We start from the raw sequence: 121,896 nt of genomic DNA, 5'->3' as shown, positions 1-121,896 counted from the left end.
GCACAATAATCGGTTTGAAGTTAAATTTCAAATTTGGAACTAGTGGTAGAATGAAATAATAATAATGCAATAAAAAAAGTCATTCAATGATTGCAGGTGGTATATTATTATAACAATATAAACTAGATTTTTAGGTATTCATTAAGTACTTTTGTTTCCAGTAATACAGTGCAACATTAGACCTTATTAAGGTCATACACCAAGTTTAGTGTATATTCTTTAAACCACCTAATAATAATATTTTTAGCAGCCATTAAACAATATATTTCATTATTGACAGGAAATGATCAATATAATATCAAGGCACTGGAAACAGATAAATAATCTTCAAGGCACTGAATGATGATCATAATATATTCCACTAGTGTCATGGTAATATATAAATAAGTCAAAGATACATAAGAATATTATTGAAAATTCACAAACAGTGTAAACAGTGTAGGGAGTAGATATAATTTATATTCTAAGTTTGTTAATGTTAGTAAATCACAAGACTATAAACAGTGCATGCCAAAGATTGATTTACTAACTAAAGACTGTAGGAACTATTGATGAGACATTTCTCTATGATTAAGATTTTGACATATCTATTTATGTGTTGTATAGATATTTGATGTAGAAATCGAAGAAAAGCTATTGTTATCTATTTTAATTTTTATATTGATTATGTTAGAAACATATATTATTTGTTCAATAATAATTTTAGTATTATATAGTGATTGGTTCAATGATTTTGTTGTTAAACATTGGTTGGCAGACTATAATCTCGAAGTCTCTCTGTCCATGGTCAGTTGTATCAATTCTAGTATAGTCCAACAAACTTATCTAAAGAACGGTCAAAAATGGAACTACAATCTACTATAAGAACGCCATTTTGAAAACGTCATTCGAATGTCAGATTCTGTCCAGTGGCGAGTCTTGATTGGGTAGTTTTTGACGGTGCCTCCCTCATCCATTCGTAAGATAAGTTTGTAGGTCTGTATATAGTATATTAGTCTATGATTAATTTATAAAATTTTGTTCTGTAAAATTGTAACATCGGCTAACCTAATTATTACCCCTTAATAATGACAAAAAATATAATTCTTACTAGGTACAGGAAATAAGAAGATTTACACAGCTTTCCTTTATATTTTGATAGTAACCATAATTTTTCTTGATTTATGATGGAAGATTTATCTAATGTTTTAGAGGAAGTAAGTTCTGTAGTAGAAAACTAATCTATAACTTTAGAGAAAAAATGCAACGACAATATCTAACCGGTCTGCGGTTTGAAGTAATAATTCATGTCATTCATAATATGATATTTTGTACGGCAACCCTAGTAATGCTTATATAAAATGTCTTTGTTGTAAAGCCGAAATAGTTTGTAGTGATATTCTTTCATCGTCCCATGTTGATGGCTTCGTCTGCCATGCCGAGTTCTTCGTTTAGCGCTTTGTGGCCTTTCCTCTTTTTGGAGTAGATCATGAATGCGAGACCGGCTATGATGTTGAATGCGAGGACAAACCATGCGAGGTAGATGCTGTAACCGTATCTGAAAAGATAATTCAAAATAATTTTTTTAATGTTTACGAAAATAATATAATAACGAGGAAAAGTTACATTGAATTTGACTGGACGTGATTAGGTATAATGTAAATTGTACGTATCCTACAGTTCACCGTGAGCTGTCATACAGGAAAACCCTTTTCCGTATATCATTGAGATCAAAAAATGATGCATTGTTTGTGGAGCATTGTAGACAGTAGGTAATGTGCCAATTTTATTAGAATCAATAAGAACAATAATTATTTGATATTGATTTTTATCAAACGTCTAATATTTGATAGGTACGACTTGATACTTACGAGCACCTACTTACTTACATACTTTGAATCACTCAGAAATCAATATAAATAGGTAAGTACATATATGATTTTATTTCTAATTTACTTATCAAGCTATTTTCATGTCTTTCCCTTGTATTGCGGTGGTTTTTATTACATATTTATTAAGTGTTTTATTTAGTCATGAATTTGATCTCGATACTATATGGCCATCTATTTCTGATACAACAGTTCATGCTGAATTGTGATATTATGTACAAATTTCTGGACATGGAATGATAAAATAATATCAATGGCCTCTATATAATTTTACTGAAAGCTATTATTATCAATGTTACAAACCAAAGGACGGTAACATGTTACTATCACTTCATAGATGTCAATGCAAAATATTTAAATAAAAAATAAAAAAGTTGGAATATGAAATATTTAGCACTATCTAGTTATAATCTTTCACAGTAAATCATAATAATAGGTAATATGTAATTAGTAACCATTGTATTGTCAAAATATTGAATGTGTAAAAAGGTTTATTCCCAAAAAAAGGAATATAATTTCAGAACAATTTGCCTAACCTTGATCAGAACTCAATATTAGACGTTACGCATCAAAACAATGTATTCTTAATTAAATCATAACATCACATACTTATTGTAATGATCGAGGCGAGTTTTGAAAGTTCAGATCGCATCTTAACTCTCCGGCATGAAGGCAAAATATTGAATAATTTTATGAATTATTTTTTGTGTATTTGGAGGAATGAAGTTTATTTTAATTTTGACTATTCATCGTAGATCAGAAGATCCCGATGTTTTGTGACACTGAAATTATTCTCGTGCACAACCAATAGGGGTTAATAAATAGTCTGATTCAAAGAATTTACAACTGCTTCCATACGCTTGCCGTCACAAATAGTTGGTGATAGTACCTACTTAGGTATCAAGTATTATTATTTTGAGAATAATAAAATAAATTCTTACGAGTGCGATGAACCCTTCGGATGGAGATACAAAAATTGCTCCTTCTCATAGTTAACTGAAGATATCAACACTTGGATGACAACCAAAACCGTTGAAGCTGAAAATAAAATTGAAGAATTGTTAATACTCGTGACACTTTATTTTTCTGGCAACACTGTATAAATAACACAACTAAATTTATTGGGTTGAAAAACTATATGCACCAATTATTTATTTCTGATTTTCGCATGATTCTAAAATGCTTGATACGTTTGTTTATTAAAATTTGTTTGCTCAAAAGATTCATCATTTATTTGGTGGTAATTTAGGATAAATTTTAAAATTTACCAAGGTATTACTTGTACCACATATTATTATAAAAGATATTTTAGGTTGCATGTTTTGATCACATAGTATCTAAGTTTAGGTAAGATACAACTACACTCAATATATGGGATCGGATTTACAATAGGGCTAAATGGGGCTATATCCCATGGTCCCCACATTGGTAGAGGCCCCAAAGCCTGGAAAAATCTTGAGGCGGAGGAAACAACTGCTCACCGCAGGAATATTGACAAAAATATGAAAGTTTGTATTAAAATATAATATTATTTAAATCAATTGCAGCAAAATATAATACTGCCAAAAGTTTCAAAATTATAATGGAGTAATTGCAATTTAAAGTTTGACATGCTCTATAAAATGAGGTATAACTCTAATTTCTTTGTGCTTTATGTGCATGTTCTATATCGGATAACCTTGAATTTTTCTAGTATACATATTTATATATAGACACATAATCCGTAACTCTAAATACTTAAATTACCGACTTACCAACTTTTGGCAGCATCCCCACAAATGTCACATGAAGAAATATGTATAATGCACAAATATATCAGATGCGTCCCCTGTTAGTATGTCACATAATCTCACATATAAAAATATACATGCAAACTCACATTTGTGAGTGACTAAAATAACTATATTATAGAGAAAGGCTAGTGTTGTATTTCAGTTTTATTATTTTTGCAACGAGAGCATGCATAATAAAAAAAATACAATTAAATATTATAATAGTTGCATCAATGGAATCATTCTCTCATTAGACCAAGAAAATTCACAAATTGCTATTAAATTATTCAACTGGAATAAATTTGGTTTTAGTAGCCCCAATACCTATAGCCCATCTTGTAGTACAGTCGACAATAGCGAACATAATAATGATTTGACATTTTTTTTTTACTAAGGACCAAGACACATGGCTCCGCGAATCGATGCAATTCCAAATGTACTCAAACTGAATCAAACAAGAGCCACCACCAACGTCAATTTGCTGCAAACTGCTACGTGGTATCGACCCTTAGAAATTGGTAGCATCAGTTGTTTGTTCTAACAAGTTGCAGAACTTACCTGCCATTGGTAAAACCAATTGGGAGGGCAGTAACTGTGTTCAACCGAATCACTTTGGATATTGATCTGTTCCACTTACGTGAGACTGAGTTTAGTCGAACGTTGTTTTATAAATTCTTAAAAATAGAGTTTACTTATTCAACTCATTCGATCTACTTTCATGTATTTTTTATGTTAAAAGTATTACATATTTCTTTGTTTATTACCCTGTGTCATGTTGTGAACGTTTTGAATGTATAATTTGAAAAATTCACGATACGTAAAATAAGTAAGTTTGAATTTGAATCACATTAGTGACTCGCATCTGTGCATATTCATTGTTAAATGGTTCCGCTATACCACAATAGGCATAAGAGTATTTAAATAATAAATATTCACTACAGTTATTTAAATTTATTTTAAAACTACAATATTGAGTACATAACAAATTGTTAATTCAAGACGTTTAGAATAAAAAAGAACGCGTAAATCATGACGTCGTGACGTATAGCGTCGTGAGTCCTAGGTTCGAATCCTGGGTCTGGCAAGTACACATAAATTGTTTTTCAGTTTGTGTATGAGTCAGAGTATGGACCTAATAGGTTGAGCGAGTGGCTGACATCCATTATTCGTAAAAACAAAAATCTGTCAATAAAAACCTCCACTCTGTGAAGGCCCAATTTGATTGCATCTCGGTTCCAAAAAAATATTAATAGGTATGAAACGCCATATAATTTGGAAGATTTACCTGATATGAAATGGATGCCTCCTGCTAATCTCTTGAACATGTATCGGGGATTGAGGAAGGTGTAGATGGAGAAGAAGAAACCCATGCACATCACAATAGTGCTGATGATGGCAAATGAGACGGCTGTTCGGCTGAAATCTGCAAAGAAAACGATGGCTTAATAGAATGACATAATTATTATATAAAACTTAACGATGACATCTAGTTATTATCCTTTGAAGTAGGTACAATTCGTGGGGCTGTTGCCAAAAGTTGGTAAGTCGATAATATGTGTCTTTATATAAATAATATGTATGCTGAAAAAAATTGGGTTCATCCGATAGGTATAATATTGTATAAAATGCGCATAAAGCACGAAGAAATTAAGCATTTTGCCTGATTTTAGAGGGTATGTCAAACTTCAAATAAATTTCAATTACTCTATAACAGGGATGGCAAACCTATGGCACGCGTGAGACATAAGACACTCTTCAAGAATAAGCATTTCTTTTAATGGAACTATATAATTGTATAGGTCGGTCCTTAGGTTTTATGCGTCACATATAACACACTAACCTCATCAGGCTCTGAACCTCTGATTTGACGATTTGCAGTGCTTGAGACCATTGTAGCGAGAGAATGCCTCATCTGATCGAAACTAGACATGTCAATTTGAGCTTAAAGAACCAAACTAAGTAATACAATAACTAACAATTTCATTTCTACCCACAAAAATGGCTGTACCAACTAAGAAACAAAAACTTGGTGGAGTAGTAATTCTGTCAGTTTCAAAATATTGATGTAGGTATTGAAATGTATTGCGTAATTTAAAAAAGTTATAAAGCTATATATGTGCTATGTTCTATGAGTGGTATCTAGAATACCATCATTTTTAATAGAACTTTTAAAAACTACTGCTTCCCCATGAAAAACTGCTCGGCACGTTAGACAGTCGAAAAATAATATTTGGGAAATTTTGGAACGCGTACGTAAAAAGGTTCGCCAACCCTGCTCTATAACATGATTTCGAGACATGCTAACTTTTGGCGGTAGCCCCACAATATTGCAAATTGGAACTCATTAAAGTATAATTACCTTCCTAAGTACCTACTGTTACCACCATTCGGTATAATGCATAGATGAGGCTTATAAGCCAATGGGCTAGTGACCTAATCAAGGCTTGGTTAAATTTTGTATAAATTTTCCTTCAGCTTCGGGCATTTGGTGCGCAAAAACACAGGGAGAGATAGTCAAATCCGCAACACGACGCAGTGATTTTTGAGTCGCTCGTCCAGTCTTTCCCCCACATCAGAAATGGATTTATCAAGGTGGTAGGTACACATGGGGTTGAGTATGCATAACATGAGGGACGCATTTGTGATTCGACTCCTGAGATGGCATTATATACGAAAAATCATTATAGCAGCCCAGGAAGTGGGCATGTCATTGTCCCAGTGTGATATGTGAACAGCAAAGTTGAATAGTACAATGCAGGCAAATCAGGCAGATGGCTATTGACTTCAAAAATATTTTGCTGGTAGCAATCTAATAGAGTTTCATCTAGATATCTCAAAAGGTTGTGATTGTAAGATAAAACAATGCACAAAAATATCTCACTTGCAATAATTCATCACGAGTAAGTAGTGGTCAGTAAGTTATGAGATGTGGTATGGGTAGAGAGGCTAGTACTTAAATTCAAAAGTTGTGTATCTCATTGATTTTGTTTTTATATTTCACGTGGCCGGAAACGTAAGCCATCGTTACCTAGAACCTATTTTATAAAATTATAAACAGAGAACTCACTCAATACGACATTGTCAATGGCTGGTTCAGTTAACATTCTTGCATCTGTCGGAAACAACTCGTGCGATTTGCATCTTTCTGAAATCAAAACAAAATTTCAATTGATTACTAATATGATATTATTGTTATATACACAGTGTTATGCAAAACTGTTGTGAATAAAAAAAATAAAAGCACATGAAAGTACACCATGATTTTTCCTCGATCACACGCCACGTCTACACACCCTTGGAGGTGTATATTGTGACGTAAATATAACGATAAGCGCCTTTCAAATTTATGCTGAAAGCATTTCACGGAGTTCTTACCATAACCGTACCGTGGTTGTGATTAGCATGTAATCGTAAAACCATAACAGTAAAAAATCAGGACAAACTGCTCTATATGAGTAGTGTAAAGCTGGGGTCTACATCGGGACGTCATTCGACGTAGTCACCTTTGATTTAACATTGAGAAGAAAGCATTATGAATCTTTTCTATCTACGATAAAATTGATCTCACTTTCCTGTATAGTAAATTGCAAACAATAATAATATGTATGTTTTATAAGACGTTTCCTTACTTAAGTCATAGAGAGTAAAAATAACTATGTAGGTAGTATGCACAGATAGCAATTAAGCTCTAGCCAGAAAAATATTAGCTGTTTTTACCTGCCTACACTAATTCTGACATGTTTTAAACGTACCTATGTATCTTAGCAGTAAATTAATAGGTAGGTAACGAAACAGCAAAATACTTCGTTGTTAACAAAAAGTGAGCATTTTGTGGAAAATCTTAGCATCTGGAAAATGTTACGGGGCTTTATGATTCAACTACACTACTGAAAGTATATTATACTATGTATTTCAATAGAATATTATACATACTAATTTACGAGATATATTAATTGTTTAAATAATTTTTGAGAATTTAAGTTTAAACTTTAGAGCATAGAGCTTTCAATTGAATACTTTAAAAGTCAGTAGCTCTTTAACTGGCACACGAGTGAAGTTTAGTAATGCTCGGCCAGGATAATTTAATCAATCAGTCAGGATCATTATTGTGATGGTTCAGATATATCATTATAGCTACTACGTGCTGTTGGTGTAAATCAGGGTTTCCTAACAGCATGATCGTTGGCGCAGATCTCGGAGCAAATTCGTCCACAACAAAATATTGATTAATGGAAGAAAATTAAATATATTTTTTAAAAATCTTGATTTCGTATTAGATATTTAACAAATTTCAATAATATAGAGTAGGTATATTTGTGTATTGAGATTTGTTAATATATATTATGTACCTACATTTTATCATCGGTGTCGGTCAGGGAACTCAAAAATTAATCTGTTCTGTGGTGTCGGTGTATAAAAATCAATAGTGGAATGATCAAAATTTGCAAAATAATGGGAAGATAGAACTTTACTAAAATGTCATCCTATGTACTTATTCTATCTTAAATCTTGAAAATTAGAAAAATGCAACCTGTGCATGAGGCGCAATTTTGTTTGGTTGTTATAAATAAGTATTCATAATTGGTTTATTATAAAATAAAGAAGTTCTTAGTTATTGGGATAAAAAATGTATATTGTTTCCTTACTATAAAAAAAATGGAAGTTTCTTTGCGAAATCAGGTGCTTACTAATCTGCTCTGCTAAGTAAAAAGACAGTGTTTTTAGTTTTAATGAAATGAGAACCCAAGTTTTAAACTAGCCTTTCTCTTATATTATGTAAAATAATTATTGAACTGTTTTAACTTAATCTCTAAATATAAATTGTATATTTAAAGATTATGTCAAAATAATTCGATAATTTTACATCGAAACATCAAAACCAAAAACACTGTCTTTTTACTTAGTAGGGCAGTAATTCCTTCTTGGTCATAAAATTAATGGGTGCTGATAAAACTCAGTTGGTTTAAATAAAAAAAATATATAAACGACAGCACAAGAAAGACGTGACACAAATCAAACTGTTGCGTTAGTTTATTTTAAAGCCATTAAACGACAAAAGGTTAGATTTGTTTTTTAAAGCTTACTCATTAATATTTTTGAATAATTGCTAATTTCACGTTACTGGCGGATAAAAATGCCGTATACTATAGAATTTAAAATTTAATTCTAAAGTAAGATGAGAGAAATTATAAAGTTTATAATTCGGTTATTTTACTTTAAAACTATCGCGGTAATAACTGCTTATGCGTAAAAGTAGTACTGACTGTCTCGCCAATCTCATTCTTCAAAGCGAGACGCGATATTGTAATTTTATGGTACTATTTGACATTTCGTGGAAATTGGTTAACCTCAAAAAGAGTGCGCGGTGCAGTTAATTTTTTTTTTACCGGCAGGTTCTCCTAAAATGTGGTGAAGCACCGCCATTTTTAGATTAATAAAGACTGAGGATAACTTTTTGCACAAGCAACGAGTGGTCCACTGCCATACTATTTATTGATAACGTACTTGCAAGCAGAGTGTGGTATTCTATAATGACTGAAGAGTATAATAATACGTTGTTAGTTATTGTCGTTTAGAATCGACTGTCACATTGACAAACGTCCTAGTGTATTATGATATTATTATACACAGCAGGAGTTTACTTACTTTGATCGTCACTTCCAATTATTAATAATACTGTAACACATAACCACTAAATCAGATGAACTCTAAGGTCTCCAAGATACTCGTACGTTAAAATAATCTGAAAGAAATCTGAAACTAAGAATACTCCGACAAGTGAACACGACAGACGCGTCAGTATGAGCACTCTATAGACAATGACAGGTCATCCATAAACAACGGGAGGGGTGAAAAGTAGGACCAGTCGTGTAATGTATCGGCTTCCTTCTTCAGTGGGCAATGGGTGAAGTCGATGTAAATACGTTTATTATTATTATCTAGGTACATATTTAAAATACATATTGGTATGCACAAATATTATAAGTAAATGAATATTTAATATTGTAATTCTACGTAATACAACGGAAGATGTTCTAAATGTATTGATAATTTTAGAATCTTTCAATCTTTCATTAATTTTCCGAGTAAAAACAGCGATTGAAATCTGTAAATATATAGACTGAGGTACAGGTAAAATAATGACGTCTAATAATCGGCTCTCGCAATATTCCAGAGTGCGAGACGTCATACTGCGAGCAGGGATACAATATCCCGGACAAAATTTTCAATGCCGGCGTTTGGGGGTAAGTATTTTCCGGGATCCCGAGGTTGGAGAAAAGATATTACATTACAAGCATATTATATTCAGTGTTTGTATCAACGAAAAATGAACCCAATAAAAATAAAACGAATTTGGTGATATTATTATTGTGACAGTTAACGAGTGCTACTTTGGTCCAAAAAAATCAACTATTCTCTTTCTCTAGTCCAGTGTTTCGCAACACCTGCGGACCACTGAAAATGAGAGAAACGTTTTGGGGACCACTGACGCAGAAATAAAACAATATTATTTATATGGTAATGTATAATAGGAGAAATGAATGTTAGCCACTTGTTCAACTTATAAGGTCCATACTCTGACTCATACACAAATTGAAAAACAATATGTGTACTTGCCAGACCCAGGATTCGAACCTGACCTGGTAACCGCGACGTTATAGCGCGGCCATCGTGAGCGTCTATTTCTCGTAAACTACCTATAATATCTGTTAATCATGCCCCCCATAAGAGGGGGTTGATAGGGCTCTAGCCTAGGGGCTCGGGGTCAAGGGGGGCTGGCGTGGCGGGTCGACCATATAAATGATATAAACACACATATTAAATGTGCTCTAACAGTAAAAAAAAGTCGGCGCTATTTCACTATGGGGTTTATTCCCATTTTAAAATATACGGTTGTGCGATGCATTTTTTGGTTGTTATTTGTTGATACTAGACAACTCCTTAATTCGATGTGTTAAAATATCGCTAAAATACACTGAATTTTATTTGATCTCGAACACAATTTGGAATACTCTACAGTAGAGCGTCAGACTGCCTTTAACCTTAGCGATTGGTAGGGGGGCCGCCAAAAATCCTGGCCTGGGGGCCCCGCTTCAGGATGTGGGGGGCATGCTGTTGATACAAAACCTCCACTCTATATGGATCTTATTAGGATCGGACATGGTAAAAAAAAGTATAATAACGTCTGATCGCGGTTGATTTCGTCAAAGATGTTGATCTATTGAAGATAATAGCCCCGCCCCACTAAAGCACACTCAGTCTTAATCAGGTGTCTTACGGATCTGTACGTTTGAAGTGAAGCATCAGTATTTTTAATGACTGGGAATGTCTCATGAGCACTTACTCAAGACTCAAGCTTAGTGTACTTTGACATAATTCACATGCCTTGAAGAAACGTACCCATAAAAGAAAGGAGCACACAGAAGTAAAATTTAAGATTGTACTAAATAACTAAAGCTAATACAAAACTGTTTAACAATCTCATTAAAAAGACTGTTGACAGTATGACACAGTAAAATGTGGTTATAGATCTATCTAATATCATGCTTGTACGATGCAATTTGCTGTACTAAATGAGTCGCCTAGAGTCATAACTCACATTTTTCAATTTTGTCATTTTTGAGTTAAATATACCAAGTATTAATCTATATAAAAAAAAGTTGGGTGTCAAAAGTCACTTTAAACCATGTGAAAATCGTTCTATTGGCGTAATAACTAACATTTTCAATGAACAATGTAAGTTCTGTCACCAAGGCATTTCTAACCAATCAGGGAGCTCTATTTCTCATAGTGTGCTGTATGTCTAATAAAGAAAATAATGTAAATCGACTCACTCACTCATTATTATTCAAGGGAGTTCAATAAGTTTCTTATAATTACAAAAAATTGTGTTCTGGTGGTTTTTTGCGATTATCTCAAAACTCGATAATGGAATATGTGAGTTATGACTCTAGGCAACTCAAATATGTAGACGGATTACCCTTAAGCCTCAATTACATTGAGCTTCTTTACGAGCTGTTTATTGGCGAATTTACAATCTGCCTGTAAAGTCGCTCAGTGTAATCATCGAATAAGCTAATAAGCAGGTTGTAAACACTCTACCGAGAAAAGTAGAAAGCCGGTCAACTTTACACGCTACACGCCGGCGTGTGGGCCTGCTGCGTCTGCGCAGTAGAGCGCAGTACCAACCTCCCGGTAAAAAAACGAACTACGTTCCGTCAAAATAGTCGCTGGCTTGTGGCTTCTCAGCGAATGGAAAGTTTTGTGTGTAATTATCAAATCGCAGTAGCTGAATCGTCCGGTTTTAAATTCGCCAATAAACAGCTCGTAAAGAAGCTCAATGTAATTGAGGCTTTAATTATTTTACCTCGCGAAACTGTCGGGCTCCGCAGAATACCACCTAGAACGCTGTTGTAGTGAGTGCATCACACTGCCCTAAAGCTTATCATTCTATAGGTACTAACCGACTTGAAAAATTTATACAAATTAAAAGTTGTGAAATCCACAAATATTATTATAATGTTATGTTATAAACTAAGCAGTGTATTTTAAATGTTCTCTTTTAGTTGTTATCAGAATACAAAAAATAATCGAATCTCAAATTCCCGAGGTTTCTAACGTTTTCTCTTTGATGGGAACCCCTACTTGCGCCTATTAAATTTTGAACCGGTTATTCTCATTTGTATGTACCTTATATATGAGTCATTAGCGGAATATTATTGTAAGGTATTCATATTTTGGGGAGAATTAATTAAAGCTACATGTGCGTATTAATATTATAATATTCAATATAGACGTCACAGGTAACCATAAAATAAATTTCAGAACGACACAAAAACAACATTGACGTAAGAACAGCTCGTTAAGACAAAACAATTAATGATTTTTTTATTGTCAATATTAATATTATTGGGAAAAGGATTTTTTCCAAGCTTACCCAATCCGTGAAAGTTTATTATTCAATATCAGCGCATCTGTTCTATACACAAGACTGCTATCGGCAGCGATCGAGGATAGTTTTTCATATTATATTTGTATCGAAGTATTATAATTGTTACAATAAGTTAGCCGTCTAAACAGTCAATACTATCGCTCTAAATTTAGCACAGTCAAGAGAGGTGCTGTAAAAACATGCACGTATTATGACAATTACAACTAACTTATTGTAATTGTTACAATAAGTGCTTATACTTTTATACAAAAATATGAAAAACTACCCTCGATAGCTGCTGATAGCGGTCAATAGCAGTCTTGTGTAGAATAGATGCGCTGATTATAACGAAAACTATGTATTTTTTTTAACTACACATACAAGCTTATTGGTAGGTATTTATAGTTTAATTATATTCTTTTTAAGTGTACCGACATAGAGATGTCAAAAATGTAGCGATAGATCATGTGATATAACATCAGTGGGTCTACACCATAGACAAGGCGGCTATCGTTTATCATATTTATGTATTATAATCGTTACAATAAGTTAGCCGTCTAAACTGTCAAAACTGTCTATCTCGCTCTAAAGGTTAACACAGCACAGAGAGGGGCCGTTAAAACAAAGCACTTCTTGACAGTTTAGACGGTTAACTTATTTTAACAATTAATCGCATCAATACATAAATATGATAAACTACCGTCAATAGCCGCCTTGTGATAGAATAGACCGACAGTGTCGATACGATTTTTATCCTTATGTATATCACTAAGTTCTAATATCTATAGTAACTTTATTGGCAAACTGAAACTTAGATAAATGAGAGATACTCATATTCTATCCTTTTCCCTCGCACACCACTTTATGACAGTATATTGAATAAAAAACAAGATATTGTGGTATTACAGGCAAAATGCATTAAGTGCAGTAACATAAATTTGACTTAATTAGTTTTACCTGATATACGATGTTATAGTAAACAACATTTTTTAGTTATTTACGTCCAGTTTAAAAATGCCAATAATTAACTATCCACGGTTATAATAGTAAACATAATGCTACATTCTGTACGCATTGAATAAAAACAATGTTTAATTTGATAATATCATTATCATGTGCAAGGACATCAAAACTAAAATTTTATTAACTATTCCTGAGGCCATCTATAAATTAAGATGGTAGCCAACATTTTTTTAGGAAATTTGAAACACCTCAGATAGCGTAGTTATTAGGAATTATTTGCAAGACGGACATTTAGATCGGTAACATATTTTTTGTTAAAAGCGTTCGCCCGGTAAGCCGGTAAGCGAAAGTTGGGTATTAAATTCCCACTCAGTCCAACTTTTTTTTAGGATTTTTCTAGGTTTCTGAGGTTTTTCAAAATCATATATTTTAATTTATTAAATAATTAGTACTACTTAAATATGTGTTCAGTGTACTAACAGCTATTACAGAGATCGTGTTGAAGAATGAAAATTAATCTAATACAACATTAATTTATAATAATAATTTTATTAATAACATAGTTTCAAGTGAAGATTTCGAGACACTTAATAATACTCCCGCCACTTTACTGGGCGGCAAAGATTGTACCAAGTTAGAGTGCGGAAGGGATTTCCTGAGGTGCGAAAGCCGACAAGCAAAATGTGCATAATGGCAGTGTTGCCATAATAAAGCAAACGTTTTTCCAGCAATCGCCTTCTTTCCGCATCCGCTTACCGTTGATGGCGGTACCCGACAACAGAGAAATGCAGCATGGTTCTGGAAACATAACACTGTTACATTTTAGTCATTACGAAGATATAAACATACCTATAACTAAAAAGTGGTCTTATTAATAATTAACAAAAATAGTTGGGTACCTACATAATATTGTATTCATAATAAGAGGGGTGTTACAAACCATACCTTTTAAAGATTTGATTCCAGGGTCAGTTACAGTAGAAACATCGGTTAGTTTTTCGATCGTTTTTTAAAACAGTCATATAGGTCAGGGTTGGGGAACCTTTTTACGTACGCGTGCCAAAATTTCCCAAATATTATTTTTCGACTGTCTAACGTACCGAGCTGTTTTTCAGGGGGAAAATATTTTTTAGGAATACCTACTATTAAAAAATAATGTTCTTCTAGATACCATTCAAGTCCACCAAATGTTGAAACTGTCTGCCAAAATTACTACTAATAACTCCACCAATTATTTGTTTTTTTTTTTAATTTGGTTCAGTTGGCCATTTTTGTGTGTAGACATGATGTAACAATTGTTACGGTATTACTTAGTTTGGTTATTTACGTACAAATTGATCCAGTTAGATGAGTCATTCTCTTGCTACAGTGGTGTCAAGCATTGTAAACCGATCAAATCGGAGGTTTGCGGCGCGGCTTCTCCCGCCGCCTGATGAGGTTAGTGCGATAATATTATATATGATGCATAAAGCCTAAGTACTGACCTATGCAATTATATATTATTTACTTTAAACGTAATGCTTATTCTTGAAGAGTACCTAATTGCCTGCTATTTTTTTATACAATGCGATCTGTCATTATTATTACACTACTGATATAGGTGAACTCAAAAATATATCTATAAATTAGTTGGTTATGCATATTATTATTTTCATCATATTCTTTTCATATAGAAGACTTAGTAATCAGAGTTTGTTGAACAGAGTCTAGCGGAAAAGATATTTAGTTTTTAATAATAGTATCGTCTGATAATATTTACATTTCATTCAATAAGTAGCCATAAATAAGGTGATTTTGATATATGATTTTTTTGAAACAATTGACTTCAATCGACGTGAATTCTGACCAATTGTATTGTAGAATATTTACAAATATTATATAAATTAAAAAAAATCGGTGTGTGTACTTATGTACGCGCGTTAGAAGTTATACTTCTTTGGCGTAACAAAACAAAAACAAAACTTGTGATAAATTTAATTCTTCGACTACCTCTTAATTATATTGTTAAATTACACACGTAAGAAAACAGGCCGTTCATTCAAGCGCCGTTGGTTTATTTCTATACACTTTAATTTATATTACTAAATTATATAATGGTTTCTCGTTGTTTTTATTTTTAAAGTACCAAATGTCACTCTGACGTTTATTAGTTTGTTTACGTAAGGAATTGCAAATGGCCGACAATAATAAATTCGCTGCCTAGGCAATGGAACAATTCTAAACTATAATAATTATTCTGTATAATCGTCACGATTGCAGTATCATACTGTGACGTAAAGGTAGTGCGTTCGGCAGATAACCGAACAATCGGTGATATGGTGTTTTATGTGAAAAAATAAATTATGTATTACATGTCACACGCCAACAATACACTCTGATCTGATTTCCCAAACGCGCCTAAAGAAGTATAACTTCAAAAGAAAACCTCCAAAGCACAACGCATTTAACTAGTTCGATATTCTAAAGTTTTTGGGGTTCCGGTTATAACAAAAGTGAGGGTTTATCAAGGTTTGGTTCTGGTTACGTTTCCAGCTCTGAGTTTGTACATATTATCATTATTTTTATACATAAGTCATCTTTTAAAAATACATATCTACTAACTTAATAATACGTTATATATTATAATTTATTTTTAAAATGAGTATCATTTGGCAGATGAAACTAATCTAAATTATTATTAAAAATAATACGATTAAAAATTGAATATACATTTTTGTAGGTAGGTACTTCACTTTGAGGACACAAAACGAATAATTTAAATTCAATTATTAATAATTAATTTACTCCAAAATATAATAAAAACATAATATGTAATCTAAAATCTGCCAGGTTTTAAAGCTTAATTTGACACACTTTACGTATGCCAAGAGACCTAAATTTCGGTACACAGGTGTAAATGCTGCTAAAATGTATTTTTATTAAAATTTGGGGGCAGCCATATACTACAATATCTCCAATAAAGTAGTATATATCAATATACTTTAAAACATAAACCTTTCATTAGCGATCATACTGTATAGATTGATAGATTTATCACGATAGGTTTCCAAATAGAAAAAATGTTAAACACTGTAAGTGTAATCGATGTACTTTTCGAGATAATGTAATAAAAATATTTTATTAGTGCACGTTTCCGAAGCTCCTAATGTGGAAGCCCCAATTTATTTATTTATACACATTATATTTATTCCGAAGAAACTATTACATACCAAACTACTTACGGCACGTTTAATATAAATAATATTATCGAATATAATATAATTTGAAAACACCACATAAATATTACAAGTACAGAAGGAGAGACGTATTTAAAAAAAAAGATTTTTTCTCGTGGGTATAGTATCTGACGAGTTTTCAAATTATGCATATTCAATATTTATAATTTATATCTTTTCGCTAAACCAAGAGATGTCACGGACTTGAAGCTTTTGAGATGTGGCTGTATAGACGCATCCTTAAAATTCCTTGGATTGACCGGGTGACAAATGTTGAAGTTCTCAATCGAATGGGGAAGGACCGAGAAGTTCTACGTAGTATCAAAACCAGAAAATTACAGTACCTCGGGCACATTATTAGAGGACAAAAGTAGAGTATTCCCCAGCTTTTCATTCAAGGAAAGATCAATGGTAAGCGTAGCAGAGGACGGCGCCACCTCCGTGATTGGTACGAATGAAACTCCACTGAACTGTTCCAGGTAGCAGACGACAAAGCTAAGATCGCCTTGATGGTGGCCGACCTCCGCTAGGGGATGGCACAACAAGAAGTGAATAATTCGTTGTTTAAAAGAAATGATTTGTTAACATTATCGTTTAAAGATACCAGCTAAATAATAATATATTGTATCTATTAATTTTTAAATATAAACAGCGTAACAATTAATTATTTTTGTGAATATTTAATTGAAAATAATATGTTCTTTGTTTTCGTAATGACATGAGTTCGAAGGATAATTAGGAAGAGATACTTTACATTAGGCACCGCCAACATTCAGATGTTGTAATATTATAATATTATTATGAAAAACAAGAGAAAAAACGTGGAGATAATAATGCTAGACGTTGAAGAAACAAACAAATGAGCGGGAAAACAAAGACGCGACGCAAATAATATTTCACTGAATAAAGTGAGTGTTTAAAACAAAGAAATACTTAGGGATGGCAAACTCTACGTGAATTAAAATAATATTTCTAAGTAAGAGTAAGGGCGGACATGCTCAGCGTAGGTCAAAATGGAGCTTTTATTGCATTTTCAAAGCATGATCCTGGACATTCCTTAAACGTTGTAGATAATCTATTTATATAATTTTGAAGCCTTATTATCCTTTATATTTATTTTAAACATTTGATGACTGATTTTACTCCCTACTTTAGTTATAGTTTGTCAATTTATGGATACGGCCGTATGTTGTAGCTTAACCACTGGAGAATGCCAAAAGAAATGGCGTATTTAAAAAAAACACTACCTTATTCTTAGGTCAAGAATTATTATAAAGCAATCATTATTCGTAGAATGTTTATCACACTTGAATGGTCAAAGACATACCTTATAATTAGTATCTTTAGAATTATCTTAAATGTGTTAATCTTGCCCATTTTTTGAATAATAAAATGCCTAATTCTTGTCAAATTTAGGAGCACAGAGATTATCAATATAATTTTTTATCGTAAATATTTCACTATAATAATGTCGATATAAATTATACTGATGGTTCTATAAATGCGTTTAAAAATTAATAAATGTAAAAAATCTTAACACCACTGCACATTTATGTACTGAAATATGACTATATTCTAAAACATTAGAGCGAGAGGTTTAAAAGAATACTATTTTATGTAATAAAAATACTTTATGCAGTTATCAAATGTTTAAAATAAATATAAAGGATAATAAGGCTTCAAAATTATATAAATAAATTATCTACAACGTTTAAAGAATGTCCAGAATTATGCTTTGAAAATGCAATAAATGCTCCATTTTGGCCTACGCTGAGCATGCAATGACATTATTAATGGACGACGCACTCAATACAGTAGCTAGCAAGTAAATTTGCGCATTCGCATGTATAGGTAGACGTCACGCAATTTCTATTATGTGATATCACGCATCGGGAATTTATAGCAATATGACCTTTATTGTAATGGTGTTAGAGCAGTGTTTCTAATGTCAGTGTTCATTTGAGCGAACCCATTCGAACCGAACCATTCGGCAGACCCAACAAAAAGCATCAGGAATTTATAGCAATATCACCTTTATTGTAATGGCGTTAGAACAGATTATGCCATTCGGCAGACCCGACAATTAAGTGACTGTCATTTTCTTTTCCAGATGATTCGTCCATATTAATGTCATTGTGAGCATGTCCCCCCTTAACAATATATTCTTGGAATGGTAAATAATACTCAATATACAAATATTGTTACTGAAAATACATTAGAACATTTTGAAAATAGTCGTGAAACAATTATTATTACACTGTTTATTTTCTCATAAAGAAAAACTTAACTTTATAGAGAATAATAATATAAAATAATAAAAGAATAGATAATTATAAGATGGAAAGAAGTATTCATGGACCAATGCTGAAATTAGCTGCAATGGTTTTTTCCGTATTGTCGATTTTTTTGTAATAAATTTCTTTATTTTCACCAGTATCTGCCAAAAAAATAGCAGGATATCAAAACTAATTAACATTAACTAAAACAGTCAATTTAATAATTAATTAATATGATTGTGCCGAGTTAAATCAATCATAAAAGCCAGTATATTTATTAAAAGTTATTATTTTTTATGTAGGAACACAATAAATGATCATAATAAACAGTTTTCCTCAGCTTAATGACACGTATCGGTCGTATTGAGTTATTGGCTCATATCAGATTACTAAATACTATCTAAACTTACAAAAAAATCATACTGTGGAAAGTCGGGACGAAAAAATTTATACATTAACAATACTCCCTTGCGAACAATCAACGATACTTGCGAGTATCAATATTTCGATACTTTCTTTTCATATGACTGCCCTACACACGACAGACTAATCTTCTTCTTTCCGCCTGCTCTGAGGCTTATGCTTCAAATACATTATCATCACGTTACGTGCTGTCACGTGTTGTCACAATAAGCTGCCGCTAGGTACGGTAAACTATGTATAGTCATTTTTCTTGGTATTTAAAATGTTATCAGACTGATGCTCCCATCCAGTGGCATATTTTCAAACTTTAAACGAACATTGTCAGTTAGTAAAATCTCCCAAAATCCACATAACAACAATGATGTCACCTCACGCATATTGCGCTACACAATGAACCGCACTAGTCAGTGAACGTTTTTTTTCTATTTTATGCAGGCCTACACATTTTTGACTCATGTAAAAATAGTGTTTTCTTTGTTTTTAGTAGTTTTCTCTGTGGATTTTCTATGAAATTATTATCGATCTCTGTCTGGTACATATATTATCACTAAGGTCTGCTGGTTTGGGTTATGTTCAAAATAATATTATTTATGGATGATAATTTTAACGTACGCACACGTAGAAACCGTTAAAATTAATTGAAATTACCATGGATAATGAATAATAATTTAAAATACTAATATATTATAGTTGGCATTCTCCGTCATTGAATTTATAGAGATAATGATCATTAAATATATTCTGCGGAATAACGAAACCATAGACTAAATTTGTCGCCGTGCCAGCATGTGACGTGATCATAATGTAATCGCAGCATTACGATTTTGTTAATCACGATTTGTAATATATTTCCAGTGAAATGCCTTCTGACATATTTAACATAACATCTAAATAGCGTAAATAAAAGTAAAATTATGCTTAACTCAATATTCTCCCTCTTAAGGGGGCGGCTAGACGCTCATGCTTTACGACAAGCTTACCTGCGCAAACCGGTTTGTATCGGGAATTCCGTGTGTATGGACGGGAAACATGAAGCTCGCGTAAACCGAAAAGCGCTGTAAGATTCTATACTGCGCAGGCATGTTGCTGCCGTCTAGCCGGTGCATTACTACCAAACTGGTGACCCCGACGATATAAAATCTCATATAGATGATGATTTTCTCAAAAATGTTTGGATTAGAGTGATAAAGGTTGCTATTGGTATGTAACTAAGGTCAACATTTAAAAAAATACAAGTAAAAATGTTTCCAATCGTTGCAGACCACTGGGGATCGGTCGAAGCGGTCCCGCAACTCACCAGCTATGAAGATGTATTTTTATTTTTTTTTAAACAAACAGCTTCTCTGTCGACAGTGTTCTCAGTTAATTAGATCGCCGTAACGGGAACCGGGCAGACGCGCTTCCACTTCCGAGAGTACCAAAATTCTACTCTATAATATCGTAAAGGCTGCCGGAGAAATACCTCCTATGTAATAATGGACCACGTGAAACAAAATATATCTCTAATAAATTCAAACAGAGTCTGCTAGATAAAATTTTATTCTTTCGTAAACAGCGAGTCACGCGTTCGACAAAGACTCTCCTCGGTTTACCTGCACCGCATTATTTAGTTTTTAGGTCATTATTGATAACCTGAGGAAATATTGTGATATTTATCAAGGTTGAAGTTGGAAGCTATGAGGAAGAGCTTCTTCCAGAACATACCAAATGTAAGTGCTATGGATTTTCCACTGAATATGCTTCCTGTGTCACTGAATGATGCCGAAAAGGGTTGAGCCGAACCGTTGAATAGGCTGGGTAATGGTCAAATCACCCAGGACACGTTCTTTAATCATGAGTTCTCGATAAAGAAGAAGTATGCAAATAATATATCAATACTAATCACATAATAATCATGCATTAAATCTTTCATATCTTTCGGAGAGAAATGATTTATTTTCATATTTATAAGTTGTAATGATTCTACATACATTGTATAGAGTATTATATTACGAGTATGTTACTAATTGAACTGACATTTACGTGGTGGAACTTAGTTATAATGGTAATAAACAAAGTAACAGTTACAAATTGTTATCGATAATTATTTCAGGTTATTTACACATTATTAGACAATTATTGCACTTAATGGCACCCCAAATCACATTCGGTCTTAAACAGACACAAACGTAGGGCGTTTGGGTACTGCTGTGAAAAATCAGTAGGTTTTTATATAACTGGAATTGTCTCAGGAGCAGTTACCAAAGACTAAGGTAACTATGAATTCAAGTGTGTTTTGACTGAATTTACATGACTTTAAATTAAAAATACCCGCGGGAGAGAGATGTACGTAGATGGTAAAAATTGTAATAATCTAATATAAAACTGTCGTATATTCTAAGTGAAGAGATCTTTGATTTGACAGTATGACGCCGCGAGGCCAACAGCTGGTTAAACCGAGTTGAGTAGCTTTTCCCTTTCCGTACACATTTTAAGATATTCTCATAGTATGTGGTTTGCATCTTGTATTTCTCCGCCACATGGACATGTTGAACGGCTAACATTTGCAAGCACATAGAGCCAGCCAGCGAAAACAAACGGTTATCTCCACAGAACAGTCGTAGTTTAATAGTTTAATCTATTATAATATAATTTACTGACATCTAATTAAGTACTGCGTATTATATTATACACACTGTGTATTATAGTAACGCCAAATAACGTACCGAAATTTTAAAATCAAATTTAACTTAACAAAAAAAAAACTATTGAATTACCTTACGGAAACGGATACGGTGAGTCAAATAAAAATATTAAGAAAACTTAAACTTTGAATAGGCAACATAAATAACTTGGAAGGAAATGGAATCGTGGTACCAACTTGCAAAAGATTACTTTTCTCATTACACGAGTTCTATGTTTTTTTTTACAAAGTATCTATGGCTTGTGTTTCGAAATAATAAGTTATGTAATGATGTTTTTTGTCGTGCTGTTTTTAAGGCAGCATATTTTATTATTCATTTTTATTTAGGAAAACAAACTTCTTATTTATTCCAATTAAATAAATTGACGCTGTGTAATGATAGTAAAAGACAGTTAAAGATATGGAAGAATATAATTCACTGCACACTTTACTTAAAAACTGTAATCAAGCAATTTTTTTAATATCATCATAAATGCGAATATGTAAATGAGTAAAAATGTCTCAATGTAACTAACTATCTCAACTAGGGTTTGCAATATCGAATGAAAATCGGTATTAATACCAGTATTCGTGAAATATATCGCCACCTCAATACTACAACTAGATAACTTGATTTTCACTGTTTTTGAAATAGCTATTGAATATGATTCTACATTTCCTTCTCTGCAAAATAATAAAACTAGGTTAAAGTCAGATGTTAATGGGAACTATATTAATTTTGTGATTGAAAATATTAGATAACTTTAAAACCATAAAAGTATTCAATAAATAAAATAATATATCTACAATATTTTTGATACACTATTTAAACATTATTTAATTGTTTCCAATTTAGACAAGAACAATTTTCCATTTTTATTTTAAATAATAATTTTAACCTAGATTTATGTTAATCAAGTAAAGTTTAAATTTCATTTTCCCAACAATGACCGAATCAAAGTTATGTCTACTTGTAGTATTGAGGTGACGATATGGAAAAAAAACAGAAGTATCCCACCAGTAAAATAAAAATATAAAAATCTCTTCAAAATATTAATATTTTATAGCAAAAATATAATATAGCATATGTACATATAAGTTAACCGTTAAAATAGGTAAAGGTATGGTATAATAGAGATATTGATGTTTACAAATACCTAGTAGTTGAATGATTGGCACTTTCTTCTTAGAGTGATCTCATTATGAAGTGTTCTTAGATGCCTATGTCAATAGTTAATATTTTATTAGTTTATTGCATTTATTTCTTACACTTAGCAATTTCTTTAATTTTATCCCATAATAAGTAAAACTAAACACAATATTGCTCACTTTTTTTTTTTTGAAAAAAAAAAAATATATTCCTCCATTATTGTATGAGCAGCTCTTAAGTAAAACATTAAGAAATTAGGCACAGAAAAGTACATTATATTGTATAGTATAATTATTACTTCTTTATCATGAAATATTCGCAACTGGGGTTGAGGTTACTAATTATTATACAAACGAACAGTATTTAACCGCGATTTCAGATTCATCTAAAAATATACCTGACAACTTCCAACACCCGTGAGCGATTGGGGAAAATATTTGGATAAATTTTAAATTAGGGAAATAGGTAAGTACCTACCTACCTATAATACAAATATGTTTTGCAAATCTGCACGTGTCATTGCTGGTTAAGGATATCGAAAGAGCGACGGATGTAAGCCAAACATCGCGTAACATAAAAATTACAGTCCTGTTAAATCTTTTATGTCAATTAATACATTTTGTTTTCACTTTCAATACCGTACCAATACGGTATCGAAACATATTGGGATACCGGTATTGTAATCCCAAGTTTCAACTACCTTGTATGAAAAAGCAAGGGCATGATTATTAAAAAAAAAATCTTAAATAACAGTTGTTTTCATGTCGTTATTTATATAAAAATGCGAGGTTATCGGTATACTGATTAAATAATGTTATAATTATGACATGTTTTAAATCAAATCAAAGGGAATATTATTATTTCTTTAATTAAAATTATAAAAACATTTTTTTTATAAAACCGTGTTTAAAAAAAATATTATAACAATAAGTCACCGTGTTTATAAATAATTCTTTTATCTGTCTTTTGCTAAATTCCGAAATACTTCAGTTAATCTAGCACGTGTGTTCTTTTAGAGTCTTCACGATTAATATTTTTTTTTTCTTTGACATTTTTTATTGTGTCAACGTCTGAATACATAGCGTTCATTATTGAAGACTTAGCGTATTCAGTTACCCGCTTATGAATCGCTCTTGGGCTGCGGCCAGAAATATCTCCACGACTGCTTTATGTTGGTAGTTTTTAATGTTGTTTATTTAGAGCCATTACGCGAGATAAAATTTAAGTTTTCCCGATAAAAAAAACAACACTCGAAACGCTTCTTGTAATTTATATGTGATTAAACAGAAATAATGTTTGACGTGATAATTAATTTCCGGAAAAATCAATATTTGTTTTATGAAACGAAACGGTGTATAATTTCATGATGTATTGGCTGACGATTAAATGAATAAAAGTGACATACTTATCGTTAAGAAATGAGTTAGGAGCATTTTTCACATCATAAACTAAAGACTTCACGGTCAACTTAATAAAAGACAACAGACGATAGAGTGGGATTTCTTACAGGGGGCTTGATGTATTCAAAAACTTAATTGACCACGTGGTTATAATTTTATTTTTTAATAGATAAAACAAGTAAGTTAAAAATGGGTGGTTTCGTTTTAACGTATATTTCGTTTAAACATGAATTTACGTTCTGGGAAGATTAGATAATAATTACAAAATAAAAAGAACTTTTTATATACCACGTTTTTAAATTTTATGTTGAATCATTAATTATAAACTTGACAATTCTATGTATTAATAATTTAGGACAAAATATAAGGCAATTGTCAACAAATCATTTTTTGCTATTTTGCAACAAACAAATATAGAATACTGAAATGTCATTTTGATTTCCATAGTAACGCACGTATATATTAATAATTTAGTTGCTAGGACCACCCTCTTAGCAACCAATAATAGTGGATTGGATTATGGATTTCTTCCGAAATAACTTTTCATACAAAACACAATTAACTGAAAATGAACTCAATTCTACTTAAAGATGGCCAAAAATATTAAAAGAATACACTGGCATCGTATTCTGATATATTCTAAAAGTTTCAAAATGTCTAGCTAGTCGGGAAGTTAGTTAAAAATCGATTTCAAGATTTGTATTGGATAAACAACCTCCGGACAAACAAGAATACGTGGTAAAATAGGGTGTGCACCTCAGAGGAAAATACAACGAGATTGGGTATTTTTCTGCAAAATGAAGCCGTGTTTCTCGCGAATAACGCACAGTAGAATCTCAATTTTATTATTATTAACTTAACTATGAAACGTTATACCATCATGTTGCTTCTCAGTACGGCTATCAAATTTGAACACATCATAGTTAACTATATTTTCTACTAAAACATTAACTAAAAATAATTACCACTAACTTTATAAATAATACAAAAACAATAAATTTCAAAAACACGTGTTGGTATTTTTTAAATGAATGTAGTCATTCAAATCAATATTTACCGGCGACGCTTACAATAATTTATTTAAAATTCAGACGTAGAAATTTTATCTTACTCTAACGCATATTACGGAGATATAAGCATGCCAAATGCTTTCTCACTCGCACTTATGGTTAGTTATTGTTCAGGCCTTGGTGTGCACGCTTCATTTTTCTTAAAAAGTCTGTCCTTTCAGGTAGCAGTCTTGCGGCCGGGCGATAAGCAACGCTTCTATTGGTATATTTTTGAATTTTGTCGAAAAAGTGGAAATTTTGAAAAAAAAAATGAATTAAACATGTTAGATCAAATAAGTATTTAGACAATAATAGTGCATCGGGATATCAGAGTGGCTTTGATGACGTATACAGAGACTCGTGAGCGCTAGGAGTGATTGACTGGAGAAAAAGAGCGGAATATCTGGTATCATGGCCCCCACAAAGGGGGGACTGAAAGGGCTCTAGCCTGAGGGCTCGGGCTCAGGAAAGGCCCAGCGTGGCGAATCGACCAGATAAGTGATTTAAACACACTTCACAAATTTTCTCGAATAGCAAAAAAAAGTCGCCTTTTTTTACGATACAATTTTTAATTGTGTAGGTATCAATACTCGACAAATCCATAATTCAAATAGATAAATTCAAATATACAAAAAACACTAAATGAACACATTAATTTTACAGCGTATACCATTTGGAAAATGCTACTGTAAGGCGTCACACCGCCTTTATCTTTACCCATAGGTAGGGGGCCCGTCAAAGATCCTAGCCTGAGGTTCCGCTTCAGGATGTGGGGGCCATGTCTGGTATAATTGTCTTGGTTTGTGTGACTAAGATCCCTACCAATTATTAGAAAAGAGGAACGTGATATACCATTAATAATAATATATTATTTTTAATACTATAATAGGCCATGAGACTCGATAACAGCAGTCTAGCGAAACAGGACTTTGAGAAGATCATATACTTAAACATATTGTGATTTCACCGGAATCTAACCTGGAGCCCCCGAACTAAAGGCCAGTGCCTTGCGCAATGGACTACGAGGGCCATCATCAGTAATTGCATACCAGAATAATATTTTTAGGTATGATGATGCGTGAAGGTAAAGTCGTAGTTACTGGGATGTTTCGAGGCGTTTATTTAGAATACATAAATACAATGATAAAGATGACAGAGTAGTGTTATTATCGCGTGTATGGATGTACTGATGATATTGACTATATTACTGAACTGACTGGTGATGTACCGAGATGTTAATATAAACGAGAGACTGGACTCGAGATGAGTAGTGCGCCGAGTGATGGACTCAAGTGGAGTTAAGGTTTATGGATTGTCCTTGCTATTTGCACAAACGCAGTTCATACATTACAAGAGACATTGTCGCAATTAACAAATCATGATAAACCCTATCGATCTAGATCAGTAAGGGGGGGGGGGGGGGGCAAACTTTGTGGATGGAGGGCCAAATTCAAGAATTCAAAATGAACGGCGGGCCGCAAGTAAAATACCAATTTTAGATATACACTATTTATTATCACGAAAAATGAACATTACAAAAAAAAATATGAGAAGAATGAATCTGTTGTACATTTTTTAACATTTTTTTTTTTAAATTCAGGTGTTAATTTTGTAGTTGATATTCTCAAAACTGCTTGTAAATGGGCATCGGAGATACTTGATCGTAAAGAATTTTTGTTGAGGTTCATGATCGAAAATGTTTGTTGACATATATAGGTTGATCCAAAAATAACGAACATTTTTCTTGCATAATCTTTAAGTTGGTCGAATTGTAAAATTTGGAGATTTCTTCACGACGATGCAATTCTCTTAAATCAGTGTCACACTGCAGATCAATAATCTCAAGTTGTAGCTCTGTCGGTACACTATCAATATCTATTGAAAATGGATCGTGTACTATTGCTAAACTTGTCTCAATTTTTCGGAAGTCACAAAATCTTTGTGAAAAATCATCATTCAGAGCTTTAATAATTTTACCATATTCTTCAATTGTTGTTCAAACGTTGTTATTCGATATTTGTCGAAGGAATAACTTTAATTGAAATCCATTCAAACTTTTTACCATATCATGGGCATATATTTTTTTCCTTGCAACGCGGAGTTAAAAGTATTTAAATATGTCACGATGTTCAACGTAGAAAATAATGGTTACATAGTGTGAGACGAGACGTAAGGAAGACGTACTGAGATAATACATTTACGAAACAACAAATTCTTCAAATTTTAATCTATTGTCAATATTTTTTAAAAAATTATAAAAAAGTTATTCGTAATCAGAAGTACAATTAATGATGGCAAGCCGCAACAAAAATACCCGGCGGGCCACATGCGGCCCGCGGGCTGCAGTTTTCCACCCCCTGATCTAGATTATGAGTGAGAAAATGTAATCGTTTCCGCTACATTGTTTTGTTTTGACAATATTACATACATAATTAAATTGTGTCATCATTGTAATGCTGAGTTGCATGATTGCTACATATTCCTTATGTATTGATTTAATCAAAGAAACTTATGCTTTGTATTCTGGTACGGATATAAGTATATATAATATAGTAAGAAATGTGATTTACTTTGAAAAAAAATCAGACTATGCAACAAAAGTAGGTACTCACTTCCAATACCACGATTATGCATGCGAACGACGTTAGGGCTGTATAAAACACTTTGTATGAGAAATTGCGCACACATCAATAACGATATTTCAATAAAATCATTTCCACTGAAAAAATGGGTCTTCATATTTCACAATAGATTATTTATTGTATCGTAGAAGTGAAAAGCTTTATTTTTTAGAAATAGAGCTTTAGACCTACGTCAAGTTTTATTGCGAGATAAGTTTGAGAGACTTGTTAAAACATCATAAACTTGAGAAATAATAATGGAAAGGTGAAAGGTAATTTTTATACGTATACGTATAAAAACGTATACGGCATATGTGTAACGATATTCGTAGGGATTGTAATACCAAATGAATATATCAATACCGCTTTTTAAGTATTTATTATTGAATATCGGTTTTAATACCGGTAGTCGTTACAACATAAAAAACATTAAATATAGCTATTAAAATATGTTTGAAACAATATTTTATAGCAACATTTATTATGATGACACATAAAAATATGTATTGATTATAGAACTGGTGATTTTCACAAATAATTTCAATATATTGAAATAAGATTTCAATATATTGAAGAATAATTTAAATTTTGTCACGGATGTTTTCTATTTCGAAATAATATTATGATAATTTATCCGGACAATTTTATAAATAGGTATATTTGATGGATTTTATTTTGTTGTTATTTCACCTCTGTTGGATTCAGTCAATATACTTTCATTTTAACAGCACATAACTTATACACTCAGTTTAATGGGCAATACAGTACAAAGCAATGAAAAATAACATTAAATTCATTTTCAAAACGTAAACGAGTGTGGTTTTTTAATACCGATAATTCCGGAATTTTGGATTTTTAAAACCGGTATTTCGGTATTGATAAACACTGGAATACCGGTATTGCAACCCCTAGATATTCGGTCTTTTTTCAGTATACTGATTAGAAATATTTTATTATATTTTTTGCACTAATATATATATATATATAGATAGCCAGATAATTTGTAGCATAGCGAGGCATGAAAGGTCCATGTTGAGCATAACGCGTAATTGTGGCAAAATAAACAAATGCACAAGGAGGCAAGCAAGATTAGGTATGCGACGTGATAGAGGTCTGATAATAGAAGCTGATGAAACGGTAATGTACCGAATAATGTCAATAGGCGAGTGGATAACACATTGACATAAGGGCGGATTTAATTGACCTTACGCGGCCTTAAGGGGCCTTACGCGCAGCACCAATTGGGGGCCCTATGGAATAATAATTATACTCGAATAAACTATTTATTTTATTCGACGAATACTTCACAATTTTTGCGAATGTAACATTCTAAATTATATTGAACATACATAATTTGAAAACACCTTAGATATATATAATACCTACATACTAGAAACAATCTTTTTTTTAAACTGATGCATTTCATCATTTACCAAACTTGTAATAGTTCTTTATAATAAACAGTTCCACATTGCAAGAACAGTATTCATATTTTTTTCAAACGTATCTGCATGCAATTTTTTTGAGTAATCGTTTTAAAATTAGGGTCCCTTTCCTGCGGGTCTATTCTATATCTACTTATCGACCGCTAAAGTGATAAAGTGATAGATATTAGCAGTAAGAGAGGTGCTGTTAAAATATAGCACTTATTGCAACAATTAGAACCAACTTATTGTAATTGTTACAATAAGTGCTAATACTTTGATACAAACCTACCCTAAGTTTGATTATATCTATCACTTTATCACTTTAGCGGTCGACAAATATAGAATATACCCACTGCGTAGATAAATGAACTTCTCGGATTATACTGCACAAGTGTAATAAAGACGTGTTGGTCATTATTTAATATATTTACGAAAACTAAAAATATGATATCGCATACTACTTTATACAAAACTTCTGTGTGCTGAGATTGGAAACATTTGTGCATACAGTTTCACTAGACTCTTAGAGGAAGTGATTAACTTTTAACGTTGTTGTATGGGTAAAATCATTTACGTGTTATTTTGAATAAATTTGTTCATATTATAATGTAGATTTAATGAAATAATAATAAAAAAATATTGAACATGAAATATCCTTAGAATCGTATGGAGATGTATCCAACGAGTCCAGTTATTCGGCACGATATTTCAGCGAGTTTCGCGCCGTCTCTTGGCGCAGTGGAAAGCGTTGTTTTAAAAATAAAACCTCTTTGAAAATGGGAAATGGTTTTCCGATAGCGTTATCGATATGGCCGCCATGACACTTTCCTCAATACGTGAGATCATTGTCGCCTCTTCTGCGCTGGACGCTGTAAAATTTTATCAGATTTTTTTACGCCCTTGTTCGCAGGGCTTCCGGCGAAAATATGACAACGTGATACAAAAAGGGTTCCGGGCAATCGATGCTGGTGTTTTATGGAGCGGCATGTAGGGAGAATAAAGAAGTTATGGTTTCTCAAGTGAAACAGATCCTCGCCGGAATAGATTTATAGATTTCATAACGTACTTTCTTCGGGTTTTATATTACAAAATGGAACGGAGATCTGTTTTACAAAATTCTAATCACGGTAACGATTATTACACTTCATACATTTCAAAAAATATTTTGTTTATACATATTTATCTGTAATGTATGATAGTAAACATGAAAATATGTAAGAGAGAGCGAGAAAGGGAGAAGACGTATTAAACATACACATAAAAGCAAATTTTAAATATAACCTAACACCCAAATAGAGAAATCATTTATTTTAATAAAGTCGTGAAAGAAAACAGTTGATAGGATACTCTCATAATAGTTTGACAGATGGTACAATGCAGTTATATTATATAAAGTACCTTAATGCTATTAATGCGCGTATTTGAACATGTACCTAACCGAAAAAAAAATCGTTTCTTTTAAAACGATACATGTTCAAACACGCGTGTTAACATGATCTTACTCCCTACTTCAGTAATAGTTTGTCAATTTATGGCTGCCGCCGTATGTTGTAGCTTAACTACTGGGAAATGCCAATAGAAATGGCTTATTTCAAAACAATACAACCTTATTCTTAGGTCAATAATTATTATTAAACAATCATTATTCGTAGCATGTTTATCACAGTTAAATGAACAAAAACATAGCTTATAGTCAGTGTATCTGGAATTATCTTCAAATGTGTTAATTGTGCTCAATTTCTGAATAATAAAATGTCTTACATTTCTTAATTCTTGTCAAATTTGGGATCACAGAGATTATAAAATATAATTTTATATCGTAAATAATTCACTATATAATGTTAACATTAATTTTACTAATGGTTTTGTAAATGCGTTTAAAAATTAGTAAATCTAAAAAATCTTAACACCACTGCACATGGATTTACTGAAATATGAATATATTCTAAAACATTAGATCGAGAGGTTAAAAAGAATACTATTTTATGTAATACAAATACTTTATGCAGTGATCAAAATGTTAAAAATAAATATAAAGATATTAAGGCATCAAAATTATACAAAAAGATTATCTAGTAACGTTTAAGGAATGTCCAGGGTGCTCTGAAAATACCAAAAAATCTCCATTTTGACCTACGTTGGGCATGTGGGCTCTTAAGTATATCAACTATTATTTGTTAGTTTTGATTGTACTATTGGCGCGTAGGGAATATTATTTAAATGCAGAATAAACGTATTTTTGAATAATACCATAGAGTAAACAAAAACCAGGTCCGTTCGCAAGCCCGCTTTGTTTATTTACCTTGTTCACGAGAGCGGGGAATATTTTAACCATAATGCATATTTAAATAAGCCTAGGGGATTCTATTAACTTTCATTTGGGAGGCTTACTTAGCGCAAAAACCTTTTAAATTATACTTATTTATCTTAAGTCTTTTAAAAACATGGCCAAAGAGTAAAAGGCAGCGCTTGATTTGCATCGCGGAATTATTTGTAATTATAACGGCATTAATTAATTATTTTATCAGTGTCTTATTAAGGAATGGAATTTATTCCATTTCATAGATACACCTTCGTCAAAAAATAAATGCATCATAATGCTATTGCTTATACAAAATTAAAAAAAATACTGACATTATAAGAAACTATTTCTTTTATTCAACGAATAATTCACAAAATTTGAGAATGTAACATTCTTTGTATTATTGAACGTACATAATTTGAAAACACATCACTATTGGCTTGACAGTTCCGCCGGGCGTCGTATTTTGTTCAAACGATTTTTTATAGATCTGTTAGTCTATTCTATAAATACCCCAGAGCGGCTATCGACGGCTAAAGAAACTTTATCATTTCAATTTTAATTAAATTCAATTTTATTTATTAAGAGAACAAACAGTTACACATTGATTTCAAAAATTAAAAATATAATAATGAAAAGTTATTGCAACCAGCAAAGTTTCCATGTATATATTATAATATAGTTAACCCTAACAAGATAGAGAGTAAGAATAATATAAATATAAAAAAATTACATAAGAAAATTACATGAAAAAAATGAAGAAGAATAATGAATAATTAAATTATACACAAAAAAAAAATGTTTCTGTATTGAAATATTATAATGTTACAATAAGTTAGCCGTCTAAATTGCCAAAACTGTCTATCTCACTCTAAAAGTTAACACTGTCAAGAGAGGGGCTGTTAAAACATAGCACTTTTTGAAAGTTTAGACGGTTAACTTATTGTAACAATTAACCTCCTCAATACGTAAATATGATAAACTACCGTCGATAGCCGCCGTATGTATATAATAGCTTCCTTGAGGTGTTTTCAAATGATATTGTACTTATGTGAAATTATAACATTCACAAAATCAAACTATTTTTTTATTCAATTACATTAATTATTATGTATAATAAAATCGATGAATTTTAAATCGTTGAACATTTCACCTCCCTATTATTTCGAGCAAAAAAATGTTAACTGGATAGTAAACTAGTTTAAAAAAAATTTCACCTTTCCAGTTGAAATAACAAATAAAATTATCTGCCAAAGGTAACAAGTGATTTTGTGATACACTCTTATTTTCAGAAAAGCCAAATTAAATACGAAGTAGTATGAATATATTTATAAAAATGACAAAATCTTATTTCATTTCCCGACATAATATTTTTACAAAAAAAATCTTGCCGGCCACAGAAGATCATACTAATTATTCATCGCAATATTATACCACAAGTACACACGGATATCAATCGATACTATCAACCCGTCTTAATCCACTGCTGGACCTCCGTAAGCTGATTCCACACTTCTCGATCCTGTAAGTTTACTGTCTGGCATTTTCATTCATATAATATAAGAAAGAAAATTGAATTTTTGTGGGTTTTAAGCAAAATTTTATGTAAATAAGTTTCAAAACGCATGGACACTCTGTAGTTACTGAAAGACTTCAGTGAATCGTTATTTTTAAGCGTTCATGTAAATGTTACATTAAAACATCTATTCACTCGTTTGCATAGATAATTTATTTCATGTTTTAATTTGCATAAGCTAACAAAATTATAACTAACCCAGTAAGTTGATATCATTCAACAGTTAGTTACATAACAGTAATATCGGTGCATATCCAATATGGATAGGTACGTGCATATTACATGATATGCGTTTCAGTAACTTATTGATAACATTACCATCGTCTCTGGTATGGTTCCAAGAATCAATATTGTTTCCGACTTCAATTATTGTCTATGCTAACTTACCGTAGCAATGATAATATTACTTTATTTGAAACAATGGTTCGATATTCGAATAGTTTATATTTAATTGCATGAGTTATATATTATGTGAAATTACATTATACATTTGTCTTGATTAGCGTGTAACGCGTGAGATAAAACATATGTATATGTATTGGAGATAGCGAGACAGGGAGAAGGCGTATTAAAAGTGGTAAAGTAAGAGACAATATATACGTAATCGCAAATTTTAAATTAAAAAAAATAACTCGCACGAAAATAAAAAAGAACTCGGGTCGCGAAAGAAAACAAATTATACGATACTCTCATAACACTTTGGCAGATGCTGCAGTGCAGTATAATCATATCGAGTATATAGAAAAATTAAACGCGATTTAAAAAATGATATATCTCTAAAATATAAAACAAATCTTAGATTCAAATTAAAGGCATTTCAAGATTGCGTAAATCGACGTGAGTGTGTTAAAAATCAACCAAGTGGTGTTGAGATAAGAAATTAATGTGTTATCCGATACACCAGTGTTTCCCAATCATTCGACATCTGCGTACCCTTTCAATAATTTCATAACACTGAGTACCCCTCGTCAAAAAAAAAAATGCATATTCTTTAATAACAATTAAAATATATTTATTTTTTCCTTTCCGTTAGTACATAAACAAAATAATAAACGAAAAATAAAATTCATTAATAATAAAATGTAAATAAAATACTTAAATAAAAGTTATATTATAAATAACATTCATTATATGATTGAGATCCCACACTTTGGGAAACACTGGGATACACTATGCATCAAAAATATAAACATTATGAACATTATATAATTTAGAAAAACACTTTCTGAGAGAGTATATTATTTTATCATGCATAAACATTATGCATCACAAAAAACCATCAACTAAGCGTCGTAGGCTGACAAATCAACAAGTTCGTGTCATATTCAAGAACGTTGTCAAGTGGCACTGGCATATGGTATTTTTCTAGTTTATATTATAATTCGTTCATTATATTATCAGTATGAAATAATTTATTGAGCGCGCTGAAAAAAGTCTGTGCATATTTTACTTGAGGTGATGCGTGCTAAGATTCAGTTAAGTGTGATTCTGACATTCAAAGTAACATGTTCCAGTTTAAATCTACTAAAATTCGTTGCTTTGTAATATTGTTCAGTCATAAACTGCCTTATGAACGAAGAGAAAAAGCCGGTGAATGCATAGTCGTAGTATATGGAGTCTGCTCCTTCATTAAATAGTCAAATTTTGGAGCAAGCATTGGAACAATGGTGGAAAGTCAATTAAAGATAACACTCATTATGAGTATCCGTAGAAACAAAATTTGAAAAAATGTGAATGAAAGTTTAAGGTTCAATAATTCTAACAGTCGATTGACGCGGAAGGTATGTATAGTTTAGACAGTAATTTGTCAAATTTTGATCGTGTTCAGGTTGGTGAAAAACGTGTCTCGTAAATTTCAGAAGGATAATAGTGTCAAAAGAATGTATAGTTGCTGGACGAAGATTCAGAATTTTTTGTGCCATTTGGTGACTGGAAATAAGACATGGGTAAAATTATACACAATATTATGAGTCTGTGAAATTCGATGAAAGCACAAAGTTCAAGTAGAAAAGCTTCCAGCAAGGTCAAGACAAGGGAAGAATTTTGGTGTTGTACTCGTAGTACAAGCCTCACTAGATAAAAATAACGTAGTAGAGTTTCACTATCAGAATGATAGCTTTGCAGTATTCTTGTGAAGTAATGCTTACACTATGTGTGTTGCTCCTTCACAAAAACGTACTGGCTAACATGTCTACAAAGGTACAAGATGCCATTCAAGGATGTGGGTTTCAGAAACTAAAACACTCATCTTAAAGTTTTATTCTGCCCCCTTCGGATTATTTACTAAAAATCTTCGAGGATAGTGGTTTCCATGTGATAAATAAATAAAAAAGGTCGTGACGGCTAGTTTTTAGAATAAGATAAATATATTTTTTCAAAAGGTTTAATGTCTTTGCAGGAATTGTGGATAAAGTGCATTCAAATGTCAAGTGACTAAATTATAGAATGAAAAAAATATACGGAATGCCTCTCGTATAGTAGGTACAATGACTTGGCATATTATATTATTTAGAAACAGAATGGTATTACGTATTCCATTAGGGATACTGTGATTTTAATTTCAATGTAAAACAATCTAATATCTGAATGACAATTACATTTAAATTAGATGAATACCATTATGTAAATAATTATGTTTTATTTAACATAAATTTATGTGTTGTCTGTTAATTTCCAGATTATTTTATTGAATAATTCAAGTCACACAACATATTTTATGAGAGGATAATATGTCATTCACTTATTGTTATGGAAGGGTGGTAACACTATAAAGGGAAATTTGCCACATATTCAAATAATAATTCTGTGTGTCCACTACGTGCGTCAAAATATAAAACTTAATAATGACTATGATAGTGCAAATTAACCATTTAAAACGTATTACAACACGAAAATCTTTAAAGAGTAGGAAATAGTATTTTTCTCATAGCGAAGAAAAATCTATATTATACTAAAAATGAGCATTTCTGTTATAATCAATCCATTTATCTGTCATGACAATTAAATTCATTTGTTTCAAATTTAATTTTCTATATTTAATTTTTTTAAAGCTAGTTTACATCAGAATCAAATTTCTTCGCGTATCATGCTGCCCTGTTTATTATGTGATAATTAAATGCATGAACGAGCAAACCTACGTCATAACTCGTGTTTCATTAATGTGCTATGTTCAAGGATATATATTTTAATACAACGTGTTTATCTTTGTTTAATATAAATTAATATTCTGTTAATTGAAAAATCAACATAAGAAATTGAAGTGATTATTTATTTACCCGGTAGGGATGATTTTATAATCTTTCACGCAAGATGGAGTGTTTTACGAAAGGATTAATACTTTCCATTAAAAGCTTGTAATTCCAGTTCAAAGATTACTAAATCGAAGCTCCAATCCTGATAAATAAATAAACGAGGAAGAGTTTGTCTATGTTTTTCAGAAGTGATCAACCAACAGATAATTGGGTATTTATTTATTTATAAACGCTGAATGAACCAATGACAATAATTTATATAATGTCAGATACAAAATAAATAAGAATGGCATTCATAAAATGAAAACAGTTAAAAAAATATTCCAGCACCATTAAGGTATTTTAGAAAACAAACACAAAACCTAGGGCAACCGGTATTTTACCACGTATTTCTTAGCTCGTATTCTTGTTTGTCCGGTGGTTGTTTATCCAGTACAAATATTGCAATCGATTTTTAACTAACTTCCCGACTAGCTAGACATTTGAAACTTTTAGAATATATCAGTACATGATGCCAATGCATTATTTTAATACTTTTAGCCGTCTTTAAGTAGAGTTGAATTCATTTTCAGTTAAGTCTGTTTTGTATGAAAAGTTATTTCAGAAGAAATCCGTAAAAAGTAAAAGACTATTATTGGTTGCTAAGGGGGTGGTCCTAGCAACTAAATTATTTATATATATATGTGCATTACTATGGAAATCAAAATGATATTTCAGTATTTTATATTTGTTTGTTTGTTTGTTGCAAAATAGAAAACAAATGATTTGTTGACAATTGCCTTATTTGTCCTAAATTATTAATACATAGAATTGTCAAGTTTATATGATTCATCAGAAAATTTAAAAACGTGGTATATAAAAAGTTCTTTTTATCTTGTAATTATTTGTGAGTAAATTCAAAAACTATCGGCCAGTAAAGCATGGTTTTGACGCAAAGTTTTCAACGCCTGTTGCAAGACACTTCACAGCGCCTTCCCCGGATGCACCAAAGTTCAAAGTATTTTCGCTTTAAAAGCCATCCGCGGGGTCAATAAAACACGTTGTGTTGTAACGTAAGTGCCACGTATTAGTAGGTTGTATGGAGACTTTATACTCGCCGTTTCACGGACGCAAGACGGCGTCGAGATCGGCGTCGCACTGTGGAACGGCTCCATACAACCGTAGCTTATAAATTTATGGGTGAATTCATTTAATTTACCTCGTCTTATTTGTATATGACCGCTATTTATGTGGAGAATATTGGAATACGATCGGTTGTTGTGGTATTAAAAATTCTTTTAAATTATTTATTTCAAAGCAGGTTTGAAAGTGCGTCGATTGTGTGATTGCCGTATCAGTTAAAGTATAGCGTAATGGTAGAGGGTTTAGAAAATATTTAAAGACTTTTTTAATTGATGCTGTATGCATGATCAAATATACAATAGAGTTAAAAGGGCAATAGTCTTGGTTCTCCAGCTTTGTATCGGCCCAATAACTGAATGATAATATTATATTATTTTTAATAAATAATTTCTTTTATTCAACGAATATTAATTTACAAGTTTTGAAAATGTAACATTGTATATTATTGAACATACATAACTTGAAAACACCTCAGATATATTTTTTTCGACCATGTCTGATTCTAATAGGATCATATTATTATGGGCCTCCACAGGGTAGAGGTTTGTATGAAAGAATTTTGTTTTGACGAGAAATGGATGTTAGCCACTTGCTCAACCTATTAGCTCCATACTTTGACTTCAAAGACAAAGTGAAAAACAATGTGTTTATTTGTCAGACCCTGGATTCCAACCTGGGACCCACGACATTATAAGCCGACGCTTAAACCGTTCGGCTATCGCGGCGTATTAAAAATTGTTAGCAAGTTCAAGTAGACGTTAAAACTAAATAATTATTGGAGAGAGCCGGGCGTCGGTTAGAAATTTAGGTACTAATTAATATTCCTTGATTTAAAACACAAAAACCGATAGTCAACAATAACGTAATTTGATAAGCAAATATGGAGTAAATTTAATACAATTATATATTCCGATCATAGACGTCAATATTTACAATATTTAAAGAAAAAGATACTTGCATGACGTAGTTGTATGGAAGATTGGAAGATTTTTGGATAAAATCATTGAAATGTAGCGACGCTGGATCTTATGGGTTTGAGAAAGTTTTTGGAATAGATAAGCCAAGACTCCTCAAGAATTGCGCAGATGAGTATGATGATAAACATAAAATATATACAGTGCTAACATGATAGATATAATGCCACACCAAGCCTGACTAAGGTGATTTTATATGTTTTGTGTTAAAGTCTTTTCATAAGTCTTTCTGTTTCCTTTGTCAACGACAAATTTAATAACCACCATATGAATAAATAAATAAAACACTTTGTTAGACGTTCATAAAAGAAGTTTTACGAATATGTAGCTATGTAAAGAATACCTTTGTGTATGAGTTTTATCTACATATAAGGAAGAAAGAATTCTCATACAATCTTTAAGAATGCACTTTCAGTATTTTGTCAATAGAAAAATCATATATTGAAATTGTACACACGATATTAACAGATGTGATATAACAAGTAAGCAATGTCGCCAGACGAAAGTTCAATATAAAAATAATTTATATTGTATGGTATAGTAATAATATATTTAAAGCAAATATTACCACCCTTTCTTCAATATCAACAGAGAATAATTTAAATAATATGTCGATGATAATGACGTAATTAAACGGTCTCCAGAAGTCTTCAAACAAGCATTTATTTCCATAAAGTCAGCTGCTGCAAACATGGCACTCCGGGTTAATGAAAGTAATACAAAATACATGCCAATTCTCTACAATGCAACAAATGATAATAGCGGCCTTATTATTGGAGGCGATGCTTTTAAAACGGTTGATTCATTAGTTTATTTAGGGTCTCTTGTTTTAAGCACTAGTTTTAAACACAAACGACAAAATAAATCGCCGGATCAATCTCTCCAACAGGTGATATTTTAGTTTCGAAAGGCGCCGAAAAAGCTAGGTGCTCAAATATAAAACTCTCCTGCATTCAGTATTATTGTATGGATTAGAATTATGAGCACTCAGTAAACAGAATGATAGAGATATATATATATATATATCTTTGAGAGGAGAGTATTAAAAACAATCTTTGGGGCTGTTCAAGAAAATTTGACATTTGGAGGTTAGGGTATAATGATAAGCTATATGAGTACACTTAACGGGAGCGAAAACATCATGTGGTATATGAAAATTCAGATACTGCGCTGGATCAACTTTGTGCATGGAATGCCGGAAAAGTTACCGGCAAGGTGTGGTATATAACCCGATATGGCAAAATAAGACCTGGACAAAAACTGATATAGCTGGACTTAGTCACAGGGGATTTAAGAATGAATACCTACTAAGAATGCAACTGGAGAATGGTGGCGATGGATCGTCCAAGATGGAGGAAGTTTAGAATGAAGCCAAAACCAGCCAAGGATTGTAGTGCCACAAATGAAGATCAATAGAGAATATGGACTTACACATTGTGGATGGATTTTATGAGCTTGTGGGTATTAGGAAGATTGATTGTTGGCTATTTTGTATTTATTACATATATTTTTAGTTGTAAATGTTTACTGTAAATATTATATAACATAATAATATGTAATAAAAAATCAAATTGTAGAATATATTTATTGAAAAATAACACACGAATCTAACTGACTCAGTTGTAAGATTTGAGAGTGGTCCATGGAAAAAGTAAGGATCCTATTTACAGTAAATTATGTCTATTTTATAAAAAAAAACAATTTTATTCCATACAACAACATAATAATATTATCTTACTTTTATTAGAAAATGTTAGTCGATTTTAATTAAGTAATAGGTATTAAGTATAGATTTCGATGTTAATTTTTTTCAGAATTCAGAATCAGAATTACATAATACGTGACAAATCTATTTATTTTATTGTCCGCAGAATAATTTCCATGGGATTCCAAGTTTAATATAGTCGAGTCTGTTGAATATTATCAACAGAAAAATGAACTTCCAATACAAGTAAAGTACATTGAAATTCCGTACTTAAAACCATGGGTGGCAAACCCGCGGCCCGCGGGCCGCATGTGGCCCGTAGAGCAGTGAGAAAATAAAAATAATATTAAAAAATGCTGCCACTAGATGTGCTAATTTCGCAAATTGAGATTTGATATTGGCTCAAGATTTTAAAAAGGACCGTGTGCTTTTTCTGCATTTGCAACGCCATTCCCCGTAGACGTGAATTTAATACCGAGAAATTTTACAAATAGAACATTGTGAAAGGAGAAATTCCATCAGGTTGGTTTGGAAAAGTTTTATAAAAAATATTTGGACAAGGAGAAATGTCCTGCATTTTACAAACATGCTCTAATGATGACTTCGCTATTAATTGGAAACACTTACACGTGTGAACAGCTTTTTAGTCGGATGAAGCATATCAAATCGCGACTGAGAACACGAATCACTGATGTGCATTTGGAAAACTGTTTGCGTGTAGGAACAACCTCGCTCGATATCGATATTGATGCACTTAATTCTGCCACACAAAATCAAAATTCTCGCTAAAATTTATTATGTTATTAAAAAAAGTCTAATCTAATAAATATGTCTGATTCTCATTTTCGTTTTATTTTATTAATATATATTTCTTTTTTGTTTTGTGTAATAAAAAAAATCGATTGTGCGGCCCGGTAAGAAATCTCATTTTTAGAATCTGGCCCGGCTGCTGAAAAGGTTGGCCACCCATGCTTTAAACATTCTAGTTAAAAGTTTAAATTTTAGTGCGTACTTTGAAAATGTAATATATTATAATATGATTATTTTTTAGCTATAAGCTTCTATTTGGTTACAGTATTGAGGTATATGTATTATTATGTAATGTATGTACGCAAGACTTTTCTAACTAGTTAACACAGTAATACGTTTTAGTTGTTTTTCTTGATCCAAAATAATACGGATATCACTCAGGGCAACTCCGTAAACAGGGTGGTTATCTACAATAATTATTGGAATAAGTGAATATTTAGGTTGGTACGCATGTAGTAACCGCATCTCTTTTTTGTAGAGCTTGGACCAATTTCGTGGCGAATTTTGTGACGCTTCGTGCATGCGTATCTATGAGTGTTGTAAATAAGTATCGACTTAAAATATTATTACATCTCAATTATCAATATGTAATTGTCATACTCTATCTCGCTATAAACCAATTGACGCAGTCATCTTGGCTAGCGTTAACAAATAGCACGGCTGACATTTTATATCCTGGGATAATTAACTGCCGGAATACGACATACCTAATATCATATTTATCACTTTTTTATTATTGATTTTTCAGTTAAATAATCCTATATTAGAATGACTTACTGAGAGCTAGTAGTATCCAAGTAAAAAATAACATTTTAGGAAATATGTGATATAAAAGTGATCGGCATCCTGCATATCACCACATAACCAAGTCGGAGATTCTATAAGGCCAAGCTGACAAAGCTTGGAGGCAAAACCACCATGTCCAGTTGAGAACTAAGCATTTAAATGATCTGAACTCAATCTGATTATATTCATGCGTCACTTTATATTTGAAAAAAAAGCGCTTGTCTGCCCTTGGAAGAGGAGGTCCATCGCATATCGTTGCTGTAGGATTGGTTTGTTGAATAGACTAAATTTTCAGGGGATGAAAAACAATTTTCATAATCCTATATTTAAATTGTTATTTTTACAGCATATGCATGATGTATTCATTACCATTACAAAGTAATTTACAGAAAAGGATGATTCTAGTCCATTTAGATACAAAAAAACATTCTGCATTAAAAGGCCGATTTCGACAAAAACGGATATTCGACAAACCAATCCTATAGCGACGATATACCATGCACGCAACGTGTAAAGAGCGCGTATAAAGCTATGATTATATTGAGATTCACGTCGCGTACTATCACGTGACGTAACAGTAAACTGCCGCAACAAGAAAAAAGTGTAATGTCGTTTTTCTTTGTGTTAAAAATGTTATCAGCTCCCATCCTGTGGCACATTTTCAACCTTTCACGAACAATGTCAGATAGCAGAAACTGACGTAATTGCCAGAACAACAATGAGGTCACTTCACGTTGTACCGAACTGCATCAACACCTGCATCACACAATTAACGTTTTTTATCGTTTTCTACATGCATACACATTTTCGATTCATGTCAAAATCGCGTGTTTTTTGATTTTAGCGATTGGAACTATTCTATAAGGATGCTGTCTAATATCTTTGATATGCAGGTTGGGTTCTATTCAAAATGTTATCTATGGATATAATATCGCAAGTAATTTTAACGTACGCATAAGTAGAAACTGTTAAAATTGATTTAAACTAGCATGAATAATGAATAAGAATTCAAAATATTAATACATTAGAGTTGGCACTCTCCATCATAGAATTTAGAGGAAGTGATCGTTCAAAATATTCTGCAAAATGACGAAACCACAGAATAAATTTGTCACCGTGACTGCGTGACAGTACGCGACGTGCATCTCAATATAATCATAACTTTACACTTTTCGAGCACAACGGCCCATTGATCCAAGATCCAAAGGTGGCATGGACATATTAACCTGCGCCTGTTTTTCTACATTAAATTTATGAAATACCTTTTATGAACACATCTTTATTTTGGATTGTCAAATGGGAACTTTATGATACTGGTCACTACATAAAATATAATGATACATGGTAGAATAAAGAAATATTTATGAACTTACGGAATGGTATCATATTGGCAGCCATAGAAGCATTCAGTACAAGAACAGGTTGTCCAGAAGCTGTCACTGGAATACGATGCTTCGGACCGTATTTAATGGAAGCAATGACGGACGTGACGTTCACCACCGTAGCGTTTGCGGTAGCAGTGGCGTTTGAAAGACTTGGCGGAAGACTAGGATTTGGCAATGTTCCGCCATTGTCAGGAGGTGCTGGTGTCGTCGATGTAGTGATGAATTGTCTGCCCGCTATGCTGTCTTTCAGCTGCTCAGGAGACGTCACCAGAACTGATCTGCACACTTTCCACAGCCCTGAGTGACTGCTTACAAAGTATCTTCTGGTTTGCGGTACGAATATACCTGTAAGAGTACAGATATTTTTAGTGAAAATACATGTTGAAAACATTTCTGAAATGATTGAAGAAAAAATATAGCTTTGATTGTTTGAAAAAGTAGTGGCAGGACACCGGAATGACTAAATCTGTGTGTTAATCATCGTTTTTAAAATGTATGTATGACCAACGTCTGCTGAATGCAGAACTATGTTAACTTATATTTGAAATGTTTTGGAGAGAGTTCTTTGAAACAACTAATATGAAATTATTAATTATTTTTATGGATAAATGTACACATCATATTAAAGATTATCGATTAGTTAAAATAGTGCATACACTTTTCCTATATAGATAATAAATAACTGTTTCAAAAAACTCATCTTCAAAATATTTCAAATATGAGTTCTGCATTCAGTTGACGAAATGGCTATCTTTTTTTAAATTTCGAAAATCATCTACTTAAATGAATATGTATATTTTTAATAAACTATTTCTTTTATTCAACGAATAAGATTTCAGAATGTAACATTCTATAAACTGAATATATACAATTTGAAAACATCTCTAAAAAAAACTAGAAAAAATTATTTTGTAAAAAAAAATACGACACCTGTCGGGACTTTAATCTGTATCTTCTGAATTCGCGCCAGTATGCTTTTCCAAATAAGCTGCGGGAATCTTATTGATATAACAAAAATTTAAACTAGTAGTTGTTACATGAAATGCTTATCGAATTGCGTTATAATGTTGGCTATCGGTTGTTGTATATTAAATTAAGGTTATATTCTTTGTAAAAAAACTGTTGACGTCAATTAATTATACATTTTAAACGTTCACAACATAACGTGGGGAAAAACAAAGAAATATGCAATAGTTATTAACAATATTTATATATAAAACAGTGTAATTAAAAGAGAAATCGTAAAAAACAGTACACGGAAATATACACTATTTGAAGCATTTATAAAATAAACTCCACCTAAATACATCCACACATGGAATACATCAATACCCGAAGCGACTTGGTTGAGCATGGTTATTACTCTCCCATTTCGCATAACAGTGTCATGTTAGTTCTGCGCCTTGGGAAAACAAATAACTGATGATCTCGATTTCTAAGATAGTTAACAGGGACACATAGTTATTATCGTGAGTCCTTTTCTAAAGGATCGTGACTGCTAGTTATGTATTTTCAGCGATCCCTGCGATATACCGTTTGCATGGCTGAGGATATTGAGAAGCCTTTGCCGTTCTTCACTCGAACGGACCATTGTTTAGGTGACCTTTGTCTTCCACGTCGACATCGATATTTCCGCGGATAATAAGTCTTTCCAAAATATTGTTTGCCTACCAGAGGCACCTAGCGGAGAAATACGAAGCTTGCAATTTTAGACATTTTTTGACAATTTACAATTTAAACTGTATTAATTAATAAATAATAGGTATCTGAAAACATTTTTTATTTGTAGTCAAAGATAAACTTACAATTTTAAAAAATGTTAAAGGATCCCATCTTATAATTACATATTATTTTATGATCATATTATTATGTATTATTAAAGTTTTATATATTTTGTCGAAGAGATTTTTTACTTTTTCGTACTTTAAATATTTTTTATATTTATTTAAAAAAACATCGATTTTTATAAAATTATAACCGTGTGTGAAATGCACAAAAAAAGACATTATCTATGGACAAATAAATTCACAGACGGTTATACGTTTGAGTTGTGCACGTAGCTGCCGCCCCGCCGAACGCCGTCCACCCAGGCCTTTAAGCCATCTTAGAAATCGACATCGTCTGTTGTTTTTTCTCCCAAAGTGCAGAACTAACATGTGAGGTCAATATGTAAACGTGTTCAGCTTAATTGTTTTCGAGATTGATATTATATTCTACTTGCACGAGGAAGAGTTTAGATTGGTATTCTTTTATAATTTCGGTGTAATTGCTAACTTACATTTAAAAATGTTTTAAGATATTTCTATTTACTTTTCGATATGAGCTGTTTTAGGCCTGGAATATACGGGCAACTTCGTGTTGCTGCTGCCGGAAGTGGAAACTCGGAGATCCCCAATTTTTCATACAAAACTCATAATGGACGCACACACAGCAACTCACTGCTGCTGACCTCAGCAGCTGCAGTCGACGCGCTGTCCGGAACCACCGAATTGCCGCAGTTGGTTTGTCGCCGCGTCAAACATACACTCGGCAGCGCTGGCTGCCCGGTATAGCAACTCAGCCCCTCCCACCTCTCTCTCCGCCTAGTCATGCGCACCGTCATTCCAGTTCGAGTTTTTCTCAGAGATGGACGACAATATATTTGACACGGACGCTTTTATAAGTGACATAGAAAACAATGAATGCATTTGGAATCTAAAATGTGCCGTAGTTGCATAAATATAGTATGAAATTCACCATGTCCAGCTCTTTGAGACATGATAAGATGTATCTAAAATCTGCGAGTTTTTCTACGTCTTCTTTTACGTACTAAAATCACAAGCAATAACACTTTCATAGACAACACAGCTTCTCCTTCAACATTCATTTTGGATCTGAGTCGACATTCGTTCGTAAACCCAGCTCCCGCTGACACATTTGCTGCCAAGCACAGCAGCATGAGTTGCCTTGGTCGGCAGATCGTTTGCTGCCAGCAGCAACAACACGAAGTTGCCCGTATATTCCCGGCCTTAGATCAATATTTTTATTATTACGTATTTTATAATTTTCTTCCCCCTCATGTCATCTTGTGGTAATATTAAATTTAAAAAAAATGCTATTATGATAACAGTAGCGATCAAATACATATTATGTTACTAATGCAGAGTAATTATTTAAACTAAGTCAATGTTATTAATTAAATTATATATCGCTTCTAGAAATATTTTAATAAAACAAAGTTTGCAAGATCTACTTAGTATTCATTTCATGGGCGATAATTTAATTATATTAATGAGCACTTTGTTAGGACTCTTTTGTAATACTGTGTTACACTTTGTAATCTATTACCATTGTTCAACGAACTCTGTCGCTAAATAACTTTATAGATACTTAATACTGAGGCTTGATAAACAGTAGCGTGCGGTTCATAAATGTTAAGGGTAAGGCGCATCCCTAAGTTATTTCAACGTTTTGTGGAATCTGTCCTGATTTCTGAGATTTCCCCCTCATTAGAGAAAGGAAAAACATCGAGAGCGTTGACAGTTTTAAATACCTGGGGGTACATATCACGGTAAGTTGCAAAGAAATCTCGCTATCCGAATAACAATGGCTGGAGCAACATTCAACTCGATGCGGAGTGTCTAGGACTCATGGCTATACTAGGCTAAAACCAAATGCCATCTATTTGATGCTTGTTGATTTACGGTAGCGAATCATGGCACCTTACAAAGGTTCAGAGCAACTGTATACTGCGCTTAAAGAACAGATTTTTGCGATAGATACTGTATGTTGACTTCAGGAGTAATGATGAAATAGGACAGAGAACCATGCAGTCTCTTATTATGCTGAAGCCTCGGGTGCTGCGGAAACTTGAAGAGAATTTCAACTTGGCTTCCCTGTTCTTCAAGCCAACCGGATTACAACATCATGGAAGGCCGCCAAATACTATATATGTAGTATATATGGCGGAGCTAATAGGTGCTGGTATGAACTACATTAATCACAGGTCTTCTAGACCGGGTAGAAGACGAGAGTCACAAATACGGCCTCCTTATTAATATATAAATAAGACCAAGTCAAAGTTCGGGCTAACCTTTTACCCTTAACAATTAATACACCTCAAGATCTAAAAATAGTGGATGTATTTGTTTATCTAGAATTGACTATTAGTGGAAAAGGCGGATATGAAGCAGAAATAAGAAGGTGCACACAGATTGCAAAAAATGCGAAAAAACATCTTATAGAAGAATTAAAGAATCTCAATTACAATGAGAAAATGATGCTGTTGCAAGTTGGTAGTTTTGGGTAACCTCGAGTCAAGAACAATCAGAGGAAGAGCTTACTTTAACTTTGGCCTTAGAGAAGCAGATGACCGCGAGAGTCTTAGTCGCTCAGAAGATGACTGCTACTGTAAGTGAGGCTATTAGTTTCAAAGTCGGTAACCTCCATTTATGATATTTTGATTTTAATTTTGAAAGTAGTTTTACATCGTCTGTATAATTCATAATTAATAAAATATGGACTCCAGCTTCGTTTATTAGTCAAATAAAATTAAATCAGAGGCTGATTGCAAAGTCGTTTATATTCATGAACCTCCATTTAAAAAAAAATTAACGACTAACATGAAACGTGACTTTTGAAAATGTTAATGACGTTAAGACTTTTTTATTATTTCTATTTTCACAATTATTTGCTAATATACCTAGTTGCAAAAAGAAAAAAATATATTTGCTGTCGTAAATGTGCTTGACGGTTTTTTGTTGATCTCAAAATGGTAGAATATGGATGTTACCAACTTTACTTTAAAAAAAACAGTTTCAACTAAGAATTAATAATGTAAATTAAAAATTAGAATAATTACAAGATAAAAAGAACTTTTTATATACCACGTTTTTAAATTTTCTGTTGAATCATGTAAACTTGACCATTCTATGTGTTAATAAAAACTTTTTGTTGTACTTGATAGAAATACTGTATAAATATTTTACCGCACAAAAAAAATCTGTACCCGACAAACAAGAATACGAGCTAATAAAAACGTGGTAATATACAGTGTTACAAAAATTGTTACCTGTTAAATTACATCTTCCGATTTAAATAATACAATATGAGACTATGTTCTAATATATATATATATATATATATATATATATATAACATTATATAATTTAGTAAAACACTAACTGAGAGAGTATATCATAACCAATAGAAAAAACTTTTTTCAAAAAAGTTTTTTCCATTGGTTGTGATATACTCTCTCAGTTAGTGTTTTTCTAAATTATATAATGTTCAATAATCAGAATGATATATTCTTAAGTCTTGTGAATTATTCGTTTGAATAAAAGAAATACTTAATTAAAAAAAAAATATATATATATAGAGGTATTATAATGACGAGATTGATCGCAGAACCAAACTGACATGGAGTGCATTTGGGTGCCTGAAAAGTTTCTTAAAAAGCGATCTTCCATTTTGTCTTAAGCCTAAGCCGTAAAGTGTTCAACCAATACGTGCTACTAACGCTGATGTATGTATTTAAAACATGGACATTTAAAAAATGGAAATTAAAAGTAGTAACGTGGCATGAAAATGTACATGTTGGGAATGACGCATAAAAACACAAAATAAACCAATAGGTAAGGAAACAGACAAGAGTACGTGATGTGATAGAAGTCACTAAGCATAATATATGCATATATAAATGCCATCATACAGTGGTAACCAAGAGGCACTAATCGCCCACAGGAATGCTCTAAAACCTGCTGGATAGACGAACTCATAAAGATCGGTGGATGTGTGTGGCAGCAAAGAACTATAAACCGAGAAGAGTGGAGGAATGTATGGAGGGAAAGAGCTGTCTAAATATAATTATATTATGTCAAAAAGATCATTAAAGCGTCAATCTGAGGCGAAGGATCTTGGGATAATTTTTGATTCTTCATTATCTTTTCACTCGCATATAACTTCTACGGCTCTACGTGCGAGTAAGCTTCTAGGATTCATCATGCGACAATCCAAACCATTCAAGAATCCAAATGTCTTACGTACACTCTACGTCTCATTAGTGCGTAGCATTCTTGAATATGAGTCAATTATCTGGTGTCCTTACGAGGTTTCCTATAAGTTTATTTTAGAACGCGTCCAGAAGAAATTTCTTAGATGTCTTTATTTTAAGACATTTAACTATTTTCCTTTCGATAATTCGTCAAATGATTATTTTTCGACTGCCTTTCTAAAAGGCATGTTTACTTTTCACTCTCTTGAATCTCGTCGGTCTCTTCTGCTCTTGAAACACTTTTGCCTGTTATGGCGAGGGATGGTTTCCAATCCTGGTGTCCTATTGAATTTGAATTTACACGCGCCTGTCAATTACCTACATGGTCGCAGCCATGATTTATTCTTGATCGGAACCGTTTCCTCGTGTCAAGCCTATCAGGCACCATTAGCGACGGGTGCAAGATTAGTAAATACGCTCCGTAAAGACATAGACATTTTCAATGATGTACCTTGCATTTTGTTTTTCAAACTTTATTTTTCTGTATAAAATTGTATGTTTTTTGAACATACATAATTTTGAAAAACACTTCTGAGAAAATATATTATAATCAATAGAAAAAATCCTTTTTGAAAAAAGTAAGCCACCCCGGCAGGGAATCGAACTCTGCATCTCTTGGGTTTACGTCCCGTCCGCGCATTTATCCTTTATGCTACAAGGTGACGTACTAATGCCGACAAATTTTAACTATTGGCCTTTTTAATACCTGCTTAGTAGCGCTCTTCGAAATCAAGCTACTTTGGCAATCGATTTTTGTTTATTAAATCAAAGTAGGTACATCCTACTTTAATTACTAACCGACGTCACGGCTTTCACCAATATTTTTATGTGACTTACTTGAACTTGCTAATAATTTTTAATTAACTATTTCTTTTATTCAACGAATAATTCGCAATTAAATGTCGCTATTAGTACGTTGCCTTGTAGCATAAAAAATAAATGCGCGGACGGGGCGTAAACCCAAGAGATGCAGAGTTCGATTCCCTGCCGGGTGGCCTACTTTTTTCAAAAAGGATTTTTTTTGTTGTGAAGTGTTTTTCAAAATTATCTATGTTCAATAACTATAAAGGTACATATTAAATATTGTGAATTATTCGTTGAATAAAAGAAATATTTAATTAAAAAGTATGTTTTTTGTTTTCAAAATTTAATTTTTCTGTATTAAATTGTACTTAAGTATGTTTTGATTTAATTTTCTTTTCTGTTATTATTATTATTATTTTTTTTTATATTCAATCTTCTCTCTTGTAAGGGTTATATTTGTTATAATGTAAATCTCATGTTGTGTACGTCTTGAATTTAGATTTGTTATGTCCACAATATTTTGTATTCTTAAATAAATAAATAATAATTTAATCTTCATATTTAAAAAAATAACTGCTAAATGGCAGATACAGCGTTATAAAAGTCACCGAACGTCACTGTTGAAAAGCGTACTGAGTCATCTTAATCGATAATAACAATATTTATTACGATTAGACCTAAGAAAAGGTCACAAACGGATTAAGTAACAGGTATTACGAAATCCACTTAACTTTCTACTTTATATTTTGTAATGAACACGGCCTTAAGTAGTTAATTAGTGATAAAAAGGCAAAATGTCTTTCATATTGATTGTAACCTGATCATCTTGGTTCAGAGTTAAGTACGTCAGTATCGGATTCCTTTTTTTATTTAGAAAATACGAAAATAGACATCGTATCAAATAAAACAAAATCATATACCTAATAATAAAAGAATTTTGTTAGAGATGTAATAGAATGATACTGGAATCATCATCAGCCGGGATCGATCCACTGCTTTCTGAAGGCCTCCCCTAGCTTTATCCACTCTTCTCGGTCTCTAGTTCTTTGCTGCCACGTACACTCACAATATTATAGAAACCATAAAAAAAATTCATGTCGTAACTATTAATCAAATAATTAATTTTGACGATAGTGGCTCGTTTTAAATATGTCTCTCTAGTGATCCTTGCATTCTCCCGTATCGAGAGATCGTAGCGTCCTTCACTTATACCTTCTCGTCGTTTCAACCGAGGAATTTTCCAGGTACAATCCCCATACTCAGTCACTAAGCATTTTCACTCTAGCGATAAACACCTGGCATGTAGGTATAACTAAGTTATTACGGAATGTGGTTAGAGTCCGTTTGTGTTGTCCGCGCTGTCTTATCATTTAGAGATGGCACTTTAGAATATTAAATCAAACATTGGATGCGCCAGATCTTCCAGTGACTACAGGCCTTGCGCGTCGTATAAGGCCAACCCATTGAGAAGGGTGTGGCTTGAACATCCAATTTATCGAAGTCACTGTCCTTAATCATGATATCCTAAGAAAGAAGAAGTAATATTCCATTTAACTACATAAATTGTTTTATTCCGTTTCAAGGGAGTCCGAACCTAGTATCGGTAACTTCCTTATTCCGTCAACAATGGGCCTTTCCAAATTATTGTTTTCCTTTCTGGCTATGTTACTAGAGAACTAGAGAATATATTATCTGGAGACATAATATTTTAGATAAACGGTTATTCACATTTAAAAACAAAAATATCTGTCCGCTTTGTCGTACCGTACTAATTAATTAAAATTATCAATTGAGAATATTATAAGAATGAAACCGTATTGTTATAAATATAATTATTGTGTAAATAAGTACGAAAAATAAAAAAATATGTAACTACCTACATAATTGAAGAATTAAAAATATTTAACACACAGATAATTTGAAAATAACTCACAGGAAACATACCTAATAGAAAATATCTTTGAAAAAAAATATATTACCATGGCCTCCTTGGATGACAAACCAATGGTCTGTGGAGACAGCTGTGATCCAAACAATGATGCCAACACCAATCAAGGCTGTGCACCCAAGAAGCATCCGCCTTTCAAATATCACCTGGTCAATCAGCGGCTTTCTTTCCGCCATATTTAAAGTGGAGGTAGACATTTTGAATTGTGGTACTTAGAACCTGAAATGAAAGAAAAAAAAATATTTTATTGATCAACATATATAAGTATTACTACGAGAATAGTGTTATAATAGATAAAATCGCTGTCATATTAACAGACTCCAAAAGCGCTTTACAACATCTTGCCGCAGCAACTCGCTCACATAACATACGTTAAAGTACCTACCACCACCCGTCATATATGCACAGCCGTGGATATGCAAGGCCGCTTTCTATGACGCTTTAAACGTGTCTGAAAGAAGTGATTTTAAGTGTTCATTCCATCCCGAAACGGAGCCGCATGGGACTGATGCTGCAACCATGCACCGTAGTGCTTAAAGAAGAAAGTTAAGAAAGAAAATTTTAGTTTTTTGGACTGGCTCTGCTGTCCGCTGACGTAAGGCGCTTAGTGTACCCGCATACTGAGTGTCACGAATTGAAATAAAAACATAGCATACCACATCTTTGACCAGATCGACGCCAAGAAAAATTAAGGAGGAGATCTACGCCTTCTATCCCATCGCACATGGGTATTGACGGCAATAAAAGGGCGGATGATCTGGTAAAAGAAGCTGGCCATTCAGGGGTGCCAAAGTATGTGGATAGATTTTCAGCATAGGGCATCATTAGAAAAGGGAAAAATGGAGTAAGTCTATTCTGCGGTTGATGCCCTGGTTTGTAGAGTCTCATTTGACGAGGAATGAGCTTAAGTTAATACTGAGGCTAAGAACAAGGCACACAATGGGCAAAAGATTTGATGTCATCATGGGAAGAAGCAAATCGCAGCTTTGCGATGAATGTCATGTTTTAGAGGACATTGTACCTATAGCACTACAATGCACTAAATATGAACTTCACGGAGTACAGCTTCGAATTGCGGATATCTATGAGAATGTCGACGAATTGAAAGGTGCACTGGCGGTGGGTAAGACGGAAGAGCTTGACAAAATTGTAAAGTTCTTTAACAGAATAGGAGTGAAGACCTGATCGGCGGATCCCCTTCTAAAAGAAAAGAGGCGATATGACAGCAAGTCGCAGTCAAAGCCTCGGAAAATCACAAAAAAAATAGATAAAATAACATCAAATATCTCTGTCACTTCACTTTTTATCAACAAAACAAACAATCAGTTCTTATTTAAACGGGTGCCGGACAAAACCCCGAAGGCCGAAATCCCAAATGCTGAAATCCCGAATGGCCGAAATCCCGAAAGCCTAAATCCCGAAAGCCGAAATCCCGAAGGCCGAAATCCCGAATGCCAAAATCCCGAATGCTGAAATCCCGAAAAATAAAAAATTTAACAAAATTAAAAAAAAACCCATTTTTTGTGAAAATATAAAAAAACAAAAAATAAAAAAACACAAACATCAGCCCAATCTTGAATTGCGCAATTTTTGCAAGAGAGAAAAAAAACATTTTTTGTAGAACAAATGGGTTTTTGTCTCTCCTGCAAAAATTGCGCAATCTTAACATTTATCTTAAATTATATTTTAGAATCATTAGTAACCATGTCCTTGCTTTTTCGTACAAGGTGGTTGTTAGTAATTTTGAACAATCACAAACACCCAGGCTTTGAGAAAAACACATAAATGTTTTTGTCGTGACCGGGAATCGAAGCCAGAACTCTCGGGTGGAAGGCCAGCGCCTTACCCACTGCACCACGAGAGCCGCCTGGCCTTTGGGATTCCGGCCATTTGGGATTTCGGCCATTCAGGATTTCAGCGTTCGGGATTTTGGTATTCGGGATTTCGGCTTTCGGGATTTCGGCTTTCGGGATTTCATCCATTCGGGATTTCGGCCATTCGGGATCTCAGCATTCGGGATTTTGGCCTTCGGGATTCCGGCCTTCGGGATTTCGACCCAAACCCATTTAAACACCTTTCATTAATACTTTATTGTAAGAAAGTACATTCCTGAAACTTTCAGGCTTCAGCGCATCTATCATATTCCACAAGAGTGCTATCGGCAGCTATCGAGGGTAGTTGTTCATATGTTTGTATCAAAATATTATAATTGTTACAATAAGTTAGCCGTCTAAATAGTCAAAACTGTCTATCTCGCTCTAAAATTTAGCACAGCCAAGAGAAGTGCTGTTAAAACATAGCACATATTGTAAAAATTACAACTACTTAACTTATTGTAATTGTTACAATAAGTGCTAATACTTCGATAAAACAATATGAAAAACTACCCTCGATAGCTGCCGATAGCGACATAAAAGAGTATAGAATAGATGCGTTGGTTTTATAATAAAATTAAACTTAATAATGTTTTTTATAGATGGAAATTAATATAAAATACACGCAATATCCAATGTTCACGTAGTAAAGGTATATTTCGATTACATAATCTAGGATTCAGACTTAACGAATAAAAATATTTGTTTATTCGAATTTCAAAAAATAAATCTTAATAAAGATTAATTAACGCATGTGTAATGTAATGTTTGCAATTCGAAATAATATATTATGTCGGTACGTGGAATTATAACGTACTTACAAATTTCACGGAACATCAAATAAACAGTTTTTGATACTAAACGTGTCTTAGTTACATATTCATGTAATTAGTAAGTATATAGTAAATTTGAAATTGGAATCAAGGTTACCGAGAGGTGAAGAATTTTCTGTTTAGGTGGGTCAGTTTTGTCAATGTTGACAGATTAATATGATGGATAGATTAAAAGGTAAATCAGTTAGGAGGAAAACATGATATTTTTTCTCAAAATTAGAAAAAAAACATGTCATAATTGAAGCGCCTAGTTTCAAATCCCCCTGAAATGGTTTTTGAACAATTTTGAGTTAGATATAATATGTATTTAGATGGATATTTTTGTTACCTATAATTAATTATGATGGCCAAAGATTGAACTTTAAAAAACGCCAAAAACCGTCAATACAAAAATTAGGGTAAATTTCAAAACCCGCTAAAATAGTTGGGTGTGCTTTTCAAATACCCCTAAAATGGATATGCCAAGATACTCTTTAGACTGTACGAATTAAATAATAAATACATAAAGTTCACAGATTAATAGATATGAGTTTTTCTCATTTTTCTCAAAATAACCTAAAAGGGGGGTTTGAAACTAGCGCTTCAATTATGACCATTATTTTTACAAGAACAAAATATGTAGTATAATAATTAATTGTATCGCAATTAAAATACGCACGAAAAGGTGCATGGTGCAAATGACGCGGAAGGACCAAAAAAACCAATGGATAAGGAAGCAGATATGACTACGTGATGTGATAAAGGTCAGTAAGTAGATGAAATAGCATTGGGCTAGACAAGCTCGGCGAGAAGACAACCTCTGGACAAATGCATTCATACAGTGGTATCGAACGGGTACTAAAAGATCATAGGGATGCCCTAAAATTCACTGGATAGACGAACTCATAAATACTGAGAAGAGTGGAAGGAGCTTAGGGAGGGATTGATCTAGCAGTAGATTGCCCACGGTTGATAATGATGATGACTAGTATCTGATTTGGAAATAAGTCAATAACATATTATATTTTACAACGTTTTTCTTAGCTCGTATTCTTATTTGTCCGGTGGTTCTTTGTCCGGTACAAATTTTGCAATCGATTTTTAACTAAGTTCCCGACTAGCTAGACATTTGAAACTTTTATAACATATCAGAACACGATGCCAATGCAATCTTTTTATACTTTTAGCTATTTTTAAGTAGAATTATTGAAGTTATTTCGGAAGAAATCCGTAATCCAATCCACTATTATTGGTAGTTAGAGTCCTAACGACTAAATATTAATATGTACGTGCGTTACTATGGAAATCAATATGAGTGTCAACATGATATTTCAGTATTATTTCTATCAAATACAATTTTTTTTGATCGTTTAAGCTAGTCGAATCAAGTTTATATGATTCAACAGAAAATTTAAAAACGTTGTATTTAAAAAGTTCTTTTTATCTTGTAATTATTATTTACCCAGTAACGTATCTATATATTATTTTATATTTTATATATTTATCATCTTTTAGCCATCTTTAAGTAGAATTGAATTCATTTTCAGTTAATTCTGTTTTGTGTGAAAAGTTATTTCGACACCATTATTGGTTGGTAGGGGTCTGGGGTCCTAGCAACTAAATTATTAATATATACGTGCGTTACTATGGAAATTAAAATGAAATGTCAATATGACATTTCAGTATTCTATGATCGTTTAAGCTAGTCAAGTCAAGTTTATATGATTTAACAGAAAATTTAAAAACGTTGTATATAAAAAGTTCTTTTTATTCTGTAATTATTTTAATTAAAATCATTTGTAAAATGAGTACGTATAAGATTAAATTGAGGGTATTTTTGAAGTTATTTTTTAATATATACGTTGGAAAAGATAAACGAAATGACAATTTATTAAAGGCCATCGCTAGCTACGTTACCTGCGAGTATTCATGCGACATGAAGAAATATAATAATATCCGCTCTGGACAGAGGAATTGAAATTGATTGAATGGGAAGATGTCAAGAAAAAATGATATTTTACAGCGAGTTTTATACCTGTGTATACTTAAAAAATTGAATTGTTTAAAAATAATTTAAAGAAACAGGACTTCTGATTGACTTGATTTGAAGAATTTTTATTAAATAACGACTGAGTTTGATTAAAAAATCGGAAAAATCAGTGACGTCTAGTATCTTACGAGTTTATTTTTTATTTAAAATTTTCTGTACATTTATTATGTACTTACTTATCTATTAGATATATTATATTGTGTACAGATAAATACACTAAAATGTTTAAATTACTATAAAGGTACGTCACCATCTACTGAAAATTATAATACTTCCATGAAACTTACCATTAAACAGTGGTGGAGTTAGATATTATTGGAATTGGTATTATAATATAACAATAGCTTTGATTTTGTATGACGTGTCAATTATTTTTAAGTTATATTTCTTTAAGCGAGTTTGGAAAATCAGATCAGAGTGTATTTTTGGCGTGTGACTTGTAAAACATAATTTATTTTTTCACACAAAAATAAACGCACTCGATTGGATTCGAACCACCGATTGTTCGGTTATCAGCCGACCGTAACTACCATTACTCCTATCGTGACGATTATACAGTATAATATTATAGTTTAGAATTGTTCCGTTGCCTGGGCAGCGAATTTATTACTGTCGGCTATTTGCAATTCCTTACTTAAATAAACTATTAAACGTCATGTGGCAGTTGTTACTTTAAAAATAAAAACAACGATAAGTAATTATATAATTTAGTAATATAAGTTAAAATGTATAGAAATAAAACAACGGCGTTCCAATAAGCGGTCTCTTTTCTTGAGTGTGTAAGTTTTGTTTTTGTTTTGTTGCGCCAAAGGAGTACAACTTCTAACGCGTGAATATAAGTAACACATCGATTTTTTTAAAAACTAAGATGTCGATACTTCATACTGAAGCAATCAAATCGTTCTAATGCTTGTATTCGTTCCATTATTCACCGCTATTTATGGCGTACTGCCCGTATGCAACGCATGACATGCCTACCCTTACGAGGAGTATATAATATTCATATCTGTAGTCTAAAATAATATTCTGTAAGATATTATTAGCTTGCCTAGCTTTGCACATGCGTTAATTTATTTTCGATAATACATATTGTCGCGACAAAAATGCATGAGCATCCGACATCCACGATGGACGCGCGGCTTAAGCGTCCGACTATAGCGTCGTGGGTCCCAGGTTCGAATCTTGGGTCTGACAAGTACACATATTGTTTTCCAGTTTGTGATGAGTCAGAGTATGGACATAATAGGTTGAGCAAGTGGCTGACATCCAGTTCGCGTAAAAACAAAATCTGCTAATGAAAACATACACTCTGTGAAGGCCCATAATAATATAATATTATTAGAATCGGATATGGTCGAAAAAAAAGACTCTTAGGGTCTGATGCGTAGAATATTGACGTTATGTAAAACTAACTAGTTAAATACTGTATGCATAGATGACGATATAAGTATTAGGACAATAAATTGTATTCATTATTGAAATATTTATCACATCATTTTGTGTTCACTCCATCTATTAATCGATAGGTACCTAGTTTTTTTTAATCTATACAACATTGAAAATAGTTGGAAATGCTTGCAAATTGTTCATTTCTTAATGGTTGGTGTTTGTGTGGATAATTGATACTCAATAAAGTGAGTAAGTCTTAAATATTAGTTTTTGCATCGAAAACTGTATTTTCAGTGAAATTTAATTATTGATTACAATAATGTACTTATTAAAACAATATTAGGAATCTATTTTTTATCGTCATAAATTCGGTAAGAAACAAATTGGAGTAATTACGAATTTACACTCACCATATATTATGCTACGACTTTAACTTAGCATTTTAACTCTTAGGCATAGAGCCCACCAAAAAGCGTTCGACGCGCTCACTACTGAGTAGGCCCCCTCCCACCCGCGCATTACCCTTCACCTATGTAATAAGGGGCTCAAAAAGCACAAAATAATTATTATTACAGCGTCTTTCATAACAAAGCAATAAAAATATCATATTATTTCTCGGGGCTTGTAATTAAAATCGGACACGCAATAACTAAACAAAGAGTACACTGTTCTTATATAATGGCTTCTCGCCCGTCTTATCGACGACGCTTCGAGGAGCGTGATTTTGCTTGCCGTGTTCAATGAATGGACTACGTTGTATTTTCTTTAATTTGTATCGCTGAGAAGCGAAAAACGGTGACTCATGGGGCAGGCGGGCACAAGGCGTCGTCAAACCCAGTGTGCGCTGGCGTATTTGATTACGTTGTATTTCCGATGATTTACGTGCCACTTGTAGAAATTTTGCGCGAGCGCCCCACTTGCTGCGTCAATGGGCTTTATGCCTTAGGCATAAAGCCCATCAAGACGGACGAGCGGGCGCAGTCGGCGTAAGAAGCGTATATTCATAACCATAGTCACACGCCTCTTGCCGCGCATTACCCTTCACCTATGTAATAAGGGGCCCAAGAAGCACAAAATAATTATTATTACAGCGTCTCTCATAACAAAGCAATAAAAATATTATATTATTTCTCGCGGTTTGTAATTAAATATCGGACACGCAATAACTAAACAAAGCGTACACTGTTCTTAACAATGGCTTCTCGCCCGTCTTATCGACGACGCTTCGAGGAGCGTGATTTTGCTTGCTGTGTTCAATGAATGAACTCCGTTGTATTTTCGTTAAATCGTATCGCTGAGAAGCGAAAAACGGTGACTCATGCGGCAGGTGGGGCACAAGGCGTTGTCAAATCCAGTGTGCGCTGGCGTATTTGATTACGTTGTATTTTCGACCATTTACGCGCCACTTGTAGAAATTTTGCGCGAGCGCCTCACTCGCTGCGTCAATGGGCTTTATGCCTTAGTGCTCAGCCGTAGTGGTTTGGCGGGCGCGACGCGGCGGCGTTTCGCAAAACTCAAACGTATAACCGTGTGTGAAATGTTCGTAGACAGTGTCTTTTTTGGGGCATAATACACACGGTTATACGTTTGAGTTTCGCGCCCGCCAAACCACTACGGCCGAGTACTAAGTGAATAATATGCGTCCACTTAGTAAAGGACTTTGTTACAACTACGTCGCTATGGGTCAATAATGTTGGTGATAACTGTACTGTGCTTTCAACCAAATTAAAAATATTCAATGATATTTTTTATAAGTAAATACTAAGGCATAGGTCTGTGAGTTGGAATCAAATACGGCGGTGCATAGGTGCACGAAGATTAAAGTACATATATTATCTATTCTAATGGATTCAAGCTCTATACTATTCCATTTAAGTCGTATTTTGTGACCCGGGTTTTGCCTTTCGGTATCTTCAGGCGCCGTGTACACTCACCAAAGGTAAACACAAATTCCATCAAGTACCTTCAGTCGATAGTATTAATATAATAAATATATCTATATTCGCCATTACACATGTGGATGGGTTAATTATCTAGAGAATAGATTTCCATAACAATTTATTTATCGATAAACATGACCGTTATGTACCTATTTTTTCTTAGGAAAATAAGTCAAGCATCAAAATTATATCATAAAATCAATTAAGTAGGTACCTATCCAATCAACGGTTATTAAATATACCGCATACCTTATTAGGTTGGCAACTATGCCAGGAAAATGTTTACGAAACCGTACCTCATTATTTATAATTAGTGAATGATATATAAAAGAATATTATTTCGGTACATAATAAATAATATTACACCGATGATTGGCAGTGAATTTATATTAAAAATAATTCATTTTAAAATACGACATATCAGTAAACAAAATTTAGGAATAACAAGAGTTTACTGTCAAAAAGATAAACTGTTATTGTAATGGTTATTTAAAAGTATTTCAAGTTATGTTTTTTATTCCTAATTGAAAGACACAAAAGTAAACAAATTTGATTAATCTATTTTCAAAATGATTAATTACATAACGCCTCTGTTATTATTTTTGTTCAATTAAAAATCTTGAAATTATTAAGGGTATTATGACGTAATATAGGTCTCGTTGTTGAGGGACGAGACCGCTGTGATTGAGGATGTCCAGGAAGTGTAGATGGAGAGTCAAGATTTGGTGGTTGGTCTGATGGGTGGAGAAGCGGGAAACAGTCGGTACAAGACTATGTTACAGTAGTTATGTTACAATACTTAAGATACTGTTCCGAGGTGCGATCTCCGTAGAATGAGATGTTGTGCGAAGCGATTCCGAGACTGAGATAATAACAGACCAAGAACTTATATTCGAGTGACATTTCCAATGAATTATGACCTCTATTTATTGACATACTCACAATCAAATTAATATCTTGAAAAGAATATTTAGGAAATAATTATTGTAATATTTGAGTCAGCTACTATATGGAGTTTGCGTCATCGGATATAGCTAACTATGTGGAAAATTGATATCGCGGAAACAATTTGCAGTAAGCTATTTACTTAGTTTACAATAATTGGTCACTCCTACACTATAAGAGAATTTGTAATTTCGCTAATATATTTAATATCGCCGATCAATAAATATGCTGAGACGGATTGAGTTGTTTTTCACCACACAGTCATACTTATTTAAATACTTAGGCATAAAGTCCACTAAAGCGGACTTGCGGGGCGCTCGCGAATATTCTATGTGAATCATCGAAAATACAACGTAATCAAATACGCCAGCGCTCACTGGATTTGACGATGCATTGTGCCCGCCCGCCCCGTGAGTCACCGTTGTGTGGCTTCTCAGCGGCCGAATTAACGAAAATACAACGTAGTCCATTCATTGAACACGGAAAACAAAATTACGCTTCTGGCAGCGTCGTCGATAGACGGGCGAGAAGCCATTATTTAATAACAGTGAACTCTTTGTTTAGTTATTGCATGTCCGATATTTCGCTGGTATAATGATGTCATCGTGAATATTAATTACAAGCCCCGAGAAATTTAATAATATTTTTATTGCTTGTTATGAGAGACGCTGATAATAATAATTATTTTGTGCTCCTTGAGCCCCTTATTACAAAGATGAAGGGTAATGCGCGGGTGGGAGGGGACCTACTTCGTAGAGAGCGCACCGAGCACCGCGTTGGTGGGCTTTATGCCTTAGGGTTTGCGTTGTATAGCCTATTTTCGAACATGTAACGAGTCATTGACACGTTTGAGACGTAGTACAATTATTATTGGAGGATGCTCCTCATTCCACTGGAAGATATTGGTATTGAAGAACGTCTCTCACCTAACTGAAATAAACGCGTTGTCCAATTATTTGATCACATAGTTAGAAGGGATGCAAGCAGCCTGGAGAGGCGAGTGATCTCTAGTGGTGTCGAAGGCATGAGCTTGTGAGGGTGTATGCTTTCCTAATGTAGCGACGTCACCAAGAAAACGCGTATAATTTTAGTGTTCACAATCCTCAATAATGAGAAAAATGATATGATGAGAGAGCAAGTCAAACAAATGACTCCCATAGTGATGAAATGGAAATAAAAATGACAGCTGTCAAATAAATAAATAGGGATTAAATAAATATAGTATTGACTATGATTTGCTAGTTTTTGACCGTGTCCGGAAACTTGTACGCATGCAGTTTTTCGTAGCACACCTCACCGGGAAATGTTGTCTTGGAAATATAAGGCCATACATATTAAAGACCGTCCAACCTCTTTGGGTCGTATAGTACTGACAGAAAATTCATGTCTAAATAAAACACGGTTCTTGTCGGTTTATACTTTACAGGAAGCCAGCAGCAAACAAATTTTAAATAATTATAAGATAAAAAGAACTTTTTATATACTTACAACGTTTTTAAATTTTCTGTTGAATCATATAAACTTGACTTGACTAGCTTCAACGATTAAAAAAAATGTATTTGATAGAAATAATACTGAAATGTCATATTGATTTCTACAGTAACGCACGTATATATTAATATTAATAATTTAGTTGCTAGGACCCACTTAGCAACCAATAATAGTTTTACTTTTTACGGATTTCTTCTGTAATAACTTTTCATACAAAACAGAATTAACTGAAAATGAAATCAATTCTACTTGAAGATGGCTAAAAGTATTAAAAAATGCATTGGCATCGTGTTCTGATATATTCTAAAAGTTTCAAATGTCTAGCTAGTCGGGACGTTAGTTAAAATCGATTGCAAGATTTGTAATGGATAAACAACCACCGGACAATCAAGAATACGAGCTAAGAAAAATGTGGTAAAAATAGCCGATATACTGGATTATATTTTCTTGGGTAACGTTAGGTTAGGTTTTCATTCTTGAGTAATTCATGAATTTAGCCAAAATCAGATATGAAACTGAATTAATGTTTATATTAAATCTAATAAAATTGGAGACCGTATAGTATACGGTCATCTCGTTTTGATAAGAAAGCTCACGGCAAAATGTGCCACGGTGAAATATTTTACGTACAATTTACATGTAACCGTTTCCGACACATTAAAATTGCACTATAAATAAAATTGATATGTCCAATGTCATCCCGTTTTGTTCCAGTCTAGTCAACTACCCAATTCAAAGTGTCATATTTCTAATTCAGAGCGACCGAATCTTTCAACGAGATGCCTAAGCCAATATGATATGTGAAACATCACTGCATAATATAACCCGACACACAACTTTATGAGTGTTTTTTTCCCATTTTTCATATATAAACACTCACTTCTCCATAAGAGAAGGGTCTTCTTTGACATATTTGATTATAGTACGGTATTTTTGTAAGACATGTTAATACTTGATAGAGCTAGAAAAATCCGACACCGTCTATTGGGAAACGCTACTGGACGCCAGGAAAACTGGACGACGAGTCAACTGAACGACGTACATATGCATGAATTGTTCAAAAACATATTTTTACTTACGTTATAATTTTAACCAGAAAGCAAAAACGCAAATCTAATATAAAGTAGGTACATATACCTAATAAAGCAAGTTATATGATACTGCGGAGTAATCATTATAAACGTATTACTTTTTACTTTTGACAATATTATACATACCTATATTCAATATTTTTGATTTATTAATTTATAACTTAGTCCACTAATGGGGTGTCAAGTAGTTGTTAAGTCACCCAGTCTCTGCAGCCGTAGGCTTGATCCTAACGACTGGCAAAATACATGTCGTTTTTTCAATGTTTGTTTGATCAACCGCAAAAATCCAAAGGATGGTAAAATGGCTGGCAAGCATTCCCCGTGAAAAACGTTACGCTACTTTGGTTACGTTTAGTAGCTAAATATTAATTTATTTTAATAATACCACATAATGTAAATGCAGATGAAATTACACTTAGTTTTAGAGGTCACTGAGATGATGAAATCTTGCTCGGTATTTGGACAACTACTGGACGAACGAATACAACATAAATATGGACCCTCCAAACCAACCGCCCCGCACCACACTCGGTCTTAATCAAGCAATCACGTGGCCTTACGTTTTGATCTAAAGCAGCGGGCCGCATGTGGCCCGCCGGGTATTTTTTTTCGGCCCGCCATCATTAATTGTACTTCTGATTACGAATAACTTTTTTATATATTTTAAAAAAAAATATTGACAATAGATTAAAATTTGAAGAATTTGTTGTTTCGTAAATGTATTATCTCGGTAGGTACGTCTTCCTTGCGTCTCGTCTCACACTATGTAACCTCTATTTTCTACGTTGAACATCGTGATACATTTAAATACTTTTAGCTCCGCGTTGCAAGGAAAAAAAAATATATGCCCATGGTATGGTAAAAAGTTTGAATGGATTACAATTAAAACTCAAGTTATTCCTTCGACAAATATCAAATAACAACGTGGACCACTTTCCAACGTTGAAGTTGCTGAATATACCTACCAGAATATAAATTTGAAGAATACGGTAAAATTATTAAAGCTCTGAATGACGATTTTTCACAAAGATTTGGTGACTTTCGAAATTGAGACAAGTTTAGCAATAGTACGCGATCCATTTTCAAAAGATATTGATAGTGTACCGACAGAGCTACAACTTGATATTATTGATCTGCAGTGTGACACTGATTTAAGAGAATTGCATCGTCGTGAAGAAATCTCCAAATTTTACAATGCCCTTAATTCAGACAAATTCGACCAACTTAAAGATTATGAAAGAAAAATGTTCATTATTTTTGGATCAATCTATATATGTGAACAAACATTTTCGATCATGAACCTCAATAAAAATTCTTTACGATCAAATATCTCCGATGCCCATTTAGAAGTAGTTTTGAGAATATCAACTACAAAATTAACACCTGGATTTAAAAAAAAATTACAACAGTTTCATTCTTCTCATTAATTTTTTTGTAATGTTTAGTGTTCGTGATAATAAATAGTGTATATCTAAAAATGGTATTTGACTTGCGGCCCGCCGCTCATTTTGAATTTTTGAATTTGGCCCTCCATCCAAAAAGTTTGCCCCCCTCTGATCTAAAGTCTCAGCAATATAATTGTTTACGCCTGGGAATGTATCAAGAGCAGATACTCAAGTCTTCAGTGAGCTTTGACTGAGTTTACTGAAAGCCGCAATTTAATAAAAGTGCCATGTGAGAAAAAGGCACGGAGACTGATATATTATAAGATACAAAAAACAAAGCTAAAACAATATGGACAAACAAAAACAAAGAGATCTTCATGCCCGCAATAAGACGCGGCAATTTTGAAAAATGCAATATAATTGGCGTTTGTGGCAACCAGGTCGGACGGCCCAATGGGTCCAACAGCTTTTTGGACCAACTTATGAATACAGAGGTACGCAATAACATTACATGATCACAGACAGCCTTAAAACCTGCTGGACCGACGAATTCACCAAGTCAATGAATAAAAGTCACTGCGAAGAACAGGCGATGAGAAGTGGGTCAATTCTATTTGGTTATGATAATATTATTAGTACATAATTACCAGATAAAAATAACTTTTTATATACAACGTTTTTAAATTTTCTGTTGAATCATATAAACTTGACTTGACTAGCTTAAACGATCAAAAAAAATTGTACTTGATGGAAATAATACTGAAATGTCATATTGATTTCCACAGTAACACACGTATATATTAATAATTAAGTTGCTAGGACAGTCCGCTTAGCAACCAATAATGGTGTCAAAATAACTTTTTATACAAAACAGAATTAACTGAAAATGAATTCAATTCTACTTAAAGATGTCTAAAAGTATTAAAAAAATGCATTGGCATCATGTTCTGATATATTATAAAAGTTTCAAATGTCTAGCTAGTCAGGAAGTTAATTAAAAATCGATTGCAAGATTTGTACCGGACAAACAACCACCGGACAAATAAGAAAACCAGCTAAGAAAAGCGTTGTAATTATAATGGTTTTTCAATCGAGAAAAGAATATAATACAGTTATTTAAAAACCACGAAACACTGTGTTTAAATATAGTTTTAACAACGTGATACGTTTCTGTTTTATGTCAGTTATAACCTCCTCTCTTCACTTTCAAGCCCACATTGATCAAGAGATGATAATAACGCGGCATTTAAAAAACAAATTAAAAACACCCGATGAAAATGATATGACACGAAAATTTAAAATTTTTAATGAGGGATAAATTTTGTGAGTGTTGGATTTCACAGGAGATGAGATTTAAAAATGTTGTTGACGCTAAAAAGCAATAAAAGTTAGCGAACAAATTGTGACAACGAGATGCATTCTTGGATTGCCTCATTTTGGAGAGGGGTGTGTAATATTATTTATATTAATTTATGTACCTAATTGAACATATTTTTTTTATTAGGTATCAAATCGATTTCAAGAATCAAACATTTCTAATTTTATCTAGAGAAAGAACATTATTGAATAATGATGAAATGAGTGAATGAAAAAGTACTTATTTGTAGCCAATTTAATTTGTTCTTGGTACCCACGTCATATGTATTTCGACACAATTATTATAGATTCAGCAATCTGCTGAATTCAAAAATTATTTAAATATTTCCAAGATATTCCAAGGGTTTTGAATTTATTCTGAATATAGACTCAGGTATTAAGTTTTGTGATATTAATTACTACTAGGTATTTTAATTTTGTGTATGAAGTATGTTCGACTAGTCTGGGAACTAAAGCATTCACCTTAACTTTTCCAAGCCATTGTCTGAATGGCTATTGGGAAAATTTTACAGGTTTTAGAAAGGGTTCATGCGATTATTGTTACGGTTGATGTTGTCGACTGTACAATGTCCTGCGGTTATGTGGTATGCTGGATGTTTATAATTACAGAACTGATACATAAGATAGGTAGATAATAATAATATGTAAAGTCAGTCGCCAGAAAATGAGATTTTAGAACGGAATTCTGTTTAAAACTTAATGATAGTCAGGCCATAAAATAAAAATGCTTGAAATAAAAAGCCTCCGGAATGTCCTTAAATATAAACAATGTCGAAGGCGCGCTTTGGCTACGTGAACATTTTAATGCATACCGATGTAACTATTGTAAATATCATATTCTTTAACACGTGCTTAAGTTTATCCCATATTTTTCCATATGCGTAACCTAGGGGTCTAGGACGATTCGGCGCCGTGATAACTAGGAGCCACGCAATCGAATGAAATTCGAAAATAAATGGACGTTCGTGAATTATAGGTACTTTAAAAATATATATTTAATTACTATATAAAACTAGTTGAGAATTTAAATATGCACATTAATTAATGATAGCAATGAGAAGGAGTTCTTTTATTTTTATATAAAATCTCAGGCATGCTAATTCTCAATCTGCAATAAAAAACATTGTTTTGAGAGCAAAATGAATTAAAACTACTAAGTAGTATATATAAACTGATTAAAATTTTTCGTCTACTTTCTGTATAAAATCGTAACGAACGTCTATTTATATCATTTGAAAGTGCGGCGCCCAGTTGTCCCATTTCCTAACCTAGAACTGCCTGTGAACGGTGAAACTGTGTCAAATATTGTTTAAGGCTATACCTCAGTTGAGGCACGGTCTAAAAAGATCGTGGCTTGGCGATGCGCGGATTGCGGGTCGCGGGTGCAAATGACGCATGCCAAACGAAATATAATTTGTCATATAAATCCAACATGCGTCCATTTAATGTTCTGTTTATTATTCTATTGGTAACAATATTAATATATTCATTGGCATGTTTTCTTTTTCAAGTAAATGGGTAAAGTTTTTAGTCATCTTTACGTGATTTAAGAATAAATACCGCCGTCGCCATCGCGAAACAAATTGACGTGTTCCCAGCTCGACGTTCTCTCTCCGAATGCCAGTGAGTCCAAAATTTCATCGCGCCACTGATGTATCGTCTTAACTCCTGAGTCCTGTCCGGGACCATACTTTTTTGAAGATTTAAAAAAATATTAATGTTTCTTAAGTGTTTCCAAATTATTTATGTTCAATAAAGAATAATTGTTATTAGATTATCAAATCTTGTGAATTATCCGTTGAATAAAAATAATAGTTTATCAGGAATAATTCTATTTTGGCGATGAATCTAGGGAACGATTTCACGATCGTAGTCGATAGTCGTGAGAGTCCGCCAGTGTCATTTTAACTTTAGAGTCACTTTATTTATTGTTCAAACTTTTTGATTAAAACCATTGTTAAGCGTATCATTATTATTTGGCCAGATTGTAATAAAATATGTCTAATGAATAAACAATAATGGTACAAAATCATTTTAAAACAGCGACCGTTTTCATTAAACGCCCCTCTCTCGCTTTCATTGCCCCATTCAAATTCCTAATAATCTGCCAAGCGTCTGTCACAATGTTTCAGTTTTGAATTATTAATTAGTTGTTACTTTCGTGTCCCGAAAGCCGCAAACAAACAGTCACCCCACTGTAATAATAATAATTGTAAATGACATTTAATTATTCGCCGTCTCCTTTTGGTCACTCTTATTCAATTGGAGAGCTCTCTAATAGAAACAATACGATTGTTAATTTTTGTCACATCGTGTAAATATAAGCTACACTTGAAAGCAAAAAAGGCGGCAATTTTTTACTTTTAATTTTTTTTTTACCACGTTTTTTTAGCTCGTATTCTTGTTTGTCCGGTGGTTGTTTAACCAGTACGAATCTTGCAATCGATTTTTAACTAACTTCCCGACTAGCTAGACATTTGAAACTTATAGAATATATCAGAACACGATGACAATTAATTTTTTAATACTTTTAGCCATCTTTAAGTAGAATTGAATTCATTTTCAGTTAATTCTGTTTTGTATGAAAAGTTATTTCGGAAGAAATCCGTAATCCAATCCACTATTATTGGTTGCTAAGAGGGTGGTCCAAGCAACTAAATTATTAATATATACGTGCGTTACTATGGAAATCAAAATGACATTTCAGTATTCTACATTATTTGTTTGTTTTTTTGTTTATTTGTTACAAAATAGAAAAAAAATGATTTGTTGACAATTGCCTTATATGTCCTAAATTATTAAGGGGGGACATGCTCGTCGAAGGTCAAAATTGAGTTTTTATTGTATTTTCAAACCATGATCCTGGACACTCCTTAAACGTTGTAGATAATCTATTTATATAATTTTGAAGCCTTATTATCCTTTATAGTTATTTTACACATTTGATGACTGCATGAAGTATTTTTGTTACATAAAATAGTATTCTTTTAAACCTCTCGCTCTAATGTTTTAGAATATAGTCATATTTCGGTACAGAACTGTGCAGTGGTGTTAAGATTTTTTACATTTATTAATTTTTAAACGCATTTATAAAACCATTAGTATAATTTATTACGAGATAATTTTTGTAAAATATTCACGATAAAAAATTATTTTGATAATCTCTGTGATCCCAAATTTGACAAGAATTAGGCATTTTATTATTCAAAAAATCGGCAAGATTAACACATTTGAAGATGATTCTAAAGATATTTATTATAAGCTATGTCTTTGACCATTCAAGTGTGATAAAAATCTTATGAATAATGATTGCTTTATAATAATTATTGACCTAAGAATAAGGTAGTGTATTTTTGAAATACGCCATTTCTTTTGTCATTCCCTAGTGGTCAAGCTACAACATACGGCCGTAGCCATAAAATGACAAACTATAATTAAAGTAGGGAGTAAAATTATGTTAACGCGCGTGTTTGAACATGTACCTAACCGAATTTTTTTTTATTTTTTTTTAAACGGTACATGTTCAAACACGCGCGTCAATATCATTTTACTCCCTACTTTAATTATAGTTTGTCAATTTATGGCTACGGCCGTATGTTGTAGCTTAACTACTGGGGAATGACAAAAGAAATGGCGTATTTCAAAAAAACACTACCTTATTCTTAGGTCAATAATTATTATAAAGCAATCATTATTCATAAGATGTTTATCACACTTGAATGGTCAAAGACATAGCTTATAATAAATATCTTTAGAATTATCTTGAAATGTGTTAATCTTGCCGATTTTTTGAATAATAAAATGCCTAATTCTTGTCAAATTTGGGATCACAGAGATTATCAATATAATTTTTTATCGTGAATATTTTTCAAAAATTATCTCGTAATAAATTATGCTAATGGTTTTATAAATGCGTTTAAAAATTAATAAATGTAAAAAATCTTAACACCACTGCACAGTTATGTACCGAAATATGACTATATTCTAAAACATTAGAGCGAGAGGTTTAAAAGAATACTATTTTATGTAACAAAAATACTTTATGCAGTCATCAAATGTTTAAAATAACTATAAAGGATAATAAGGCTTCAAAATTATATAAATAGATTATCTACAACGTTTAAGGAGTGTCCAGGATCATGGTTTGAAAATACAATAAAAACTCAATTTTGACCTTCGACGAGCATGTCCCCCCTTAATATATAGAATTGTCAAGTGATTGTCAAATGATTCAACAGAAAATTTAAAATCGTGGTATATAAAAAGTTCTTTTTATCTTGTAGTTATTCTTATTTCCGTTCAGTATTTTTATTTAGGTACGAGTATATTTAAAGGCATTTTGACGTCATGATATTCTGTCACTCGTCTGATTTGCTTTGGAACAGGACAAGGAATAGGATCCACTACTATTTCCCATGGTACTGACATTTCAAATATACTATCGTCCAGAGGCGACTATACTTTAAGGGTTCGTAGGAACCATCATCACATCATTATCATGTCATAATTAATATACGTCAGATATTTTTATCATTATCATTATCATCAGAAGAAGAATTACATGATTAAATAAACTATTTAATTTATTTTATTCATCTAAGCCCGTCGCAAAGTTATTTATTATGCAAATAAATAAAGCAATGATTTTAAATTAAGTAAAAACATAATGGTAGTTACGCGTTATTAAAATAATTAAATAAATTAAATACGCTCCGCATCACGGTGACACATATAAATAAATTAAGAAAGTTATGGCGTCTACTTCTCGCTGACTGGAGTCATTCAGTCCCAGCCCGTCGCCGCGGTATAAATCTCGTTCTACAAAGGATATGAATGCATTAGCGTTAGTATACGCATACTGGAGAGCGAATCAAATAACCCCATGATGAGTAAAAACGCTCGCTGTATGTCGTTCAAAACTGATAATGGTAAGTCTATAATAATAATTAAGTTAAAGTTTTTAAGCACACTTTTTAGATGTGATTAAGTAACGTCTCAGATAATCATATTCTTTATTCTGAAAAATTAGTCATTTCCTCATTAATAAAATGATGTTATTATAAGTAGCTTGTTGCATAATGTATAATATGAAAAAGTAGGTAGATAGGTATGTATATTTAATAATTAATGACTAAACTCCACCACCTAAAAATTCGTCGAGCCGTCACGGGTATCGTCTGAAGTAGACGAATTACAAAAGAACATGCATATTTTCTCATATTATCCAAACGAAACCGAAGCGTGCACTCAGTGTCCTTGAAGTACTAAGTTACAGAAGTGACGAGTGAGAGCCACGACAACTTCCGGGGGTGGTATCGAAACTTTCGTGTACACTATCGTCTCACGTTGTCGAATCAAAAAAGAAATTACGTCCTCCACTTCCTGTAGACTCACATGTAACGTCCACCTAGTCTAATAAATTTTTAAATATGTTTACTTTCTGAGTTGACAAAATTTGTCAGTCAAATAATACCAGGTGACGGGAAAAATTTTACATATTGAGCAATGGATGATTTAAGATTCAAATTATCTCCAAAATTATCTTTAATGGACATTATAAACTGATAAAAATATATTTATATGCAATATATTTGGTGGTAGATGAGGTGTGTGAAAATAAAGTCGTTGTGGCTTGGATGTTGTGAGGGGTGTTTATTTATCATTACAAGAATACATAACATACAATAATACAGATGACAACGTGAGGTTATCATGAGGGTGCGGATGAGATCGAAGTGATCGAGAGATTGATTATGTTAATGAACTGATATACTTGATTCCAGTGGATTGTTGATTGACTACCTGAGTGACGGACTCGATGAGTGAGTGAGGATTCGTGGATTATCCTTATTTATACAAATTTAATGTCGATATATTACAAAAGATACTATCGCAATTAACAAATCATAACAGACCCTACTGATCTAGTTATGATTGAGGAAATGCTGACAATCGTTTTAGTTATATTGTTTTGTTTTCGACTTTTTAACTTTGAGAATCGATGTTTTCGCCGAATTTTAGGGGTAAATTGGTAAGACCGCGTTACAAATACTCGAGTTCGTGAGCGCACATGGCAGCCGTCGGTGATTGAAGTAATCACGAAGACGCGCTTTACGTGGTTGGGTTATGTGTTCCGTAAACCGACCTCCCAGCAGTTCTGCAATGGTAAAAGGCGCGAAAATTAGCGATGGACCGAGGCATCAATATTGGGGCGTGACAGGATAAATTAAGTACGTAACTAAGCAATGACGTAACTAAGCAACGTTCAAATTTATTAATTATTATCAGCGTCAAGTTGGTAAACTTCCAGTTTTTCTAAAGATGTCAAACCTTCAGACATTTTTTACTATGTGTGTATGATCGTGTGTGCGATACTTTATGCTTATAGCGTTGAATTTAATATGGTGACACGTATTACATTATTATGTATTCTGTAACAATAAGATTTTGCATTTGATATAGTGTTTCGATGAAAGCGTGATGACAAAATTACCATAATATGACACGCTTAGAAAACCCGAACCCTCAATCATTAAAGTTGAAGCCAGTCATACATATTATTATGTAGATTCCTTATTAAATTTTTGTGAAACAATCTGTGAAATTTTCCATACGCAATAATGCGGCATAACAGAATTCTGTATTGCAAAGATTAAGAGCAATCATTATTCCTGGAATAAATTCCGAAGCAGTAATATAAAACATTCTTGATACGCCCCGAGCTTTTGAAGTTTTCAAACAATTTTTCTTGCAGATAAAGTGGAAAGTTTTTCTTGGACAGTCCGGGAATACCAGCCTCAAATAATGACTTCTATATTATATATTTTATTTTAAATTTAAAATCATCGGGGTAAAACGATTTTTGGGGATGATGTGATGTGTGAAGATAAAATGTTGTTATTGTTTGGATGTTGTGAGAGGAGTCTATTGATCGATACAAGAATACAATACTACTTTAATAAAGATGACAGCGTGAGATTATAATCGCGGATACGGATGTACTGGTGAGATAGATGTGAGACTTGATTCGAGTGGAAAGTCGGTTGACTATGTCACGTGACGGACTCGAAGAGTGAGTGAGGATTCATAGATTGTCCTTCAAATTTATACAAATGCAGTCCATATATTACAAGAGATAGTGTCACATTTAATCATAACAGACCCAACAGATCTAGTTATGATTGAGGAAATACTGATAATCATTATCCCTCTTTTTCTATCATTATCGCACATTGATTATTCAAAATTATAGATATTAGTAAAATGTATTAAATTGCTGTTTTGATTATATTCTAAATTTGAAGTTAAGTTTGTCAATGTACCTATATCTTTATGATGTATGTTTGTGAAAGTAAATATGTTGTTGATGATAACACACAATCTTTTATTTATATTTGACATTGTCACTTCTAGACCCATCTAGCTGTATTTACCATATGGATAGAGTTCTAAAGAGATGCGGTTATTATTATAATAAATTAAATTAAGATTAAAATATATTTTATTGATAGATCATCATTGTCATAGATTGCATCTAGGGATCGTAATACCGGTATTTCAAAACCGGTATTCCAGTATTTATCAATACCGAAATACCGGTTTTAAAAATCCAAAATACTGGAATTTTTGGTATTAAGAAAGCACACTCGTTTACGTTTTTGAAAATGAATTATTAGTTATGTGCGGCTAAAATACAAATATATTGAGTGAATCCAACAGAGGTGAAAAAATAATAAAAGAAATATTATCAAATATAATATATACATATATAAGTAATCGTCGAGATGAATTATCATAATATTATTTTGAAATAGAAAAAATCCGTGACAAAAAAGTTCAATAATTATTCTATAATTATTGATGACTGTACAAGCGTTGAATTTAAGAAGCCTTTCCTGCAGCCGAACTTATTTGCACTTGATGAACTTTTGAGGGCTTTTGTTAAAATCATTAGTTCTACAATTATGATCAATACATATTTTTAAATGTCAACATAATACATGTAGGTACGTAGGTTTTTGCTATAAAATAATATTTTTAAAAGATTTTAAGAGCTTTATTTTTACTGAAAATCACCTACTTCTAATTTTTTAATGTTTAAAAAATACTGGTATTAATACCGGTATTCAATAAGAAATACCGAAAAACCGATATTAAATTTATCTTTCGGTATTGCAATCCCTAATTGCATCATTGAATCAGTGAGACTAAATAATATGATAAAAGGTCGTTTATTATTATATTAATTTATTTTGAATTTATTATACGTCATATATCGTGTAGATAATTATAGGGTTGGTTGAAATACCTGTAGTTAATAATTTAATAATACTCTACTAAATTAGAACAAGTAACCTCACCCAGTTTGCAGAACAGGTGTATAATTTTATCGTCACTCATTTCAGCCACAAAGGTATTATAAATAAACTAATTTTAATTACAAGTTATAAAATGTTGAGTCGTATTAACATATAAAATTTTCGGAATTGTAAACTATTAATTTTAAACTTTAATGTAGTGCCAAAAGTTAGTTGTAAATCATTAAAAAATATTCCAAGAATGCTTTGATTAAAATGATATCAAATATTTTTTTATTAAAGTGGTTATTACGTTAGAATTACTTTTTTTTCATCAAGTAAGCGATCGTTATAGTCATTTACAAAAAGAATATTTAATATTTTCAAAATTTCAACATTTTTATTGATATTAAATAATAAACTATTTAATTATGTCTCTTAGTCTATGAGTAGGTACCTAATAAATATTATATTAAAAACAGGTGGATTCAAAAACTTCATTATTAAAACTCTCTTTCGTTTAAATTAATGTAAATTAATATGGCCGAGCGACTATGCGTCAGGATTATAACATCATGGATCACTCGTTTGAGTCTGGCACATTCACATATTGTTTTTAAGTGAATTTTTGGACCCAGAGTATTAAATGTTTGGATGTAGTAAGTTGAGCAAGTGGCTGATATCCATTTCTCGTAAAAAAATCTATTAATCCGATCCATATGATATTTTTAGGATCAAACATAATGAATAACAACAAAAAAATAGTATGATACTACGTACTGTCATTGTATGCTTTAAATAATTTTTATAAATGAAAAGTTTTTGGCCTTTCACTAGAGTCGCCTTCTCACAATTCACCGCATCTCAATCCATGGGTTTCTCATTCGTTTCTATGTGAGGTTACAAAATAATGTGTGATTTTGCCAAGCTTTATGTGGTTGAACACTACTAGAAACAAAATCATTTTAGAAAAAAAACTTAACCCGGCTTGACCCGAACCTGTAATCGCTGGGTTCGCGCTAGTGTGCTTTTCTAATAATTAATCAACGAATATCCTACTTAATTACGATGAATTTAACTAGTACTTTATACATGAAATGCTTATTAAATTGCGAAATTGCTCAATATATAGAATGTTACATTCTCAAATCTTGTGAATTATTCGTTGAATTAAATAAGTGGTTTCTTTATGTGATTGTTTCACTACTATTACTACATTACTGTAATTGAGCCACTTGGCCAGTTGTAGTGTTAAAAAGAATCAAACACATTACGTGTATCTGTTGAATCGCGCATTTGACAAAATCACATTCATTTTTTGTGTGTGTGATCCAAAGCACAGAATGTAAAAATTATGTTAATAAAGCTTGTGAAAGGCTATTTGTTCCGCTTAGGTTAGCCTAGGTTATGTTTTATATATTGATGGACACCCACAATGCACAAGTTTTTTATCTCTAGCAATCTGTTAAGAAACCTTTTCATGAGATGCGCAAAATCCACACCGAATGGTATGTTGAGTCGATGAAAAAAAAACACATTGAAAAATCAGCACGTGGTTTTGATTCATCTGTAGGATTCAAACCGAGAACCAATGATGAGTTTTAAAATCTAAGTGTGTTTTTATATTACTAAAATAGAAAAAAACGTTTTATTAGAGTAAGTTTATAAATAAATGTTGTTTAATATTAATACTATCGACTGAAGGTACTTGATGGAATTTGAATTTAAATTCTAATGAATTCAAGCTCTGTACTATTCCATTTAAGTCGTTTTTTGCGACCCGGGTTTCGTCTTTCGGCATCTTCAGGCGCCTTGTACACTCACCAAAGGTAAACACACACTGACAACGAACTCTCTTCACTCTAGCTTATATAATAAATCAATACAATAAAGTAGGTAAAAACTCCATTACCTACATATTAAGTGAAAGGTTAGAAAAAATACAATAAACAAATTATGAATAGTTGAAGTGTCAGTAAAAAACCTAATTAGTAAAAACCCTATCTTATTAATTACAATACACTCAATAGCATATTATAATATATCGTCAAAACATAATAATAGATCTTTATTCTTTATGAACAATAAAAATACTACATTCAAGAGGTGTAAATCGTCAATTCTAAGAAAAATAATTAATGGGGTTAACTAATGAGATAATAATACTCTTACATGGTACCTACTTTTTTATAATATTATTTAAAAAAAAATACATATAAACTCGCCTAATATAATGTATATAAACTTACCTAATATACACTTATACATACCTAAATCCTCATCCATACATTCTCATACATACATATATACATTTTGTATCAATAACATTAACCATAATATAGTCTCATATGTAAAAAATCATATTATAGGATATAACAAAGGGCTACTAGGAAAGCTAAGTTGATCATTCAAAATAGGTAAGCTCTGTAACTGTGCTCTATTTATTTCTAATATTTCTTGTAGAATAATTTATAATCACCCGTATGACTGTGAAGTAGTTTCGAAGCCCGGGTCGCAAAAAACGATTAAAATGGAATAGTACAGAGCTTGAATCCATTAGAATTTAAATGTTGTTTAGTTTTTTCCAAAAATGGTGTAATCGTTTAAGTAATGTTCCTTTGAGCTAATTTATTGTTAAAAATTCAATTAAAGAGATAAATTAGTCCTAACTAGTAAACTTTTCGAAATAGGTAAATCATTCGTAAATAAGATATGCTAATTAAGTTTCGGAAAGAGTTTCAGACTAGGATATTGTTACCATTTATAAGACAAAAGTTAAAAACAATTCAGACGAGGAAAGGTCGTAGAACCCGCTTGGCTCTACGGGAAGGCTCTACGCTCGGAGTTGTCGTAGAGGGTTCTACGCCTCGGGTGAATTTCACAAGCCACGCGCAGATTTGTGGGGTCACGTCGTAGTCTCCTAATTTCCCTCGGGGTCTAGTTTTTTTGAGAGCCTTATCAGTGTAAAATAATTCATTTTTAACTCTTTTTTTATTTCACCCTAGTAACCTTTCGTTTTTAGCCGAGTTAATTATTTCAGCCGTTAAGCTTCTTACCGAAAGGAAAAAAATCTACCTAATTTAATTTAGTATGTATCTTGTTTCAAACGTATACTCTTTCATGTTACAATGAAAGTAAAATTCTCTCGGTTAAGTTTTTTTTTTATATTATAAATCATTCTTATTAGTTTGTTCCTTTTTCAAACGATCTAATATGCGTACACTTCCATATAATGTGATCTGCATACTTCAATAATTTACACTTAGTCAAACAGAAGACACTCTTTGATTAAATTGTCAGAGCTTGAAGCAAAATCACCGTGTCCAGTATTTATTTAATAAAAAAAAAACATTGTGGACATAACAAATCAAAATACATTGAAAATAATATTCTCATAATAGAGAAAAAGAAATAATAATAATAATGATATTATAAATAATTACAAGATAAAAAGAACTTTTTATATACCACGTTTTTAAATTTTCTGTTGAGTCATATAAACTTGACAATTCTATGTATTAATAATTTAGGACAAATAACAAATCATTTTTTTGCTATTTTGCAACAAACAAACAAATAATTATAGAATACTGAAATGTCACTTTGATTTCCATAGTAACGCACGTATATATTAATAATTTAGCAACCTTAAGCTCTTAGCAACCAATAATAGTGGATTGGATTATGGATTTCTTCCGAAATAGCTTTTCATAGAAAACAGAATTAACTGAAAAAGAATTCAATTGTACTTTAAAATGGCTAAAAGTATTAAAAGAATGCATTAGCATCGTGTTCTGATATATTCTAAAAGTTTTAAATGTGAAGCTAGTCGGAAAGTTAGTTAAAAATCGATCGCAAGATTTTTACTGGATAAACAACCACCGGACAAACAAGAATACGAGATAAGAAAAACGTGGTAAAATAAAAAATTTACAATAACATAAAGTTTCAAAAACAAAGTATATATACAAAAGTATATAATTGAACACTTACAAACACGTAACTCAAGATACGAGTTTTTAATATTTATTAAATTCTTTTATTGTGATACGAGTTTTTGTTATTGCTTAAATATATTATGTTGTAAAGTATATTTTGAGATACGTGTCAGTGGAATATGTGCGTATTTTCTTTCTGAATTCTGAATTCATTACATAAAACAACTCAAAACTGACAAACATTGAGATACGTGTTTGTAGAAAATTAGCGACGAAATGTATTTTGTTTTCAACACTACAATAGTGAATGAGACTCAATGACAGTTAAGTAGTATAGCTGTAGTGAAACAGTGGTAGTAAAATTATAAATATTATACTTAACGTACTTACTTGTACTTGCTAATAGTTTAATAGACTTTTTTGTTCAACAGATAAATCGCAAAATTTAAGTATGTAGCATTCTTTATTACACAATTATACTTTGAAAACACCTCAGAAACATAATATCTATTAGAAAAAATATTAAAAAGAAATATGGTGACGTGCGGAACTCAAACCAACATTCATCAGATGCTGGCCAATGTGCTCTACCAATTTAACTACCTACGCCCTATTTCATTAAGATGAAATTAACTAATACTCAGGTCACTGATTTTTTTTTCAAATTTCGTTAATATTGAATACCGGCCTTTGCCCTTTGAATCAAGGTACGGGTACAATCTAATATAATATATTACGTTATATTCTAATGGATTTAAGTTTTGTACTATTCCATTTGAGTCGTTTTTTGCGACCCGGGTTTCGCTCTTTCGGCATCATCAGCTACTATGTGCACTCACCAAAAGGCAAATACACAGTGTAAGAATTTAAATTCAAATTTCATCAGGCACCTTCGTTCGATAGTATTAATATTATATTACGTTATATTTGATAAAAGCAGTATTCAAAACACGTCTACAACAGAGACGGCTAGTCTAACAACTACGCCACCACAGGGAACTGACCCTGACAATAATGATAAAACTAATTACTTACTATTACTATTGTACATTGTACATTGGTAAGGTATTATTAATAAAATTTCAATTATTTTTACCATCGCAGAAAGTTTGGCATCGGAAAAAACCACGTGTGTTCATTGTAAAGAAAAATAATATCACGTGCACATAAAATTGTATATTGTAACATATATGTAGATGCCAAATGTTGTAACATGATACCTAATATAAACATTAAATTATATGGCAATATTTGCTTACAGTGTATTTTGAATCGCCATAAAATTAAAATAGTTTTTACTACATTGAGAATAATAATTAGATCAAAGACAGTGAAACCGTTATAAGAAAACGGCATTGAACAGCGCAGCGTAAAAATGCCATAACGATTGTCGTTTGCTTTCTAGATATTACGATTTTCTTTACTGAAAATATGAGGTTAGTATTTCTATAATACCGAAATTCCAGTATTGTAACAAAATAAGAAATCTTGTTTAAATGTAATATCATCATCATTGTCAGCCTGAATCTATCCACTAGTGTATGAAGGCCTCTTCAAGCTGCTTCCACTTCTCTCGATCCTGTGCATTGCGTTGCCACGAACTTCCACAGAACTTTATCATTTTCATCGATCCAGCGGCCTCTAGGTCTACCTTGCGGACGTTTTGTACTTCTTGGATACCACTAGATGACTAGATTTGTCCTACAATTGTGTCTTCTTCGAGCTATGTGTCCAGGCCATATTCATTTAAGGCTTTTAATAAACTCTATAACATCGCAATCCCTTGTCTGCTTCCTTATCCACTCATTCCTCTTTTTGTCCTTTCGCGTTATGCCCAGCATGCACATCTCCATACCACGTTGTGCTACTCTAAGTTTCTGGATCTCTCTTTTACTTAGGGTCCATGTTTCACACGCATATGTGATCACGGGAAGCACACACTGGTTGAACACTTTGCGCTTTAGGCACAGTGGAAGGTCACTTTTGAAGACATTATTCAGGCGGCCAAAAGCACTCCAGCCTTGCTTTACTCTGCGAACAATTTCATCAAAAATAAATCCATCTATAGACACTTGTTGTCCCAGATAGATGTAGCTTTTTACCTGTTCGAGCTGAGTACCATTAATGAGGATCTGTTTTTGGCCTGCAAAGCAGTTGAACATGACTTTCGTCTTTATTACATTTATTTTTAAACATACTTTGTTGCTTACTTCAGCGAGTTCCTGCATTCTGCTTTGGAGGTCTTCTGAGTCTTAAATTACTATGTCATCGGCAAAGCGCAGATGGCTCATGTATTCTCCATTTATGGGGATTCCTTTGTCATTCTAGTCAAGTTGCCTGAATAAGTCTTCAAGGGCAGCTACCCTTGCAAATGTTATATATTCTAAGTTAATACACAAAAGACAATAATATATAAAGAAGGATTAATTCAGTCGTTAGTATTACGGTTCGATTTAGGAATAATACTATAGCTCGGCAAGTGTTGCAGCGAATATATTCTATACACAAGGCAGAGCTATCAACGGTAGTTTATCATATTTATGTATTTTAGCGGTTAATTGTTACAATAATATTATGTTAAATGTCTAACTGTCGAAAAGTGCTATGTTTTAATAGCACCTCACATGGCTGTGTTAACTTTTAGAGCGAGATAGACAGTTTTGACAGTTTAGACGGCTTACTTTTTGTAAAAATTATAATACCTCAATACACAAATATGCGCATATATTCTATACAAAAGTCGGCTATCGGGGACTACCGAGGGTAGTTTAATATATTTACGTATTATTATTGTTACGATTAATTAACCATCTAAAGTATCAGAAAGTGCTATGTTTTAACAGCTTCTCTCTTGTCTGTGTTAACTTTTAGAGGGAGATAGACAATTTTGACAGTTTAGACGGCTAACAATACATAAATATGATAAAATGATAATATTTATCACGTTAGTCGTCGATAGCTGCCTTGTGTATAGAATAGACCCAAAAATATGATACAAATGAGTACTATTAAAAATATGTATTTTTTAGTGTTCTTCATTCCTTAATTCTTTTTTTTCCGATATTTTATGTCGATAATTAGATATAGCTGAAAAACTAAAAATCTTCCGTAATTTTTCAAGATGGTGAACGTAGTATTGCATGTGCGAGTGTTGATTTCCGATATTATGATATTACTAGGCATTAACACTATGTCAATGCAAAGACTTCTCTTCAAGGAAATTATTTTCCGTTATTTTTACATGATATGACTGGACTAGTAATATAATTAATTATGTAAGTATATAAACTCGCGTAAAATAAAATAAATTAAAAACGTGTGACAGAATTTGATTAGAGCTAATAATGATGCAAATAACAAAATAAACTTTTAGCATACGTAGGAGCTTTTAAAGTCAAGCTAAAGAAAGATTAAAGAAGCTGATTGAATTAAATTTTTTAATTCCACATTTGTTGAGAGAAAGCTTTAATTGTGTGACCTTATATTTATTTACATAGAATCACTAATATAAAGATTTAACAAGTATAAAATAATTTATTTAGATGCACAATCATGTAAACTAGCAATTTATAGTAAGTTCCTAACTCAGTAACGAAAGCAAGACATAAATATTTAACAGGCGGCCGTTTTCATTTTATTTTACCAACATGCTCACTGCGTTGAGAATATTAATTTATTGTTGTACAGTTAACAATCCAATATAATATAGTATTTTTTCTGGAATTAAAAAAATGTATGATTTTGACATGAGAATGCAGATATAATGTCTGCATTGGGTAATGAATTAGATTTACTTTATTAAATTATTTAATAATATAATTGATGTAAATCACTTTAAAGTTTTTAATTCGCATAATCATATTATCTATCGATAGTTAAACGTCAAAATTTGATTAAAACTATTTTTTTTGTATTATAAAACCATAGAAAATAAATCACTTTCCGATTATAACCCCCATTATGACAAAACTTTGAAATAAGGCTATTCGTATAAATAATGAGGACATAAAATAGCACAATGGTTGACTTTTAACGTGTCGGCTAATAATGTCGTAGGTTTCAGGATTGAGTCCCAGTTCTGGCAAATTCACATATATTGTTTTCAATGTGCGTTTGGACTTAGAGTGTGGACCTAACAGATTGAACAAGTGGCTAACATCCACTATCCACATAAATAAAAATATATGTTTAAAACAGTCTCCACCCTGTGGATATCCATAATGTTATTCTTTTACAATCAAATACAGTGATGCAATGTAACGTATACTATAGTTGAATATATATTTATTTTTTTGTAACTAAGTTTTTACGAGAGGAAAAATCACAGATATAATATAACATGTTTTTTGCAAAGATGTTGAAAACCTGCTATAGATGTAGAGACTAAATATATTATGGAATTAAAGTAAAAAAAATGACCACTAGTCCATACATAAAATTAGCTACAAATGAATTTGAATTGCATGCTCATTAGACCAGAACTTCATCCTTCTACTATAAAATTTATTTGCCAATTTTTAGGGCATATAAAAAGAAAAACTGTTACGATAAGTAGATAAGCAGCAATACATTTTGGCATTGTTATTTAGTTGAAAAATCCTGTCAAAATTATGTAAAAATGTATAATCACAATGGCAGCCATTGCATGTGTTAGAAAATCGGATTGCCAACTGCACGATGTTAATATTTATAGAATATACCAATTTAACTGTGCTTCATGCAACTGCTTAATAATTTAAAATGTCATAATATAATTAACGTATAATGCTTCTTTTATTTAATGTAAAAATTCATTGTTTTTATGTTTATTTAAATTAACCGAAGAAGTAAACGGTAATATTGTGAATGTATATTATAATAAGATTAATAACTTACCAGAATATATTAAATATAAGTAGTATATTTTTTTTCTTGTTGGCGAGAAGAGACTGCGAGTAACTTGGATATTTGATAACACTTAAATGTGAAAAACAGCGTTTACTATTCACTCAATTTGAATTATAACATACACAAATTTGTTTCACCGGTTTATAATATAGATGTATTATTTATTTTATTTCAACAACACTCGTTTTACACTGAAAAATAACAAACACAATTGTTAATAAACATTGATTAATTTATGTAGTTTTAATTATCATAGTAATATATATTATGCAAGCGCTAACGCACACATTACCTAGTTTATTTTTACGCGAATTAAATAAATTACTCATTTACACTTATTTACACGTAGATGTTTTTTTATCCAATTCGATAAACAACATTTAAAAAAATATTGTAATTGTTGAAAATTGAATATATTTCAAAATTCAATAAGAAAAATATAAAAAATAACTTTATCGGAGTTTGGTTTGAACTCACACAATTCACTATTTAGGTGGGTGGGTGTTTTTATGCTTTAACCTAATTCATTTAAAATACGAATTGCTATCAATAACAAATGTAACATAAACTTAAATTATATTTTATTGATATTAAAAAAATATGATTTTGATAATTAGATAAAACGTTAGCCCGTTTCTAACTAGGTGAACTGGCCTTATTTTAATATGCCAATCAGCTGTCACAAAATTATGTAATTTTGGTGTCTATTTAACATAACACATTTTCAAATACGTAAAGTATTTTTGTAGCCTATACCTACGTTTTATACAGACGAGCGTTTGATATAAAAATTCTATATTCCACTTGCGTGAGCGTAAATTTATGTAGAAGTTAACTATACATTCTTAATGTAGAATCAGATCAATTTATATCATTATGTGTACTTTCTATACATATATATATATATTTGTATTTACTGTTCTTATTACGTTATTTTTGTATAAATAAACACTTAAATGAAATGGTGTGATCATCTTGAATTTGTAATTTGTAATATTTACCGTATGTAAAATAAATTAATTTCGGGAAAAATAGATAATATACACTATTTGTACACTAACATATCGATCTAGACTGACATCGTATTTATTTGGATACAATCGACAAACAAGATTAACACAGAACTAATAATTCGCACAATATGTTAGAATTGGGACGACGAAATGTTTATACTATGAATTAGCATTACGAGCACTGATGATTAACATTACAATTGACACAAGATATTAAAAATAAAAAGTTTATATTGTCAATTAAAAAGTAGTTAAAGAGTAACAAATATTTTTTAACGTAATTCAAGTAACAGTGTATTAATTATTATGATAGATAGAAGTTTATTTAACAAGCGTCCAAGATCGTTAGCATGTATATTATTAAATGACACACCAAAGCAATCACAAATCGATTATCGCTGCGAACTTAAACAGTCTATTTCGTATTCAATAATGTATCCGCACAGTGACCGACGCCGACGGCGAGCTTTCCTCTCACTTGTTCCGCGTCGAATCAGAATCGACGTCGCGACGTCTAAGCGCTCGCTCGAAACGGTGCACGTCCACCGCAACTTTTCGAGCGTATTTTCCGTGAGAGCGTCGTGACAGGGGCGCTACAAATGGACAGTAATGTCTCAGTAAAGTGGCGTGCTACTTAAAGGGATTTTTTACTATTGTGATTCGATTCGTGGAGTAAAATAATATTCATGTAATCGAAAATTGCATTTTTAATCTTGAATAAAATATGTACTTAGTTTTATAATTATTTAACGTGAATTTTTCAATGTTAGGTAATGAAAAAAAACATTATTTTTTATAAAATTTCTTCCATATAATGACGATTGGAATTTCACTTTATTTTTAATTTATTTTAAACTGGCAAGAAAATACATTCACAAAGCTATTTATTACATTAATTTAAGAAAAATATATTTCGTCACTTAGTAGTAAAACCTCGTAAGTCTGTTTGAGAAGAATATTGAGGGGAAGGTAAAAGCGTAATATAATAATATTTAAAAAATCTCTCTAATCAATGAATATGCTAACACTGGTTGTGAAATACGAGGTATTAATTGCATATTTAAAACCACGAGACCTACGAGTTTTTTTAAATTTGTCGATAAATGAACAGCATAATATACTAGTCTAGAGAGCCGATTTTTCGATATGATTTAAAAGGTCTTATTGTTTAAATTTTGTCGAATAAACTTCATTTTTCCATTTTTTGTTCAGCTGAATTGATCTTGTTTCACAGAATTATATTATATAATATGTGTCATGATTAATCTGTTTATAATGCAATTGAAAACACCACATAAAGGCAAACGTACACTTATACACTATGTTCCGCTCTCTCTGACGCATATAAATTTATATAAGAAATATTTTGCGTCATTATTGCGCGATCGATCTCATATGCATTTCACTTACACGCTTCTCAATACATTCACTGTATTGTCTTAATATTTTGTTATTTTTATAAATAAAAAACCCTTTTAAAGATGATACCTATAAACTCATGCACTATACCTAATAATCTATATTGGTATTCAAATCGACAGGTTCATTAACAATGAGTATTGTTACCCCATAGTGCTTTGATTATGATATAAAAATAGATTGAGTCATTGCCCACTGAAGAAGGAAGCCAATACATTACACGACTGGTCCAACTTTTTGCCCCTCCCGTTGTCTATGCGATAGTGCCCATAGAACGCGTCAAGCGGGCGAAGTCGGCGTATGAAGCGTTTATTCATAACCATAATCACACGTCTCTTGCCGCAAATTACCCTTCACCTATGTAATAAGCGGCCCAAGCAGCACAAAATAATTATTATTACAGCGTCTCTCATAACAAAGCAATAAAAATATTATATTATTTCGGGGCTTGTAATTAATATTTACGACGACATTATTCAACCAGCAAAATATAGGACACGGAATAAAATTAAACAAAGACTTCTCTGTTATTAAATAATTGCTTCTCGCCCGTCGATCGACGACGCCTCGAGCAGCGTGATTTTGGTAGCCGTGTTCAATGAATGGACTTCTTTGTATTTTCATTAAATCGTATCGCCGAGAAGCGAAAAACGGTGACTCATGCGGCAGGCGGGGCAGAAGGCATCGTCAAGTCCAGTGTGCGCTGGCGTATTTGATTACGTTGTATTTTCGATGATTTAGGCGCCACTTGTAGAAATTTTGTGCGAGCGCCGCACTCGCTGCGTCAATGGGCTTTATGCCTATGGATGACCTGTCATTACCTGACTTGACACAGGGAATGGTTTGATTTGGATATATAAGTTAAATGATAAATAATACACTAGCATTAATACACTTTCTATAAATGTAATGCATATATTATTGCTACATATTTTTTGAAAATCGATAATATCACCGGTTTTTGTGTGAAGGACTAGTCTGACTTTGACAGCTGATGCATAACAGGAATGCATATTATTTATAAATAACACTGATAGTTAATATATTTGTTTTGAGACTTTTTCATAATTTGAAAAGAGAAAGGGCGAATATATATTTCAAGCAATCTGGGATCTGATTTTGACAGCTGAAAAGTAGACCACTCGTTGCTTGTGAAAAAAGTTATGCTAAGGCTTTATTAATCTAAAGATGGCAGCGATTGAGTGCATCGACAAAAATGTTAATTAGTGGCACTACAGAGTGGCAGTAAGAGTTATAAAATATTAATAAATTGATAGATATTTTGTTGCAAGATGTTGCAATTTCTCAATAATTACGAGTAGATTACAAACTCTATTTTAATCTGTTAAATTTTAAGAAAATTGAAGATAATAATATAATCATTGTATTGACAAAATAATAATTTGAAAAAGTGCTACAACCATTAACCACAAATATCTGATCTGATGAATAAGATTTTCTTGTTTTGATAATTATGCGAAATCTCTATATATATAAAAATCTCGTGTCACGATGTTTGTGGTCGAACTCCTCCGAAATGGCTCGACTGATTTTTATGATTTTTTTTATGTATATTTGTTAGGTATGAGAATAGATCAACAAGTATATTTCATATCGCTATGTGATTAGGGTATCTCTATCCAGAAAATTTTTCTTTTATTTTTTTGACAATTTTTTTTTGTATTTTTTTTATTATTTGGCATAAAAAAATACCTATAACCCCAAATTTTCACTTTCCTACCCCACCCTCCCATTTTTTAATCGCGATTTTATTATTTTTGTATGAACAATTTTTAATTTTCAATTTAACCGTCGTTCATATTTCAAACGGAACGAAATTATTAATGTTGTTGAATGACAGATGGCGCTACATCCGAGAAGAATTCAAGAGGAGCGTCGCGTCATTTTGACATTTCATTCGGCATATCACAACGCAGTGCGTGCAAAATTTTGTACGATTTATTTTAATTTATCTATTTTTATGTGCGTGTATTACAGTGCACAATGCCAGCAAGAATCAAGGGGGGCCATTTGGGCCGTCGAACGAATAAAGCAACAAACATGCGAAATAGTAGAGCAGAAAGAACAGACGAACAAATCCAACAAAATAACAAAAACGAGCGTGTGAGCATGTCGCAATTGCATCTCAATCACAAGAGGCACGAGCTGAACAAAATCAACAACGACAATTGGAACAGAGTCAAGCGCGCCAGTTCGTATTTAACAAACGCAGAGCAAATGACCGACAACGCCAACAAGTACATCGAACATTTACATTCGCTTCGTTCCTTCGTCTCGCATTCAAGTACGAGCCAGATATTGAATATTCCGCTCATCCGAAAGTGCTGATTGGTGCTATTGACAAAGAATGTCGCCATTGTCATGCGCTCAAATTTAAACATGAGTCAGCCGGGATGTGTTGCGCATCAGGAAAAGTGCAACTACCAGAAATTGAGATACCACCAGAACCATTGAACGGCTTGCTCATCGGCACGGTTCCAGATTCAAACCTGTTCCTGAAGTCCATTCACACATTCAATTCATGCTTCCAAATGACTTCGTCCGGAGCAACAGAAATAGTTCACAATACTGCGGCAAATGGTCAACAATTCCATTCTACGTTCAAAATCAAAGGTCAAGTATACCACAAAGTAGGCTCATTGCTGCCAATGCCAAACGAACCACATACATTTTTACAAATCTACTTCATGCGGCGGTGAGGACATCAATCATGTCGGCGAACTGGACGCCCTGTTGAATGAGCACAATGAATTATTGAAATTCTTCAAAGCACACATGCACGAATTGCAAAGTGACAATCACGCTATTGTCATCAATCCTGATAAAACACCAGCTGGAGAGCACGTACGTTGATTCAATGCGACTGTTGTTGACAAAATTGCTGGAATCATGGTTGGCGACCGCACATCGACGCGAGAAATCGTGATTCGAAGAAGAAACAATAATCTAGAGTTCATCGCTGACACACACCGTTCATACGACGCTCTCCAATATCCGCTAATTTTCTGGAAGGGGCAAAACGGATATTGCATAAATAGTAAAGAACGAGATCCTGTTACAGGTAATTCATTCATTATGAACATCATTACTCATTTTGAATTGAGAAAATGAATGGTTGATGTTTTTTTGTTTTTATTGGCGGTCATCGTCTACAGCGCTCTATTCCTCTTTCTGTCATAGATCCTATCCCCACACACTAACGATACATTCGTTATTTTACACTACAACCAAAATATTCAGTAGAAATTATTTATATGGCAGAACAACGTTTGCTGGGTCAGCTAGTATAAATATATAATTTGGCTCTCGTGGAAAATTCGAATAAAGAACGTCCCTGTTTCCAAAACAGCGGTATTGTTTTAGAACCACGGCATTCGAGCGGCTTGGCTTGCGGTGCATTCACTAACCCAGAGAACTGAAAGTACGAGCCGTTTATCTTTTTTCCGGCAGTAGGTATATTCTCAGACTTAAAGCGCCAACAAACAAAATTGTTTTGTAAATTTAAACACTTTACAATATTAAATCTTGCTAGCATTAAGAAATATTAGCCAGGACTTGTCGCAGAATTTTAGAATAAGTATTTTATCAGAGATAAAACTAATTTACTTAAATATTAAATTTGTAACTTTCGTTGCCTTAGTATAACTTGTTGTAAGTACGATATATTATTGTTTTAGTTATATTATAATATTATGCGATATTGGTATATTCAAGAGTGTAGATGTTTAGGGTTTATGATTTTACTATTTTAATCGATTGATAACATATTATAAATGCCAAAAATAGTTATTTCAAAATTAGAACAATTTTGGAAAACCAAAAATATTACTACCAAAGTGAATAAAACATGTATATTGCTTAGTAAGATCTATTGCTTTCGTATTTTAGAAATAAGGCGTCTAATTACAAAAAGGACAAGTCCACAATTCAATATTTTCGGGAAACAACGTTTCAAGCTTCAATTTTTCGTTTTAACGTGAGACTATTTTGTCCGTCGTATTCTAGGTATGTCAAAATTAGAACCAAATGGCAATTTGTTTCAGCCGATAAACTCTTAAATGTAATAAATATAGGCAAACTAAAATTGGACGTAGCGCTACTTGTACCTCACTTTTTAATCTATTCCGCATAAGGCACATATTTCCGTGGCACAGTAATGAGTTTACCAGACGCCACAGTGTGGGAGACGCCCTTTTCAATATTGAACGTTCCCTTATTGGTTGACTTAAACACGCACGAAATCAACCAAGCTTTAAATAATATGAAACACGGACTTGACGCTTTTTGTAATAAATCAAGACTTAAAATATTTTTTTTCATAGGGTTATGTCGCGTTTTGCAATTTATAGATCAGTACATATTGTGTAAAATTATAAAAAGATTACGTGCGTATTTTTTTCTCGATTTTGACCTAATGTGGATTTATCGCTTTTTGGAATTAGACGCCTCAAATAATATGCCTCAGAGACTTGGATACTAAAGACAAGAAAAAGTCTGAGTTTAGACTCTAATAGTTCTGGAAGTAAATGCTGAAAGCATCTTAGATGGCCAAGCCTGTAGTCAGTATACTTGACAGTATAGACAGGCTTTCCTTGATTAGGGTGACGATATGGAAAAACTCTGAAAATTAGATCAGGTCTAAGCCCGAAGAAGACGATGGAGATCTTTCTTGATTATGACGAACAGACCAAATCATTAGTAATGGATTTTCCACTGTGTAACATTAAATCATTCTTGTCACGTGGTCCCATCAAAGAATAATAATAGCGCCTGTACACTGCATGGATTTACTATTAGCAATTACATGTAAATTAAATTATCGTGATAATAAATGTTTACACACAACAATGCTAAATGTCGCGACAATCTCATTTCTCAACTGTCAGTGAGACGTGTTGGTTGTTGTTGCGTGAAAGTTTTCTGTGCTGCACGGTGTGATTCGTATTTTTTGCGACAGGTTTTCCACTATTGTAACGCATCCGCAGATATTGCTCAACTTATTTATCTTTTGATCCATGCATGTAGTCTTGCAACTTGCATGATACTACGTGGTTATATTTGCATTGTATTGTTATGGCCAGCAGTAAATCCATGTACGTGTAAACGGGTTATAGCTGAAAATAATTATCATATTTTCTTAATATTCTTATGTTTTTAATGAATATATAATAATATATAACCTAAATGTATAATCATTAATATTATGTGTATAATTTAAATTTAAATATTCTTTTATCGTCTCCAAAACGCGTTAGTATTTTGACGATTTTTCTCAGTCGGCAAACGTATCACATTATTTTAATTTAATACACACATTGATGTATGCCGCAGTATCACTTGCCAAACACTTACAAAACAGCGAAATATACCGATTTGTGAACGAAAAACGACAGTTATAGCCAACAGGTATGCAAGCGTCGCGGCGCACCTGCGCTTATAAAGTCGACGTCGCGGCGCTTGAAGGTTAACCGGCGTTCAACGCCGTTAGTCGACGCCTTTTGCCAGTGTTTCGCTCTGTAAGCTCTGTAGATTGTTAAGACATATCCACAATAGCACAGCAACAAGTTAAAAGTAAACAATTTATATTTTAAACTATTCACGTATAACCAACGTGGACGTAAGCATTTTTTACAATGATTCATTATGTAATAATTTCGCTTAATTTTTATCATTTTTCGGATCTGCCCCGTTACTTAATCCTTTTTTCAAATTAGGAAAAATATACACCTACTATAATATTATAAAGTTATGGTTGTATTGAAATGCATGTCGCGTACTACCACGCTATCACGGCGACAAGTTTAGTCTACGGTTTCATCATTTTGCAGAATATTTTGAATGAAAACGATCTCTGTAAATTTAATGATGGAGTGACCTAGTTACGAATTTCAATAAATTCAATAATATTTTGAACAGTATCCAACTCTCAGATCGTAGATAATAGACAACATTCTTACTTAGAAAATACATAATGCCAACAGCTAATAACAAAAACATGCGATTTTGACATGATTCGAAAATGTGTAGACACAGAGAAAATGATAAAAATGTTCATTGAGTCATGCATGTGTCGATGTAGTGCGGTACGCGTGAGGTGAACTTATCGTTGTTATGGTGATTTCAGCAAATTTTGCTAACTGACAATGTTCTTTTTAAGGTTCAAAATGTGCTACGGGATGGGAGCATTAGTCTGTTTTATTTAGTCATTAGTAATTTTAAACACCAAAAAAATTACATTACACACTTTTTTCTCGTAGCAGCAGCTTACTGTGACATTACGTGATAGTACGCGATGTGTAGCATAATATAATCACAACTTAATAGACAATGATGACCAGTACATAGTAAAATATTTTATAGGATAGATTTAAGAATTGCTCATATAACAAAATTGCATGTGGAGTGGGCAAGGTATACGCTATTACCTCACGTATTTACGATTTAATAAATTATTAATATTCTACTTGTATATCATATTAAAACAAAATTAGAAATTTCCATTATACCAATTTTCACTACCATATTTGCTAGCTACTGACAGTTAGTCTACTAGAAAATAAGTTCGAATTATGCAGATTTTGATTGTATGATCATTTTTACAGGGCTTGAAATAGACCGTAACGCACAGGCACGTCCTTCCTGTTTATGACATCTCCAAAATTATTGCTCCACCTCGCCGAAAAAATAATTTGACCACCTGAGTATAATAGACCATATAATAAAAAATCTAACATTTATTTTTATAAAATATACCTACATAAAACTAGATAACTATGTTAATATTTTTGGAAAATTATATTTGGGTATGATGAGATGGAGGAGATAGAAAGTCGTTGTTGCGTAGATTTTTGGAGGAGAGCATATTGATCGATACAAGAATACAATAAATACAACAACACTTTAATAAATATGATAAAGATGACAGCATGAGATTATAATCGCCGATAATGATGTACTTGATTTGAGTTGCCCTCTCTCCATCTGCCATGTCAATGCAGCTACGGTTTGCGCACGGCTGCCTTCCATGACGCTGTAAACGTGTCAGAACGAAAAGATTTTTGTGCCCCACTTTGCACCTTATCTTTAATACCTTACGTTACCTTTATCTTTGATGACATGAAGTGTCCTCTGTACCCGTGTACTAAGTTCTACCAAAACTGAGGAGACAGGAGTTGAAAGAGATGAATCTAAAGAGGGATCGGAATTATTCCGTCCTCTACATGACGCAGAAAATTTTTCACATGCTTCAAAGTTAGCCTTGGTTGATATCAAGTCGGCGTGGCCAATCGGACCCGTATGTGGACGGAGCCTAGCAAACAGTTCCATTCGGTCAGTGGTGAGAGCGATGTGATCAAGAGATTGATTATAATAATATTAACTAGGCCATCATTAGAAAAGGGGAAATGGAGTAAGTCTATTCTACCATCACCACGAGAGATGCCCTGGTTTGTAGAGTATCCTTTGACGAGGAATGAGCTTAAGTTAATACTGAGGCTAAGAGCAGGGCACATAATGGGCAAAAGATTTGATGTCTTCATGGGATGAAGCAAATTGCAGCTCTGCGATGAATGTCATGTTTTAGAGGACATTGTATATATAGCACTACAATGCCCTAAATATGAACTTCACAGAGTACAGCTGCGAATTGCGGATATCTATGAGAATGTCGATGAATTGAAGGGTGTCCTGGCGGCGGGTAAAACGGAAGAGCTAGGCAAAATTGTAAAATTATTTAACAGAATAGGAGTGAGGACCTGATCAACGGATCCTCTTCTAGAAGAAAAGATGCGAAATGACAGCGAGTCGCAGTCAAAGCGTCGGTAAAACCACAAAAAAAAATCATATTAACGAACTGAAAGACTCGATTCGATTAAAATGATGGATTACTACGTCGAGCGAGGACTCGTGACGATAGTAGTGCGTCGCGTGACGGACTCGATGAGTGAGTGAGGATTCATGGATTGTCTTTCCAATTTTTACAAATGCAGTATACTTATCACAAGAGATATTCCCGCAATTCACAAATCAAAACAGACCCTACTGATCTGGTTATGATTATGAAAAAACATACTAATTACAGTATGTTAAGTATTCACTTAATGCTGAGTGGTATGATTGCTGCATATTTAACGCTTCGGTTTGTAAACAATTCCATTTTGAGCGCTGTATTATTATTATATTTGTATGCCATACGTTTAATATATATTAATAAGAAGTAAGAAAATATATTAGTCGGTATAGGTTTGTGAACAAGTCACTGGCAAATTTATTCAGGCAAGTGAAGCAGTACCCGGGTGCGTCCTCATAGTGCGGGTCAAAGTGGGATGGACAGCAGGCAGTAGCAACTCTGCCAAAAAAACTGTCCCACGGCATTCTATTATTACCGACACAAGCGATGTGCCAGTCCGGAAAGCTCTCTCTCTCAGTCTATCTCCCTAGTGAGCCAAAAAATCGACAATGCTTTGTTATAATGTATGTGACAGGTCAGATAAATGTACTATGTGTCCTATATTCCTTTAAATACTCAACTGAGATTCTTAACCCGATTATTTTGTTTTCCGATACGAAAGAAAAAAATCGGTGTATGTACTTATGTACACGCGTTAGAAGTTATACTTCTTTGGCGTAACAAAACAAAAATAAAATTTGTGATAAACTAAATTCTGTGACTAGCTCTTAATTTATTATCTTGTTGAATTACACACTCAAGAAAAAGAAACGCTTATTGGAACGCCGTTGGTTTATTTACTTATATTACTAAATTATATAATAGTTTCTCGTTATTTTTATTAAAAAAAAACTGAAAAAGTAAAATCTGTCGTTGAACTGACTGAAACTGACGTTTAATCGTTTGTTTACGTAAGGAATTGCAAATGGCCGACAATAATAAATTCGTTGCCTAGGCAATGGAACGATTCTAAACTATAATATTATACTGTATAATCGTCATGATTGTAGTATCATACTGTGGCGTAAAGGTAGTACCTTCGGGTGATAACCGAACAATCGGTGGTTCGAATCTAATCGAGTGCGTTTGTTTTCGTGTGAAAAAATAAATTATGTGTTACATGTCACACACCAAAAATACACTTATCTGATTTTCCAAATGAGCCAAAAGAAGTATAATTTCAAAAAAAACAAATGGTTGACTAGTAATAATGTAATAAAAATGCATGCAATGACGCCGACACTCTTTTGCGGGTTTCCGGGCAGCCCGTAGAGCTGGTCACCAGGTTCAAAATACTAATACGATGATGGTATTTTGTGTGAACTTGGAGTTTGCATGAATATGGCAGGGTATACATCAGGGGTTCTCATGTGCGGCCACCAGAGGATTTTGCTGCGGCCACCAGCGCTTTACAGAATATATTTCAAAAATTATTTATAAAATTATGAAATTGGTTGAATACACATGACTTGTCTTAAATTTCTTCCTACACTCAAATGATACATAATGTGTTTTTATGATGAGATCATGACTCGCACCCCCAGACTTACACTGACGTAAGTCTGAATTTTGCTGTTTTGAGTTATGAATGCAGTTCAATTACATTTATTTTTCCCTAACTCAATAGAACACTGGCGCACTTATTTGAAAAATATATTTAACGAGATTAACCCCTAACTCCAGTGTTATTTTAAATAAATTGAGTCAAATATCGAGAAGAACACTCCAATAACTCTGATAATCTTAAATGAATGCCACTAGAAATATATATTTTCTACAAAATTCTACAAATTCTAATTCTAAACCAATTCTACAAAAAATAGACACTGTAAAGCCATTAGATATTAAATCAAGTACTATGAACATGGTTTAAAAAGTTTGTTTCGGCTCTCCTGGAAAATGGCTGATTTTGACTTACGTCAGTGTAGGTCTGTGGTGCGAATTGTGTGAAATAGTCCGTTTCTGAGAATAAAGCCTATTCAAAAAAGTTGCTTTATTAATATTGTCGATTTTTCCTACTACTGTATACTGCAAATGATCGTTCAGTGTAATGCACAACATAAAAAACAAATATCGAAGCCAGTGGATAGTGATATAAACTTAGAAGCAGCCATGCAGATCGCATTGGAAAAAATGAGTATTGAGGAATTTCCATTTGCATTATTTTTAAATAAATAGATATTATGTAAGTATTAAAATGTTTAAAAAATGTCTTTTATTAAATGATATTGTCTATAAATAATAAATTGATCCATTTTTGTAGTAAATAAAATTTAGCTTTAATTTTTTCAATCACAACAAAAGTGAAATTTGGTGCGGCCGCCAGACTTTCCATAGAACTGTCAATGTCAATTGTGCGGCCACAGTTAAATTTCACGTGAGGACCGCTTGTCTACATTCAGCCAACTTGGAGTAGCATATAAATCAAGGCTGTATTCTGTGACAACACGTGCGTATTATCTGTGCTCACGTATGGCTGTAAGACATGGCATCTTACTAAGCTTCAAAGCTTCTTGGCTTTTGAGCTTTGAGAATCGATTTCTCCGCCGAATTTTATAAGTACGTTGGTATGACTGCATTACAACCATTTGAGTTCGTGAGACCTCTTAAGGGTTCCGTAGCCATGGCCGACCCTTTCTTATCCTGCAGCGGTGCTATAAACAATATCTACGCACTCTAGGTCTGACATGGTAGAAAGCGCGAGAGTTGGTGATGGACCGAGGGAATTGATGCTAACTTATGTTAGCCTATGCCCCAATGCTATGACGTAACAGGGTGAATGAAAAAAACTATTAAACATATGAAACTTTAAAAACCTAAAAAACACACTTACATATTTAAGAAAAATCCTATAAGTATAAAGAGTTTCATTGAGTAGAACTTGAGCTCACATATTTCACTGTTCGAATGAATGCTCTTCTAAATTAAAAATATATGTCCATCGATGATTCATATTTATGTTCAGTATTGTTTGGAAAATCATCATGGAGAGATACACAGTTGTACAGTGTATAAAAACCTATTTTTGCTACGTTTTGGGCATTACATGAAATATATGGTCAAAATAATCGATCTGCTGAGCTTACTATTCGTAATTTGTTTAAAAATTTTAGTCAAATGCTAATGTTTCTAATGTTAAGAATCCAGACCGTCAAAAACGTAAGCGTACTGCTAAAAATTTGTGAATCAAATTGTGGATGAAAATCCAGAACAATCAATAATTACACGTCACTCTCAAGAACTTAGACTCGTTCTTGTGGCACTATATCGAATATTCTTCATAAAGATTTACATCTAAAAGAGTATAAAATACAGTTAATATAAGCGAGAACTTAAACCGAATGATAATTTGGTGCGTCTAAATTTTATTGACAGGGCTTTTGAGCAACTAGAAAAAAGAAATATATGTTTGATAACCCTATATAACAAGTTTAGATGTTATAATCCAGAATTCATTGACTACTGATGACAACGAAGATGTATTTTTAATGAAATATTTGGTATACTTAGTACGTGATTTAAATTGAAGATTAAAATATCACTTTTTGAAATTCTGTAATCTAGTCTGACTCTAGGATAAATGATTATCGCTCCCGTAGTTTTTTTTATCAACTCCACGTCTTGGCACCGCCTGACAACGTTTTTCTAATGCATATGTTCCGTGTCTATAATCATGTCCAGTATGTTGTACGAATACATATGCACGAAGAAAAACCGACCGACAATAAATCAGATTTATTAAAAGATATTAAATGTGGTAAGTAGATAGGCACTAAAATCAACTTAATTGACTCTCTTTCAGAGGATTCCACCGGAACTGGCTTCTGACGATCTTATACTCAGTTGTTTGGAACAATTACTAGATTCTATTTTTCTGTATATATTTTTAAGTTTTATGAATTGTAAAAAGTACAAAACTGTTCTGCCTGTGAGCCGTTTCTGAAAAAAGCATATACCACCACAATGGCTTCATATAAAGGAGGAAGCCGTCACTTGCCATTCACCTGAGGTCGCGGGTAAATGGAAGCGAACCCAGTCTCTCACGAGAGACGTCGTACAACCGTTACGCTTGCTTAGTCCAATTAATCTACTTCAATATTGTAAGCTGTATGCTGTCTGTAGGCATTTTTCTATTAGTTTTAATTTGTTACTTACTACAATTTTAAATATTGCCTCTACGTACTCATCTCTCCCATGGGTACCTTACTTAAATTCATGTAAATTCAGCCAATGCATATTTGAGTGCATGGCGACCTTAGTCTTGGATAACTGCTCCTGAGACATTCCCAGTCATAAAAATAAAAATGATGCTTTACATCCAAACGTAGTGTTTCGTGATAAAGTACGCCTGATAAAGACCGGGTGTGGTTTGGTGAGACCATTAACTTCAATGTCTGCAATCGCACCCCGCCTCGATGGTGAAAAATTATTCACAGGGAAGCGGACTATCCATTTAATGATGCTGGATGTGGCGGCGAAGACCTGAAAGTAAAAAATGGGTTGCCTCCACCAATGGACGGTACATATAGATTTATGTTTTTTTTGCAAATATCAAATGCCGAATGAAAATGAAGAACTGCTTTGATTCCGAACTATTACACCAGTCAATTCTTGACTGGATAATATGGAGGCTCCGCTGGTAAGCTCTATGAGTTTGATCTTGTTACCCGTTTAACATATTGTCTATTGTGGCGGTGATATACATGCAAACTATATCCTCTGGGAATGTTCTAAAATGTATACGGAAAGGGAAAATAGATCCTCATGTCGGTTCGACCAGTTGTTTGGACGATTAAGCCATCCGATCTGATTGTCACAAAGGCTAATTTTATTGCATTTAAAAAAATGCAGCGTTCTACTGCCAACATGTAGATCTCTTCACTCAGATTGTTTTATTATCACTTTTAATTATCTTGCCTCTACAATATTACTGAATACCTGCGTAATTAAGTATTCATGTATGTTTACGTTTCACTTCAATCAAAATTATGTGCATTATACGAGAAAGAAAGTTTTCATAAATCCAGATAAAAAAAAATATAAATATTGGGAGATGCAGAGAGGTGCCAAAACGTTCTTTTTAGAATAACATTTTTCTATGCGATAAATTTTGGCATCTTCGCGCGATTTAACGTAACATTTTAAATATTTGACTAATTTCCAATATGTCTTAATATATTTTAATATAAGATAGTGCTTAACGTGAATATATTGATAAATTTAGAATCATCGATTTAATGACAACACTTATAAATCGTCGGATGTAAATTTGTTGGATTGCTTTGTTAGTATAGCACGTAAATTATATTGAAAGCTGGATTAACCAAAGCAAAAAAAGCTCTAGCATATGCTTAAAGATTTTAGCCTATTGAAGTCACTTAAACGTACAAGTAATATTATAATAATTTTATGTTTATATATAATATATTACAATATATTTAGTAGACAAGATTTAAATTAAGTGTAAGGCCGGTATTGGGCTATAAAAAGATGTTTGATACAATATCTTTACTGAATATTATTTTATTAAATCTTTAAATATGTATTATTTAATAAAAGGTTATTGCACGATATTACATTTAATCAAATATTAGTCTAGTAAAGTGTAGTGTTTTGTAGTTTTTCCAGGTAACATTCGGTAGATTGATAAGAAATGTATAAAAATCAATGATTTTATTTGACGAATGTTTCAAAATATGCTATTTTTATAATATCACAATTATTATTTTATTAAAAAAACATCATAATTTGACCTTTAGTTCAATATTAAATAATAGTATATCTACTGGCACAAATAAACTGTCTATTGAGCTTCGAGAACAACTGATGTTTGCGATGGATACTGGGAGTGAACAAGAGTGGACCAAGCAGCTTCACTAAAAATGAAGAGGCGATGTTGGACTTAGCTCGGATACGTGCTTCAATTGCATCAAGTAGATTTCAACCTGGCTTGCGTCTTCTTCAAGCTAACTGGATTCCGGCATCCTGGAAAGCTGCTGAATACTATCCATATTATTATGTATTCGGATAAACTATGGCATGCTGACATGACCTAGAAAGACGTGAGAAGACTGGCGAGCGACTGGGATTCTTGGAGGAACAGTGAGGTGTCCATATGCAATATCTAAGTGACGGACATAGTCGAAGCAGAAGATAATATTATACTGAAATTTAAGTAAACGATGAAATGCCATATTATAATAATCACCACACAGATTAAAAAAATAGACATACAAGACTGGAAACATAAACGTACATAACAAAGTACATTACTTTATTTTATTTTCCATTTTTTTAAATTTACTTTTATGAAATATTTTACGGATTGTAAATATTATATTGTTATAGTGTTTTATAAAAGAATGTTCTTAAATGATTATCATTTATGGTGATAATTGTAAATTTAGTATATTATCCTATTTATTATAATATAAAATTAATCTAACAATAATTTTATTTGCAAGCATTAGAACATTCGTATTTTTCGTGGCCAGGAATTTTAAAAAAGAATACAGAATACGTGACTTCTTTGCTATAATTAATTCGAGTCAAGTAAAAATGCTTTGGATTAGTAAAAACTTCACGAACTGTGAATTAACTTTGGCCTGATGCAAATCCTCGGGAAGATAAAATTAATGTACCACGGAGACATGAGAAAAAAGTTTTTAATATGATTGTTAGATGACAAACGACTATCTTACTATTTTAATAAAATATTACAGGGCAGCAATAAAAAACAATCGTTAAAAAAGAATAATCCATGCGTAAAATTCCTATCATTTGTGTCTGGCGCAGGGAGTGAGTTACTGTTGTACCTAAGGAGTGCAATATTGAATGAAAATACCAATACCGGTATTCGTAAAATAAATTTAAAAAAATAAGTAGGTATCTACTAGGGAATCTAATCCCGAGCCAAATTTTTGATCCCGGGATTTCGGGATTACAATTTGACAATCCCGGGATGCCGGGATTGGTCCCAGGATTGGCATTTTTTGATGGTTCATATTATTTTTTTATATAATTTATACAAAAACATTGATGAAGTCAGTCAAAAATAAATCTAGTATAAATAAATTTAAGACATTTATTGTTAATATTGTGTTTAGTGTTTACATAATTTATTATATCTTTCTCATTTTTATTAATTTATGTGAAAAAATAAAATGAATTGGCAACATAGGGGTAATAAATCAAACTTCATTCAAACTCGTTTTATTTCTAATGTAGTTATATGTTATTAAAAGTATTTTTTCTCTTATATTTTCGTTTTTATTTTATTTTCCATAAAAATTGATAAAGAAAATCAATCCCAAAAGTTTCGGGATTATGTTTACCAATCCCGGGATTCATAGGTATCGAAAATTGTTCGGGATCCCGGGATTGGAAACCCTAGTATCTACCAATATAATATAATATGTAAAAATATTTTTAAAATATTAATATCGTATTGAATATGTCATTGTTGGTCACTAAAGATGATGCAAGGCCGCGGAAGTAAACTAGACGTCGCGTAACCCAACAAAAAATACAGTCCTATTACGCCTTTTTTGTTAATTGATACATTTTCTTTCTACTCTCAATATCAAATATATCGGTATTATCTGACTTTTAAAACCTGTATCTAAAAAGACTGGAATACCGGTTTTGAAATACCAGTATTGGAATCCCTTGATGTTTATCTTGTTAACTGTTTTTAGTATAAATATTATTATGTCATGATTTTTCACTATATATTACTTACTCTCACGTTATCCCATTGATATGCTGTCCATAAGCTGGCTAAAATCAAGAAAGTCGTTCTGCATAGTAGGAGGTGGTTGAATTTTTTTTGAAACGATGAGCCTGGAGAAATATGTCGCCATGAATGGCAGACGTCTGTGGTATGGAATTCTAGTCATAGAATCAATGATTTGAGTTACTCCATCTCCACCCGTCATGTATATGCAGCTGCGATTTTTGCACGGCCGCCGTCCATGACGCTATGAACGTGTCAGAATGGAATGATTTTAGTGCCCTACTTCCTTGTTCAGAAACGAAGTTGCACGGGATTGATGTAGCAACAATGTACTTTGGTGCTTAAAGAGAGAGTTTAAAAAATATAAAAGGAATATTGACTTGCTCTGCCGTCATTTATTTTTAGTGAAATAAAGTGTCCTTTGTTAAAGGAAACAGGAGTTGAAAGTGATGAATCTAGGGAGGGATCAGAACTATCCTGTACACCATCTGATGTACCAAACTTTTCAAATGTCTCAAAGCTGACTTTAGTTTATATCAAGTCGGCGTGGTCATACATATAGTTACCGTATAGTGTCACGTCCCAATGCTGATGCATTGTGCAAGTACAAGCTTGTATTAATTCCCTTGGTCCATCGCCACGTCTCATACCTCTCGCTATGTAAGACACGCAGCGTGTAGATCGCTTTTGTAGCACCGCTGAAGGGTGAGGGAGGGTCGACCACGGCGACGGAACACTTGAAGTAGATTGTTAGGTTGGTTGCCACAAGGGTACGGAGTGTTGCAATCACTGGCGGCATCTGGAACACATCCCGGATGTAGTAGGCATTCAACTTATAAAAAAACATTTTTATTTTCCATTTTTTTCTTTGAAAACATGCAAAGTTTATCTGAAATAAAAATGATAAAAACCGCTTTACCGATATTTTAATTTACATTCATTTTTCCTCCCTAGTCTGGCGTGCCGATGATAATAATGCAAAACAAAAATTTTAATGAGAAAATTCTAGTTTTTTCCACAATGCCGCCCGACTGAAAATAGCGGTGCGGAGTGATTTATAAAGTTTGGGAAACGGTGGTCGTCCGTGTTGATGCAATAACTTATGTCTCTGAAAAATGTCGAAAAATTCGTGGATTTGTCTTGTTTTTTTTTGTTATATTTTAGCAGACGTTTTTATGTAGACTTTTTCGTGAATGTCAAATAACCGAACGGAAAAAGTCGAGAGTGGACGATGTAAAATAAAACTGCTCGTTTAAAATTACAATAAAAACGCTGCAAAAATTAATTGAGTAAAATATTATAATGTTATGTCCGTGTTGCGACCGGTTTTAATTGCGCTATAAAACCCATTTTAATTTATCATTGAAGAATTTATTGTCAATAAAACCGGAAATAAACAAACACCCATTTTAAATAATAATTTTATTTTTTATTACACGCCCTGCAACGATTCTCAAACTTTATAATTAAATATTTTTTTACAAAGGATATTTGTCAATATAATTTCAGCGGATTAATAACGATGTCTACGAGTATCTCGGACAAGAATAGTATGTAGACGTTGTATTTGTTTAAATTACTTACAAAATCAAATTGGAGTAGAACACATTTGGGTGCCTAAATAGTAGTTTCAGAAGTGTTAAACTAAAGAGTGAAATTAAATGTGTAACATGGATCATTACTTAAAAAAAATATTCGACCACCTCTTCTCCTAAACGGAATAAATGAGCCTACGCGGGACAGATAGGAAGTTATATTAATAGATTTTTTAAACAACATGCATTTTTGAAGTTATACTTCTTTTGGCGTATGACGAAGTTGCGCGCGCCAATGTAACACGTTTGGCGTGTAACGGAAGTTGCGCGCGCTGATGCAACACATAATTTATTATTATGATTATATTCATTTTGGTCTCAGGGGTACATGTGCATGCGCATAGTGTCATTTAGTTAGTCGTCCAATTCAACCAAGTAAACAGCACGTGTTGTAAACATAACCGATATTGTGTTATAATAAATATATATGTTTATAAACAAATTTCTGGAGACTAACATTCTACACTCTTAATTTATATTCATAAAACTTTATTTATAGTAGAGTGTATATTTATTTTTCATTGTAAAGAAAAATTACAGTTGATTGCATTGCAAAATGACGTTACGTTGACACAATTGAAATCTTCTGATATATGGAAAGTACTGAAATCAGAAAAATATTCATATTTTTAAATGACGCCTATCTTCGAATTTTTTTCATGTTTTGGAAGTATATAATATTTATTTGAATCTTCATTTTCTGTTAATAATATGTAATTTATTGAATTCAAATATCGAACACTTTGATCACTTTGATGTCTGTTTGCGTTTTGCAATAAGTAAATATTATAAGCCGAATTATTTAAAAATGCCAATGAAACATAGTGTCGAATATCTCACTAAGTACTTATGCATAGATTGTTTTATTCTCCCTTTCTTTCCCATATCTATAAAAAATACGAATTAATTAAAATTATTTATGATATTATGTAATGTCAATATTATGATCTTGAGGTTTTAGCTCTAAAAATGAGCATAGACAAAACCAGAATAATATATACCTACACGACTTGCGTGCCAACACCACTACGTAATGTTCATATACTTATGAGGCACAATATGTCTATTATGAAGGTTTAAAAGTACAAACGATCGTAAACCAATGTGATTATTAAAAACCTTTATCTATTGATAATTATCAATGTGAAGTATAGAGTAACATTTGCGTTATACAAAATATAAACTATATGAATGTCCACGAGTATTTCCATTTTTAAATACCTGTATAATTATATTATATCTCTACATTCTTGTGCAATATGTATGAATTATGGCAAGGTAGTTCAAATCAAATCAAATCAAATCAAATTTATTTATTTTACATTTAATGAACATAACAAATTATAAATTCAAAGCGTTCACGACATGCCATAAAATAAGTGTTAATAATTTAAAAAAATAAAAATACAGAGAATAAGTAATAAAATAAGAAAATAAATAAAATAAGTAACAAAATAAACGTAGATGGAAGCACACAGAGTGAACTTTGATAGACCCTATCTTAAAACCTATAAAACAACGTCCACCTAAATTCACCCTCACGTAAGTGGAATATATCGATATCCGAAGCGATTTCATTTAACATGGTTACTGCCCTCCCAATTGGCATTACTAATGGCAGGTTAGTTCTGCACCGTGGGTGGACAAACAACGGATGCCCTCGATTCCTAAGGTAATTATCAGAGACACACAAGCCAACACTACCAAGAATGGCAGAGTTCACATTTACGCCGCTTATAAATCTGAAAAAAATATGTAGCTAAATAAAGATCCCTTCTAAATTTTAAGCTACAGTATGTAAGCATCCCTAAGAGAAAATCAATTGGATAGAGCCACGGATAATATCCATACAGCCGAAAGTAAAGGAGTCTTAAAAATTTCTTTTGGACTCTCTCCACCATAAGGCCGTACTTCACCTGATTCGGGGCCAAAATGACCCCTCAATAATTTTGCCTTTAAAAATGAATATTTTTAAGTTTAAAGAACTAAGAAAATTAAGATAAAAAATAAGCTCTTAACCTCAAAAAGATTGGGTAATCTTGCGGTAAGGGATACATAATCGCTAAGTAAGGAATATTAATCTACATATTAGTGTAGGTACATTTTATAAATACAACATTATACTAGTGAAGTAAAGGTAAGGTTAGTAATAAAAAGCACTATATACAAAACTGGCGTTACTAGGTAACAGAAAAAAGAGATTACTTATTATTAAACAAGTCGTGTACGCAGAATGTGAAATGCGGAACGCACGCGGCGGTGACATGATGTCTTTAACGTAGGTATATTTTTAATTCAAAATATAAATGTTTTTTTTTCTTTTAATTTAATCCTCGTCCCGGGCCGGGAGTCTGAATTTGCCGCTAGATAATCTGTGATTAAAACAAATGAAAAACAAAATGAATTTTCCGCAAGTACAGTTTTTCAGAAACAAGATTAGATAATTTTAAACATTTTTCGTTTAAAAATACAATCGACAAGAGACAATTTGTTTTTCATTGTATTTCACATATGGAAAGTATCTACAATATAATATTATTACAAAGTTACATAGTATTTTTTAAAATTTAATTTCCAAGTAGGTAGTATTGTTAATTTTTTTTGTTGCGTATAAGCATAAAATGAATTCATAACTTACTCTATATAAAAACATAAAAATATTAAATTCTAATTGATTTGAGTTCCGTATTTTTCCAGTATTTTTTTTGCGACACGGGTTTCGTCTTTCGGCATCTTCAGGCACTATGTGCACTAATGACAAATACACTATTACAATACACACAATTTGTCTAATGGTTATTTATTATATTTCTCAGAAGTGTTTTCAAATTATGCATTTTTGATAAATAAAAAGGTACTTAATTGATTGTTCAAAGTAAAAAAAATTGGGATAGTATATATGAAATTTTGAACAGTAATTAGTTTTTTGTATAATGTACAAATTACAAAACCAATTTTGGTTTTGTAATTCAAATTAATTGTTTGAAAATCCCTATTAGTCAAGTTATTGAAAATTCTTGCATTGAATAATTGATGAGATATTTGTTTTTCTTAATAAATTTCGTAAAGATTTTAAGGGTACTTATGGTTAAAGCAGCTGTATTTACACACTCGTTAAAAATTGTTTAATACATGTTTAAATAAACTTTTTAATTCTGAATAATTAATTGTCCATACCGTTATATTGTGTTCGGCAACGGAAATCATTACCAACAGGCCCCGATCCTTCACATGGTATAGTATAAAGTGTGTGTTGGTTATAAAACTCGATGGATGTTAATGTTCAGTAGGTACCTAATATTTATTCGTCAATTATCAAATTCGTATGGAGTTAATTTATTAGAAGGGAAAGAACAAGAACTCAGGACAATTCGATCAGCAGTGAAATAAATCTCAGAATAAAGCTGAGCTAAGTTGAAATAAGTTAACTTTACTAACCTAACATAACAACAACAACCCAGGATGGCTGCGTGGCTTAAGCGTCGGTCTATAACGTCATGGGTCTCAGGTTCAAATTTTGGGTCTGGCAAGTACACATATTGTTTTCTAATTTATGTATAAGTCTAGACAAGTATAGACCTAATAGATTGAGCAAGCAGCTGACATCCATTTCTCGTGAAAACGAAATCGTTTAATACAAACCTCTACTCTGTGGTGGTCCATATTGATTGTGATCTTATTAGGATCAGACATAGTCGGAAAAAAGTTGAATAGTCCGAGTTGAATGATATTAGAATCATTAAATTTGCAATTTTTCAAATATGAAAAAGTAAGTAGGTACCTAAGTACTATTCGTAACGCTTAATTCATGTATGCCAGTTTATATGTGTGTAGTAACACAGCTAGATAGGGTGGATAAATTGGGGTTGATCAATAATATAATATATAATATACCTATGCAATGGTTGGAATTACACCAATCGAATATTTTTAACAATAGGTACGTAATTAGTTTCTTAGGGTGTCAATAAATTAAAGGCGAACGTACTTGGCGTAGGTCAAAATGGAGCTTTTATTGTATTTTCAAAGCATGATTCTGGACATTCCTTAAACGTTGTAGATAATCTATGTATATAATTTTGAAGCCTTATTATCCTTTATATTTATTTTAAACATTTGATGACTGATTTTACTCCCTACTTTAGTTAAAGTTTGTCAATTTATGGATAGGGCCGTATGTTGTAGCTTAACCACTGGAGAATGCCAAAAGAAATGGCGTATTTAAAAAAACACTACCTTATTCTTAGGTCAAGAATTATTATAAAGCAATCATTATTCGTAGGATGTTTATCACACTTGAATGGTCAAAAACATAGCTTATAATTAGTATCTTTAGAATTATCTTCAAATGTGTTAATCTCGCCCATTTTTTGAATAATACAATGCCTTATTCTTGTCAAATTTGGGATCACAAAGATTATCAATAAATTTTTTATCGTAAATATTTCACTATAATAATGTCAACATAAATTATACTGATGGTTTTATAAATGCGTTTAAAAATTAATAAATGTAAAAAATCTTAACACCACTGCACATTTATGTACTGAAATATGACTATATTCTAAAACATTAGAGAGAGAGGTTTAAAAAAATACTATTGAATGTAATAAAAATACTTTATGCAGTCATCAAATATTTAAAATACATATAAAGGATAATAAGGCTTCAAAATAATATACATAGATTATCTACAACGTTTAAGGAATGTCCAGGATCATGCTTTAAAAATGCAATAAAAGTTCCATTTTGACCTACGCTGAGCATGTCCCCCCTTAAGCAAAAGACAATTAATTGTCATTGGGAAGATATCATAGAGAGGGGAGTTATGGATGCATAATAATTTAAACTATCAACTTCTATGTATACCGAAACACCCTGATAGGCTCTTCACTGATGGACTTCTTGGAGATTATGAGTAAATGCGCCTCCAGCATCACATATCAAAAACATCAATAGTTACTTTCAATTATCAGTGGTTTCGCTCTATAAATACGCGTGTAAAATACCAGATTTGTATGAGATGATTATTTACGTATGACAAAAGCTAATTTAAAAAAATATTGTAAGTCACTTACAACGTGAATTTTGTTACAACTTTATTGCAGGGAAATTACGATAAATTATATTTTATGTTATAGATTGCGACTGTTCTCTTATAAAATCTTAAAATATATTTTGTGTTTTGAAAAAAAATGATATATGTGTATGAGTACGTGAGTTCGGGATACGGATAATCGCTCAATAAATTGTAAATAAAATATATTTATGTGTGTATGATATGTTGGCGCACAGTTTAAATACTTAGTTATTTTTAAGTGCAATATTTTATTTGCGTTGGAAATGTGAAATAATAATAATATTATTTAATCAAAAAATGTTGTATACGTCAAATATTAATTTCTGTAATAACTTACAAGTATAATTTAGCATAAAGAAGTATATATTTTTCTATAAATCTGCCATTTTTCTTCTTTAATAAATCAGGGTTATCAAATAAAAGATAATATATATTTTCAATTTAACTCTCAATAAGTTGATTATATTACAAGTTGTACGAGTATGACATATTTTTGCACCATCTTGTTGAAACCACATATCGTCCAGATCAAAAACATCAGTAATCACGTTCCTGTAGCGTTCTCTATCGGCAGTAACTGCATTGCGATTTTCGTTTTAAAAAAACCACGGTCCAATTACATCTCCAGACCACAAACCACACCATACTGATATTTTTTGTGGACGTAATAGTAATTCAAGATTAGCATATGGGTTTTTATTACTCTATATGCAATTTTTATGCTTATGTAGCTGCAGAATAATAGCGATCAGATATCTATTGTTTAATGTATCAAATTACTCTGCAGTAATATATTCCCAGCGAATCAATTTCACGCAAACAACTTTTAGCTAGATCAGAAAATTGATTGGCAATATTAGATACGGTATATTATTAGATCATATCACAGCACATTATATCATTACGGTGTATTAGCCGAATAATCATTTTTCATGGTATCATATTTTCTTACGACTGTAATAATAAATAATATTTCATTTCGCTACTCGATTTAAGACGCTGACTCTATAATTAGTCCAATATGATTATGTACCAGAATTTTATGTTAATGTATTACTTTGTATTGTATAAATAACGAAGAATAATTTATCTAAATGTCACTCGAATCCAAGTACCTAGCTCGTAACTATCTCAGTAGATTATATGTACTATCATTGTATAATATACTATTGTACCGATACGCTGCTAATAAATCTCACCCTGCTACATCGTAGACTTCATTATCATCATCCTCAACCCACACATCGGACACCACAGTAGTGACCCAACACTTATTTAGTCATTTAACCAAAAATGAGCTTCATCGCAGAAAATGTTTTTTTACGAACTAATGGGTCTCTTTTAAGTTGCTCTAAAGCCAAATCAGAAAAAATTAGACGCAACAAATGGTTATTCGGTTAAAGTTATTTTGTTAACTGTATTTTATATGCCTTCAAATGCAAATCTTTATGAAGAGTATTCCGTGTAGTACCATAAGAAAGTTCAAGTTCTTGAGAACGATTGTTATGGATTTTCATCCAAACTTTAATTCATAACATCGATATTTTCAGCAGTATGTTTACGTTTTTGATAGACTGGATTCTTAATATCACAAAAATTACTATTTGACTCGAATTTTTCAATTAAATTACGAATAATAAGCTCTGTAGGTTGATTATTTTGACCATTAATTTCATGTTATGTCCGAAACGTAACTCGAATATATTCATTATTGTTGTAATAAATTTTAACAATTTGTATACGCTATACAAATGTGTATCTTTCCATGATGATTTTTCAAACAATACTGAACACAAATGTATATTTTGGTGGAAAATAAGGCTGCTATAACGTTTTAAAAATCTGTAGTACTCCATTTGATAACCCAATATTCTTCGTCAGTAAAAGAAGGTTTCCTATAATTATCATAGGTATCGGAAGGCCTGTATGGTTAAAATAGTAAAATAGTTTCTCCGTTCGAGCAAACTAGACGTCATATTCTTTTAATGCAAATACGCATTTGTGAAGTATATTGTAATCACGTTGACGTCTACGGTGGCCGAGCAGGAAACGTTTTGGCTTATAATGTTGTCGGTCTGATAAATGCACATATTGTTATATTATTTCGTGAAGTGACTGCCTGTTGATACATCTCGAGTAATTTCAATTTATAAGTTTCACATGCCTTCTAAAATCAGGCATAATGCTAAGTTCTTTGTGCTTTACGTGTATGTTTTATATATGGGATGACCTTGATTTTTTTCTAGCATATATATTTTTATATAATATAATATGCATAATTCGTTGTAACTAAACTGCAAATACGTTAATTATCGACTTACCAACATTCGACAGCAACCCCACGATTTATCAACGAGTGTTTCGACCCAGAGTATAGACTAAATAATATTTATTGAAAAAGTGTCCAATATACATTTCTCGTAAATAAATTCTGTTAATACAACCTCAACTCTGTAGAGGCCCATACTATTAAGATCGAAAATAGTAAAAAAAAAAACATGTTAATTCATTTCGTCATTATTTTTGTGAGATTGAAAAAAACAGGTCTCACTCCAAAGGTTACTTTCTGTATTCTAAATTATTCTATATAACTTAAGTATTTCAGTTTTAATTACCAATCCATGTATTATATTATAAACATTGAGGTTGTTTTTACACACTCACAACCACAAATTTGAATCTCTGTCGCATATGCAACCCGTTAAACATCTTCTACTCTGACGGTGTTTCCTAGTGGTAGAAGACCATGCCATCTTACCAAGTACCAAAAATTTTAGGAGCTTTGAAACCGATTATTATTTTTTTTTTAATTTTCATAAATTATCTCCTGTGACACAATGTGTAATTGTTTGTCATAAATTAGAAACCTGTGTGGGCGTTGGCGTTAGTTATGATTTCTTAGTAATCAGAGTCCTAATATTTTGTTTTACTGAAAATAAAATACATGCGTATTAAATCAGTCTGTTGGTATACACTATGAAATAAAATGCATAAAAATTTCAACGATTTGACCATCAAAGACATTTTTTTTTTCAGCAGTATTTTTTTCTCACTTCAGTTCAAAATTATTTTTAGGACATAGGTACGTCCGTGACATTGAATTTTATACCAGTATCAAGATGACACAAATCTATATTAAAATGCGTATATGAAATAATATTTTATGCTGAAAGTATTACAGTATTCATCCTCAGACTAAAAAAGTCTACTGCTGAATATAAGGCTCTATTATTGTGTTGCTGTGGCAGTGGCGAGGGTGGAGGTAGGCTGTTAAGATTCGACATAAATACTGCAAACTAAACTTTATCAGTCTCGTTTATTTGTTTTCATTGAACTAAGAATACATTTTTCAAATGGTGCTGGTTAATTTTTAAAATTAAATTACACCCTACCTAAACCAAACCATAATAGTTTAGGTATGCTATGGGAGATCTGACGAAAATAGTGCACAATATTTCAGTCATACTTATTTGTTTTCGTTGAATTAAGAATACATATTATTATTATTATTACAGATGTCGTTGGTTAGTTTTTTGAAATTCATTAAGCCCTGCCTAAACCAAACCATTGCCGGTAAACAATTTTCTTATATCTATAAAATATCTAAAATTATGTAAGGTTTAATGGAATAATTTTAGATAATGAATATTTTTGACTATTATCTACTATGGCTTGGATTTGGCAGGGTTTAATTGAATTTAAAAACTACATATTGTAGTCTTAGTTCAATGAAAATAAAATAAATACGTTTGACTGATAAAGTTTAGTGTACCTACACTATTATTAAATTTATGTGGGATTTTAACAGTCTACCTCCACGCTTCGCCACTCTCATGAACCTACCTTCCGCATCTCTTCTGATATAATCCGTGTATCTGTCTAGAAAAAATAACGTTTCCTCAAATATTCACTTATATATTATTATTGTAAAGAGTGAAGGCTCTACCCTAGGGCTTAAAAGGGATGGTGCATGGTGATAATTAAATGAAAATCACGAAAAGATACAACAATTTGTTTCATTAAAATCAGCGCTCAAAATGGACAATTTTACGAATCGGAGCGTTCGATAATTTTCAAAAAATATGAACATATTCATATTTATTATATAGACATATTATGACGGGTACGTGTGTTAGATTTTTTGAAGTTATACTTCTTTTGGCGCGTTTGGGAAATCAGATCAGAGTGTATTTTTGGCGTGTGACATGTAACACATAATTTATTTTTTCACACGAAAAAAAACTCACTCGATTGGATTCGAACCACCGATTGTTCGGTTATCAGCCGAACGCACTACCTTTACGCCACATTATGATACTGAAATCGTGTCGATTATACAGTATAATATTATAGTTTAGAATTGTTCCGTTGCCTAGGCAGCGAATTTATTATTGTTGGCCATTTGCTATTCCTTACGTAAACAAACAATTAAACGCCAGAGTGGCAGTTGTTACTTAAAAAAAACAACGATAAATAATTATATAATTTAGTAATATAAGTTAAAGTGTATCGAAATAAACCAACGGCGTTCCAATAAACGGTCCTTTTTCTTGAGTGTGTAATTTAACAAGATAATAATTAAGAGCTTGTCAAAGAATCTAGTTTATGACAAGTTTTGTTTCTGTTTTATTACGCAAAAGAATGATAACTTCTAACGCGCGTACTAAGTACACACACCTATTTTTTATTGCATACAGTAAGTTCAAACGGTTTAATGGAATAAAGTCATTAAACTTTTGGCATCAAAATTACAGCATGCAAGTGTTAGGGTCACATGCAAAAATTGGGATTTCATGGGATATCATAAATATTTTTTTTATCATGATTCCGACAAGTTTTGTATGATATATGTAAATAAATTATGTAAGTAAATTTAATCACTTTTTAATAGTTCACAAAACGGAACTCAACTATACGATGTAATAAAACTACCTAAAAATATCTTCCGATGTCTTGACAATAAAATTATTTATAAAAGAAAATATCAGTGGGATTATATCCCATAATCAGTATTATAGTTCACCAACTCAAAGCTGCCGAATATTACAGTCTATTTCTTTGACTGATAACTCATGTGGTTAACTTATCATATTCTGGGATTCACCTATCATATTATAATAATATTATCGGTACGAAGGCCTGAACAAAAACGATGCATAAGTGCGAGTGAGAAAGTATTCGGCACCCTTATAATCTCTGCGACACGCGCTAGAGTAAGATAAAAGGTTTATAGATGAGTGAGATGATTTGCTGTGGTGTCGCCGCCAAATCTTAGTTTGTTGCATAGCTAAGCGTCGATAACTTGCGAGCGCATGTTGCTAAAATTGATATTTTTTGTGCTATGGCTGTCAATGGTAAATATTTTTAGTTAATTAAGTAGAAAAGCTGGTTCTGTGTGTTGTATTAAAATGTGGTAACCGTACTGATAAGCAAGAAGATGGTATTACGTTTCATAGGTAAGTTGATACATGTTCGTGATAATTTATTTGTATATTATTATACATTTTAATATCAGTGACCTAATGTTTCTTTAAAATAACTTAAATTATGGATATCTTTACCTAATGGTTGCATTTTGACCGCTTAAAAGTACTATATAACGTAAAAATATAGAAAATTATATTTTATTTCTCAGCGTCTAGTGCAAGCACTTTGGGCGAGCACTAGCAAAATTGTCTATGGTCTCAAACATTTGTGTACGAATGCGTTCGCTCGCCCACAAACTATACGCAAGGCACGCAGCTTCATTTAGCAATGCAATGGGTGGCGTCTAGATGTATCTATAGTCTAAGATCGGTACTTTCTCATAATATTAGTATAATGATGTCTTCTGATGATGAATAATTTTGGAGAATAACATATCCTTGTCGAACGCCTTTTTGGACTGTCATTTTAGTCACACAAAATGATATGTGGCATTATGATAGGTGCTGTTTATATTACATAGTTAATTGTTAAACAGAGCGTTATGATGATAATTGAGAAATTTGGTTGAAAATAAACGGTGCGTAGTTATTAGATCAACAGATGCAATCAGTTTAAGTTAACGTTTAATTTGATAGCAGAAAGTCCATTAAAATGCAATATAATTTGAAAGCCAGTTACGATATTTTGATTTGCGATCGTAAATTCGATTTCTCACATGCATGGCAATTAAAATAGTAATAATTATTATGTGTGAAAACAATTTATTGGAAAGGAGGGCATTAACAATAATTTTCAATAGTATTTGGGGTTAAAGTCAGCTAAATAATACAATTTTATTATACCTGCTAAAAATAAATATTTTCTATAAACTTGTCAAGTAATTGTACTTATTTCAGGCTCACCAGGTACCTGTGAGACTTATAAATGCACACCCTATACAATTTCAGTAAAATTTGCTGTACTTATATATATTATAATTTTATTCTTTATTTTTCATTGAATTGTATTGTATTTACATAAGAAAACCTGTTCTTTTTTTATCTTAATGTCATGTTATGAATTAATAATTATTTTACACTAAAATTTAGGTATTTTTGTGAGGATTTTTTTAGTTTTAATGCTGTTTTAATTTGCATCCTTGATAGTCAAGTTGGTAGAACAGCCGTCCATGATACCGTGTGTCATGAGTATGTATATAATCCAATGTAAAGAGGTAAATGGGTTGGGCAAGTGGTTTACAATATTTTATCGTAAATAAATCTATGAATATAATCTCCATTCTACGTTTTATTTCATAATGCAATAATAACGTCGGCCTATAACGTCGTGGGTCCCAGGTTCGAAACCTGGGTCTGGCAAGAGTGGCAAGTATACTGTACATATAAGTAAACAAAATCTGTCAATAGAAAAAAATGCTATCTTACTATAACGCATATTGCGGAGACATTAGGGTGTGGGATGCTTTCTCACTCACACTTATGGTTCGTTTTTGTTCAGGCCTTGGTTCTTACATTGAAAAAGATTTTTCAAAGACACACACAAAATAAACAGCTGTAGGTAACAAATTTTTTTTTTTTTATATCAGTTGACAATTTTTCTTTCAGTAAAGTACTCAGTTTCTGATTGTTAATTATGTGGAGATTAATAATGTCATTGTGTGGAGAGCATTCTATTTATTTAATTTTATTTTGTATACTAATAACATATTTCCTAATCGTTACAATGGCACAATTTACAGCTGACAACAAAATAATTTTCTAGCACACAAAACTCCTAATAATATGTCAGGAGTTGACAGAGTTTATGACTTGCGCTATTTAATTTTTGACATTACTGTGGTACTCGGGAAGTTTAAAGAGGCATGCCACATTCTTTGCAAGATAAATATAAAATCAATGCGATACATTTCTGGTGATACACTGTGGTTAAGAACTTATTATATTATTCCGACATACAAAGTTGCTATATTATTTACGACTAGCAACATCACAAAGATACATTGATCATTTCGAATTTTAAGCATGGTCTATTTGCCACCTTGAAGGGCCCAACATATAGAATATTATTTTTTCTATGACCATCAATGTAACCAAACAAAAATCATTGTACATAATACAAAACGTTCATAAGTTTTATAGTCCAAACTTTTTAACAATACCATACTCACAAATAAGCCAGTAAATAACTTTTGTAATTGTATGTATTGAAGAAATATAGCGATTCGATTAAATTTCTTTCAAATAAATAAGATAGATAACGGTTGGATTTAAATGTACGAACTTCTACCCGCACCTCACCACATCACTCCGCCGCTGCTATCTGTCAACTTTACGTATTCGTGATTCAATTTTATTGTCAGCTCCAACGATGGCCACGCGATCGACAAAGGTTAAATTCAGTAGCACGCCCCCTTTATCTGCACCTCACCGCTACTATCTGTGGTGAGGTTACAATTAGTGTGGTATTATAACTTTAGAAGTTTTTGAAATATCTAAATTAAATTGTCCAATTGTACATTTTTTTATAAATATTGATTGAGCATTTTTTTAATTATTATGCGGCAAACAGGTACACGTTAATTAAAACAATAATATTTTGTGGTATAGAAATACATGGTATTCAAAATGCTGACAAAAAGAAAAAAAATAATAGTCAGACACATACATTTTATTATTAGTAATATATATATATTTGATGGCTGGATTTTATTTATGTATGGTCCCAATATTGAAGCATGATTTGATATAAAGAAAAAGGATTTCAAGTTATACACATTTATATAAAAAGATGTTTTTTAAAATAGATATAAAATTATTAAAACTATGAATTAGTCGAAAATCTCTGAAGCGATGCTTAGAAAACTTAATAAACTAAATTTTAATAATAAATATGACCATAAAATATATGTAATAATAAGATGCGGTCCGATTCAACAAATTCACATTTTATTACATTTTTTACAATTCTAAGTTTATCTTTAACTTAAAATAAAAAATATTTTTCTTTTTAATGTTTTCAGATACATATCTGTTAATTAATACAGTTGAAATTGTAAATTATCAAAAAAAATCAAAAATTACAAGCTTCGTATTTTTCCTCTAGGCGCCTCTTTAAAAACGGCTCAGTAAAGGCTTCACCTTAAGCATCGGCCTGTAGCATCGTGTGTCCCAGGTTAAAATCCTGGGTCTGTCAAATACACATATTGTTTTTAAATTTGTGTTTGAGTCAGAGTACGGACCTAATAGGATGGGCAAGTGGCTAACATCCATCTCTCGTAAAAACAAATCTGTTAATAAAAACCTCCACTCTCACAACGGCCAAAAAGAAATAGATACAGAATTTGTTTAATAATATTGACCCTTTCATCACCGACATCATAACGACGTTCAAAACTTTGCCATGCTCACAAATCTTGAAGGTTTTCTGTAAATATTCATGCCACTCTGGTTTTGATTTTCAGGCCTACGAATTATATCTACATAATAATACTTCCATCAGTCCAGTAAAATTTTCCCAGGCGTTCTGATCTGGACTTGACGTTTTATTCCAATGATCCTAGTTATTATAACAAATAATCTGATCTACAAAACACTCATTGGTAAACACTCGGGAAGTAAAAGTAAAACGATAAACGAGAATGCGCTGGCTGTTTTCCAGATGTCCAGGCAATGGAATGACAAAAAGGTAAATAAGCCGCAACCGCAAGTGTTACAAATTAAAAAACAAAAATTTACTTTTCTAATTTATTCTAAGAAGACATCATTGTTTATTCAAATAAATGTTAGTTTACTTAATTATGAATTATTTATTTTTTAAATTATTGATTGATGGAACTTTTATTTGGTTTGAATGATGCCATTGTTAACGATAACTATGTTCAATCAAATTGCATGGAAAATAAATGTTTTCAATTTAATGGCTTTGAAACAAAGTTATTTTCAAACCCATCATTATGAAATTCAACCACGTAAACTCCAGTTCAATTATCATATTTTAAATTTACTTGAGGGTGGATTTTCCATTGAAACTCTGATATAATTTATTTTTACAACGTTTTTCTTAGCTCGTATTCTTATTTGTCTGGTACAAATCTTGCAATCGATTTTTAACTAACTTCCCGACTAGCTAGATATTTTAAACTTTTTAAATATATCAGAACACGATGCCAATGCATTTTTTTAGCCGTATTTAAGTAGAATTGATTTAATTTTCAGTTAATTCTATTTTGTATGAAAAGTTATTTCGGAAGAAATCCGAAAAAAGTAAAACTATTATTGGTTGGTAAGTGGGTCCTGGCAACTAAATTATTAATATTAATATATACGTGCGTTACTATGGAAATCAATATGAAGTGTCAAAATGACACTTCAGTATATTTATTCAGTATTTCTATCAAGTACAAAATTTTTTGATCGCTTAAGCTGGTCAAGTCAAGTTTATATGATTCAATAGAAAATTTAAAAAAGTTATTTTTATCTTGTAATTATTTCACTGTTTTTTACTTTGTTATAAACACTATTCATAATTTATATTCTTTCATTGAATCTATCACTGTGTTAATTAAGTTCCTACCTATAACTTCATATTTTTGTTTTTAAAATGCCTACACGTCATATATTGTGAACGTAATTAAACCACTAATATGTCACCGGCAATGGCCTGGTCTATAAAATTATGAGTCTCGGGTTTCGATTCCAGGGTCCAGCAATATATAGCAATATATTGTATTTTCAATGTGTGTTTATCCAGACTATATAGACCGAACACTATTAGGCTAATATGACGAGCAAGTGGATAACATCCATTTGTAGCTAAATAAAAATAAATTTCTTTTACAAAACCTCTTCATAAGTCACATAGGATTGTAGAGCCAATTATAAACAAAATAAAATGTGAATATATATAAAATAATAACTATTGAAATAATATTGACAGAAGTTGAAAGGGCGTAATGAATATTTTGACAAAAAAAATAATTATTTATGAGGTTACATTATATACCTAGTCTGTTATCGTCGTCGTCTCAAAAATTCTCTAAATATTTTTTGGTATAGATAATATTTAAGAATATAATTATATGATGAAACGAATAAAATTCTTATTTTAAATAAAATTGCTCTCATGTAAAGTTGTAAATTATCACGCTCTAATTGTTTATCAATTTTGATATTGTATCGAGATTCGAGATCGTCTTATTTATCAATATAATATATTTTATTTTATTACGAATATACAGAATGATTTTAAAATTTTATAATGTCAAGAAGATCACGATTAATATTATAATGTATTTGCGAATTTGTTTGCGTTTTAAAATTAATATTTACTGTCATTTTGTAATGTGTAAATACCATTGTATTGTGGCCCGTTTTAGAACGGATTCTGGACAGCTGCCATGTCCCTTGGAAGAAAAGTAAAGAAATACGAACATTTGCATTCGTTGAGACCAAAAGGTATTTTTAAAACGTTTTGAACGTCTTGTATTATCTTTCTCGTAGTTTGAAAAGAATTCATTTTGAATAATAGAAAAATAAATTTATGCAGGTCATAAAAACACATTATAATTATGTACATCAAAATTCTGACACTAGTCCCAATATGTACTACCTTCTTTATATAGAAATTGTGTGATGTGTTCACGCCCTTTTATTATATATATCAATACGTGTTAGTGTGCATTTAGGTAATTCAAGATTACGTACGCGTTCAGATAGCTGTAATATTTGACACAAAGCTCTATGTCGTACATATATCCGTTTTCAAGATAAAGTTGAGTAAAGTGTGCTTTATTTAATGATTTTTTTAGTAGCACATTCTTTATTTGCTTTTATCTCAAAACTGTTTTATTGTAGATAAGCCCCTGTGATCATAAGCTCCCGATTTTTGATTGGTGATTGCGTGACATTGACATTGTATGGTGACACTATTTATAATAGTGTCTAAAGATACAGGCAACAGAAACACGGCTCGCAAAAAATGACCCAACAACTCAATTAGTAATTAAATTTAAATCTCACCAAGTTCCTACCCCAGTCGATAATATTAATTGTATACTATCCTCACTGCATGGATGAGAGCTTCCTCTAGCTTTTTCTACTCTTATTAGTCACTAGTCCCTTTCCAGCGGGTTTTAGGGCGTCCTTGTGCTCGTTTAGCGCCCCTTGGGTACCACTGTATGAAGGCATCTTTCTAGCCGTTGTGCCACACCGCGTACTCTTGTCTTTTTCCATTATTAATCTGTTTATTTTTTATCTTTCTGCGTTATGCCCAATACATACCTTCCTTATGCCACGTTTATATAATTTTTACCACGTTTTTATTAGCTCGTATTCTTGTTTGTCCGGTACAGATTTTTTCTTGTGTGTCCAGTATAAATTTTTTCTTGTTTGTACAAGATTTATATTGGACGATTGAAGATTTTTAACTAACTTCCCGACTAGCTAGACATTTGAAACTTTTAGAAAATATCAGAACACGACGACAATGCATTCTTTTAATACTTTTAGCCATTTTAAGTAGAATTGAATTCATTTTCAGTTAATTCTGTTTTGTATGGAAAGTTATTATTGTTGGTTGCTAAGGGGGTCCTAGCAACTAAATTATTAATATATACGTGCGTTACTATGGAAATCAATATGAAATGTCGAAATGACATTTCAGTATTCTCTATTTATTAAGTATTTCTATCAGTACAATAGAAAGTTTTTATTAATACATAGAATTGTCAAGTTTATATGATTCAACAGAAAGTTTAAAAACGTGGTGTATAAAAAGTTCTTTTTATCTTGTAATTATATATAGGTAACTTAAATCAATTAAAATGTAATAAAAATTACATAATATGTCTTTCCCGTAATCCTAAAAAATCGGACGTTTGTAAAGTGAGTGTTTTTTAAGGCCCCTTTTATTACTAAATATAAAATTCACAATATAATATTTAATGAATAAATTACATGTATTATGGTAACAAGCTTGTAAGATATAAACAAAATGTTGTCCACATAAGTACCTTATGAGTGTATGACAATTTACGTCTACGATGACTGAGTGGTAACTCGTCAGGTTTATAATATCGTAGGCAGTGACGTCCCTAGACAAAATGCCGCCCCTAGGCAGTGCCAAAATGCCGCCACATTTTTTTTATAGAGTACTTTTTATATCCTTTCATGACTCGAATATCCAATAAGTGTGTAGAATGGATACATTAATAACAAGATATAGGTATTCTACTAAATCTAATATAAATGCCATCTCTGCTTCAATAGACAATATCGCGAGTCTACGGTTTCACATAGGTAGGTACATTTAAAAATACACTTGAAAATTTCCATAACTCGTGAGTGACTGTGAAGAAAGTGACGTCCAAGGACAACGGAAGTAAACTAGACATCGCGAATCCGACAAAAAAATAAAGTCCTGTTGAAGATTTTATAGTACTTACCTAATTAATATACTTATTTTGTTTACAACTTGTGAGCTGATTTTTTTAATGGAAAGATATTTCCGTTATTACTAAGTTTAGGTAGCTTTCTATATATACCTAATGATTCTCCTCTATTTGCCGCCCTTTGAGTAACTGCCGCCCCCAAGCGACGCTCAATCTGCCTACCCCCACGGGACGTCACTGATCGTAGGTTCCGGATTCAAATCCCGGGTATGGCAAAAACTCACATGTTACTCGTATTTTCAATATATATTTTTACTTAATGGTTGAGTAAGTGGCTAAC

The 121,896-nt window shown here is 32.3% G+C and overlaps 1 protein-coding gene across 12 annotated transcripts; it reads right to left on the bottom strand.

Annotated features, from left to right (window-relative positions):
• Positions 1 to 662: 662 nt before the first annotated feature.
• LOC147070148 (uncharacterized) lies at positions 663 to 91,884 on the bottom strand. Of its 12 annotated transcripts, none has more exons than XM_085949562.1 (9): positions 85,318 to 85,439; positions 83,920 to 84,122; positions 52,487 to 52,674; positions 43,658 to 44,014; positions 14,292 to 14,333; positions 6,708 to 6,785; positions 4,926 to 5,063; positions 2,810 to 2,906; positions 663 to 1,537 (listed from the first exon to the last, which is right to left on the bottom strand). In XM_085949562.1, the coding sequence occupies exons 3-9, from the start codon at positions 52,650 to 52,652 to the stop codon at positions 1,384 to 1,386; spliced, it is 1,032 nt and encodes a 343-aa protein (XP_085805688.1). In that variant the 5' UTR covers positions 52,653 to 52,674; positions 83,920 to 84,122; positions 85,318 to 85,439; the 3' UTR covers positions 663 to 1,383. The 12 variants fall into 12 exon arrangements, with proteins under 12 accessions (XP_085805688.1, XP_085805689.1, XP_085805698.1 ...); XM_085949563.1 differs by having other exon boundaries at positions 1,023 to 1,537; positions 85,389 to 85,439; XM_085949567.1 differs by lacking the exon at positions 85,318 to 85,439 and adding an exon at positions 91,737 to 91,884 and having other exon boundaries at positions 1,137 to 1,537.
• Between the last annotated feature and the right edge of the window lie 30,012 nt (positions 91,885 to 121,896).

The sequence above is a fragment of the Rhyacophila brunnea genome, unplaced genomic scaffold (genome assembly GCF_057557595.1).
Source record: "Rhyacophila brunnea isolate RB1 unplaced genomic scaffold, BYU_Rbru_1.0 scaffold_22, whole genome shotgun sequence".
Taxonomy (NCBI): Eukaryota; Metazoa; Arthropoda; class Insecta; order Trichoptera; family Rhyacophilidae; genus Rhyacophila; species Rhyacophila brunnea.
Note: the sequence above shows the minus strand (reverse complement) of the source record. Positions and strands in the feature narration are given on the sequence as shown.

Coding starts and splice junctions, on each gene's coding strand:
- LOC147070148 (XM_085949567.1), bottom strand. CDS start 52,652: ATGTCTACCTCCACTTTAAATATGGCGGAAAGAAAGCCGCTGATTGAC. Junction 14,334..43,657: donor TGCCAATATGATACCATTCC/GTAAGTTCATAA, acceptor TTATGTTTCCAG/AACCATGCTGCATTTCTCTG. Junction 2,907..4,925: donor AGGCATCCATTTCATATCAG/GTAAATCTTCCA, acceptor TTTTATTTTCAG/CTTCAACGGTTTTGGTTGTC.